At 43.6% G+C, this 116,847-nt stretch overlaps 4 protein-coding genes and 1 long non-coding RNA gene across 8 annotated transcripts; 4 read left to right on the plus strand and 1 right to left on the minus strand.

Annotated features, from left to right (window-relative positions):
- Positions 1-2,015: 2,015 nt before the first annotated feature.
- Positions 2,016-29,262, plus strand: tex2 (testis expressed 2). Its single transcript, XM_080487666.1, has 13 exons — positions 2,016-2,682; positions 3,407-3,496; positions 16,018-17,752; positions 18,947-19,147; positions 19,893-20,256; positions 20,816-21,111; positions 21,790-21,933; positions 22,049-22,148; positions 23,765-23,885; positions 24,345-24,467; positions 24,751-24,960; positions 26,134-26,254; positions 27,403-29,262. The coding sequence occupies exons 3-13, from the start codon at positions 16,043-16,045 to the stop codon at positions 27,550-27,552; spliced, it is 3,540 nt and encodes a 1,179-aa protein (XP_080343792.1). The 5' UTR covers positions 2,016-2,682; positions 3,407-3,496; positions 16,018-16,042; the 3' UTR covers positions 27,553-29,262.
- A 738-nt stretch (positions 29,263-30,000) lies between these two features.
- LOC308125147 lies at positions 30,001-30,965 on the minus strand. The gene is made up of 4 exons (XR_013936359.1): positions 30,745-30,965; positions 30,471-30,513; positions 30,270-30,295; positions 30,001-30,098 (listed from the first exon to the last, which is right to left on the minus strand). It is a non-coding gene; the product is annotated as an uncharacterized lncRNA (long non-coding RNA).
- A 124-nt stretch (positions 30,966-31,089) lies between these two features.
- ern1 (endoplasmic reticulum to nucleus signaling 1) lies at positions 31,090-48,497 on the plus strand. Its single transcript, XM_080488388.1, has 22 exons — positions 31,090-31,350; positions 36,465-36,585; positions 38,668-38,701; positions 38,906-38,978; positions 39,198-39,270; positions 41,060-41,182; positions 41,596-41,697; positions 41,798-42,059; positions 42,627-42,705; positions 43,010-43,163; positions 43,471-43,583; positions 43,677-43,874; positions 44,101-44,365; positions 44,446-44,536; positions 44,631-44,820; positions 44,919-45,018; positions 45,129-45,328; positions 45,476-45,623; positions 45,857-45,984; positions 46,240-46,363; positions 46,870-46,937; positions 47,141-48,497. The coding sequence occupies exons 1-22, from the start codon at positions 31,273-31,275 to the stop codon at positions 47,684-47,686; spliced, it is 3,270 nt and encodes a 1,089-aa protein (XP_080344514.1). The 5' UTR covers positions 31,090-31,272; the 3' UTR covers positions 47,687-48,497.
- A 2,271-nt stretch (positions 48,498-50,768) lies between these two features.
- Positions 50,769-68,855, plus strand: LOC308124961 (lysosomal alpha-glucosidase-like). Of its 4 annotated transcripts, XM_080488387.1 has the most exons (22): positions 51,144-51,259; positions 52,266-52,309; positions 52,878-52,923; positions 60,221-60,582; positions 60,884-61,035; positions 61,718-61,883; positions 62,398-62,494; positions 62,600-62,719; positions 62,880-62,998; positions 63,104-63,235; positions 63,459-63,569; positions 63,686-63,799; positions 63,954-64,038; positions 64,164-64,281; positions 64,822-64,955; positions 65,748-65,899; positions 66,138-66,286; positions 66,712-66,853; positions 67,060-67,158; positions 67,572-67,736; positions 67,848-68,000; positions 68,122-68,855. In XM_080488387.1, exons 3-22 carry the CDS (start codon positions 52,920-52,922, stop codon positions 68,185-68,187), a joined length of 2,640 nt encoding a protein of 879 aa, XP_080344513.1. In that variant the 5' UTR covers positions 51,144-51,259; positions 52,266-52,309; positions 52,878-52,919; the 3' UTR covers positions 68,188-68,855. The 4 variants fall into 4 exon arrangements, with proteins under 4 accessions (XP_080344511.1, XP_080344510.1, XP_080344513.1 ...); XM_080488386.1 differs by lacking the exons at positions 51,144-51,259; positions 52,266-52,309; positions 52,878-52,923 and having other exon boundaries at positions 59,913-60,582; XM_080488385.1 differs by lacking the exons at positions 60,221-60,582; positions 60,884-61,035; positions 61,718-61,883; ... (14 more) ...; positions 67,848-68,000; positions 68,122-68,855 and adding exons at positions 50,769-50,880; positions 53,673-59,588 and having other exon boundaries at positions 51,183-51,259.
- Positions 68,856-69,813: 958 nt separating this feature from the next.
- Positions 69,814-92,412, plus strand: tbc1d16 (TBC1 domain family, member 16). Its single transcript, XM_080488759.1, has 13 exons — positions 69,814-70,042; positions 73,390-73,602; positions 74,535-74,697; positions 75,619-75,924; positions 80,682-80,876; positions 81,009-81,156; positions 81,345-81,509; positions 82,169-82,317; positions 84,515-84,649; positions 85,625-85,811; positions 87,336-87,515; positions 89,108-89,254; positions 89,933-92,412. Exons 2-13 carry the CDS (start codon positions 73,422-73,424, stop codon positions 90,224-90,226), a joined length of 2,250 nt encoding a protein of 749 aa, XP_080344885.1. The 5' UTR covers positions 69,814-70,042; positions 73,390-73,421; the 3' UTR covers positions 90,227-92,412.
- The last annotated feature ends 24,435 nt before the right edge of the window (positions 92,413-116,847 follow it).

The raw sequence follows: 116,847 nt of genomic DNA on the forward strand, positions 1-116,847 counted from the left end.
GCCCTTGTTATATAAGTGATAATTGACTCGATTTTTCTTTCTCTCCCCCCCCCACACCAGCACTTCAAGTTAGGTAGCAGCACTTGAATAGCAACCATGAAGAAATATGTAGTTGACTGTCCAAAATGTTCTAATTTATTTGAAGATTTTTTTTTCTCCACACTATGAGATAATTACTCTGCTCCTTTGGTATTAAAACATCAGTGCAATTAAAATAAGAAACCAACATGTCATCCATAAGAAGGACAATTCTGGGGGAAAAGGCCAAAAGAACATTGTTGTGGTCCTTTGTGTGTGAAAGCACATGGCCCTGCACAAATGTCATCTCACTCACAATGCTTGGATACAGAAGTGGAAACGTGTGTAGGGCTTTCCACACCACCTCACAGGGAGAGTACCTTGGTTAGATTCCCATTCTGTGGAGTGTTTGCGTTTTCTCTGTGTGGCTACGGCTAATTTCCAGCAGTCCAACATTAGTCTTGAATGTCTCTCACCACAACTCGCATAAAGCAAGTTGACGTTTCATAAATATATGCAAAGGCTATGTTAATGACCTTTTGCTCAAATAATAGTCAGGGCTATTTGAACAAAAAGATTGATCTACTTGCCAAAACACTCCAAGAAAGCCACCATCTGTACCCAGCCTTCACTAAAGCATGTTGCAGAAGCTAAAGAAATCAGCATTAGGATCTGTATTATAGTGTAAACAAGAGCAGATGTGGTTGACCAGAAGAGTTTGATGCACATTTGACGATTTGAACGAACCACACACACTCTACACTGCATGTTATAGAGCACATCCTTTTTTTGTTTTCACGTCCTTCATTAAGCGTCACGAGACACAATTCAAATGTCCTCCTCAAACGGCGAACACTGGGTTGTCGGTTCAGGCCCAAGGCGTGGCGATGAGAACCACACTGAGAGAGACACTCGATCGCACTTGACGGCAAATGCAGTAAAAGTCAAATGTTATTCAAGTGCTTTGAAAGAAAAACGCATGCTGAATGAATATGTAGACACGTGTTTTCAAAAAGTGGAGTCAGGGTCCACTTTGAGGAGTGAATGAAGAGAAGTCTTTGTTCACAGCAGGGACGGTGGTGGGAAGATGCTGCACATCAGAGGAGCCTCCTTACTGCATCTTAATCCATCGGTGGATGATCAGCACCGTCCACGGCAACTGTGAAATCTCCTTCTATAAAAACTTCAAGAGCCAGAGAAATCCATTAATGTTCTTTAATTGTGGAGAGGAAACATTTTGCATCCTCTTGCAGTTGGCACATTACTTTACAACTAAAAACAGTGATTGAAATGGTGGTTATCTTCTGAATTTATATTCTAACTTGAAAATTCTCACAGCGCAATGAAGAGCTTTTGACTTATGGAATAGATTTAAAGCATTGAAGCAATGATCCAGCATGAAACAATTCAAGAATGCATAAAAAATATATATTTTTTCTTTTTTGTCATTACAGGGATTCCACAGAGGATTTACAATTCACTGGGTGTTTGCAGGCATTATTGGATGGATTTTCACACAAACATATTTTTCTTCTCACATTCACTTATGGCATAATTCTTCCACTGCGCGATTTAAGTACGTCTGATGTTGGATCCTTGATTTAACTCATAATTAGGGAAACAAGTTCAATCTTTTCTGAATGTGTGGAATATTTTAATGAGACACCACCTCAGGAGAACTGTATTTCTGCTGTGTCAGAAGCATGAATGTCCACTAGATGGACCTCTACACCACGGAGATCGAGTTTAGCTTCAAGCTGATTTAAATCATGTTTGATCCATTTCACTTTTGTGTAAATACTATTTAATCCAAAGTCTGGGCCCTCATTATGCGTGTGGTCGAAGAGGAGTTGTGGCCTGAACAGTTCCACAGCTGTACCTGGTGTCAGTGAATGAAACTCACATGGACTTGTTTATTTATTGGTTGAAGTGATCTCTTCCTACCAGTAGGTGGCGGCCTATCCAAGGAAATCTAATCCGATTAAACGAACCCAAACGTGTACGGATCCCCCGTTTGGCTCAAATGTTGTGCACCTGACGGTCCTGGTCCAGAGGTAGGCTGAGCTCTCTGCCTTTTACCGGATGGTTCAGTTTGAACCACGATGTCTTCATCAGAGGCCACAGCGATATTCTTTTATTCATTTTTTTTTTTTAATGTCTCTATCTGATCAGCGGATCAGATTGGTGACTAATTCCAGGGAGCCGGGTTGGTGATGCTGTGTGAGGAGGGAAATCCGCCTCTCGTAGGCTTACTGCATCGCCGTGACGCAATTCACGCGCTCCTGCTGCAACACGATAAAATATGAATCATCCGCCGCTCCGACGCCTTTTCTGGTGTAAATATCATCCGGACGCTGAGGAGGGGGTGTGGCGCCGACTGGCTCCCATTCACCAAAACAACACACGCCCAGACGCTCGTGCATCTGTGGCTTGAAGCCGCGTCGGGGACTGGTCGGGGGTTTGGGGTTTTTTGTGTGTGATCGCGCTCCGGCCGGGTGTCCACGGTCCAGGCCGGCCCGCTGCCGCGCGCCCTCCGCTCCACTCCGCACCGGCCTGCGGATACAAGCGGCTCCACGGACAACCCTCATCCTCTTACGCAGATTCAAAGCCTGGACGCAGAGCGACCTGATGGCCTGCGGGTGAAGATGCCTGAACTACAGCAAGGTTTGGGTTTTGCCTCTTTTTTTTCTTTTTTTTTTTTTCTCTCCCCTCTTCACGATCAGCTGTTCGGTTACGTGCAGACATAAAGGAGCGCAGGGAGGAAGAGGAGGAGGACATAGGGGCGGATGGAGGGAGTATTGCCCTAAATATTTGGGATCAGATTAAAAATAAAGGGATGAAATCAGGAGAGATGTTAGTTCCATTCTTTTCTTAACCCCATCCCCAGCGATCGTGGTGCTACAGTACAACAGTTCACTGTTTATGGAATAAAAAAGACCCATTTCTGAGTGTTTGGATCATGTGTGCTGTTTTGAAGTAATACACAGCTGCTTAGTGAAATGGCTTTATTGTAGGAAGTAGCCCAGGCAGGTAGGGGACTAGTCTGGCTACATTGGCTCATTACCCACTTCTCGTTTTAGTAGTAGGCCAGAGCATCACAGGCACATACCTAAATACAGTTTCACATCAGTGTTATTTAACTGCACTGACATCGCCTCTTTAATCCAGGGGATGCATCACTTTCTCCCACTCTGTAGGCCAGTGTGACAGTGTTTATCAGGTCATGGAGAAGGAAATATGCCAGTGTCTTCGTTTGGTTCATTCTGAGCTTTTTGCTCTGAAAGTGATGTTAAATACCCGCAATGCAATCTAATCACGCACCTTTTTCTTTTACCACTCCCGTGTATGACCAATACAATAATTTAGGACTTCTTCTTGTTTTCTTCAGGCATGACAGCACCGTGATCCATGGCTGTGCTGTGCGTATCCGTGCAGATTGTGTTGCAAAGAGGAGTTTGAATGCCTCTAAAATCTCAAGGTAAGAAGACCTCCTTTCCCCACCTCTCCTTCTTTGACCTTGTGTGCGAGTGTGAGGTGTCAAGATTGATCCATGGCCTTGAACGTTTATCCACAGCTCTACTTTCTCCCCCTCTTTCGTCGTGTAAAACACTCCCATAGTACAGAGATGTCTCTTTGTTCGTGCACACGAGCTGTATTTACGATAACATTTGTGTCCCGCCATGATTTATGTATATCTGAAGGAAGTGGCTTGGTGTCGGCGAGTCTGAAGGGAATACTCGTTCCTAAACTTAATTAGACAAATTGCTGTGAGGGTAGAGGCAAACAGCAGCAGCTGAACCCACTGAAAAGGCTATTGTTAGCTTTTCAAATGGGCAATTTATGGCGCACCCTCTGTCACAAGGCCTCTGTCTCCACGAACGTCCCCGGAATGGCGTCAAATGCGATACGGATGTAATACGGGCTGCCTGCGCGTGTGTGAAGCTGCGTGGATGCATCTGTGAGCGCGTGTTTGTGTTTGTGTTGTGCTGCGGGCCGTGAACTCGTGATGAACCACACGCAGGTCACACTTTGTCCAAAGTTAAAAGAGAATCCGCTCTGGGGTGTCTGGCAAGCTGTCTCTTGAGTCAGCAGTCAAGCCCGACGTTCCTTCATCGTGGAATTGGACGACGACCTATTTGGCGCGGTCACAGTTAATGATCCAGACTAGTTTGTGCACAAGCGGATTGTCTAACTTGTTGCACTGTGACGAAAAAAAAAGTAGGTTGATGTGGATCCGTCCAGGGTTTGTGTCAATATGTACATAAGGACATTCCGAGGAAAACACTTCCTGTTGGATTTCTAGTCTTCCTCAAGGCGGTTGTCTCTACAGCCGAGGGATGAAGGGTCAATAAAAAAAGGTTTTCAGGCTGTGGAGAAGATTCAATTTCTATTGTTTTTCAACAATGAAAAACTTCTAAGAAAATATATTTGACAGTTCTAGTAATAGTGTTCTACTTAGCTTCAAGGCTCGATCATTTTCTACATTTTGTTTTATTAGACGTGCTGTGGGCAGATAACGTGTTTCCTCAGTGCATCAGTCTGACCTGACCAAACAAGCATCTATCTGGACGCGGCTTTTCACAGGTTTTGATGGACGAACCATCTTGTGTATCCCATCATGAAGGACACAACCAAGCGCGAAACCTGTACGAACACCAAGCCTGCGTCGCATTACTCACTGCGGCGAATCCCACAAGTGTGGAGCAGAAATTCACCACCGTCATTCTCCCAAAAGCGGCGAGCTCTAACGTTCAGGTGACTCGTTTGCAAAAAAAAAAAGAAGAGTTTTCATGTTTCAGAATATCTCTCAGCCCAAAGCGACATCCGTATGGACGTGGCGCCACTGGAACAGCATCATTACGGACTGGCTCTCCGCTACTTTGACTTTGAACCGGCAGAAAATAACTTCACAGGGCTTTTTTTTGTTGAAACTTGTGCGAAGTCACACTCCGCTCTGGGCTGCATAGTGTCGTGGTTTCACAAGCGTATCCCGCGTTTCACCCATTGTTCAGCCGGGATGGCGGCACTCCGTCCATCCGGAAGCGTATCTCGCAGTCGGTGGACCTGGAGGAGAAAACTGAAACGCAATCTATCGGCAGCGACGCCCAGGTTGGTGCTGGGACTTCTCTTTTAAGATGGAGAAACGCATGCATGCATTCACACGTTTGCAGAACAGGCTCTAAACCTGTTTCAGCGGAGCAGCTGTCGGCTCCTGTTCTGTTGACGAGCAGCCACAAATGTCACGGTTACCGAGTTCCGTGGAGTAACTGTGTCTGCGTGTGCACAAGCCATCGCTGGGCTGCCGTTCACCAGGGTACGGCTTTAATAAAAGCTCACTTTGACAAAAGGCGTAGGCTCTGCCACAGCTGCACCGTCCTCGTGCTGATTTGCTGCAGCTGGAGAAAGAAGTAATTTTGCAGCAGATGCATATGTTACTGCTTACTGTGAAGGTAAAAAGAAAAAGAGAGAGAGAGACTAATGAGTGCTGCTTTCCTTTCACCGAGGCCATCACTGCAAATGGGAAGTTAACGTTGAAGAGAAAGGAGGAAGTCGGTTGACTATAATCACACGCAGAGATATGACCGCCACACAGAATGCACACGCGGGGCTACACACGCGCCACGCAAACCGTTTATTGTGTGCAAAGGGAATGCAGCGTGGCGTCACTAACGTGCATGCTCACTTCGGCTTCACCAGTGAAACAATTGACTTTCAGCCGGGGATAGACGCGGGGATATTCGGTAGTTCAGTGGTTCCAAAGCCGATCCAGGTCACGGCGTGCCGAATAACGTCTGCTCAACCTGCTTGTTTCTTCTGCAGGAAATTCAGATGAAGACTAACGAGGGCAAATTATTCCCGAACATCTGAGTGGAGGATACGTTATGCTTAACGTTTTGTTGTGGTGGCCTTTCATGCCACGACTCGAATTATCTTGTCACTTTTGGAAGGCAACACTGCCGCGGGTAACGTTCTCACCTCACATTAAAGATATCAACGGTTTCAGTCTGGATTTGTGTGTCTGTGGAGTTTGGCATGTTCCCACAGTGGTTAAATTATGTCTAAGGTTTAATTGTGTAATCTGCTATTGCTGATGCTCAGCTGGATTTAAAAAAGAAAAAAGCATGGCTGGACAGACAGATATCACTATTCTATTCCAGGTTTAGAGTTTGCATGTTCTCCCTATGTGCAAAGATTTGATTTCCCCCGGGTACTCCAGCTTCCTCCTATAGTGACTCTAAATCACCTGCCGGGACCCTGCCCTTGTGATTTATTAGCCGCGTTTGGCTCAAGTTCCCAACAATAATGTGAATAAAATAGATCCAAGAGCATGGCAATTGAACTTTTGAATAATAAAGTTCAACAGGTCCCCCGGCTAGCTCAGTTGGTAGAGCATGAGACTAACAATCTCAGGGTAGTGGGTTCGTGTCCCACGCCGGGCGCCACCTTCCCGTGGGCTCACCACCTGCAGGAAGGTTCTTAAATGGTGCGATGTGATCTGGGTGGCGGTGCTCAGACTGTCACCCCCGCGACCCGGAAATGGATAAGCGGAAGAAAATGAATGAATGAATGAGTTCAACAGAGTATGTTTTCAACCCAAACATAATGGAGTCAGACTCGTGATCACAGGTGGTTTTCTCAAAGCTACTTCATGCGTCTCCTTGTTTGAAATGGCTGAAGACTGAACACTCTGAAGGCTGTTCTGTGGGTGTTTTTCACCGGAGTGAGAAAAAAAAGAAGCTTTTCTGCTGCTGACGGATCATGAAAGCACTGCGGGCTCTCACGTACCACGGCTACTGTTCAGCATGCGATCACAGACACGGAGAGGGAACTATCGGTACAATGACACGTCCCCCCCCCACCACCACCACCACGCAGAGCTGCAGCTGGAAACTCAGCCTTTTGTTATTTCACGTAACCAATATATTAATCAGTCTGTGCGCTGATGCCTCCATTGTTTGGCTCGTCTGTTCTGAGCAGTTTGCCATGCTGGTATAATGACGCAGGCTTTGCTCATGTTGCGAGGCCGGCAGGAAATACTTGGCTTGAATGTGGTTTCGCAAACATAAATGTAATGTTTCTTTGGAATGCCCCGCAGGCATGCAGCAACTTTACAGAGTGATCCATGAATGCTAATTCCATATACTATATTTAACATTTTTATCCCCGTTTTGCTTCTGTTATTAGCCGTAGGTTATTCTCTCCCTGCACTGGCTTTCATAGCCCTGTCTTCCTCACATGGTTTTCAGTTTTACATCCTAGAATCTGCTAGTAAAAACGGCACCGCGGGTCATTTAAGGCTCATTTAGATGAGAAAATATTTTACTTGTGTTGTCTTTCACATACTTGTGATGTTTCCTCCCTCTATATGTGCCTCTTCCATGTCTCCTACCCTCCATAATGCTATTCATCATGCAGTTTGACAGATTATGACTAATACCAAACCCTCCGGCTGTTTGCAAGCCATGAAGCGTATTCTACACGGACTATAATTTGCTTAATATATTTGGACGCCCGTGTGTTTGCCTGAGTTCAGTCAGGATTGCACATTTTAGCCACCTTTTGATCTCTGAACTGTCAGACGGAGTTATCTGTCGGGGGACATTGATATCTGATGCAAATCTGTTTTTTTACTGATGCAAGTAGCTGAACCCCGCAAGGCGAATCCGAAGGGTTGGAACCACGAGTCCAAGTTGCTCAGAGAGAATTATGTTGGCAACCATAATTAAAGTTTATTAATTGATCAGGTGGTCACGCATCTTTCATTTCCCTAATAGAGCAAAACACAGACACTCCATCTCAACACACACAGAGACGGTGGTTATAGAGTGAAGAGGAGCTGCCCTGACAAACAAAAGGGTGCAGGGATAAGTGCAGCGCAAGATGAAAGCTTCTCTGTTGTCATGGCAACGAGCCCATCATCTGCATGGGGCGGTTGGATGTTTGGCATGTTGACGGCGGATTCTGGGTTAGCGGGAAAGAGAGAGGTAGATGACGAAGCGAACCGGTTTGATCCAGTGCGCTTTATCTCTCCGGCTTGTGTTTGATTGTTTCATTCTCTGGCCTCCTCTCTTCTTAAAGAAATTGAGCGCGGTGATGCTCGCCATCGAATCACTCCTCCGTGTTTCCTCCGAGCGCCGCTTGGAGAGGATCACTCCACCAGCCCTGCAGCAGGACCGCGTCGAGCTCTGCGGTGCGCGGCCAGTTTGTGCATTTATAGTTGGACTCGGAGGTTCGAGAGTGTGTGTGTTGCTGTTGAATAAACGCAGCGCGCCGACAGGCATATTGACACATCACATATTAATACTGAGCGCAAAGCTGTCAGTGTTGCTCTCTGCCAATATGATGGAGGTTCCCCGCCGGAGCGGTGACATCAACACAGTCTGCAAAACCTGCTGTGTGACTTTACATTTTATTCTTCAATGTTGGCAAGAAGCATCAAGTTTTATAATGATTCAATGTTAACTTTTTTTTTTTTTTTTTTTGTGTGTCTACTAGTAGATGTTATGACGACTGCTCAAGCAATCTGAAATTATCCTCATGAAGTCAAAACGCTGATTATATTTTATGGAGGAAATCACTTTGTGATTAATTGAGAAATCTGAAATGAAAGTCGGAGGCCTAATGTGGAATATTGGTTTATTGAATTATGCCATCTGCTCGTATTGATCAGGCCGCGCTTGTTCGCCGGCTCGTCGGCGCACTGTGGAAACTGCCGTCGTGTTCAAAGCCGCCTCTGTGCACAGTGTGTTCCTCCTCCATCCCTCCGTGCTCCGGTGAGGGCTTTCGGCAGCCAGTCTGGCGTTCGGGGACTAACACCTCCGCAGCCCCTTGCAGCTATTTTAAGAACCGCTTGCTTGTGTTGCTTCCTCGCTGTCAGAGGCAGGGCCAGAGTTTACCTCACTACTGTGGCAAGTGGAAGAGGGAGTAGGTCTGCTTTTTGTGTCACCTTGTAGAGATGAGGGGGGGCCATAATGAACCTGCACTGCAGAAAGTCAACCACTGCATCTGAGTACTTATTACTGCCTACTACTTCAAAAAAAAACAATAAAAGATGCTCACAGTAAGTGCAACCTAATTGCAGAAAAGAGACAATGTGCAAAACGCTAATGGAAACAGGGAATCGGTGATTTGCAAATCTCATTGCATTGTATTTTATTTACAATGGAGATAATGTAGTTACCATTCAGATTTAAAACAAAGCTGATTTTTTTTTTTTAATAATTTTCTTTTAAACAGACATAAGGCAGGTTTTTTTTTCGTCACTGAAAAAAAAGTCTGACATGGCTTGTCTTATATTTGGTACTTAATATTCAGCACCTGCTGTGATGCCGAGTTCTCCCTAACAACACCAGCAGGGCCTCAGAAACAAGAGAAAACGCGCGGGTGTTGGATGTGACGCCTGGCAGAGACAGTCAAAGGTCAGTGGCAGTGAAAGGAGACTTGTTGAGCACACCAGAGGGACGACAAGCCAGCTGCAGGTGCGAAAGGTTACGGTTTACATGTTGCTGAAAGGCTGCGGCTCAAATGCTCTGGATGGCAACGGGGACGACGCGCCAAGAGAGAAGCATGCGGAGATGGACCGCGTGAGGGGAACCACCTGCGAGCAGAAAATCACCGGAGACTGTAGAATGTATATAAAACTGGGAAATGAAGAAACGTCCCAGAGTTGCAATTTAAGTGTGCATTCGTACGCCTGCGTGTCTGTGCATGTGCCCGGGTGTGCAATAGACGGGTGGACAGGCTTTACCGATCGAGCATGGTGAAATTTTTGTGTTACAGCTGCATAGGCAATGACAAAAGTAGTGAAATGGACATGCATGCATTCAACACATTTAGTAGAAATAACAGGGATTTCTTTAAAATCCAAATAAGAAAAAGAAAAAAAAAATCTAACAATGATATTATGAAGGAGAATACCAGTATTTGAGAATGTTGGCAACAGCGGTTTAATTCTCTGTTTTTATCATCTCTATTTTATTTATATGAAATCCTTATCTTCATTGAGACAACATTTGGCCTGTAAAACCTAAAGGGAAGGCTGTCTTACATTCATAAGACATCCATTGTTTTTAAAAGATGGAAAAATTGAGAATTGCAAACCCCCCCTCTATCCATGGAGGGATAGTCTCGGTGATCGTCCTACGTGTGGGACAAGGCTGCTAACCACTGCACTACAGTGCACTAAAATGAAAGAATAACTCCAAATGCATCAATGCAACTGCAAATTTCCTGCATTAAGCGCGACAAGATTTGATTCTTTTTCACCATTTTCAGCTGCTCTGGATGCTTTTCTGTTTTTCACAAAAAGCCATGGAACAACTAACTACTTATTTCTTTATCTTTTTGTGTTTTGTTTTGACTTGATCCACCCACTTCTTCCCACGCTGCATCATTTGATGTACCTGTGCAAACTTTCACGTAACATTATCTGAATTGTATCGTGAATGTTTTAACCAGTATGACACTCGATATGTTTTAAAAGCAATCAAACCATGAGACGGGCGTGCTTGCAGCTTGGATTGTATGACCGCTCTATGGGAACACCAACACACAGTGTGTTCAGTGGGACCCGGGAGCTGCTGAGGACGGGGACTTGTTTTCCCTGGAGGGAGCAGCAGAGCATGAAAAAAGGCATGAGGAGTGTTTACCTGCTCGCTGCCGTGGCCTTTTAGCGTGCTGGAGGACAAAGCCTCCTCAGTCCCTGTGTCTTTTTCTATTTTTTTCCCCCTTTGACTGTTCTAGGTACTGTATAGTTGTTGAACCATTCCGTTCGTCTAGTCCGCCTTCATCTCAGTTTGTGTTTGCACCCTGCTCGTCCAGGCAACTGTGCACACCATGTGTCCTCGGAGCTCATTTCTGGTGTGTGTGTATGTGTGTATGTGTGCGTGTGTGTGCGTGCTTGTTAGTGAGAAATCTCCAGCTTCTGAGTGTGTATGTTTGTGTCTGGGTTGTTAGTGACAATCAACTGCTCCATCAGTCTTTCTCTCTCTCTCCCTCCCTCTCTCTCTCTCTCTCTCTTTTCCAAACGTTCTGTCTTACCCGATTTATCTTTCCACCATCATCCTTTTGTTTTAGTGCCTCGCTGACTTCTTCCTTCTTCTTTGACTTGCTCCTCATTTTCCTCTGGCCCGTTCTTCGCACAGCCGTACGCTCTCTATGCTGCAAATGGCTGCTTGAATGTGTTTAATCTTTTCAATATACAGTAATTCAATTCACACGATTCACCACTGGTCAGTCTGTCTTTTTTGCTGTTTCTATACAATAAGCAGAAACCCAATAAACACACTTGTTTACCGAACCAACCTGGTTCCAACCAAAAGTAAAGGCTCCGAAGAGTCACATATTTCAACGTGTAATCATTTCACATTTAGTTTCCTATGCCCATCCTACTTTGAGGAGTAATATAATTATTAATGTACTTTTTTTTTTTTTTACTACCGTTGATATATCTTTCCACATTCCAGATAAGATGAGAGCCCTGTTATCAGAGTTTCAGCGTTTAAGAGTAGTTGGGGCTAAAGTTGGCTTATTCCAACCAGTTGGCTGTTCTCCCCTCAAGACAAGCAATGACTGATTGAATAAGTTCACCTGTATTTAGTCAAATCTGAAAATCATGGCAATTAGTAAGTGATTTATAAATAAAGCAATAAATAAATACTTTAAGTATGCATGGATAATTTGTTTTGGCCTGGAAAAAAATTTGACCCATTTTCATTTTTAACATGAGACGGCTCTGGATTAATCTTTATTCCCCATTAGTTAAAGGTCAACCCCTCAGCTCTATTGATTTATTGAATTGTCCCCGTGGTTACAGTTTATACATTATGCAGCAACACCTCACATGTAAATGCTACCAAATGTCATCAATATGCTCTCATGGATCACTCGCTATGAAAGAGCTTTAGAAAGCAAATTTTGATTATCATGAATATTTGTATCATCCTATATAGCACTTGAAGGGGTTTAGCTAATGAAAGGAGTAAGGGAAAAAAAAGAAAAGAAAGCTGAATTTATTAGTTGTAAGATCAAATTCAAACGATAAAAATCTATTCGAAGTGACTCCAAACAATTACAACTACAATAAAAAGTAATAAATTGGGTCATATACAATTGATATGCAAATTTTTGTTGTTAAGATTAGGCAGAAATTGAAATCATCTCTCATATACCACCCAGTGTTTGTAATTCATCAGTGCCTATTTTGAAAGTGGTTGTAATACTAGTCACTGCTCTTAAAGTGCCACTAGTTTAACCTTATTCTCTTTAGCTTGTCTCTGTTATGCTTCATGTAGTTAATAATAATAATAATGTGTGATCTGTGAGGGTGAGTCCAAGAACTGAGTCACTTTAACGTAAACAAGCATGTTTGAAAAACATTTCAAAATGCCAAACATGTATTGTCGATATGCTTTACAGCAACCAGAATCTATAAATGTGAAAATACACCCCGATTTCTACTCAAAAGAGTTGTGATTCTGGCAGGGCATGGATGTGCTCGCTTGTACCGATCCATCAAATGCAGAGAGGCGAGAGGGAGACCAGATGAGTCCATATCAAAACACATTTTCTTTTAAAAAAAAAAAAAAAAAAAAAGGGAAAAGGCCCATATGGAGTCTGCTGCGGCATCTGTCAGCCCACTATATCAACTTTGGCTTTACAAGCAGGAATGACATCAGAGAATAAAGACTATTTAAGTAAATCTGTTTTTAATTGCGGCTCAATCAAAGGTGATCCTTGGCTGACGATGACTTGTGTAAACTGGCCGCGTTCCAGATGTTCATTTTGCAATGAGGATAAACGCTTTTTTTCTTCAGCATCGTTCAACTCTTCATTTCTTTTTTCTTCTGCGGGGTTTCTTCTGTTATGATGCGGTAACTTTAATGGTGTGTGGGCTTGTGAAGCTGCAGCACAATTTTAGGATGCAGTATGGGAAAAGATTGTCGATTTTTAAAAGAAAAAAAAAAGAAAAAAAAAGAGGAGGAGGTACCTGGTGCCAGAACGGCCTGCTCGATGGCCCCGTCTTTGAATTTAGTTCCAGTGTGTAATTGTCGTGTTTTTTCTGCTTTGATACTCTGCTGTCAGTTCACCCTCTTATATCATTCTCTTGCTGTGCTGCTTTTAACCCCCACCTTCTCCCCGGGTGCTGGCTGGAGCTGATTAGAGTGGCCCTGCTTGCTTTGATTAATTGAATGAGTCTCGTCTCCATGCCAGCCTCCTTTCGTCTCCCCTCCTCTTCTGTCTTCTCCTCCGCTCAGCCAGGTTGCACATCCCGGGGGTAGTAGTGGAGGAATGTGTTTTATGTACCAAAACAAGGACTCTGGTCCATTTGTTCCTGCGGTGACCTCGGCTGGCTGCAGTTTTCTTTAAAAATAAAATAACATAATGGTGGTGTCAAGGGGATCTGGAAGGTCTTTGCATGTACGATCACACAATGACTCATGAGCTTGGGGTGTCGGCAGTGGGGAGCTGGTGCTGGTTCTGCGGGGTCTCTTGAAGGCCAGACTGGGAGTGGAGGCTGTCAGCGGGTTTATGATTACAGGCGAGGGTCGCTTTTGTTGTGTGGGGTGCTGCATAAATTCAACAAAAGGATCTTGAAAGGCCAAAAACCTCTCGTCTCCCAACACACAAAGCTTTCATGGGCAGTTGATCACTGATGAGAGGAAACAACAAGCAGTAGAGTGTGTGTCAGCACATATTTAGTTGAGGTCACATAAAAGTCAACACCTCTTCGAATGATATAGTCTGTTTTAGCTTCTGCCCTCTATAAGCTTTTAGGTGATGTATGCATAATATATGTACCGGCATTTATATTATGTTCCACACTTTCAGCTATAGTAGAGACTAGTATAAAATATACAGCAGAGACATTTCAACCGACACCAAAATCCCTTACGTTACATAGGGTTGTGCAATAATTTAGCATTAATTTCCATAGCTGGCTTAGCTGAAGTGAGATTTATTCACCATAGGAACTGTTTTGCGTTGATTTAGTGTGTGTCCCCGTGCCTCGTTTGTCTTCTGGCTGCACCCTGCTAAAGCCTGACTGGAGGAAACTTGGAGCCATTGTTCTCCGCTCACCCTGTCAACCTCTGTAATGTTTTAATTCGTCCTTCAGGCTTTGATGACAACAACAAGCACTTCCATCTCCAAGGCTCTGTCTCTCGACTCACCCCCCCCCCCCCCCCCCCCCCCCTTCTCTCAACTGTTTTGCCCTCCCTGTTTTCTCTCCCCTGTCCTCGCCACATTGTGACGTCTTTAAGAGAATAAGAGAATTCCACTTCAAAAGCTGGCCTCTGAAAGGTCGTCTGCTGCCTCCACAGACTGCCTGTGGCTCTCCATCTTTCTTCTTTTTTGCTGTCCTTTTTTTGTGTTTTTTTGTTTGTTTCCTCTGTTTGTCTGTCTTTGTTTGTATTTAATCTACTGTGCCCCTTGCACGGCCATGGCAAAAGCAGCCGACACATGCATACACTGAAAATGACACGCGCTGGACGCAGCCAAGTGAAGGGTTGGCCTGCAAAGTCTCTGTTATTCCATTCCAGCGAATACAGTCTCCAGAGATGCTGTGCCAAGCAGAAAGCCCCCGAGGGGCGAGGAGGCTTTCTCAGAAATGCAGACAATCACACAAACCAACTGCTGTGTTCTTTCACAATGTCCCTGCTGCTTCCATTACAAGCTTTAGTTTATCACCCACAAAGTCGGAGCGACTGTGTGTTGCGTGTGTGCAAACAAACAGTGTGTTTGTCCGGGGTCTTTGTATGCATGTGCTTGTCTGACTGTTTGCCAATGCGGACCAATCGTCGTGAACTCTATATGATGAGGAAGAATAAACAGGTTAGGAGCTCGGTGACTGAATGAGGCCTCATTCAGTGAAATGTCTGCATGATAAAGATAATGTTGTATTTAGATGGAGTGAAAAGGCAGGTTTGCTCTATGTATGTTAACATCTTAAGATAGAAATAAAGCCAAAGGGGGAAAAAAAAACCTTGTAACTTCTCGACTTTGTCAACGTAAACTTACACCCATCAATGTTTTTATTTAAAACACTGGTTAAAAACTATATGAAAAATGTTGCTTGGCAAAATACCTCAAAATGATTCAAAAGCTTCAATAATCCAGACATAAAGCAACAAGTACTCCCACAGCATCAAAACGCAGATAGTGGCTCACTGAGGAAGCACAGTGGAATTGCATAAGAGGTAAATATGATTGTTTCCCGGTGTTTAGTCAATGTAAAAAGCTTTTTGCGGGTTGCTTTATCATTGTAATAATTTTGGTCCTATGGCGAGTGGTATATGTGAAAGCTAATACAAAGAAAAATAAAAATATAAATCCTTCAGTCATTTAGCAACATGGAGGAGTTTAACACCAACTTAATCCAAAGGTTGATTCCTCTTCTCTTCAAGGCTTGTGTGTTTTGATGTAACTCAACAATGGCATTGCCACAGATTGAGTTGGGCACAACTAAGAAAGCAAGCAAGGCCCACCCTCAGTTTGCCACTTACAGTCTCATGGCAAAGAGGCCTAATGGCCCAGGGAACATGGGCGTACCTGTCCCGGCTGTTTCCATTAGGATGAGCCGGCAGCTACAAGCCTTTTCTCTTCTGCTTTAGAACGCAGAGTGCACGTATCATTTGGGAAGTTATTCAATCTCACTGGCAGTTGGTGCTTCGATTTCTCAATCTGCTCTCTTACACAGATGTGTCTGACCACAGTTTCTGTTTTTCTTATTTAAACAGTGTTGGTGTTGTTTCCTTCTCTCTCTCTCTCTCTCTCTCTCTCTCTCCTCTCTCTCTCTCTCTCTCTCTCTCTCTCTCTCTCTCTCCTTCTCTCTCTCTCTCTTCTCTCTCTCTCCTCTCTCTCTCTCCTCTCTCTCTCTCTCCTCTCTCTCTCTCTCTCTCTCTCTCTCTCTCTCTCTCTCTCTCTCTCTCTCTCTCTCTCTCTCTCTCTCTCTCTCTCTCTCTCTCTCTCTCTCTCTCTCTCTCTCTCTCTCTCTCTCAGGCTGTGAGCCCTGTGCAGGCTGAGGATGAGCAGTCAGGGCAGCAGCAAGGGAAGTGGACAGCATGCTGACACTCCTCCCCCTCGTCACGCCCCTGGACCCAAGCTGCAGGTACAGCGTTCCCTCTCTCGTGACACCATCACAATACACTTCTCTGCTCTGGGGAAGGAGGAAGACGATGAGGAGGAGGAGCTGTACGGGGTGCCGTCTGCCCTCGATGGCGCAGAGGGACTCCGGGCGCCAGCTTCGGGGGCTGATGGCCAAAGTGTCTCCACAGGCTTGGAGGCAAAGGAGGAGCTGCTGTTTGAATCTGGTGGGGTGGCGGCCTCGCCTGGAGCCGCAGTGCTCCCCGTTTCCTCCACCACCCTGCCTGAACCCTCAGATCTCCCCCCACACGCTCCCTCACCTGCCATGACGATTATCCCCGCCTCCAGCCACTCACACTTGAGTTCCACACCTCCTGCCAGCTCCTCCTGGCCGTCTGATCGACCCTCTGCCAACCCTGCATCCACGAGTTCAAGTTCATCGTCCCCTTGCAAGTCTGCAGCACTGTCGTCCTCCAAGCCGTTCCTCAGTCTGGTCCGGTCACTGTCTAATGACGTCGAGTCTCGTGAACCCAATCCGGGGCTTTCAACTGCTGCACCGCCTCAACATGCACGCCACCGACACTTAATGAAATCCTTCGTAAAATCTCTGTCCACGGACACTTCGAAGACCGAGATGCAGGAAAGTCCTGCTCATCAGTATCATCAGCAGCAAATTCAGTCCTCCCATCGGCCTCCGCCGCGCAACATGCAGCTCTTCAAACAGTTCTCCCAACCCCGTCTCACCTCAGCCCCTGTTATTATCACTAAAGCTGGCGGAGACTCCAAAACGGCCCCTTCCTCTCCCATCATGTCTCCAGACGGCAGATCTTTCTTCAAAGTCCAAGAGGTAGAGGCCAAGATAGAAGACACCAAGCGGCGGCTGTCAGAGGTGATGTCTGATCCTCTGCAGCTTTTCAGTAAGATCATGGGAGACGAGTCTGGCGTTGGGGCTGCTGGAAGTGCCTCTCATCGTGCCAAGTCGCTGTCCTCCAGTGCGTCAGAGCTCAGTGGAGGGACTGCAGTCAATGGACACGCAGAAAGTAACAACAACTACAGCATCAAGGAGGAAGACGGGGCGGAGGGGGAAGAAGAAGAGGAAACCCCAACAGGGAAGGGCCCGGACTCTGTTTTTTTCTCTTTCCCTTCACTTGCACCAGCTCAGGGCCTCGCTCAGGCCTCTTCGTCGGCCCTCAATAAGTCTCCCTCTCTCACCCTGGGCCGCTGTTCTATGTCAGCCCTGGTGGCTCGACAGGAAGACGAGGACTTCTGTGAGCTGTACAGTGAAGACTTTGAATTATGTACCGACACGGAGACGCCGGATGGGGATCGGTCTGGATCCCGGCTGCCTCATACTGGGAGCACTGGTTTGTGTAGTGAACTTGATACAGAAGAAGAGAGATTGGAGGAGGAGCCCGTGCCTGTGACTGGCCTCATCTTCTTGGCTCAGTCAGTGTATTTATACCTACTCCTTCCTGTGCCACCATCTGTGTGTGCAGTGGTCCATGGGATTGTAGCTGGGTTCATGCTGGCCTTGTTGGTCCTCTGGCTCTCTTCTCCTCGACGCTTCTCTTTGGGGAGTAGACTATGGAGGCGAAGGATTGAGCACTGGAATGTGGCTCAGTTAGATATCAAAGAACCAGGAATATACAAGGTGAGACAAAACACAGGACCTATAGCTTACTCGACACCCAAATATATATATTTACTATTTACCTTCACGTTTGCAGAAATGAGTTGTTTTGTTCTCAGAAATAGCAGCATCTATTTTCTTTATGGTTCAGGAAAGGTTTTTATGCAAACTTGAACAATAAATGTAGTGTTACTTTTAATCTAAATGTTAAACCAATATGTATGTGGCTGATTGATTCAGATTTGTAGATTATTCCGACGCAATTTATCCTTCCAAAGTAGTTGTTTACGACAGGAGAGCGGATTTAATTAATTTTGTTTGTCTTTAGCTAAATTACACTTGCATAGACTGTTTCCAGAGTCCCTCTGAGCTTATGTTGTGTATTTCTGGACGGTACTTTATTCCCACTATCATAATAGTCTGTCGCCGTAACCAAGTGGTGAGATTTCCCCTGTTGTTACAATTGAAATGGCTTTTCCCACGGCGCGTCCTTTGGGACCGATAAGGTAGGAGTTCTGATGAGAATTAAACTCTCCTCAGCCTCCTGGGATCCATGAGGTGATATCACACTTCTTCAAATGATGGCTACAGTTTTTCTTTTTTCTTTTAACCAAACATTTTAATGAGAGGCGCCAGTGCTTTTGCTCTCTGTTTCTCAGCACTGTTTGTTCAGAGCTGTGGAAACTGAGTTAAAAAAAAAAAAAACAGCTCAATAGTTTAGCAAAGTTATATAAGCATGTGTCCTCGTCTGTGTGTACCACAGGAGAGCCTGATGGCTAGAGGCCACAAGTGTTCCAAAAGAGCAGCTCTGCAGTGGTGCACAACATGCAACACGCATAGGAACGAGACCCAAGAGCACTAGCGCAAACTTCCTTCTTTATCCTTTCCTCATCATTCTTACTTTGAGGATGTTCGGAGACTACAATGCTTTTGACCTTATTTGTTATTGTGTATAAACTGAGGTCATTGCGCAGCACATAGATTTTAGTTTTTATTACTCTCTTAATGATCATGTATTTCATATGTTGTAGTAAATATAACTTCATTGAGAATTCCCTGAAACTTGTATGTGAGAGGAAATTAATTCCTATGGTACAAAGCTATCACCTCAAGTCCTCAGGATTTACACAGTCTGGTGTGCCATGTGAAAAAAGAAAAAGAATTATAGCGTCAATAAAAAAAGATGCTGTTTCTTCATCCCCCGCAATCTGTCAGGGCTGGATGAACGAGATCCACAGCTACGACCCAGAAATGTACCACGCCACCCTGACCCACTCTGTTTACGTCCGTCTGGAGGGCTCTGTCCTGCGTCTGTCCAAGCCCAACAGGAACATCTCCCGCCGTGCCACACACAACGAGCCTAAACCCGACGTCACTTACATCAGCCAGAAGATCTACGATCTGACTGACAGCAAGGTGAAGTGGCGGCGGGGGCATGCCGAGGTTTTGTTGTGCTCGTGAGAAAAGACTGTACATGTAAAAGCAGAGACGAGCGAGACGTGAATGTGTTAAGTGTGTGTGTTTTTGTTGGCATTGCAATGTGGTGGTTTGCTTGTTGATACGCTTAATGAATAGTGACATCAAGCACACGTCTCGTCACATTTGCCATTGCCTGAATGCATGCTCGCTAATAGGTCATGTTCAGTGACAAAGCTGCTTATTCTCAGAGTCGCATGCTGTGTGTAAACATGGAGTGAATATCACAGGTCACTGACCTTGTATACGCAGCTGGGCATCTTGTTTAGGCGATTAGTCTGCTGAGTCAGCAGTTCTGCATGTCTGATGGTTGGTTGCATGGTGTGTATCACAGACCTTCAGGTTAGTTATCCACATCATGCAGCCACATAACCGTCATTTCTCTGACTGGTGAATGCAGAGTACTTTATAAGTTACAGAAGTAATGCAAATAAATTCGCATCCATTTCTGCCCGTTGGTCTTCGTTTATATTTTCAATAGTTGTTTTTCCCAGAATGCTGCCTCTCATACTCTGGTAGCAATTTGGTGCATTATCATTTATACTTACTCTGTGTAATTTAAAGTATTAGTATCATCCCATTCCTGTCTGTCCTTCTTTCAAGATTGTGCCGTACAGAAAAGTCCAACACACTCCTCCGTGATCATGATATGCAGGTGACTGAATTTATGAACTTCGCCCCACAGATCTACCTGATGCCTCAGAGCTTGGCCAGGAAGAGAGTGTGGAACAAGAAGTACCCCATTTGTATCGAGCTAGCCAAGCAGGAGGATTTTATGTCGAAGGCCCAGGGAGACAAGCCCGAGGCTGGGGAGGAAAAACTGGTGGGGTTGATTGAAAAGCTGGAACGAACAGAGAAGGGTGACAAAACTGAAGCGTCTGTTTCACTAGAAGAACCCAAAAGACCATCCTCTGGCGGAGGGGATCTGACAATCTACCTGTTTGGGAGGACGGGTCGAGATAAAGAAGAGTGGTTCCGGAGATTTCTCCTAGCGTCACGAATAAAGCCAGAAGGGAGAGGCGGCAGTCTGCCTGGTATCTGCAAGAGTGGTGAGCTTCACACTGGGCTCTGTACAACGTCGCAAATCAAACCACACGTGCTTTATATTTCGGATTATCCATCTTCTTCATGTCTTGACACAGCGACCTCGTGGACACACATCACTCCCCGCAGGCACAATAACTATTCTCCTGGGTACCTAACTGCATAGCAATCAGATCTGTGCGTAAGCCCCAGCTTAGGGAATGCCAATCCCCTCAACTCAGTGAACAGATGAGTGTGAATGGGTCAGCAGGATTACATGCTTAGAGACGTGGCATATTATATCATTGTGGTACACTGTGGTGTAAAAAAAGAAACACTGGCATTGTGAATTTGGTGATACTGGTGGGAAGGATGGAAAAATGATTTAAAAAAAAAAAAACAAACGAACCTGAAAATGAAAATATCAAGATACTTTGACAAGCCATGGCTCCTTGCAATTTTGTGTTTTGTCTATGAATTTATGCCTTCTTGGAAATCTCGGCAAATGTTGTTACATACTTGTATATCAACACAACTTTACCCCCTCACTTTATATATTCTGCATATCCTCCCTTCCACTTCTAGCCTTCGCGACCTCCCACAGCCGCAGTGGCAGCATCCAATCTGGTGGTGGCTTGGAGGCTGACAGCAGGAGCAGCAGCCGGGGAAGCCTTGAGGAACTGTCTCAGTCTCAGTCTCGTCACAGAGAGACCGCCGCTGCTCCCTCCTGTGGCTCGGCTGGAGGGATGAAGCAGAAGATGCTGTTGGACTACAACGTCTACATGGCCAAATATGTCAACCCCCAGGCACCGCCGAGAAGTCCGACTGCCACTGACAGCCCCGGGCACAGCCCTGAGAGCAGCCCAAAAACCACCAAAAAGGTGTGAGGCTGGTGGATTTTTGGATTTCTTCCAGGATCAATAAAGTATTATAAAGTATTTATCTGTGGGTTTCTATGAAAGTAAAGATCAACCGGGCAAAGTGGTCATCTACTATGGAAGCCAGAGGAATTTGCACCACTGGCTTCATAGTGGATCATGGTTCTTTTGTTGAATTTCTTACAAGTATCAGATTTTTGTCAATTCCTTCCTTGGTTTTGTTGAGGGATCAGTTTAGTTGGACGTGGCCGACAGACTTCTCATTACACAATGCTTATTTTTTTTTTAACCATCACTACAAATCACAGTGCATGATTTGTACGAGCACATTTATTCAACGTGTTTGGTAACACATTACTTACTTTTAAAGGAGTTAATTTTGTTTTCAAAAAACAAACTGTGCCTTTTAAATTATGTCTCCGCTGAATCAGAATCCTGCCTCGTCTGAACATGTTCTTACAGCCTGGAAAATTAGTGCAAATGTTGATTGTTGCTATACTTACTCCCAACCATTTACCCATCCAACTGCCCTACATGCTTTATCCAAACTCGGAGCTGAAGCCTATCCCAGCCAACACAGGGCAAGGAGTGTGGGGTACACTCTCTACAGTTTATTGCTGTGAAATTTTGAGTTTCTTTTATGCCTGGAAATCTAAAAGCACGTGCGTGTATGTGTTTCAGTTACGCAGGAGATCAGAAGACCCGGCGCAGCCTGAGGCCTGGGTCAATGCCTTTCTTGGGAGGCTATTCTGGGACTTCCTGGGAGAGAAGTACTGGGCTGATGTAGTCTCCAAAAAAATCCAAATGAAGCTGAGTAAGATTAGGGTGAGCAATGATGCCGGTTTGCACAAATATGCATGTTACAGAAATAACACATCCTTTGCATGTGGTCAGTTGGAGACCGTCCTTGTGTATATTTACACTGTCCTCTGTGTTTTAGCTGCCATATGTGATGAATGAGCTGACTTTGACAGAGCTCGACATGGGCTTTTCCATCCCTAAGATCCATCATGCCTCCAAACCCTCTGTGGATCACCAAGGTAGGAAATTAAACTTGACTTGTTTGCTGTGCTTTTATGGTCATTTGGGGGACTCTACAATAGAGGTTTATAATTTTTCGGTCATCAATCTTGTTTTTTTTTCACTCATGTTTTAGTAAAACTATTATTAATTTCTCCCTCAATAGCTCAACACGTCCTCTTTCGTCTTTCACCCTCCATCTCCTTTTTGACCTTCCAACCATATTTCTATCTTTCCTCTTGTTTTGCTCCTCCTCCTCCTCCTCCTCCCCCTGGATTGAGTCATTGCCTCGACCAACCAAGCCTCCCTCCCTCCCTCTCTCCTCCGGTGTCTGGCCCGTCCGCATGCCACGCACTATTAAGTCACAGTAATTAAGCTTCATGTCTTGGCACCCCCTCCTCCATTACCGAGACACTGACTCACCACGCCTGCCTCGAGCCTCATTGGTGGTCTAGTTTGATATACAGAGACAATACAGCGTTGTGAGACATAGTAATTCTTATAAGATCAGCTGGGTTTTGGTTAAAAGGGAAAGAAATATACAAAGGAAGAAGGGAAAAACAGATTTCAATATTCTTATATTATAGTAAAATGTTAAATAGACATAGGTTGTATTGCCATGTTGTTTGTTTGAGCATCCTTGCTGTTGTTGAGAGAACATGGTTTGATTTACAATGTTTGTTTTGGGTTTCAAACATTCAAAGTTATGCACCATCAAGCTTTACAAAATACATTTCACCTTTCAGTCAATACTTAAAGACGAGAATAATGTGTCATGTTTTCAAAAAATGTGATAAAATAGTAAGTTAGACTTACACAATCTGACCTATTTAACTTTGACTTAGTCATACCATCACAATTTGTTTAGAATTTCAATACCAATTGCGGTTTCATCATTGTCACCACTCTTACTTGATTTGTTTAGCGAATGCCGGGGTTGGTTGTGTCAGTTTATGTGATCATAGAAATACTGGAAAAAACAGAAACCGACGGTTGTGCCAAATGTGATTAAAATACTACTGTGGGTGTGATTGCCGGGCATGCCAATGTATTTGACTTAAACCATGCAAGAATCTCCATAAAATCATTTCAATAAATTCACTAATGAAGTCTACAAAGTCAACATCTGAACACTTAAATCGGCCGAAGGCAGTATCTCGTCTCATATTATCAAAACCTCCCAGTTCTAGAAAAACACACCTGACTTATGTCAGCTGTACGGATGTGTTGACTCGTGCAAATTTAATAATATTTCACCACTTCCACACACATTCGAGTCAACAAGTCAGTCAAGACCGAAAAAGGATGAGTGAAGGAACATCAGCTCGACAAACAAAAAAGTAGGGAGGTGGGAATGTGAATAATTTAATTGCTGCTTACTGAAAAGTGTAAACAAGAGAAAATCTCCTGAACTCACGAGATAAATTACACCTCATAGTTTTTACACTTTTCCATTGTTGCCTGGAGGATAGGTTCGCGGCTCTGCAGGAGACATCACATCAGTCAAACACCAGGGAGAAAACTCACATTCAGAGTTTTACTTTTACCTCTACTCTGGTGTAATTGAAGATAATAATGATAAATATCTTGCTGTTAATACTCAGCTGTTCTGTGTTACTATTACTGATCTGTGCAGGTCTATGGTTTGACCTGGAGGTGTCCTACACGGGATCCTTCCTGATGACCTTAGAAACAAAGATGAACCTGGCCCGTCTGGGTAAAGAGGGCGAGGGGCTCGGGGAGCATGGGAAAGAATGGTAAGCCTTCCATTTGATTACAGAAATTGAGTCACATTTTTCAATAGTTTTGTTTTTCCACTGACCTATATGTTTGTCAGTGTCATGTCTTCTGTGCCCCCCCCCCCCCCCCAAAAAAAGTAAACTGGACGACTGGATATAACTGGATAGGTTTACTGTTAGAGCCATATTGGTTGTGTTTTTCACTTTTCCTACCCTTTTTGTGTTGGTTCTTCCTTCTCTTCATACACTAACCCCCCCTCTGGATGCTTACCACCATGGATTTGTCCAATGGCTGGTGAGTTTGGGAAAAGATGCCTATAGCTGCCTGCCAGGGAAACAATACCTTTTTTTCTTGAGTGAATCAGTGGCGATTAAGTTATTTCATTGGGGATACAATTAATCTGAATGAGTATTGATTTCAACTGTGCGTGCGTGTATGTGTGTGTGTGCGTGTGTGTGTGTGTGTGTGTGTGACAGGAGCAGGCCACGGACATACTGTTTAGCAGACAGTGATGAGGAGTCGTCTAGCGCTGGCTCGTCAGATGAGGAGGATCCTCCTGAACTCCTCAGTGACAAACCTGCTCTCCCCGGAGGCGAAGGGTGAGGGAATATATTTTTTAACATCCGGATGCATCTGAATAAAAAATATAGGCAACGTCACGTTCGTACGAAGTTGTAGCAGACCGTTCTGCCCTTTCGGTCCACCCACCCACTCAGGCCCACATGTTTGAAAGCCAACTGCTGATTTAATGTAGCACCCGGTCACTCCCCTCCATCGTGGGTGCTGAGTAGTGAGAGATGCTGTTATGAATTAATCATGAACCTGACTCACTTGTCCCTCCTCCTCCTCCTCCTCCTTCATGCCCATCCTCTACACACACAGCTATGTAGGGGGCCACAGACCCAGCAAGATCATGCGCTTTGTGGACAAGATCGCCAAGTCAAAATACTTCCAGAAAGCCACGGAAACCGAGTTTATTAAGAAGAAGATGGAGGAGGTGTCCAACACACCCCTGCTGCTCACTGTGGAGGTGCAGGAGTGCAGAGGGACGCTGGCTGTCAACATCCCACCACCACCTACAGACAGAATATGGTATGTTTAGGAGCACAGTGAAGGCTGTCGGTAGGATGTGGTCTGTGACTGTATGGGAGCCGTGGTTTGAGAGGATGACACTGCACCCTCTGTTGGCCAAAAAGTGAAGGACAAGGAAAAGTAAACGTCAAAACTGCACATCATTTCTTTCAAAAATGGGAGCACAAAGTTCTGTTTTTCTTTCATTAAAGATGTGATACAACAACACCTTAACTTTACACAATTTGTTTAGCATTTTTGACATATTGGTCTTTCCAAAATCCTCTCCCTTCACAAGCTGTTTACACGTAGCCTGATACTTTCAGACCGTGATCTTAGTTATCACAACAAATAAGTAAACACAGAACTTCATCATTACTTTTAGTGTTGCTTGTATAAGAGCCTGTGCGGGGGAAAAAATGCAGTTTTTTTATTAGTAATGTTTCCACAACTGATTATTATTATGTAGTTACGGTTACATTTTATGAAACCTTATTGGGACTCATATTATTTTAAATAATATTATCTAACGAATGTAGATCGGCTGTCTCTCTTGTTGGTGCTCACTCGGCAGGCTCTCAGATTTAGTGTTATCCAAAGCTGTTTTCTCAATGATGAACAGCTTTGTTACTATTTCACTAAACGCACGTTTACTGGATGAGTGGTGTCTTATAAACCTTGGACTAAATCCAATCACCTGAATGCCACACAAAAGCTATTCAGCTGCAGACTTTACCTTCAGCCTTTATCCACAGTGCCTGCGACACATTGTCAAGTTCTGAGGATATGTCGAATTCATTTTTATCAGCGCTTTCCGTTGCTGCATCTTTCTGTTATTAACTCACAACTCTGTTATGTCTTTTTAAGAATCACCATCGTCCAGATTATAGAGCATCTTCTTAAACTAGACTGATGGAACTTCAGCGAAACTTTATGAATGAACCCACACGGTGTTCACAGCTCAGCTAATGTGCACATAACACATATATCTGCAAACTAACAACACTGGATTCTTTAAAAGAAAGGAAAATAATGCAAGCGAGAGACCCTCTGAAGTTATTACTAATTTCATATTTGAAGCGATAACAAGAAGTAACTACCATCTGTATTTAACCACTAATTTTCAGGAACTTGCACAACCTCCATTCCTGGATACGGCATGATTGATAGCGTGTGTTTTTCTTGGTTGGCCAGGTATGGTTTCAGGAGTCCGCCCCACCTGGAGCTGAAAGCGAGGCCTAAACTTGGCGAGAGGGAGGTCACTCTGGCTCATATAACAGAGTGGATCGAGAAGAAGCTGGATCAGGAGTTTCAGGTATGCGCCGACAAAAGGGAGAGCTGATGAATCTCCTATTTTTCCAACATAAATACCAAGTCCTGTATATGTTGATGTCAAATCCCATTGTGTTGACATGTTGGCTCAGCTTCGCGTCACATGAGTGAGAAGTTCAAAGTGTATTCAAGGACCAAACGAATGACCTCCCACAGATGTTTAGGGTGAGACTTTAGCTTTGAAAAAAAAGGGACTTTGGGATTCATTTATGGCTGCCCACCTACGTGCTCGTCAAAGGAGTGTGCCTGCGGCTTTCCCACCCCTCATGTATAGCCTGAGTAATGATACGCCTGCTGTAAGATAACTACCCTGGAGCACACCTGTAAACAACTGCAACCACGTTTCCCTGTCAGTTCTGCCACACATCTACATTTATCTCGGCCTGACTCTTCTGGGGGTTGTAATTATGCAGCACCCCCATCCACCGTGCCTCAGGAAAAATACAGTGCTCCGGTGCACCCTGTTGTCAGTTTTGAGTGAGTGTTTACACCGAGTTTTCAACAGATGCCGAACTCTGGTATTATTGGGTTTGCAACATAACAATACAAGAATGTAGTTCAAGTCTTTGATGCTTGATGCAACATTTAAAAAAAAAAAAAAATTATTATTGGAATGAGTTTTAAAAATATAGAAGCTGTTTTTTTCAATAATGAGATACATTTCTCAAACTTTTCTAAAGTGGTTTGTCTAAGGTACTGCATCATTGTTTTGGTCTTACATGTACTACTGTTTAAAATCTAGACAACTTTTACACATCTACATCTGCTTCCCTCAATTTTATTCATAAAATCAATCAAAGTTAAGCAAAAAAAGCAGTTATAGTTGTGAAACCATAGATCATCCTACTTGTTTTGTCATTTTCCCATTAAGAGTTGTCACAGCAGAACGTCTGTCTCCTCCTTCCTTACACCAATCTTTCTGGCAACTCCATCCTCTCTACTATCCACTTTCCAGAATATATTATTCAATTCATTGATAGGTGAAGTTAGTTTTTTTCCCCTCTATGTGGATTTTTTTTTTTTCCAAATACAAAACTCCTAATTTTCCATTTCCAGCAATGTTAAAGCTTTTAATGCATTCACTGTCTTCCAGATATGATTGTTAATATGACTTTGCTTGACCTCCCGCAGAAAATATTTGTGATGCCAAACATGGATGATGTCTGGCTACCCATAATGCACTCGGCCATGGATACGCGTTCAAATGCCAACTTGATCACTGAGACAGATGATGCCTTGAAGGATCCAGAGCCCGAGGAGCCTGGCGTCTCGGACATGTGAAGACTGCTGCTGGTCAAAGCGGCCAATGGCAGACATCGTTTCATTCTGACGATTCAACAAGTCTTCGCCCCACCACCTCAGTAACCACGGGCGCAGTAGTGGGCCGGGGCCACGTCGATATTTTTGCCCATATTCCAGTCCCAATGCTGCACCACCAAGTGGCCACTCATGACGTGCACTCCCCAAAAGTGGAGAAGAACGAGAGTCCCGGTTGGCTCTCGGTCATTTGTGGCCGGCGAAGCAAAAGAATGGAAGACAATAGTGACTCACAAGTTGCCATCCAATAACACAGTTTTGTTTGATCACGGGGCTTGTTCAGACTGTTTGACAATTAGCCATCTGATTCAACCAGAAGAACCATAATACCTGTGATGTACAGCTGCACCAAATGTGATAGTGGTACAGTGTGAACTTTTTGTTTGACGTTCCTAACGGGGCAGTTTAGTGTTGCTATAATAGAAACTTTGAACCGGTGACAAACAGCGTGTGGGCACCAGAGAGAACAAACAGCGGAGGGAATAATCATACACTTCTAAGCGATTTTGCGGAAAGCCCCAATGTCTATTATTAAATGTTTCACATGGAAAATCAACGTTCATTTCTAAGCATCACACATCGCTGCCTGGCACTTATATGCAAACCAATCAATGGCGCTGTGTTGAGGAATAGACACGACGTCCATTTAAATCCACAAATGGACACTCGTGTGGTTTTTTTGCCTGCGGTCGGGATTAGAGGAAAAACCGACCTCAGAGGAGTGGTATGAATTCAAATCTATCTGATAACACAGCAGCAAAACATTGCTTAGGTCTGTTGAATGTATACGCAGAAATGCAGCTCCCTGGCTCTGCAAGGAAAAGCTCATTCACTGACAACATGCTTCTAAGCAACATGTTCCAAGCGCTATTCTCATGTTCTTTTCAGTAAAAGTAATAACTTTCTATTGTTTATTGCCAAAGCAATCTTTCTGTAATGTTTGGGAGGTACTGTATGAGTTGAACAGTGACAAATAAGCAATCATTAATCTTTGTTTTGTTCCCAATAAGACCACCCCAGTGACAGATGGTCAAATGTTAATGCAAAATTAGAGGAAGGAGTAGTAATGTGCTAGAAATTATTTTCCTGGGCAACAGGAGACTGAAATATTTTGTATCTATATTAAATAAAAAAAAAAACTTTATTGGTACTGGAGAAAGAAACCCATCTTGTCCCATTTTATTTGACTAAATGTACTGGATATTAGCCATATTATTTAATGCTGCCAATGGACATCAAGCTGATGAATGCCGTTTCATGTTTATTTATTTGTTCTATGTTGTACATATTAAAGAACACCACCAACAAACGAGAACAGGATCTTTGTAAGCTGCCAAGTTATCCGTCTGCTAACCAGGTGACGTTTTACTCTCCACGTTTTATGTTCAGACGTGTGTTGGCAAGTGTATGAGGCAGAAAGTGCCTTTTAAAATAATCAAACATTCCTTCATAGTGAGCCACCACATTTCCTGCATCAGTTGAAGACTGAGAGGAAAACGTCTTTGTGCCATTACGGTGTCTCTTAAGACATGCCCTTTTCCGTCGTCTCCCATTTCAGTGTTTGTTCATTTGCACAGTGATGAAAATATCAAAACATTGCTGTAGTGTTCAGTGATGTCGCCGAATGTTATGGTTCTGATCATTGTGGATCAATAAAACCTTTTGCTTGGAAAGAGTACATGCAGCATTGAATGTGTAGCTTCAAGGTCGCGTATCTAATGGTATCATGAAGGTTAACTGGATTATCTAAACACCTTTCAGATTAGTGCTCATAAATCAAGTCCAGTTGTCAAGAGGAAGTCAATGAGGTCAAACCAGATGGTGATCAGGAGTAATAAGCCATACTCCGCACAGTGACGGATAATTTCACTTGGTTCCTTATTCCAAAGAAATTCACAACTTAATTACTCCAGATATATTCCAAAATGCAATTTACAAATTAGATTCTTTACTTCTCGTGCTCATTTCTATATTTGTAAAGTACAACCTGCAACCTTTCCCCCCCCCACAGTAATCCCAAAAGCCTATAATTTCTTCATCATGCACGTTTAATGCTAAGACAGTTTTGACAACTGTCAAGCATCAAACTGCAATCAATTGTTCAAACCTCTAAGAATATATTGGAAAAGCAGTTCCTGAAATTGGCATTATCTTTTGTAATTTCACACAAGGTCATGTGACAACATGTTTAACCACCAAGTCATCAGCATATTGAACATTTGTATTGTGCCTTGCTTTAAAAGAGAGACTTGGGAGAGAACACCAAGAAACCCCAGTTATAACAAGACATTATGATCTTGCACCACTCTTGACCTGTACAAATGGCCACTGGACGGACCATTCAAGGTTCAGAAAGTGCCTGAGAATCAATTTACTGATCCGTGTAGATGAAAATAAATGTGGGACACATTTCAGTCGACAGAGAAGTGCTTTATTTTTTTAGTACATTCATGTTAATTTAAGTCAGTGTCCCTTTGGAATCCACCCACGTCGCGGTCACCGTTTGACTCCTAAAAAACAAAAAAGAAAACCTGGATGAGTTTAGGTATTAAAAAACACGTCATAAAAATGCATGCAGGTCATCAGATGTATGTCATCTTCATATTGATCAGAAGTCTAACGCATTAAAATCATCACGCGACCACTCACAAGCCTTTCTGAAGATTTTTCTTAAAACTTACCAAGACTGACTTCCAGTGATCAACTCCTGTGAGAAACCAATGAACAAGCATTAGTGGATTCATTCATTTATAGAACCCACAAAGTTAAGCATGTGGGTCACATCAGCCTGAAAGTTGACTTCATGTATACATCAGAAGTCTAACGCATTATGATCATCATTTATAACCCTTCAAATTATTTCAGATTTTTAAGATACTTACTGAGCTTGTATTCAGAGATCAGTTCACCTTTCAGGGCCAGCTCCTGAGAGAAACAAATAATACATGGCAACAGTCAAATCACAATGGAGACACTCACAATGGGCGTCAGGCTTCTGAAAACTAGTCCAGCCACACGTGGGAGTGGGATGGCCACGAGGGTACCACCAGTCCTCGCATAAAAAACACATTTTATTTCCAGGCAAATTGAGGGGAAAATACTTTTGGTAAGCGAGTTAACATCATGTAATCGGTAGATTCTTAAATAAACTCTTACCCTCACACGGTCCTGGGGCCTAGCAGTCATGCGGCCGAGAAGATTTCACCGCTGTATTAAACTCAAAATGTGAAAACAGAAGCCTCTGGTCATGTAGGATAAAAAGACAGAGTAAAAAGTATGCATACAGATATAATTACGCTCATATTAACTACAGACACGCGGCCTGTGCTTGGCGGTCCGGAGTCGAGCATGCTTCTACAATGTGGAGAAAATGTCCCCCGGACCTGCTTTATATTACATCCGGTGTGCGCGAGGGTCTCCTCTGATTGGCTGCGAGCCGCTGCACGTCCCCGCCTCCTCCACTCCCGTGGCTGTGTTATCCTCACGTCCAACCCCCGCAGCTTTCATTTCAGGAAGGAGCCGCTGGAGTCCGCCGCGGCTGTCTCAATGCGCTTTAACGTTACAGCCCTGCTACGTGTGTCCCCCCCCCCCCCCTCAACATCCGCCTGGAAGCGACAAGCAGGGTTTTCTATGTAGTCGACGGCGCCGGGCCAGCTGTCTATCCCCGGCTTGAGAGCAGAGAACATGGCCTGGACGGAGAGCAGTCGGGCCCTGGTGTGGTGCATTTTAGCGGTGCTTTGCTGCGCCGGACTCCCACAAAAGGTAAGAAGGCTAACCGGATAAGCTAGCTTATCTGGGATCACATAAGGACGGAGCTGACTGCTAAAGAACCCCTTTAACCCAACACACCCACTCACGTCTGTCTGCAATTCTGTCAAGATGAGCAGTTTCAGGTTAAATGTCGTGCCTCTATGCTGCGTGTGATCCTGGCATGACAGCAAACCGCTAACATCCACCTTAGCTATTGGCTTTAGCGTTTATTTCTTTTTTTTTTTTAAAGTTTGTAGAAGCAGAGAAATTAATTTTACTAAGATTGAACTGCAAACTTTGATCATTCACGTTGTCATAATCCACTGTCACTGTCACAGCATGAATCTTAAGTCCTCTTTCGCTCCAGTGAACCCATGCGGTCAGCTGATAGTGTGAACCAGATGTGTGTATGAATTTCTTTTGATCGGAGCTACTTTTGATGTACATCAGATCTACACGTCAATAACAAAGAAGTGAATGTGTTGCTATATGTTGCATCCTATCCAATGTATATGACGGTGATGATTTGACCAGCTGTTGTTTATCTTTGTACTGCTTGGATGTAAACACAAATCCGTCTGTGTGCAGTCCTTGACATATATGTCCAATTCGAAGTTCGAAATAATAAAATGGCTCTTGTTTTTGAGTTTAAATGATTCCTGTTGGTGTCTCCTACATGTTTTTTTTTTTTGTTTTTTTTAACTTGTTTTTGTGATTTCTAAACGCTACCTGGACAAATGCCTTACGTGTGCTCAATCTGTAATTTTCATTTTTAGAAGCAGATGATTAGTTTGTGCATGCCTGCAAAACAATCATGCAAACATGTGCGTCGCTGTGCATAATCAACGCACAATGTGATGCTGCATGCGTTCTCCGCAGAGCATACCAACCAAGCTTGAATAAGCAATGGACGTGATTTGAGAGAGCATGGCTTCAGCTCATTAAATTTTGTATTTGAATAAATGGTAAACGTTCAGCTGGCACAAATACTATAAAGCGAACCCGCTGATAGAGAGCAAGTTCCCTAGGAAGGGCCTGAAACAGAGACCCCCCCACACAACTGCAGCTAAGCTCCAGATTAAAGTGGCTTTATAATCCCCTATCATGTCTCAGGCTCTTCTTTTAGCCAGTCACAGAGTCTAATGGTGTAGGGAGGGTGAGAAGTGATAGGATATCTATAGATTGTGACATACATGTGTGAATGATGAATACGAATACAGAAAATTCTCATTTCTAGCTAATTTATTTTAGGTTGAGTTTTTATGAGAAATGAGATTTGTTTGACTGGGGTCTTGCTAATTGTATCCCCTCTTATTAACTGATTTTAGATTCTTTGTTGTTCCTTTATGCTCATACCTCACCTCGCACATCTGCAGACCATTCATAACATCAAAAATACTCCTTATGCTTTTAAATGAAGGTGGTGAAGTGCCCAAATCTCAAGTCACTGAATACATGAAGAAACATCCTGTAAATAAACAAGATTAACATTTGTAAAATGGAAAATGAAAAGCTTTTCTATCTTGTACTATCTTATCAGAACACTAGATTGGCTGTGCTCTCACGGAGTGTGTCCAAACACGGGCCTACACGTGACTCCTTTCCCTCTGAAGCAACACCATGCGCACAGTAACTCAACGAGGTTGTTTGGACATGAAAAGTTGGCAAAATATCTCTACTAAAAAGGATATTGATCAATCGTCTTCTATTGACTTGAGTGGATCTGGACCTTCGATTTTACTTTGCTTACAGTTCAACAAGAAAAGACACTGCTTTTGTCAGGAACTATTAAAAAAAACAAAAACAAATTGTCATTTTCCTACATTGTTGCCGTAACTCGTATTTTGATGACTTGTAGTTGATGCAGATGAATAAAGAGGTGTGACTTTTTTCTTTCTATGTTCCCGTGTTCGCTGGCACCAAAAAAACAAGGTGCAAACAGAGCGCTTGTTGCTGTTTAGTGAGCTAGTGGCAGCTCACAACTCAACCTATTAATGGTTAAGTCAACTTATTAAAATCTGAAGTTAAAATTAAATTTTTTTACCAGAAAATAAGGTAGGTTTTTGTCAAAATAGAATTTCCAACAGAAAAGCTTGTTGTTGTTTTTGAAACCGAGCTCTGAAACTGAAACATTTTCCGATATTTCTGTGGCTATTGAAATCTGCTCGACCCGCTTCGCTTCTCCCTCGTCTTGCTATCATTCTCCCGGTTGTCCTCCGAAGTGTCCCTGAGTCTGTCTGGGTCTTTCAAAGAAAAAGTCATTTCAGTCACAAATACAGTTCAAGCAAACGCTCAGTTTTAAACTGTACATTTTCATTGTCAGTGACTCCGATCCCTGTTAAAAATGAGTTAAATATGCAGGTGTACTACAACAGGTTCTCTTTAGACTCGGTGGGAAAGTTGTGCTTTAGGCTGTAAAGGGCAGTGACACTCCTGTGCCTGCTGCCTGTGATACCGTGACCATTGTATTCAGTGTCTCTATAAGCCATCTCTGAGGAAAAAGGAGATCTCAGAACCTGCCAAGAGTTTGGTTTCGCCCAGTTCGGCACTATTATGCAACTCTCTTGCGCAATAACAGCATTTGTGTGTGCATTTATTATACACCGACTAAGGAAATGAGAGGGAATGTCCCTGTAAGTGTTGCAGAAAGGTTTAGATGTCACATCTTCACTCACTTTGAGTCGCCGAGTTTTAAAGCAAATGTCCCTGGAGTCTATATGTCTGTGCTGATCCAATAACAGATTAGTTACGATCACTGTGCAGTTGTATGACGCTGTTAAGCTTACAACCCAGTGAGAACAGTCACAGATGATCATTATCGACACATCGTCTATATCGGATGTGTGCAGTTCCAGCTGGGGACTTTTAGTCAAATCTAGTTTTAGTTTTTTTCTGCTAGACTGAAACTTGCAGGAGCCGTTATGCTTTCACTACTGTCCTGCCATTTGGGGCACTTTAGCAGAAGTGATGTTAGTAATGGCCAATTTGTGCCAGTTTTTAAGTGACAGATTTTAGGGGGGGAACAAGCTATGTGACTTGAGTGAGCACCGTGAGTGAGTCACTGATGGTAGTTGCTTACGAGCTGTGTTGCTTTGAGTCTAGTATTATTGCACCAGAGTCCCCAATCTTCTCTTGTATCATATTTGTGACTATTTTTATTTTGTGGCCACCTGGAAACTGTTTTTGGAGATCAGTAAGTGATGTTGATTAATATTACTGTGGCTCAGGATGAAAATCTCCTTAAGCGTTCTGCATGTTTTTATTGACTTGCCCTGACATTTATATGCAATTGTGGAGCGACTAGAAAGTTTTGATAAGGCGTGTCGGATAATTGACCAGAAATCTATTGAAAAGGTGCAAAATGGCTCTGAGCAGCTTTAAAGAAATAATTGATGGCACTTAGAAAGCCATCCTATTCCAAAGGATGGATATATAGAGGATAAAGTCTTAAGTTTTCTTTGAGCTTGAATCTAAAAAGGAACATTGCGTACCAATGCCAAGGCACCAATCAGGGTCAGTTTGTGCACTTTTCTCCGGTTTGGTGGGCAGTTAGAGCTCTCAAACACCCCCGCTGGACTTCTTCCGGCAAATCGGTGCCAAAAACCATAAGATGCCCTCACCTCAGCTATCAAGCAGAGTTTTTAACATTCCAGTGGCTACTGGGGTTCACACATCACCCACAGTGTTGTTAACTCCGGCATAAGCCGAGTCATGAGGTTGGAAAGCTTTTGTACCACTGTGGCTTCAGGTTGCTTTCATTGTATTTGCTGCATCTTTATGTGATCTCATTATTTTTTTATTTTTTTTGTGCGTGTGTCTAAATCTTAGGGTGTATTGGTTTATGAAAGATGCAGAGTATCTGTGGTTGTCTACCATATTTTTGAGTCGGACATAAAAGGTTCCTTCATCATATGGCCTGTCAGCCCACCATTCATCTGTGCATAGGCAAGTTGGGGCCCTCTTCCTGTTGTATCTCATCATTGTTACCGTTGCACTGTGTGATTAACCCCAACATGCTGGTGGCGACGATTACATTAGCTTCTTGTGCAGGCCTGACTTATTAGCTCTGGTGGTTTGTTTGTGCCCAGCTTAGGAGCACTTAAAAGTCTCCAGCCTCTACTTGTATCTACTTAAACGTGTAGCAGAGAGCGCTAATCATTGGAAATTGGTAAAGTGCTTGATGTTGTATGGAGGAGCTCCGAGCACCGTCACAAGAGGCCTGTTCAGGGAGATTAGTCAGTTAGTGAAGTTGATCGATATTGCCGTGGTTTAGCAGGAAAGTGAGCTCTTCCTCAGTTGCCTGCGTTTTAAGACTTCCGTGGTAAAGCTTGAAGATTATAGACTTCAACACATCTTTCATTCATTTGTGGTGATGGAGCACTTGTGTCGACTCATATTTCTCATGGCATTTAGTTCATTTTAGAATTTAAAAGTCATGGATTTACAATGACTTTGGGCATCTCTGCTGTCTTATTTAGATCTATTGATTATTTGGACCTGGATACTCGATAAATGAGTTATTTAGCGCTTTATTTTTTGGTTGGTTTAATGTGGAGTACCAAAAAAAAAAAAGCTCCCTGAAACGTGACCCCTCATTCACATTCCCAGTTTGACTTTTTTCCATGTTGCAGCCCTGAGATCTGGCAGTTACTGCTTCTCCGCCAACCCTCCACCGATCACATAATCAATCCGCACCCTCTCTTTTTCCTCCCACCGTCATTGTAATTGTATTGATTGAATGTTTAATGATTGCCCAGAGGTAACAAATACCCAAAGCATTTTCATGCTGTCACATTTCACTGAGAGTGGATCATCTACTTCATGTTATGGTATCATTTTCATAATTTCCCAACTGTTTGCACCAGGTGTGTCTAAGGATAAGTAATGCCTGAGTGATCAGTGGTTTGAGTAATTAATTAATCACAACCTTGATGCAGGAGCACACATCCTGACCTAACATGTGCCTTTAAGCGAGTGCATGCATGCTCACACACGTCTGCTTTTTTAATTTGGAACATGTGTCCATTTGGATATGCATGCATAATAGATAGTGTATTGTATTTGTTGTATTTTAGTGCAAGAATGGAGACGTTTGTTTTCATTGTGTTGGTATCTTGTTCTTGTAGGGGTTTTGCAGTGCCAGCACCGTCTCGCTTCCTGAAAGCCTGCTCTTTGTGTCCACTCTGGATGGGAACCTGCATGCCGTTAGCAAGAAATCAGGCTCAATCAAATGGACTTTGAAGGAAGGTAAGAGGAGATGGCTGGATTCAAATCTATGTTTATTTATTTATTTTGTTGTTTTCTGTGTCGTTCCTGATTCAGGTGTCAATGTCAAAGTCATCCCACCGATTTATTTGCAAAATTCCATGCTTTTGGCTCATGTTATTTACACAGTAAAGCTTAAACTCGCCAAATTTATCAGTCCTTCAGCTAAAACATCTACCTTTCCCTCACACCAGGGTAATCAGACTGTGGGTCCATGTGACTCACACAATATCAACACAGACACTTTGTTGTGTTGTTATCTGAGCTGATCTCCTGATTTCATTCACATGTGCACATGAAAACACGTCCGTACTGCCCAAATTCAACACAATCGGTTCATTTTGTTATCATTTTTACTACTTACTACTACTGTTGATGCTGTTGGATACAAGCAAACAGTATTATTATAATATTTAAGTAAAATACTACAAATTTATGAATGAACCTTTTTCATTGAGGAATGATTTCTACTATTAAATCTTGTGCTTCAGTGGCAGTACTCGTAGAGTTTGTTGTGAGAAGGTCTGCTGGGCATACAAACCGGGTAATTATTAACAGAGAGAGGGGCAAGTATAGCCTGTAATCAAGGTCAGCGTGGGCCCGGGTAAAAAGCAACTTGGCGGTGATGTCACGTGCACGTGCAGCATTAACCGTGCTTACTATGCCACTATACCTTCAGGTGGCAAACAAAGATCAGAAATGCGTGTTCAAGTTTTGCCAAGAATCACAAAATGATGTGAAGTCAGAAAAATAAAAACACTTCTTCCTGCAGAGGATCTGATGGTATATTAATCAGAGGCAGAGGCTTCCTCCTCCACACTCCTGTTTTTCTGGAACAGCTTATGAATAGAAATGTGCTGATTTTGTTGCAGGCTTCAGACACACCTGTTGTTGTGCTCCTGTCATGCTACCGTACACCCACAATAATGAGGGGAGAGTAACAGTCTCTCACCTGCATTCATGCAGAAAAAGCATGTCCCCAAACACACGTTTGTAAAACGGACAGCGAGACGTAACATCTGTTGCAGAAAAGCTGTCGACAGAAGTTCTTCTCTCCACACCTTTTTTTTTTTTTTTTTAAATTACAGATAATACTTTTTAAGCATTATAATTTAGCACATTAAATACTCCTGTGGCTACCTCCTGCTTTAGTTGACCCCTCCAGATCAGCTCCATCTGGTCCACACCCTGTGTGTTCACACCGTGAGGAGGTGTGTGTGGGTGTGTGTGTTTGTCTAGTAGCAGTAGAGACGAGAGCTGCACGTTTTGGCCTTTGGGTATCGAGAAACACAACTGTTTGCCTATTTTAATCTTTCTGGTAGCTGGTCATGTTGACTTTGTTCATGTCACCATTTCAACCAGCTCTTGTTTGTTGTTGATGCTTCTGATGTAAATCTTGAAACATGATTTGCTGTATATTTTTTCAGAAAGTATGGGTTCACTTAACTTTACCACATAGAAATCATTACTTGCATACTGCTTTCTAAGTGAAGACATTAGTCTATAAAATGACTAATATGTGACATTCGTTTTAATGTGATTTGTATCACTATCTGGTGAACATTAAAAGTTGGGACAAATCATTATATTCTGAGGAACGTGATGAAAGGAAATCTGAGTTCAATAGGTTTGAGTAATCCAGAGGCCAACATTTTTTTAGCCCACGTCTAAAGACTGCAATTTTTTCAATTGAATACTTGCGGAGAAGATTCTTTAAAATTATTTATTTTGTCGAAGAAAAACATGGAAGATCATCTGGAAATTGAAATTCAGAAGTTCTAAGTAAGATGAGATGTTTGTATACAATCGGTTATTTGTCCCCCCTCATTGGCACTCAACTCCTGATCATTCACACAAAGCCGTTTGGACGGTTTGCCTTTGGAGTCCGCCACGAGGGAATCCATGCTCATTTAGACTTTGTGTCCTCTGCTCTTGAGTGTCACCCATGCTCATGTCATTCATTTTGCGCAACGGCTTCTGGCTATGGTTTCCCATTGTCGGTTAACATTCTTGTCAGTCCTGACTGACATCTTGAACGCCTTGTCTCCTCTCCTTGTCTTACAGATCCAGTTCTTCAGGTCCCGACACATGTAGCTGAGTAAGTATCCTCCAGTTATTTTTTTGCATTAACGTACCCACACGTTGCGCCCTGACGAAACAAAAGATGCTAAAGGCATTGATTATTAGAACCTGTTGAGCTCGTCTTATCTGTCACTTGGTTTAACTGTCTACCTAATGTCTTGAGGTCAACTCTGTTTTCACTGATTAAATGTTTCATTATTTAAAAAATTTTCCCTACCAGGCCAGCTTTTCTCCCCGACCCCAACGATGGCAGCTTGTACTCTCTGGGAGGAAAAAACAATGAAGGCCTCACAGTAAGAGGAAACAACTTTATCACAAATAAAAATCTCACATCATTCAGAAACACTTTTCAGTTCCCTGTTCTCTAGAAAAACAAACAAAAAAAAATAAATTCATGCAGTCACATTGGCAGTTGCACCTGGGGTGACACATGTAAGCTTGTGTGATTGCATTGTTTGAGAACGTTGAGAAAAATGTGGTTATCTGTTGATTTTTTGTTTTGCTTCAAACAGAAATTGCCATTTACTATTCCCGAGTTGGTCCAGGCCTCGCCTTGTCGCAGCTCTGACGGTGTTCTTTACATGGGTAAGGCTAATTCCTACATAGAAGCGATTCTGTGCTTGCTGAATGAGCTTGTTGTTCTATATTGGATATGAAGAACTGCCAGCTTGCTGACTCCCATCGCCATTTTGGTGGCCTGGGAGCCTATTCCCCCAAATAAATATATCTGCTAGCATAATGTAAAAAGTGCCCCTGTGCAGGTTTTGTTAAGATATGTATGTTTTTTAAGTGATGTTCTACTTAGCATATATATAAGGCAAGGTGTTGTATAAAGACAATTATCCAGTCGTTTTCACTGATTTGAATTTATGATCAAATGAATCTGTACATGACCCCATTGGTTTAATGGGTGTTCGGAGGATTGAGGTCGTTGTACCTAACCGTAAAGGAATAATTTGATCTTCATGGACGACAATGGTCCAGGTCATTGAGGTGGCATCATTGGAAAGTGGCTGCTGGACACTGGGGGACCTCAAATGGAGTGACCTGCACCTTCTCCAGACCTGAATCCCATAGAAAACCTCTGTCATCAGCCGAGTTGCTGTGTGGAGGCTGGTAACTCTGTATGCAAAACCTCACTGGCCTGAGGGCCGCCCTTCCAGAAGAATACGATACCATGATGCCTCAGCAGACAATAAGATGACTTGTGAACAATATGAGGCATCTTTGTCAAGCTGCAATTGATCCTCAAGAGCACATGACGTTATTGAGACATTGACATTATTTGTTGCGCTATTCTCGCCAGCATTGTTTGCTTTTGTATTAATAAATTGACGATGAGGAAATCACTATTGTATGCTTGTACGCAAATGCCCTACTTTCATGGTATAACATCACTGTCGCATGAACACTTCACATTTTCCATAAATTTCACCTAAAAGCCAGATATCCCTCACTGCCAGTAGTGTATATGGTATACTCTGCGTATTGAATGGTGAACATGAACTTGAATGTACCGTCTGTGTCCTTTTAGTGTCTGGCCACCTAAATGAGCTGGTGTTATCTGACCTCCACAGAATAAGTTGGAGTGCAGGACTTGTTCAATCCACCCGCCGCTTTACCTCCTGCTCTTTTGAATTTACAACGGTTTGCATGGGGGACTGTAATCTACCGTGCTGGATGTGTGTCGCGGCACAAAGGATTGGCTGACATTTGGCTCCTGATGGTCATTATCAGTATGGCTTTTGTTTTCATGCAGCTCGAGCTGCCGCCTGCACAAAGCAAATCCTCACTCTTCAAAGTTCACGTTCAACAGTCCTGATAAACCTTACAGGTTATATCAGACCAAACTGCCATGTTTGAGGGTTTTTTTTTTTTTTTTTTGCCCTGAAACAAATTAGCAACTGACCTAATAATCTATTTAAATAGCAGGGTGCTAGTACGCCGTGGTTCGACAAAATTATGTATTTGTATGAAAAGACAATGGATTAATAATTTAACTGTAGAAACGCCCATCAGTGGCGGTTAAACGGCTGCATGTTAAATTGCTCAACTGGGCTTGTACAGTGTGCAATTACAGAAAAAAGTAAAGTAAATGTAGACAGACAAACTTAAAAAAAAAAAAAAAAGGATTTTGTGTGTGTGTGTGTGTGTTCTGTTTCCTATTGTCATGATAGTTTCTTTTTTTTTTTTAAAGAGGTGAGTGAGGGCTTAAAGGGGAAGAAACGTATTGAGGAACAACACATTGACTCAAATGTACCAATAGTAGCAGTGAGCTTCAAAACAACAGACATTTTGTGTTTTAAAAACAATATATGGAGATGCACATTTATTTCTGTACTCATGATGTCAATGTGTTTTTGCTTTTGCACAGGTAAGAAGCAGGACTTGTGGTACGTTGTAGATCTGCTGACTGGGGAGAAGCAGCAGACTCTCACCTCCTCGTTTGCTGAGATGCTTTGTCCCTCGTCGTCGCTGCTCTATCTCGGGCGCACAGGTACATGCAAAAGCAAATCGGCAACACTTTTGTTTGTTTTATTTAAACCAACAAATAATTTCAGTTTGTCTTCAATGACCCCCCCAAGCTGTCCCTGTAGACTTTTAAGGAGTGGTGGGGCTGTAATGGATAACTTAAGACAAAGCTATACAGCATGAGAACCCTGCAGAGAGGGTACACATGCTATAGCTCGGTGTCAAGTCAAAAATCACTTTGTCCGTCAGCTCTGTACCAGCTGGATTTTGTTTCCTCATGTCCACCCTGTCATTTTTATCATTGTTGAGAAGGAAACTCTGCACCACTTCACGTTGCGTTTAAAGACCAGAGACCACTTGGCTTTTGTGTGTAGGTTGCATAAGCAAAGATTGTTTTTGTGTTGAAAACACATTCTTGCTATTCACCCCAATGTTAAGAGTACACCATCACCATGTACGACACCAAGAGCAGAGAGCTGCGCTGGAATGCCACCTACTCAGACTACGCCTCCACCCTTCCTGACGATGACACCAAATATAGTAAGACTCATGATGAAAACTGGATTTTTATTTTTGTGTGTGTGGTTTGAAATGTTGACGGTATGTGCTGATGGTTCATCCGTTTTCTGGCCTTCCACAGAAATGGCTCATTTCGTGTCCAATGGCGACGGCCTCGTGGTGACTGTGGACAGTGAGTCGGGCGACGTTCAGTGGGCCCAGAACTACAACTCCCCGGTGGTGGCCATGTACATCTGGCAGCGTGAGGGCCTCCGCAAAGTTCCCCACACCAATGTAGCTGTGGAAACCCTGCGTTACCTAACGTTCATGTCTGGAGAGGTTGGCCGCATCACTCAGTGGAAATACCCCTTCCCTAAGGAGAAGAAGCCCAAGAATAAATTCATGTAATTCACTTATTTGTAAGATTTATGCTCGAAGAAGATGTTGCATGTTTATTATCGGATTGGATTGGACTACTTTCACTTGGTCACCAGTCAGTTTTATTGGGGAGGGAATATTGGATGCAGAGAAGACGCATTGGCTAACAGCTCTCGTCAACATGTTGCAGCACTTTTGTCTGAATCATCAAAGCCTGAACCACGAGAGGGTGAAATCAAAATCTACTTGTATTGATGTTGGATTGCTTGGTGTTGGGAGGGAGTCCAGACTTGTAATATTGTAACGAGTGGCTGCCTACAGGCCTGGTTTCACAATGTGGTGTGGTTTTTTTTTATTTGTTTTTTTTATTTGATGTGTCCACACCTGCTCCTACTGAAACATAGAAACAAAACTTTGAGAGTTCCTCATCAAATCGTGCCTTGAAGAAGATAAAAATTGGATTGTATTTGCCCCTAAAGTCAACAGTTCACAACAGTGAACATGTTCAGTGTAATGCTGGCCCTTGGGCAGTGCTTTAGAAATGACATCAGAAATATGCAGAGTTGTTAAATAGCACATTTGTTCTTTTTCAGGGCCACCCTGTATGTGGGTAAATACTCCACCAGTCTGTATGCGTCTCCGTCGCTGGTGCATGACGGAGTTACTGTGGTGGTGAGTCCCATTTGTATCTGTTTTTAGCCAGAGCATAATATTCAATACATGACACAAGGTTCGAGTCAGGTTTCCCCCAACAGTTCCTCACTTCAAAGTGAATTTATCTTTTTTTTTCGATTTCATTCAGGCATGGCAGGAAGTTTGTGTGTTCAACACTCTATGTTTTTACCACGGATTAGATCACTATGACTTCCTGAGATAGTCATTTAGAGTTCCTGCACTTGCAAATAACTCTCCCAAGACGTGTCTCATACAGAATAATCTGACTTCCCTAAATGTTTGTGTTTGTGTCTGTGCATAGCCTCGTGGCAGCACCTTCCCACTTTTGGAGGGGCCTGATAGTCAAGAGGCAGAAGAAGACAAGGAGTGTGTCATCACGCCCAGCGTCAAGTTCAATGCAGCGCTGCGTGAGCGAAACAGGATCAACTTCATGAGGAACTACCTGCTCCTAATAGGTATTGTGCAAGAAATATTTTCATTATTTCTTTTAATCCTGTGATCTAAACCAGAAACAATTTCAACATTCCGGTTTATGTCTTGAGGTGTGACTGCTGTCAACTGAAATGGAAATGGTTGTGAAAGTGAAGCAATTTCACTAGAGACACTTTTAACCCAGTTACTCAGTAACTCGGGAGCTTGTTTCGATATGCCTTGTACGCTGGCCGCCCTCTGCTGGACGAATGCAAGCATCACACCTGATGAGAGTTGAGTGAAAGACTGCAACTCACACTGCTAATTGAAATGTCCCCTCCTGCATGTCAGGTCATCACGAGATTCCTCCTGAAGCTCACACCAAGATCCTGGAGAAGTTTCCCGACAGCTTTCCTCGCAATCAAGGCAACATCATCCCATCCACTGAGAAGAAGGTGGAAGAGGTGAGTATTGGATCTGAGAGCGGGTTTGCTAAATGTATTCAGATTTAGTCGACTATCTACACGGATGACCTCATTTATTCCCTTGTGTTGCAGAAGGTTAACGACAGCGGCATGGAGGACGGCCCGCCGTCTTCGCCTCTGCCTGACACATCCATCCAGGAACCTGGAGTCAGCGGTCGTCCTGCGCGTCCAGAGGCTCCCGTGGACACGATGCTTAAAGACATGGCCACCATCATCTTCTCCACCTTCCTCCTGGCTGGATGGGTTGCTTTTGTGATCACCTACCCGAAGGTACGTCTCACAAAAGGCTTCAGGTGATCCAATGAGCTCTGCTGAATGGTGGCATGCTTTTGTGTGGAAGTACTTTTACGCTACGAAAACATTTGATTCAACAGTTTTAAGTGTAGAAGTAACCAAACAATAAACTTTGTGGTTGTTGGTTTCAGATTTTCACATATGAAAAAAAAAAAAAATACAACCTCAGAGGCAAAATTGCTTTTGTCCTATGTTATGGCAGAGCATGCACAAGCAGCAGCAGCTGCAGCACCAGGAGTTCCAGCGGCAGATGGAGGAGAGGTTGGAGCTGCTCCAGCGGCAGCAGCCCTTCCCCCCGGCAGAAGTGGCCCTCGGCTTGGCCGCAGACAGCGACTACCTGGAGGTCGCCCGCATTCGCTCGGAGTGCTCCGACCACAGCAGCCCGAACGTCACCCCCCGCGCCTCCAACCACTCCAATTTATCCGTCTCCGAGTTGGGGAGCTCGGCCAATGAGCATGAAGATGGAGGTAAAGACTACTTAAGTTCAGCGGTTTAAAGAGTTCAGGTGCTTTTTAAACCAAGATTTGACTGAAATGTGTCTCACCAGAGGAAGACTCCTGTGTCGTCAGGGTGGGGAACATAACTTTCCACCCAAAAGAAGTGTTGGGACACGGTGCAGAGGGGACAATTGTGTACAAGTAAGTCATCGACGAGCAGTTATTTATGATGGCTTTAAACCCAACAAGAAGATTTTTAATGTTGCTACATTGTTTTTCCACTCTATTCTGTAAGGGGTCAGTTTGACAACCGTCAAGTGGCCGTGAAGAGGATTCTCCCCGAGTGTTTCAGCTTTGCAGACCGTGAAGTTCAGCTGCTGAGGGAGTCAGACGAGCACCCGAACGTAATCCGCTACTTCTGCACAGAGAGGGACCGTCAGTTCCAATATATCGCCATCGAGCTGTGTGCCGCCTCGCTGCAGGAGGTAACCAGCAGCTCTTTAAAGCTCGCTTCTCTTCTGTCGTTGCAATTAGTCATGATCTTCTGAACCAACACTAAACTTTCTATTTGCCATCCTTTTAGTATGTGGAGAGAAAAGACTTCAATCGTCATGGACTTGAACCGGTGACGCTTCTTCAACAGACAATGTCAGGACTGGCCCATCTGCATTCTCTCAATATCGGTATGCATCTATTAATACAAGGTTCTCTCATTGTCATCAGTGGCTTTGTGTCACCAAGCTTTCTTCACACCATAGAAATGATTGACGGTGTGTTTTCCGTCTATCTGTAGTCCACAGAGATCTCAAACCCCACAATATTCTGGTGTCCATGCCCAACGCACACGGCCGAGTCAGAGCCATGATTTCAGACTTTGGCTTGTGTAAGAAACTCTCAGTGGGTCGCCACAGTTTCAGCCGAAGGTCTGGTGTGCCGGGCACCGAGGGCTGGATCGCCCCGGAGGTTCTCAGCGAGGACTGCAAAGACAACCCGGTGAGTGGGACACGGGAGGGGGGTGGGGGGCGACTCTTGTTTCAAACACATGGTAATACAGAGGCAAACAACCGCAAGAATCAACATTGTATTTAGCTGTAATCTGTGGCAAGTGGTGACTTCCTCTGTTTTTCTTATCTTTTGAAGACCTGCGCCGTCGACATCTTCTCTGCCGGATGTGTGTTCTACTACGTGGTGTCCCAGGGCAGCCATCCTTTTGGCAAGTCTCTACAGCGGCAAGCAAACATCCTTCTGGGGACATACAGCCTCGATCATCTGCAAAGTGACATACATGGTGAGTCCTGAACTTCAATACACCAAATACGATGCTTATGTCTTTGGGAGAAGGAAACTTGTAGATCATTTACAAATCTGATCAGTTTTCAGCGTACACCAAATAAATATATCATCCTAATGTTACTTAGTCGACAATTCGTGCATCCAGTCCATGTGTAAGAGGGTTGATTGTATCGTACTAACGACATGGTAAAACCAGGAAATGTTTTTTTTTTTTGTTTTATTTGCCAGGTGACATTGTAGCCAGAGATCTGATAGAGCAGATGATGAGCATGGATCCGTACAGGAGGCCGTCAGCTGAAAGTATTCTCAAACATCCTTTCTTCTGGAGTCTGGAGAAAGAGTTGCAGTTCTTTCAGGTCAGTCGTTTGTCCAGCACACGGGTTGTAGATGAGCCTGCGTCGTCAGACTCTCTGATGTGATTCAACTTTAATGCCGCACACTTGACGGTATCGTGTAGTCTGTTTACACACACTGTAGAATATAAAACATGTGCCTTCGAGGCCTTTATGAAATCCGGTGTGTGCATGTTTTTAAAGGAGAACTGTTTTGCTACTTCCCTCTCTGACTTCTGTATTGTTTTGTATTCAGAAACCTGTTTTTGTCGTCGGCAGGATGTGAGTGACAGAATAGAAAAGGAACCGCTGGACGGACCAATCGTGAGACAGCTGGAGAGAGGGGGGAGGGCTGTCGTCAAGGGTGACTGGAGAGAGCAAATCACAGTGCCACTGCAAACAGGTGGGACCATGAATAAAAATAGAATTGTTGTATTATGGACAACATTTTGAATATATACTGCGTTTGTTTGTTGTTGTTTTTTTCTTGTTAGCATTTGTCACACATCTTGGCAACTTTCCAAATGAGTTTCATTTCAAACGCTCCTACTTGCCCCTTGTGAGCAGGGCCACACTTTTCTTTTATTTTGAAAATTCCACGAACATTAATTTTGTCTGATAATTATTAACTAATGGAAAATATTTATCTATGTCATATTTTGATGGAGAAAGTGCTTTCTGGGTCACTCCCTGAAAATGAGTGCATTGTGTTTGTTGAAAGTGAAAAAGTATATTAATGTCCTCAAAGTGGAGGAAAACTCCACTTTAAAAAAAAAAAACGGCATTTATTTAAAGTTTTTTTGCTCTTATCAGTTAATTTTTTTTTTTTCCTGCCTTAAATTATTTCAGTTCCAGACTGACATTTATTGTGATGAATGTATGTTTTCTCTTTCTGTCCTTTTCTTGCAGATCTGAGAAAGTTCCGTTCTTATAAAGGTGGGTCTGTACGAGACCTGCTGCGTGCAATGAGAAACAAGGTAAATAAACCATCACTACATCTGCCATTTCCCTGGATATAGTGTCTTCATTTTCTGTCATTGTTAGTTTATCTACCGTTATTGCCCCTCATATGTCACTCTGTCCCTGCTGCAACACTGAGAAGTAAATTCCATCATATGTTGACTTGTTTTCATGTTTGTGTCCAAATTAACTTGATTTTTTTACACTTTTGCCTCGACAGAAACACCATTATCGGGAGCTGCCTGCCGACGTGCAGGAGACCCTGGGAACCATCCCTGATGACTTTGTCTCCTACTTCACCTCCCGCTTCCCCCACCTGCTCATGCACACCTACTTGGCCATGCGGACCTGTGCACAAGAAAGGCCGTTCCTGCCTTACTACGCCACTGCTGAGCAGCTCGCAAAAACAATCGGCCAGCACACACAATGCGGGCCACAAAGACAAAATGATCCGTGCACTCAACAGCTACCTTCCCCACAGCCCTTACAATCCCAAGAACCTTCACTTTCACCGCCGCCTGTGCAGGTGTGTCACTCAACAGCTTCTGAGTCGGCGCCCGAACGACCGGACGAGCAAGTGTCTTCGCAATTGCCCGTTCAGACTGTGCAGCCAGCAGAGGTCGCACCCTCCACACAGACTGATGTGCACAGCCAAACGGCGAACCCCACGTTTGCCCCCGAACTGCCTCCCGGTTGTCCCAGGCAAAGTGACTCCAGTCATCCTGAGGTTCCCACAGATGCTCCGACACTGGACGAGTCGGGATGACCCAGCCACAGACGGGAGCGGTGCCTTAAAGAGTGGAAATGAAGAGGGCCTCTGCTGCCCTGCTGTGAGCTGGTGAGGACCAGGCCTGCAGTGCCTGAAGTCCACCGCCAGACGCAGCAACTGCACCCTGAATCAAGTGCCTTCTGCTGACATGCATTAACTCCATCCCCAACACGTCCGTCTCCGCCAAGCCGTCAGATAGCGGATGGGCGGTTAAAGAGGTTTCCCTGTAGCTGGACTGAGAAGAGATCATTTTTTAAACTTTTAATACGGCATGTCCAAATAGTTTTTGTCCCAAAAATATCTGGTCTCCGTTGTGGTGAAAGATGTCCAGATGTTGAACACTGGTGTACTTTTATTGTGCAATGTTGTATTTGTTTAGTTTTTTTGTTTGTTTTTTTTCCAATGAATTTATTCACTGCAGTGATGCTGTATATGTATATATTTTTTATAAACTGATTCATAACTTGAATCACTGGAAAAAACAAAATCATTTAATATGGCCTGTGTGCCTTTTTCTTATATCACTGTGCTGTATATGTACAGATCTATAAGATGGACTATGCTAAATGTGCTTGATTCCAATTAATGCTGCTAGATCCTTTTCTTTTTTTTTCTTCCTACCATGTCTAGACGTTTCTTCTAAACTGTTCCAAAAGGTGTTCAGGGTGATGCCTGAACACAGAAGGCAATTTAATCCTTTAATGTAAGAAGTCAAGTCTGGCTGCAAAGTACTCATGTAATAACTTTTTAAAGGGTGTTAAAAGTGAAGTTAATGACCTGCACATTAAATTCTATTTTTTTTTTTATACCAATACGTTGCCTGTTTGTTGATGTCTCCAGTGAGAACATTTATTTTTTGCAGGCTATATATATATATATATATATATATATAAAGTCATTGTGAAAGACTAATCACTGTTGATATATGCTACACCATTGTAAGTCCCACACCTGTTGACCGCAAAATATTTCATTGTGGAAAAACTAGAAATTCAGGTATTAAACCAAAATCAATGTGAGTGATGGTAGAGCTTAACTCACTAGAGTGAGTTAGTGAAGAGGGAGTAAAGAAATGGGCTCAGCACCATACTTATGTTGCGCCTGTGATGGCGTCATGTGTAGGCTTTATTTGTTTTGCATGAGCTTAATTCTGATCTTCAAAGTTCACACAATCCTATCCGCTATTGGAGCCCTGAGAGTTATGTCAATTTAGTTTTTAATGATCAATTGCTTTGCACATTTGTGACGCACAATGCAGGAAATGTAATTCTTCCAAGTTGCAGGAAATCCAACCTAATTTTGCATATTTTAGAACTTCTTGTAAATAATCTTTGAAAATGAGAAAAGACATTGGGGCACCTGAAGTCATTGGCCACTTTGTGCATGTATCTATATTTATTTTCATTTTATTTGTGAAAGTCCCTTTTTTTAAGAGTTTTCTTTTTGCTTTTGAGGTCTTGCTACACTTCAGAGGACGTACATTCAGCTCATCACGGCACCTTACCGTGAGAGAAAATGCTGCAAGAGTCGGTGAGTTTTGGGGGGTTGGTTTTAAGCACTAACGGGAAACGAATTGAGTGAACTCTGTGAATGCTGTGCATATGATCGTTTTGCCTTTATGTAACCCAATGCCCTGGAGAAAAAAAAGTTACAATTTTGACTTCTTTCTCTGACCTCCAATAACGCAAAGAGACCAACAGATTAATTCATCTCGACTACAATCTATTCAAGTGGATTTATGTCCGTTTGCTTGTTGCTCTCCGTCTCTGCCTTTCTCTCCGTCGGTCATTTCCTCTCAATCGGATCAGCAGAAAATCTTGACCTCTTAACCTGGTTCTGCAGAAAGCCTTCACTTCCAAGCCTGGCTCTGCAGGCTTCTTCCTGTAAAAGGTGATTTTATTTTTTTAATTCCTTTCCACTGTTGCTTAAGCTTGATCATTTGGAATAGTTGGGTATTTCTTTGTAAAATTATGGAAGCGCATTGCATTCACTTGAAAAAATTAAAACGTACTTTGTTTTTCTGAATTAATTACATAATTATCTCATTATGAGAAATTACTATAAAAAAATGTGGCTGTTTCTGATTTTATGAGATGATTATGTCAGAATTATGAGAAAAAAAATTATAAAAAAATGGCTCTGTTTTTCAAAATTTCTGAGATGTTTTCTGGAAGAAACAAAACAAAAAAAACGGGTCTCCGAACTACAGTTTGGCGTTATAAACCGGCCGAGGTAACACTGTACAAAGTTGACAAACTAATAACAATACCATCAGCAATCCTTAAACACAAGAGTATCTCCCAATACCTCAAACCAAATGGAAATAAAACGGGATTAAACTTGAGAGCTGGGGCATGCCTGTTTAATACAACGGTCTAGCAGAGTTTATGCTTGGAATAACACACCACTGTCTCATTAATGCAGAACAACAGAGCCAATTTTTTTTTTATTAAGAAAACATTATCTCATAAATTCAGAAAAACAGAGCCAAATTTTTAATAATAAATTTTTGCTCATAATTATGAGATAATTGTCATTAATTCAGAAAAACATATTCCATTTTTATTTTGTCATGTGAATGCAATATGCTTCTGTATGAAAGTGCCTTAAAATTACTTTTCTATTTGGTGTTGTAGAAATATAATTTAATTATTATATATTACAATCACTTTTATTAAATCTGGCTCTTAATTCTGCCAAAAAAAATGAGACTTATGACTCCAAACTCGGTATATTTGGAGAATTGTCAAAATATTGAATTCAAACTAATAATTCTTACACAGTCGGAATATTGACCTTTTTTTTCCGAATTATGACGTTTTTGATCAGAAAATGTTGACTGTATATCAGGCTTCTGAACTGGTACATGTCATGTTGCCTTTTTTTTTTTTTTTTTGCAATCACGTGTCACGTGCCTGTTTCTAATTTTAGTTTGCTTACTTAGTGCAACCTATTTTGCAAGGTATGATTTTTACCATGAGTTTGTCGAGGTTGTTATAAATTGGACGGGTTTTTTTTTTGTGTGTGTTTTATTTGTTGGTCAGGCTGGAAACACACATTCATAACTGGCAACCCCGCTGCTGGAGGGAGCGACATGTCTCCGGGTCCGCTCGTCCGCCCCGCTGGAGAGACGCTGCTCTCGGTAACAGTAACGTGATTCCTCCCAGTGTCCACTCCGGATGAAACACAAGGTATCGTTTTTCTTTAAAATAAAAATGTTTATTTTATGAGCTGTCGGCTTAGATATGCGAAATCGAACCATATATCTAGCAGCGTGGATACGCTCAATCACGACTGTAATCATGTTTACATTTTGTTTACTTACTGGTAATAGCGCCGCAGGCTGTCGGTGTTATTATGTAGATCGGTGGAGTGACTTTATCGTGGGGCTGGAATCTTTTCAGTTTATGGCGAACTTCCGGTGGGGGTGTCGTGTGCAGTCGTTTCCTCAAATTCGAAACTTAAAACCCTGATCAGTCAGTTTGTGCTGCAGAACCACCGAGAATCACTTCGACTGCAAACCTCAGCAGGAAATGGAGGACGGCAGATTCTCCAAAATATTTTACCCAGGTAGGAACATACATCGTCACTGTTTGTTTGGCTGTTTTCTGTACTGTGTATTGATGTACCATATATTTTAGTTAACATAATCTTTGCCCAACCAATATTTAACCTTTATTCTATTTGTGAAAATGTCTAAAGGGAGATATTACAGATTATTCTTTCATACCTACACCAAATTGGACCACATTCAACTTGAAAATCACCATACCTGGACTTCTCAGGTCTGGACTAGACTATCCTACCGAAGCTAAACATTTAAAACAAAAACAAACTTTCAGATTTGTGAAACCTTTTAAAAAGGGCACATATCACGTCTATTTTTAATTTCTTTGTACTTGGGCCACATTGACCCAAGTTCCAGATCGAAAACCACTATACCTGAAATACCTGTCAGACTTCCTCAACAGCAGTGACACCCTCTCTTATGAAATCTGCTCCTTTGTTTCCCCTGACAGGATAAAACATGTCATAAATATCATGCTCTCTTATGGAGGGCAGTTTGATTCTTCGTTATGAACTAATTGACATGGATGTCATTATTCCTGTATCTTACTTGTGTTCTAATCAAGAGAAGTGTAAAACACACAGTTGCAGATTTGTGAAACCTTTATTATTTTGTGAAAATAGTACAATTCTCTGTTTTTGACACATAGATCCATGTTGAACCAGGTAAATACAGAAAACAAAGGTTTTTCCCAACTTTCCTCCATCTGACCACGGTCTGCCTCTCCTACAGCTTCTCTCTGTGAACCTTCTGACCTCTTTGAGGCCTTTACTATTTTATTAATCTGCTGGGTTTTTCATGTCAGGATCTCACACGTGTCTAAGTCTTTAATTCAGGAGAAGTCCAATTTGTCATGTTTTCTTAAATGCATGAATATTCCCCTATCTCTCAGCACAATGACTCAGCAGGAAAAGGGTTCCACTGAGCCAGAGCTGATCTTCACCGACATGTTCATCACAAACTTGATCACTTGCCACAAATTAATGGGCTGAATTATTTCTTCTGTAGATGGAAACGCTCCGAAAGTTTGACTAAAAGAGAAGAAATCATGGGTGAGTAATCAAGATTTCTGTTAATGCCCCTTTTGAAAAAAAATTAAAATAAATTCTTGAGTTAAATATATTTTCTTCAGCATAAAAAAAAAAAGGTTTTTATATCAGGTGTTCATGAAGTCAAACTTTTTGTAAAGTTGTACCTGGTTCATACCATCACTCCATCATGTACTTCTGCAACATCTCAATAAAATGCCATTCTGCGTGTGCTATTTGGCATTTTGTCACATTGGCTTTACATACCATGTTGTTTGGTTTGGTTCTGAATGTTCCTTCTCAGTAAGTCACAGCTCTGGAAACAAAACTGAATTCTGACATTGATTTCAGAAAAAAAAAAAAAGGTGAAAATCTTGAGATTGAAATAATAATTCTGAGGAAATGGTTAGACTCTGTTAAAGAATACTAACTTGTTGTTGTGTTTTCCTAGGTGCATGAATATGTACTTTCATATCTCTTAGTAGAATGACTCAGCAGGGAGGGTTTCACTGAACCAGAGCTGATCCTTACTGATATGTCAAAGTTTGTTCAGAAAAACACCACGTCATGGGCTAAATTATTCTTTTTCCAGATGGCAAATTTCCGATGATTTGAAAAAGAAAGACAATAAACCATGGGTGAGTATCTAAGATTACTATTAATGCCCATTAAAAAAATTTTTTTTAGTTACCATATAGTTCTCAACAGAAGAACACCCCCTCATGCCTGATTTATTACGGAGTTTCACCCACTTGTCTGTCGGGCCAATTATGATGTGGAGTTGGATGGAGAGAGACAGGGAATTTGCCAGTGGTTGCAGAGTTGTGGCCGTTTATTCTTCTTTGTAACGCGTGCCGGATTAACACCGGTCATTACACACACACACACACACACACACACACACACACACACACACACACACACACACACACACACACACACACACACACACACACACCTGCAGTATAACGCCAGAGCACAGCAGGACAACAACAAAAACTACACTTCCCAAAGCCAAAGCATGCTCCGACTCCACTTCCCACAATGCACTTGACATTTAAAGTGAAAGGCTTGGCCTGTAACAAAAGGCACATGTAATTACGGTATTTTACAAAATGTTTGAACTTACGCTCACACGTTCCAGTATATACCAGGTATTGATGTAGTCAAGTTTGTATGTTTTGATCATTTTGTAAAGTTGTAGCTATTAAATGTAGTACAGGAGTACAAGAAAGACAGGAAATGAATAGGGAAGTTGTAAACAGAGCAGTAAAAATATTTTTATTATTTAAATGAAATTGTATTACTAAATGTACTACTGCTGAACAACTCATCTGCTGTATTAGATGTATAACCCATTTATTTGAATCTGTTTTCATTATTTTAGCTGACACACTTGAGGGATCACCAAAGAATTGGACTGAATCCCAAGTGAGCTCCTGGCTAAGATCAATCGGAGTCAAAGATCACTACATAGAAAAGATTTATAAGGAAGAAGTCGATGGAAAAATTCTTCTCACACTTGATGAAGAGTTTTTGAAATCAAAGATTGGCATGAAATTAGGGCCAGCTCACTTCATTCTTCAGAAAAGAGATGAGCTTCTTAAGTCCCTGCAAAAATGTGAGGAGAAGAAAAAGATGCCCGCCGGCAAAAAACCTGAAGTGGAGCAAAAGACCAGTAAGAAATCCTCCCAATCTCTTTCTAAAACAAGTGAAAACGCTTCAGAGCAGATCCATCAAGATGTGTTGGAGGGAAAACAATTCACTCAATGCTCAAAAACTTCAAAAGAGGACTGCAAGCCAAGGCCGTTTGATCAAGATGCCATTGACTTCATATATGTAAAGCACAGAGTCCTGCAACCTGAATCGGGTGCTTTCAATCTGATATCCCCCTGCCATGAGTTCAAGTCTTTCGCTGTGGCTGCAGGACTGGACCGCACGAGACTCCAAGCCAAGTTTGCCAAAGAGGTTTTGAAATTTGCGACGGGCTGCATGAACATCAGATCAAATGGTACGATACATTTTGGTGTGATGGACAGCAAGGACGACGCAGGATATGTTCACGGCGAGATAATCGGAATCCCCGTGCAAGAGAAGGACATTTATATCGATGCTTTGGACTACATTGAAAAGAGTTGCTCTGAAAATGAGCATGTACGACAGTGTGTGCGACCGCCGAGGTTCATTGAGGTTATGGATTTAGAAAACACAGAAGAAAGGAGGTACGTGGTGGAGGTTGACATAGTACCCTCACTGAAGATTGTGGAGAGCAAGGTTTACGCAGTCCGCCTGCCGAACTTCAAAGAGTCAACTAACAAAATAGAATATGAGAAAGAAGCCATTTTGCGAAGGGTCGGCTCAAAAACCGAGCCAGTGAGTGACAAAGACTTAAGTGATTTTTACCAGAGAGTCAAAGATCGAGACACACAAAGAGATGACGCCGAGAAAAATCTGTTCCTTCGCGCTCCGGGAATATGCCAAGACCTCGGAAGAAAACTCACGATGCTGATGACGAGTGGGAAGAAATTCATTGAAAAGGAAAAATGGTTCATACTCGTCACGAACAAATTCTTGCCTGAGGATCTTTGCAACATTGAGTGGCTGCTTAACATGAAGATATTCTGCGTGTTTGACTTTGACCCAGACTCAAAGATATCTGGACTTTGCAGTAAATACCTTCAGCATCATACTGCAAACATGCATTCCCTGCAGAGCTACCGCATGCCCAGCGGCATGACCATCAAAGAATTCTCCGACCTCTTGCATCTCTTTGAGCAAACAAGTTGGATCTTCTGCAATGGTCGCACTGACTTCAAGGGAAATGAAACGCCATGTGATGAGATGACTTGGATCAAGACAAAAATTACTTTGCTGCGGGAATCTGTGTCTTTGATCTGTAAACAAATCCTACCAAAAGGGGCATTTCAGGTCATTTTTCTTCTCACCTCTCCAGTGGAAAAACCACTCTTGCACACCTTTTATGAGTTTTTCACAGACATGGAAGGTCATGAGGACATCATCTGCATCAGTGAATCCGAGATCAACTTCCAGAAGTGGCAGAGCTTTGCAGAGGGTTCATGTGGACAACAGGTGGTGAACAATTCAAGTGTTGTCGGGATGAAAATGAGCCACGTCAATGCAACTCTGCAACATGTGCAGCCCGTCAAAGCATGTGTCAGCAAGTACTTGCCGGTCTTTGTAAAAGGAACCTGTGTACTCGAAACACAAGTAGAGGAACAGATGTACTGTTTGGAAATTCTGACAGTTGATCATTGTAATGAAACAAGCGAAGACTTCATCAATGAAGAAAAAGCCAACATTGACAGTCAGTTCTACCATGGGGGGAGAGTGACTTGGTTGAACTTTTGGCTTGCTGAGCACAAGTATGTTGGGGAGGTGATTGAAAGAGATGCATATCACGAGACTTCGGATATCCTAAAAAAGGCTTTGAATTTTAATGCAGATCAGACTCCAGTGTTCATCATAAACATCTATCACCATCCGGGCAGTGGTGGAAGCACTGTGGCAAGACAGGTGCTGTGGAACAACAGGAAGGACCTGAGGTGTGCTGTTGTGAAGCCTTCGTACTCGGTGGGTGTTGTTGCTCAGCATGCCGTTCAGCTCAGAGAACACACAGAAAAAGATCCACAGACGTGTCTCCCTGTGCTGCTTCTGATTGAAGATTCAAACAAAGAGTATCTTGATGATCTCCGGAATGAGCTGGAGGTTGCCATCAACACCAAACGAGTCCAGCATGGAACTTTGTGTTTCATTTTAGTGAGCTGCAGACGTTCCAATGAGCCAGAAAAGAGATGTAAGGAATCTCCAGTGCAGAACGTGTCCGTCACTCACAAACTGTCAGTTGAAGAGAAGAGAAAGTTTGCTGGAAAACGAGAGGTGCTTGAGGAGCACTATGAGCCAGACTTCATCCTGACATTTGTCTTGATGAGCAAAGAATTCGCTGGAGATTATGTTCAGCAGTTTGTGGAACATTTGTTCCAAGATATTAAACGTGACTCTGTCGTCACGCGCCTCATTCATTATGTGGCGTTGCTCAACACCTACGTTCAAAACTCTTTCATCTCCCAGTCCCATTGTGAAGCTTTGCTTGCTTTACAGATTCACCTGGAGAGGTTCCGCCAGTATCACTTTGAGAAGTCCCTCAGTGAACAGGCTAAATTAGTGTTTTTGCATCTCCGAGATGACAAGACGCACATTGAATCGATCAGGATCATTCATCCACTTGTTGCAAAAGAAATCCTCCAGCAACTTCTGGGACCCCAACAGACCCATTGCAGTTTGGCATTAGATTTGCTCCGTGAAAATGTGCTGTTTGAGCACAGGTTTGGAAGGGATGACTATCTGTCCTTTTTGAGACATCTTTTCTTGAGAAGGTCTAGAATAAACAAAGGAGATGAATATGATAGTTTTTTTTCTCCTCTCATTGAGCATGTGCGTGAAAACGAAAAAAGCCCAGACAAAGCAATTGAGTTGCTCAAGGAAGCATTCCAGCGTTTCCATGATGATCCATTCTTTGCGCAACAGCTCGCTCGTCTTCATTACCATCATGAAAAGTTTGAAGAGGCCAGACACTGGGCAGAAACTGCAGCTAAACAACTGCCAAATAACTCGTATATACTTGACACCAAAGGGCAAGTGTACAGAAAATGGTTCCAAGCAAAGTGGAAAGCCATTGAGAAGAAACCAAAAACTGCAGAAAACACAGCAAACGCCGTGGAGACGGCACTGACGGCCCTTGAGTGTTTTCAAGAATGTGAAAGAGCAGCAAACGCAGACATGGACAACTTGAACAGTAATGGATATTTTTCTGAAGTTGAAGTTGGCTGCAACCTACTGAAGCTCATCTCTTCCTTGCAAGTGTTTTCCGAAAAAGGTAATGGCCATTCAGAGTGCATGAAGTACCTGGTAACAGATTACATACCTGAGGAAGTTAAAGATGCTTGGAAACCATTTCATGAGCGTTTGAAAAAACTCCACACGTCAATGCAAGAGGCTTTGGAATGGATTTCAGAGGATCTCAGTTACTTTCAGACAGACATCACCTCAGACGAAGTAGAGACTCCAGAAAGTCCTGAAGAGAAGATAAGTCATCCACTGACTTGGCTGTCAAAAAGGTCTTCAGAGTATGGGAAGTACTTCAGTGAACTATACTCTTCTGCCTTCCAGCAACATGGTCAGTCCAGTCATCAAGCCGATCTATCTCCTTTCCAAAAACGTATGATCATCTACCATCTTGGAGGGGGTAATATAACATCCATTCTCTCCAAGTTAACAGACCAAGGCAATTCAGTGCGCCTACTTGAGGATATTCTTTCTCTTTACCCAAGCAGTCCTTTAAGGGCCAACTTTGGTCAAAGGGACATTGTCAATTACATCACAGCCCAGATCTCCCTGAACTGCCTGTCGCCACAGAACAAACAGGTAGCACCTCTGAGAGAGTTACAGGCACTCTGTCGTCAGTTTCCAACTGACAAAAGAAAATGCTGGCCAAGTGCGCTGTTTTTGCTTACCTTGCTGTTCTGGCCTGAGGATAATGACACAGACCATGAGAAAGAAGCAAAGTATGAAATTGTCCAGTCAGCTGTAGAACACTTGGACAAAGACTACTGGAACAAGATGAAAGACATTCCTCCCCGGAAACGAAGGATCTACACCCATTTTTTCCTGGGAAATGGGAACGGATTGGATAAGTTTGTCCACAAGAGGAAGATTGGAAAAGTGACCAATATGTTGTCGGTCTCCGAGAAACGCATGAAGTGGTTTAGTGGCGCAGCATGGAAAATGCCAGAGATCACGAAGATACTGAAACAAGTTTCTGGATGGACTGAAGATGGAAAAGTGTACCTCGAAGGCCCTCAGAAAAAGAAGTTCAGTATCCTGCCTCTTCACATACCTTCAGTGCCTCACAGCAATGAAAATATTACCTTCTATTTGGGGTTCACCTTCAGAGGTCCTGTTGCATACAACATCATTGTGAAAACGTAGTGCTGAACAATGCTTGAGGGTGAAAGACCTGCTGATGCCAGAGTCCGACTTCCACTTCAGCACCAGGAGCATGAAGGGATTCATGAAAGTTCACACAAGCCTTTACGCTGATTGGCATTAAAACAAAATGAAAGTAGTGTGAATATTAGCGTTGCGAGCTGTAAGATAGTTTAAAATGTGCATCTCTTTGTGTTTTATTGAGATGGATACAAGTGCACCTAACAATGAAAGCAGTGCCATGTGAAAAAAATTGTAAATACAATCATGTTACTACACAGAAACTTAACATTTAATGGTCTGAAAAGTGTTTATTCTGCAATTATGGTTTGCATGGGTTTTTGAACACACCTTGTATAAAAATGTATTTTCACAGATACAATGAGAGATTGTGGAGCAAATTAACCAAAAAAAAATGAATTGTGTCATTATTCACTCGTTTGTAACACAGATATAATAATAGCAAACCAACTGAGTGTATTACATTACTATGAGTCGTTGCATTTTTCTAGACATTCATAAAGTATAAATTGTCATTGTAATCATGTCAACAATAATTCATTATGAGCATAAGATCACTGTTGATAAACTAATGCATACATTTTGTGCAAAAGAGATGAACAATGTTGATTATTCAAACTCACGATAAAACTGCAAATGTAAAATCTGTTTTTAATGGATGCAATTTGTTTTTGATGAAAACTTGGAAGTTCTGTCAATGAAAATTAAAAACTAAATGTTTCTAAAGACAATGGATTCTTATTTTTAAATGTAGTTCTGTGTTGGTTATTGACAACCTCAAACTGTCAACTCCAAATAAACAACAGAACACTTAAACAGTAAGTAAAAACCTGCAGACACACATTCAACATCTACCAACCAATAGGAAGAATACAGACAGGAGAGAGCTGGAGCATGACAAAATGTGAATTGTAACCAGACGTGGGAAGCCACCCCCTACCCCACCCCTCAACAAAGTGGTCGAACAAGAGAATGGACACAACTGCCGGTAAGGGTAAAGAAGAAGGGAGCATCTGCCCTTGGTGGAAACTGCTGCAGTCAGGTGAAAAGGACATGCAAGCACCCATCAGACATGTATAGAAAATCTGGACAGTAAAGGCAGGTGGTTTAACAACCACCTTGGATAGTGGAAGCATTCTAGACACGAGGACTTCACAATGTGAAACACGTGTATAGCATATTAGGCCAACTATCTGGATCTGCTTCTGTGGTGTGAATGCTGATTAAACACTGAAACACTATTTTCACCCACTGCTAAAGAATGTGAGCAGACAACACTGTAATTAAATATAAAAAAAAAAAAAACATTTGTGTGATGATCCTCCAGTTAAAACATACATTAGTTACACTCACAGTGTGAACAAATATTCAAAGGTTTTGTTTCAATTTAGCAGACAATATTCTTTAATCTTTTAAGAGAAAAACAATAATTTGACCTGTAAATGTGTCATATAGACTGTTTTGGTCTGAGAAATGTGATTTGAATTTTATAATTTTATCAAGCACCCTCTGTAGACAATGGAATATAACTGTTACCGTATGACACAACATTTCACCTCCACTGTCACGGAGCAAAAATAGCCTTTTTTGTCCAAGTCTGCTTGCCGTAGTATTCATTTCAGCCTTCGTGTTTCCATTGTTTTTCTGTGACTGGCGTGTTTTTACCACGAATGTGTAAGCCATCAAGCTGAATTCTGACACTTGTTTCCTGTCGTGCTGGCTGTGATAACTCTCCGTGTGAACTCGCTAAAAACGCGCCTGTGTTGCGCTGCTTCGCCTGCGTTATGACAACTCCGCCTGGCTTCGCTGCCGTCCTGCTCCTACTCGCTTTTTCGTTGTTCGCCTGGTTGGGTGACGACCACAGACTGCGTGTGTCAATCCACGACGATCGACTTGTTCATTCTCCGCCAGAACCACAGCACAACACGGGCAGACGGTTTGTTCCAGAGACACCCCGGGTGTTGAAAGTTCCCGGGGCACGTGAATGCACCGCGGCTGCCGATGCCCGGTTCGCGTGCGACAGAGACAAGACCCTCGGCCAGGAGGAGTGTGAGCGGAGGGGCTGCTGCTACTCCCCTCTGCACAACCACACGGGACCCCCGTGGTGTTTCTACCCCAGTTCGTACCCAGGTTACACGATGGGATCCCTCACGCCCACCAGGCGGGGACATGCTGCCACTCTGACACGGGTCCATCCCTCCTATCTCCCTAAAGACGTTCCCTCTCTCAGGCTGGAGGTCATGGAAGAAGGTCCAGGCTGCCTGCACCTCACTGTAAATACCCACAAGTGTGTTGTCATCTGCACGCAACACTAATATTTATATATACAGTATATGCAAAATGTATTCAGTTTGATCCTCTCCAGACACAATGCAAACAGAGAGAGACATACACTTAATTCAATTTTTTTTTGGGGGGGGGGGGGGGGGGGGGGGACAGAGATAGTAGGTAGTTGTCAATGTGTGTGTGTGTGTGATTATCTGTCTCTCCATAAATAGTGACCCTGCCTTCACTCATATCTGCTCCTCGGGCAAGTGATTTGTAAAAATGGTCACCGACTTATTTCTGTGGTAGTTGAAAGACCCTTCGTCTCAGCGTTATGAGGTCCCCCTCCCAGCTGGCACCCCTCACAGGAACGCCGCGCCTGAGGACGTCCTGCATACCATCGAATACCACCCTGACCCATTTGGCTTCGTAGTGCGACGGAAATCCAACGGGAGGGTGATGTGAGTCAATCTCTTAAGTTCTCATCTATTTAGGTGAAATTATGTACGCAACCCGATGATTTTGAGGCGGAAACTCCAAAACACTCTTCCTTAATTAAGACCATGGATGGGGAATGTCTTGCTGTTATGATCATCTTAAATGGTGTTCACTTCATTTCATATTTATTATGTCTTTTCCACATGCTCTCGCCTCTGTCACGTTTTTCTCAAGTTTTGTATTCAGAGTTATGTCCTCTTGTCTTGGCGTGGGAGGACGTACATTAAAAGTGACATGAAACCTAAAAATCAAACTGAAATTGCAAGCCTGTAGGGAGCGTACATTAATATGAATAGATGCCTAAAAGCAAGTCATTTTCTACCTTCTCTGCTTGTCATGTGTTAAAGTTCCTAATAAGATTATTAAAACATACATTATACATTCTGTATATTCAGTACTCTAACACACATATTTGTGTTCTGTGGGAAACACCTGGATTCCTGAAATGTGTGTAAATATAAGAGATGTTTTTGATTTATTATAATTTTTTTGTCTAGTAGTTTTTCTTTTCTACGTACACAGCTATATATTTGACTTTTGTATTGTCCTGTATCCCTTCTTCTTGATATAATTAACTCGACTTTATGAATCCTGAATCTGAACTTTTGATTGTAAGATAGCGCGCATCTTCTAATGTCTCTTCAGTATGAACACCACAGTTGCTCCTCTGCTGTTTGCTGACCAATACCTGCAGCTGTCCACCACACTGGCCTCCTCTTTTGTGTCCGGCCTCGGGGAGCATTACACCTCCCTCCGCTTGGACCTTAACTGGACTTCTCTGAGCTTCTGGAACAGAGACACGGCCCCACATGTACGTCGCTGCAGTGGTAACCCAGCCAAAGTGTCAGGGAGCCATTTTCAAACATCACCTGGAAGATTTTTCATTGATATGGCCTTTTAAGTAGAAAATATGACCCTCCACCGTGGTTATAGTCTTCCACGTGGGCCCCATGGGAGAATTAATTGACCACCTCTGGAATCACATCAGTCTGTCAGCCCCTGGTTGCTTTGGCCAACTTTGAAGAAATGAGGACACGGGCAATCAGTTCGGAAATAGTTCAAGGTTCAAGTGTTGTAACTCTCTTTCCACTTGCCTCAGCGATTCATCGGCCAATGAATCAACTTCAGCTGGTCAAAAGTGCTGCTGCAAGATAACAAACATGACCCAATAAAAGGATTTGCATCAGTTTTATATTCTCTTCACTGGGTTTCCTTCCGGTTTCAATTTAACTTTAAGTTTAGAATTAGAAAAGAAATAAATGAAACAATGAAAATATGACAAATAGCAACATGAACCTGAAACTCAACTTTGTCCATCTCTATAGGCGGATGCAAACCTATATGGTTCCCACCCATTTTACATTGTACAAGAAGAAGATGGCTTGGCACATGGCGTTTTTCTTCTCAATAGCAATGCAATGGGTATTGAGCCATATGTTCTATATGTTGCACATATCAACCCCTCGGCATTTTTCCTTCCACTTTCCTACGAATATACAAGCATTTGATGTCTTACTGTCTCTGTAGAGGTGGCGCTGCAGCCCACCCCGGCTCTCACGTGGGTGTCCACCGGAGGAATCCTGGATCTCTATATTTTCCTTGGTCCCGACCCTTCAAGTGTCGTACGACAGTACCTCCAAATTATCGGTATGTCTGTTGGGGTGTATAGGAGACATTTAGTAGTAACTAAATGTAGTAACTGTGACATACGTATGTAGGATGGAGGCATGTAATTGTGTGTATGTCTGAAAGAACGCAGATACGATCGTGGGGGATGTATATATTAATGCATTTCTATCCATTCTAGGCTATCCCATGATGCCTCCTTATTGGTCACTGGGCTTTCATCTCTGTCGCTGGGGTTACACCACCAGTAACACCACGCGGAGGGTAGCGCAGCACATGCACGATGCCAAGTTTCCATTGGTAAACCTCACTCTCTCATGCCTTTCTTTTTCTTTTTTTTTTTTTTTCATGTCAGCATTATCACTCTGAATATTTAAGTAAGATGTGTTTTGTTTTACCCAACAGGACGTGCAGTGGAACGACTTGGATTATGCACATAAGCAAAGGGTGTTCACCTTTGACCCCTGGCGGTTCAGCGACCTTCCAGAGATGGTGGAGGAGTTTCATAGAAGAGGCATGAAGTACATCCTCATCCTGGTGCGACAAGTTTCAGTTTAAATGGCTTCATCAACCTTCGCCCCCGAATGAAAAAGCAATTTTTGCCCAACTTGTTTAGAAACAAACAAACAAAGATGAGCTATTTGGTTTTTTTCCCCTCTTGGTTTTCTGAGCTTGTAGGATGAGCGACGTTGTTCCAGTAGATGGCAGCAGAAACCTCTTGACTCCTGACCGAGGCCTTCTGTCCTGTTTTCTGCTCCAGGATCCAGGCATCAGCAGCACCAGTCCTCCTGGAACTTACCCTCCCTTTGATGACGGCCTGAAACGAGAGGTTTTTATCAAAAATGCCACAGGAGGTGTCTTGATCGGGAAGGTAAAGGCTTTCTTTTGTGGAGAAAATATAGGCTTTCATGTACAGTATCATTCAGTATTTATTTATTTATTTAAAACCTGGATGTGGTTGTCATGCATGTTGCACATTGTACCCAGGTTTGGCCCGGCCCCACTGCCTTCCCAGACTTCACCAACCCAGAGACTCAGCAGTGGTGGGAGGACTGCATCAAAGATTTTCATTCCAAAGTTCCCGTGGATGGTCTGTGGATTGTACGTACATTCCTAAACACGACGTGTTATTTCGATGTGCCTTCGATTCAAATTGTCAGCGGATTTTTGATTGTGTGTTTGGTTTGCATTGCACATTCGGATCATAAAAAAACAATAACTTACATTTAGTTTCTCCCTCAAATGATCCACCCAGGACATGAATGAGCCAGCCAGTTTTGTGCAGGGCTCGGTAGACGGATGTCCCGACAGTGATTTGGAAAATCCACCCTTCACACCCAGTGAGTGGTCAGAATCACCGTTGCAAATACCGTACTATTGGTATTGCGTTCATATCAAAGTTCTGCTATCAATAAGTTGGGAGACGAGATAACTGATGCAATCTCTCTGGATGTTGTTCAAACAGGTGTGGTTGGAGGCCGTTTGAACTCGAGAACTCTTTGCATGTCAGCTCAGCAGAAACTGTCCTCTCACTACAACCTGCACAATCTTTACGGGCTGACAGAAGCGTACGCAACATACAGGTGAGGTCAGACGGCGATAAGATGTACAGTACAGCCCAAAAAGGTTTTGGCAAGTGGCTGCAGCAGGAGAATGTTTTCAGAAATATAAATATTCGTATTATTCATTTGAATAAACCTAAAGCCGAGGCAGATTTATTTATAGAGCACCATTCAGACGCAAGGCGATTCCCAGTGAATTATAAAGAAATAAAAGAAATACATGCAAGCTTTACAGGAAAAAAAAAAGGCGGGGGGGGGGGGGGGTTAAAACAAATCAGTATTTGGTGCGATCAAACTTTGCCTTCATTTGCAGCATTTTTGATTGCATGCAGGAGCTCCAAAAGCCTTTGTTTGACGTTAACCGGCCACGGCAAATTGCTCATAGAGGTGAACACGAGTGTGTGTGGTTGTTTCTCTTTGCTCTGGGATGGACTGGTGACTTATTTAACAATTGGCCCGAGTCGTTGGGGGCTGTCCCTTGCCAGGATTGATTTAACAAGAGAAATAAAGCAGCTGCAATCCAGCATTTGCATTCATTTTTGTCTCTTGGATCATCCTCAGTACTCTTGCGAAAGTGCAGATGAAGCGACCCTTCGTGCTGTCGCGCTCCTCTTATCCCAGCATCGGACGCTTCTCGGGCGTGTGGACGGGAGACGTCCTGAGTGACTGGGAGCAGCTTCGGTACTCCGTTCCCGGTGAGGGGATTTTCTGGGCGGTTGTCTTGCTGCACTTTTCAGCGCGAGACGAGAACTCGCCACAACAGCAAAGTCTTTTCCATTATTTCTAAGATTTGTTGCTTTGATGAGGTTTCCAGAGGAAATGGTGCTTGCGGATGGTGTTGGCTTGCTTGTTCTGCACGTTCCAACATAGCAGCTTCATTCACTTATATCAACACATGTAAGTCTAGTCTTACCCAGGATGTTCAGTAAAAGTGTTGAAATGAAGGTTATTTTCAGGGCCAAAACACAACTGTACCATGATTTGATTTTATTTATTCGATATAAGTGGATAAAGCTTTATTTAAAGACTCACTTTTGATGCAGGTTAGTACAATTCAAAGTGCTTCCTATAAAGATTGACATAATGATAATGAAACTAAATATATGGCAGAAGGTCTACATCGAGTGATTATTACTGGAAAGTTTCCGTCTAAACTCGTACATTCATGTTTTTCGTTTGAGCGCGAGCGTGTGAAGTTGTCCCAGACGTGTGTTATGCTGGAGACCCAAAATAAAAGTCCAATACAAGAAGCTGCGGAAGTTATGAACAAGGAGTAAAAACACCGAATAGTGACGACTGCATTGAACACAAACGAACACAATGAAATATGAAAATGACAAAAAGCACATTAAAGCCTCTGTTAAAAAACCGCATCGGCTAAAATGTTAAAAACACAAGATATAATATAATCTTTTTTTTTTTTTTTTTTTTTTTTTTTTTTTTTAGTAGATTGAAGTAGGTTGATCTTGTGTGCCTGTTGTCTCCAGCCGTGCTGCAGTTCAGCCTGTTCGGGGTGCCTCTGGCAGGGGCGGATATCTGTGGCTTTGAAGGCAACACCACCGAGGAGCTGTGTGTGAGATGGATGCAGCTCGGAGCGTTCTACCCGTTTATGAGAAACCACAATGACAGGGGCAACGCAGTGAGACGCACACTTTTTATGAGTTCTCTTCTCCATGCTTACTGGACATATGCTTGTAAAGATGTGTGTTTTTCTGTGTGAACTTCATTTGCGACGTCACTTGTCAAGGAGAGCTGGCCTGCATATTTATACCTTGGTGTCCACGGCAGCCCATCTGTTTCATGTATAATAAATAGAGGTAATACTATCTCCTCTCATTGTGTGTGTGTGTGTGTTTCTGTTTGTCTTTGTCCCACAGCCTCAGGAGCCCTATGTATTTGGGCAGAAGGCCCAGGCAGCCATGCGGAGTGCACTGAACCTTCGTTACTCCCTTCTCCTGTTCCTCTACACACTCTTCCATCATGCACACACTTCTGCTGACACCGTGGCCAGGCCTCTCTTTATGGAGTATGTGTCCTTTTTCTTCTTCTCTCCTCCAAAAAGCTGTTGTTCCCACACTCTTCTTTTTCTTTTTGCTGTCCCTTCAGGATTCTCACTTATTTTTGGGGGAATTATTATGCTTAAGAAACTTGGTCTCACGTCTGATTTGATAAGAATTTCAATATAACGTGTTGATAAGGATCAAACATTTAGGTTCAAAAGTGCCTGTTGGGGGAGGACTTTATCTTCGTGTTGTTTACTCACATTTTATGGAAAACATTAGAGACCTGTCAAGCTGTAATTTGTGCCATTTAATCCGATTTCCAATATTCTTAGATGAGATGTCGATGGGCCGCACACATCTTGAAAAATGTCTCTTCAGATATCGTGAACTTCATTCGAATTGTCATTGATGATTAAAATCACAAGGATGCCGCCGTTCTGCCCTTTAGGTTTCCCACAGACCCAAACTGTCGGACGATCGACCGCCAGTTCCTGTGGGGCAGTTCCCTCCTCATTAGCCCAGTTTTAGAGCAAGGAGCCGTTGAGCTGGCTGCGTACCTGCCCCCTGGCACCTGGTACAGTGTACACGATGTGAGTCGCTCAACTGCTTTCATGTGTTTCACACTGTCTGTGCTGTATTGAGGCTTCGCTTCAAAACTCACTGCCAAGGTTAAATCAGTTTTTATCCATGTTAGCTGATAAAGGCCGGCACATCGGAAGTGGCCTGTCGTAACACACAATTTCACTGTTCACCAGTTTATTATCACCAGTTCTTTGCATTATTTTGGTGTTTCAAGGGTCAGCCGTACTACAGTGACGGTCAGTACTTGCTCCTGCCCGCCCCTTTGGACACTATTAACGCCCATGTGAGGGCGGGACACATCATCCCCCGACAGGTGGGTGTTTGCTCTGGACTGCAGTGTTTTCGGTTCATTGGGAGGAATTGGTGAGAAATCTGGATTGTGAAATTTACTTACAACTTCTGACCTGTATTCAAGTATCTATTTACACAACACATAATTATAGCTTCACAATACTTTCTATTGCATTAAGAAAATGTTTTTATTTTTATTTTTTAATGTGGATATGTTCACAGATGAATGCGATGATTATGGCTTCAGAATGTTTTTTAACTGTAATTTGTTTAGTTTTTTTTGCTTTTTTGTGTTAAAGTCAATCCATTAATCAACTTATCGGTCAAATAGATGTAACACAAATACCTTGTTGTTTTCTTTTTTTTTTCTTCCTCTGGCTTCTGATGAACTTCCTTTTCTTCGTCTTCTTCCTTAATCGTCCTCTTCTTGTAAAGGAGCCTGCTTTGACAACCACCGCCTCACGACTGAACCCTTTCTTCCTGACGGTGGCGCTGTCCACTGGCGGCTGGGCCTGGGGCGACCTGTTCTGGGATGACGGCGACAGCCTTGACACTTTTGAAACGTTAAACTATTGCTATATTATCTTCAGTGCTGGACAGGTGTGGTATTTGCGTTTGAAAAACGGCTCAGCAGTGCTTTACATGTTACTTGATTACTGCTGTTATTAATTTCAGTCTCTTCATTATGATTGGATGTTATTTCACCCGCAGTGTCAGATTGTGAGTGACCCTGTCAAGTTGAATGGATCCCTGGATGGTCTGGTGCTGGGTGGGCTGCAGGTGTTCGGGGTCCCCTCACCACCTCGCTATGTTTTAGCAAATGGTGAAAAAGTCAGTGATTTCACATATCACTCCGACACCAAGGTGAGTCTCGTGATGCGCCGCTCGGATTTCTTTTGTTCACTTCTGAATGAATTGATTTGCCATCCTCCTGTCACAACATGTGTTATTTCCACTAAAGCTCAGTTTGTTCTTCTCTCCACAGACTCTGACCGTGACCGACATTGCATTAGCCATGTCAGAAGTGTTTACGGTCCAGTGGGCTCTCTGATGCCCTGAACTTCAGCATCCATGGACCTTGGGAAGCCTTTGCCGTCTGTTCTGCTCCTGAAAAGATTGTCTGCGCTTTTCAACAGTGACACCAACAGATTTGTTTGAGGCATTGCATTTATACTGGAGCTGTAGTTTACACTGGCTCTGCTGTGTTTTCGTGTTGGCCAGACTCTGCAAAAGGAATTCTTTTTGAAAATGGACAATATAAAACCAAAAGACTCATCATATTGATGTACTTTGTTATACATTTTTTGTTGTTGATCACAATACAAATTTTCCCCCAAATTTTTTTAAGATTCTTGTTATTCTTAATGAAATCTAATTTAAAAATAACATATTGTTTAATTTCTATATTTTAATAATCTGTGATGAACTGAAGAATGTCAATAATAGATTGAAGAGCTTGAAGCAACAAACTTCGTATCCTGAATATTTTTTGATTTCAATACCCATTGCAGGCACACAGCACTAATATAATAATCTGTCACACAGGGAGAATATGCAATCTCCATGTAAACAGTGTCCCTGATGTAAGACAATAGTGCGAGCTACTATTATTCACACTGTACAGGCAGCCAGCCAGTGGACTCAGCCCAGAACATTTGTTGTAAGCCAAAAGTGTGACTGACATTATTAAAGCAGCATCCTGGAGGAGCACAGCCCCACACGTTTGCGACTGCTCCCTTATGATTTTAATGAGTACCTCTTCACAAACTTGACTGCAAAAGTAGATGATGAAAGTGAGATGAGACATCTAAAACATGTGGGACTATGGTCCCCCAGGGCCAATATTGGATGACACAGGCATGAAGCATATACTGAATAAAGATAAGGAAGACTAGATGTTCTTTTAAAGGGGAAATTTGCATTGTTGCAGCTGCAATTGGTCAGTAATAAGATTAGCAAAAGAACAATAAGCAAACAGTAATAAATATTAAAAACAATAATAAAAGAAAATGATGATGTTATTGTTTTGAATGATAATGTTGGTAGTGATTAGAATAATACCAGTGATTATGTTATTACAGCACAGAATAAACGGATAATATGCACACGAGAACAGTGATTAAAAAGTGCAGTCTATCGATATTGCTCCATTACAAAAAGTGGTCTCTACTGCGTTAAAAGTATTTTCACCTGCAGACAGCTACTTATTTTTAATATTAGAGAACAAGTCCCAGCGGTGGTTTTATGTGAAGAGATGCTCTGACTCCAGCTCTGGTCCTGATGCTGGACCAACTGCATCGAAGCTTTCCCTGTGACCTCATGAACGTCACGTGTGATGAAACAGCTCGCGTTTTATGATAGGCTGGGTCAGACGATGCAAAATAAAAAAAAAATTTTGTTATTAAGCACAGTTTAGGATTCTGGGCGTATTCTAGGAGGATATTCACAAATCGTAAAAAAAAAAAAAAAAAAAAAAACCAGACAACGTTTTACATCCCGGAAGCAGGGGAATTTGGGGGACTTTTATGGAGCTGTGAAGTCAAGCATCGAAACAGTGACACGAAGTTGGACAAGACTGTGCTACAAAATAAAAGCGGCGTGCCTCTTCTAAACACGGCGTCCAAAGGGATTCGTGGAAGAGGGGGGTTTACTTTGAAATGTCAAACCGGAAGTCTGTTTTCCCCGTGATGACAGCGGTCAGTCAGACGTGTGGTGTCATAGCCGGAGATAACAGTCAGGGTTACAAACAAGAGCACAGCGGCGAAGAAGCTAGCCGAATCCGGGGGAGAGGAGGCGGGACAGCCCGCAGACAGACCGCCGCTCGGCCGCCGCCTCTCGGCCCCCGCCTGCCCGCTCAGATGCTTGTCCGCTGCGGGCTGTAGGAGCCTCCTGCGGCGGGACTGAAGGTGAGCAGCTCCGCCGCCTGGCCCCGTTTCTCTTCTTCTCATTCATTCATACATTCATTCATTCGTGCTGCCATTACAGGTGAGTGGCAGCAGCCCCGGAGGAGACTTTATACCTGCTAATGCTGCTGCAGGTCCATGAAATAAACTTTATTGTTGCCTTCGAATGCGACTAGTCGGCCACGGACAAGGCTGCTGAACTAAAATATTTATGTTGAAGGAGGAAGAGATGGAGCTCAGGCCACAGTAAACAGAAGGCCTGTGGGTTAACAGTCCATCCTCCCCTCTGCTCCTGTCAGGATGGGAGCTGATGAAGCTCCCTCATCATCCTCTGCTCCAAAATGTTTCTTCCACACAGACATGCTCAGGCATGGATCATCCGCATCCACTGACTCGGCTCCTTATGGAAACAACTAACTAAAGTTTTGCTATAAGAGCTACTGGTGCAAAGCTCTCTCTCTCTCTCTCTCTCACACACACACACACACACACACACACACACACACACACACACACACACACACACACACACACACACACACACACACACACACACACACACACACACACACACACACACACACACCTACAGTTAATTAAGAGTAACTCCGGCATGCACAACCCAGGAGGAAAACATATACCAAAAGCACCAATATCCACCATACAGGACACGTAAGAAGAGTTCAACATCCTTGTGTATCTTTCTTTGTTTAACCATCAAATATGAGTCTAGTTGAGTCTTATTTGCTTTGACTCCTCCTGTTTTGCAGCCATATGTAGCGTGCCTTCAAACCACCTGTGTTTAGACATTAAACATCCTTTACAGGTGCCGTAATCTCCAAACATTTACTTACTTTGTACTTTGAAACAGTTTAAGCAATATTATTAGACATTTTGGCTTCAATGCTCAGTGAAGAAGAGGGACCGTTGACACACTTTCTCACAAAGCGAAGCATAAAGTTTCCTCATGACTGCGAGACCTCATGGGCTTTATGTTTCGGGCCTCTTCTCTGTGGCTGGTGTCTCCTGAGCTCGCCCCAGGCGTCACTGTGCACTTTGTATGGAAAGGAGTGTTCAGTACCGTCGGCTGTATTCAAATGTCAGTCTGACAACCTAATCGACACGCAGCCCAGCGATGTGAAGCTGAAACCTGGGAAGTTCGACTGAGTTTCGGGACACGTGGGGGGGGGGGGGGTTGATAAAACAGAGAAAGGTCAGAGAGGAGAGCGGCGGCGTACGAGCACGGCCCTAGGTGTTGACGGCATAAAAGATGAAGAGAGAAGAAACGCTGTCCTTTTTAACAGCCGGGCCTGAACAGGACGCTGACCCCATTCACCCTGTAATCACATACAGACCGAAATAACCCCCGCATAGCATCAGAGCAGTGAAGATGTTATCGCTCTTGAGAAGCCGCTGGAACCAGCCGAGGGTCACATTTACGACACCAGGTCTGTAATCATGTGTGCAATGTTTTTTCTGGAGGTGGACTCTGCAGAAACGCAGAGTCAGACTTTCATAGTTGCTGCATCAGTCTAATATTTCTTATTTGCCAGTGGGGTGTTGTGCTATTTGAGGTAGTGGAACAACTCCAGGCCTGGTTGTTGGGGCACGCACACACACACACACACACACACATTGACACACACACACACACTAGTGATTTATTACTGAATTTGCATCTTGTAGGTTCAGCCATGAATGTGAACATAAACCAGCCACATTAGATTTTGCATTAACGCTCCGTACATCAAATAAGTCAAGTTACCACCAATAATAATAATAACAACGCCTGATAGAGCATATTTTAGTATAATCCGCGCGAGCTCCACCACCGTGTTACTTCATTTAACACAAAGTAAGAGCTTGTTCCCCTTAAATCTCAGTCCCTGGTGTACGGTAAATAACTCATGAGACTGGCGCTCCGATTCAGGAGTAATGACTCACAGGACGGGGGAACTGGAGGCCAAAATACACTACTTTATCCAGTGGGTAATAAGATATTTTTAGATGATTGGTAGCTTGAAAAAATAACTCTCTTGCTAATGAATTAATAAAAATAGAGGTCTTCCTTATCATGCTGAATATTCATTTTGAAACTAACTTTTTCTATTTACCTGAGCGTTCTTTTGTATTTCTTTTGTTTGAACCGAGCCGTGTATTAGTTAGGTAAACATTTACTAACATGCAAAGGATCCAACAGTCGATACTGAGTTTGTGTTTTAACCATCATTCCAGTGAGTGGCCCGATGCACTTTTACGTGACGCTTAAGTGCAGTCGTCTTCGGTGTTTTTAATCATGGATATCTGTTACTTTTCAATTCTAGACAGAATTCCCCAGTGTGACCAGAGCAGCTTTTTACACCACGGTGATCAAAAACATTTCATAAGCTAAATGATGACCCAGAGTTTGTTTGTGCCAGCAGACTTCCTGTCTGCGGCCTGGCATTAGGAAGTGGGGTGCCTGCCTAATCAAGCAGAGGTAAACATGCCCTGTGAGGGGAAAAAAAAGGAGGGAACATTCCTCAGATAAAGCTGGGAGTATGTACACGGCGGAGCACGCAGCCGACGAGAAAACGAGGCAACACTCACCAAGCAGGATCCATCAAACCAGATCCAAGAAAGAGAAAATAAGTTGAAGTTGATTTTACGTGAGCTGATTAAGGCAGAACTTTAATAAGCTATCAGTTTTATTTAAGCCTGACAAGCAGGACCCCCTTTTCAACCGTTTTATTTATTTATTTTTTTAGAGAAGAAAGCCTCCAACAATGTGGTGCAACATCAAGCGAGTTCCTTGACTTTTATCTCGGCGTGAAGGCATGAGGCTTGTGTCATCGCGCGGGGCTTTCCCTTCTGAAGCAGACGAGTTAAACGCTGGTGGTGTGACATGCGGCGTCCCAGTCACTGCTGCTGCTGATGACATCTGTTGGCGACTGATAACAGCTTGGAATTTCACAGGGATGGAGCAGAGCGTGTTTGCACACATCTTGGGTGTGCGTGTGTGTGTGTGTGTGTGTGTGTGTTGTTTGCAGAGGGTGGGACACGTTTGGTTACACACTGGTACAGTAGACACAGAAGCTGTGGATGTGTTAGCAGGTGCAGGTGAGTGTCAAGGAAAGTGTGGCACAGAGAAATGCTGAACAAGTAGCGAGGGGAGAAGGGGGGGGGGGGGGGGGGGGGTTCTGAGCGCTGCGGTAAAGGACACTGCAGTAAGCCGGGCACACATGTGACAGAGGAAGCGAGGTGGATCTCAGCAGCCTTGTTGTTCCACAGGATCTCTCTGGACGCGTGCTCTTTTCGGGCTTCTCATTTCAAATCTATTCAATGCTTCCTCTTGTGATCTCTGTGTTCAGAGGATGGGCCCAGTGTCCCCGTACCTGAGGACATGTCTCTGGGTCGGCTCCTACGACGCGCCTCCTCCAAGGCCTCCGACCTCCTGACCTTTAACCCCGGGGCGGGGGGCTCTTCGTTACGCTCTGGCCTGGACGGCGAGATCATCTTCTCCAAGAACAATGTTTGCGTACACCCTGCCGAGCCCCTCCCTGGCCTGCCAGAGCACCACCCAGGTTAGGCTGGACTGAAAAAGTCTGTGAGTGGATGAATGAGTAAGACGGGAACAGTTTTTTTTTTGTTTGTTTTTTTATCTAAATGTGCATAAAGCTGGAAATTGTTAGCCATATTTGTAAAAGCTTCGAGTGACGTTACCTCACAGCAATGTCCTTGCTATGAATACTCGTTTCTATTGATAGTGACTAACGTCAACCAGGAAATGTCATTTGAACTTGGTAAAAAAAAAAAAATGAAAATGCACTGAGTGAAGCGGCTTCAGTAGATTAAATCAGTCCCAAATGTGATATTATAACAATTATTCTTTAACGTCTTACTGATAATTATGGATTACAACAGCTGACTGTGAGTCAGAAGGGCAGGGTGCACACGTACATTGTCAGCAAATCAACAATATTCACACCAAAAAACAAAGAAAGCTCCTAAGGTGTCGCTGGAGGAAAACCAGCTTGCCCACCAATTCACAAAGAGAACATGCAGACTGCCGACAGAGAGACTCCAACATGAAATCACACATCATGTGACGCATCGGTGTGGACCCCTGTTTACTGTGCATTGCTATTATACAAAATAAAAGGTAAAAAAATATACTTAAGTCAAGTTTTGTAACAGCGAGTGCCAAAAAGGAGTTTTAAAACATGTCTCATAATAAACTGCTATTTGTTTATTTATTTCATGACCTATTTCACCTCTATTGACCATAGTCTGCTTCCTTATTGGGCACACATTGTGATATGTCTGACCCCGTGACTGTTTTAAAAAAAAAAAAACAGACCAATACAATGTTTTTTTTAATCCTCAGTAATCACCTCTCAGGTTTTCCTTATTGTCACATCTTCATGTGTTCCTCTTTCCGATTATATGATCATATGTCTTGTGTATATAAAACTTTATGAACCAATGGTCATGGCTTTGTTACCCCCTCCTGCAGGTTACCTCTGTGTACACGTGGAGAAGGACGAGAGCCTGGGCACCACTCTGATTCTGACCTGGGTGCCAAACTCGCGGATCCAGAGGCAGGACGAGGAGGCGCTGCGATACATCACCCCAGAGAGTTCCCCTGTCCGCAGGAACGCCCGCCGCAGAGGCCGCCGGTACGGGAACACATTTGTGTTATTGGTGCATCAAAGCACAGTCAATTTTCTCAACCGATTTACGTTTAAGAAAAACCAATTTGCTGTAATCTTGGACATTTGTGTAGTTTCCTGTATATTATGATATAATATAAGATTTATTACATTGAGCAAAGTAATGAATGTTTCAGAGACTTGTTTTAAAATCGAGCTTTACATCTGTTGAATTTGTTCAGTTTGCGTTCGTGTTGGTTCATGATATTATATTATACATATACATGATTATTCCTCATGATTACTTCTGAATTTGCCATTCGGTGGTCTCAAAGGTAATGCAGGATACAACCTGTCAGGGACACTAATCTATGACAGGCCAAACACCGAGATTATTTACTTGCTGCTACTGACAGGATAGGAAGTCCAGCATTCAAATAAAAAATACTACTTGGCATGACATAAAAATGGTGATATAAATTGTAAAGTGTGCATTTATTTGTGTGTTTTATTCAGATTAGAGGGTGGGTTCTGTGTTAAAAAGAATTGTGCAGAAGGAAATGGTGAGGTACACATGGACCAGAGGAATGTCTATATTATACTTATTACTATACTTATACTTACTTAAGTTGTTTGAACTTTTTTTAATTATAACAGCTGCCTTCAGTTCTGTCTTGTATTAGTTTTAACGTTTTTGTTTTTTCACCATGAGTGCTTTGAAAGGTGCCTATTAATAAAATGCATTATTATTATTATTACTACTAGCAGTAGTAGTGATAGTAGTAGTATTGTAATTATTATTATTTGTTAGTCTCTGAACTTTCTATAACAGCAGTGAGCTCTATGTTAGACATATTCAAAAACTTGGCGTATGAACAGACAGTTAAAAGATTAAATCGTTTTTTTTTACATGCTGATACGTTTTTTGATATCGACCATTCTGCCCAGAACCCACTCCCGTCCGCCAGCAGCCCAGGAGGAAGACGAGGATGAGGAGAGGATCACTGCCAGATGCACCTCCACAGAAAGCCACAGCCTGGCGGTCGAGGCTGCGGGGGACCCCGCCCCCCACCCGCAGCAGTTGCCCTCGGCGGAGGAGCCCGACGAGGGCTCCTGCGAGCTGTCGGACGAAGTGAGCCGGGACAGCACCATGGGCTCGGACTCGGACACCTTCTCCTCGCCGTTCTGCCTGTCCCCCGTCAGCGAGGCGCTTTGTGAAAGCAGCAGCTCCGTCTTCCTGGACAATGAAAGCAGGTAAATAAAAGGTGGATGACAGATCTTTATCGATCGTTTTCTGTTGTACGACATACAACAGTCATACAGAAGTTTGTTGGAAAAAAAACAAAGTAATGCACGAAATCGACTGATGCAGAACTGGAACAGTAGGCTATCAAACCATGGATTTTTGTATTTAAAGATATACTCTTTCTTTGTAGAACTGAGTTCAACTTAATGTTCACCCCCCACACAGCAGTCTCAGTTTATCATGTGGCCCCCTCAGGGAAAATCCACTTCCCACCACTATTAAAGACTAATACATCGTAAATCACCCAACTCTATTATAAGTGGATCCTCCACAGGTATCCACATTCTTCCATTAACTGTAATATAAATATTGCTTGTTTAAGGTACTGAACAAATGTTTACTGGGCATTTAAACCCTTTATGGACGAAATGGCTTTAATCAGTAAATTCTGCTTTTCTTCTCATTTAGTCATTTATCATAGATAATAAGATACACATTGGTCCAATATGTTAAAAAAACATTACTAAATTAACATGTATACATTCATTTCTCTCTCCTGATGGTGCATCAGGTTAAGTCATGACCTTGAGGTGGGGGACTTTGGGTTTGTACCCGTTTGAAGCAGTTGAACTTTGCAAGTTGCGATGAAAAATCTCTTAGACAAGCTGCATCATTAAAAGGCATTCCTCTCTCTTAGTATTTGCAAAATTGCAAATGATTTTGTGTGCACAGTCATGTTTGTTTCTCCAAGTGTCATCTCGATTCTCGATGAAGCTGTCATTCAAACCGCTTTGTTCAGTTACCATGAGTCACCACGAGGTGGAGCCAAAAAGAAAAGAATTGGTGGTGCTGGAGCTGGCCTACACAGTCTGTGGCCACATGGTGGCTTCCTGCTCTACATCTGAAGGGCCCCAGGGAGTGGAAGCAGGTAGATGACTTCAGCAGGGGCATGAAATGGTAGAAGACCTCATGGTGTGTTCGCTTATTTAAAGCGGCTCTCAATCTAAATGTTTTATAGTTTCACAGATGGCCTCAAATAAGTCCCCAGATCCACCAAGCCCAAACCCACAGACTGTTCTCTAATCAGGGGAGCCATCTGGACAGTGATTGTGTTGCTGCTCGGACCTCACAGCCATTTCACTTCGTGGTTGTTTCCTCACGCGGCTTTTCGGGCTGACATGTTGCCCAGAATGTGTGAGCCTGTGTCAATGCATGTCAAAAAGAATGAGACAGTGAATCAGTGTGTGTTTAAGCTTCTTTTTTTTTCTTCTTTTTTCAAACCACTTTTCAGACCCCAGCTTGCTGTAAGTGCAGTCAGTGTGTGACTTGGCAGCAGTCTCCGCTTCACAGCTTCTAACCTTTACTCTGTCTCGCTCTTCCTCCACTCCTCTGTGCTTTTCTCACTGTTAGTGTCTCTCCTTCAGCTCTCTGGCACTGGGATCCATCTTTTTTCCCTTGCCTGTTTTTCCCCTCTTCTTTTTGCTTCCTCCTTTGACTCAAGCCGGAGCTTCTCTCTTGCGTCTTACCTTTCCTCCTGCCTATCCTTTCTGATTCTCTCAATTTTTTTGTATCTTTCAGTGTTGCCCACCTCTCAAATATCTCACCCCCCCCCCCCCTTCCCCTTTCCCTTCCTAAAGTCTGTGTGAAGCCCTTTGATTCCCAGTGCTCCCAGGGTTGTTGTGCTGGGCTGAATGTCAGCTCTCCGGATTAGAGGCCTGAAGAGAGCGGAGCAGCAGCCAAAACCCTGGAACCCACTCAATCTCTCTTTCTCTCTCCCTTGCTTTAATTGACACTGTTAAGGGGCCAGGAACTGGAAACATGTCACTTGGAATCATTCAAAGAGAAAAAAAAAAAAAAAAAAAAAAACGCGTATGGGAGAGTGAGAGTGGATGAAAAGGGGGCAGAAAGAGGAGAGTGGTGGGAGAGAGCAGCAGAAAAGACAAATCCACAGCAATCTCTGTCAAGCTTTTTAACAAGTTCCTTTAAAGTTTAACAGTCGTTTATGAATCCGTCGTCGCGTTGCGCCTTCTTAGAGCTTCGCTTGTTGAATTTTAACGTGTGTATTTATCTGAGTGGAGCGCTTTCCAGTGTTTTTGGCTCGCAGTGCCTTGAAAATGAAGCAACTTTTGATTGCAACCACCACCATCATCGGTTACATATTTGGTCTGCCAGATGCGTGTTTGGTTACTGTTGCATTGGTTGCACATGTTTAAAGATGTTTCAAAGTCTTGAAGAAGTTAATAAGAATAAATCAACCAGTGGTCACACTTTTGTTTTGCGATAGAAATACTGTAACGTATATTTCCATCCCTCTATCATACTGGTTTATCAACTGACTAAAGGTGAAGGAAGGGTGACCTTGGACAGGTCGCCAGTCTATTAGAGCACAAACAGAGAGACTCTTGCTGTGAGGTAAAAGTACTAACCACTCAAAGTTATTATTTATTCAAATGTTTTCTGACATCCAACAACAGTTTTTGCATTAAATAGCTTATAGCTTATTTGTCACAGGCCTACTAGAAACCCAATAGACTCCCATTAACAGGGATTTTAATTGGTACAAATCATGCAAAATCTTTCTTCCTCCATAAAAAAACCCAGAACAATAAATTTTAAACGTCACGTGTTTTTTTTCCACCTGATTTAAACTCTAAACTGTGTTGACCATGTCTCCAGTTTGTGCCCACAACACCCACTTGTTTTGAGTCCTTCCTCAGCGTCCTCTTCCCCCCCCCCCCCACCCAAGGGATTATGTGAAGGGCCTGAGAGTCCCTGGAGGCCTATACCACTTCGTCCTGGTTCTCAGGGTGACCTGGCAGTACTTGCCCCAAGGGTAAATCCTCGTGTGTGTGTGTGTGTGTGTGTGGAGGGAAGTGTTATGAAGGGCCTCGGGGCAGTTTGATCTCACCCCGGCCTGGTGGGACATACCAGTTACAGCCTGACTCCATCAAAACAGCTTGTTTATATAATGTTCCCTGTGTAGCGCTCTGTGGTGTGACTGCTGCCTACATTTACTGCCTCCAGTGAAAGAATACTATCATTCTGTAGACACTGACGGATGTTGTAAATCACTCGCTGGGTTTGTGCGCGAGTGCAGCGCAGCGAATGATCCAAGTTCAAATGTCAAAGATCCCAGGCTTTTCCCACTCTGTTATGCATTGTTGTCGCATTTATATACGTTTGCGCAGAAAAACATGCAAAAAAGATTGTAGAGCACCTCGTAAACATCACAGGAAACAAAGGGAGTTCAGGTGATAATGACCCAGTCAAGTACTTTAAAAAGACTGACTTTCAGAAATGTAAAAAACAATGCTTTGCTCAATTCCGAGAGCAATGAAGAATGGAGGCTCGAAGACGGCAGAAAGAAGCTAAAAGAACAGCGAGAATACACAAAGTGTAAATGAGTTTGACAGGGGGTGACTCTCGCAGAAAATATGATAAAGCAAACACGGTAGTCGGCTAAATGGCCCCGTCTATATATCAAATCGCTTAAGTCCCTCACCAGAGCGCTCTGCGCCTCGCTGCAGTCCTCCACCGTCTGGTCTGTGGCCCGATACACGAGACCGAGAGCAGTAAATCACCAGATAGCATAAGGAAACCGTGCAGCTTGGATTGATCAGCCTTGTTATTTTCCCATCTGCTAACGGGGAAATGATTAGCTAGACATGATTGATTCAGGGTGTAAAAGATTAGTCCGTGCCCACCTCCCTCATCATCAAAGTACCAATGTGCCACTAGTGTTTGCCTCGAGAAAATGGTCGTCTGAGTCGCGAACAGTGCTTTCGACATTCATTCGGAAAAACAACAACAACCCTATTGTGGGATTTTAAGTGTTTATTTATAACTGTCAAATTGAATGGCTGCTGGTTTCATTTAGTCTAAGGCGCAATACGTATTTTACAAGCCGAGTGATGGACAAATACATCTTTACTTACTACTCTTTCAGTAAGTACTTTCTGCATCTCTTTCTCAAATGTCAGTGGGTTTAACACATTGCTGTTTCTCAGCGTTAGTATGTCCAGAGACGTGTTTGAGAGTGCATTATGCTCATTAGTTATGGTGTGTGTGTGTGTGTGTTGTGTACAACACACACACACAACAAGCACTGACTGATTCATCCAAGTGAAGAATTGGTGTCTATGTGCCGGAGTGAGTAGTACATGTTTGTGTTGACCACGTACAATTCTTTTTGGGTGCTCGGTTTCTGGGTTGTCTTTGAATTGGTGTAAAAGTGTGTCCGTGCATGTGTGTGTTCCTGTGTGTGTCCTCTTGCAGCAGAGAAACCCTCGGCTCAGGTTTCAGTGCCGGGAACAACATGCTTGCCATGGGGGAATGACAGGGGAAATTGGACGGCAGACAGTGTGATTTGTGTGTGTACAGAATTCCGTGTGTGTGTGTGTGTGTGTGTGTGTGTGTGTGTGTGTGTGTGTGTGTGTGTGTGTGTGTGTCCTCAGAAGCCTCCATGCATTCCTCCTATTCTCTAGCCTCTTGATGGAACACACAAACAGCCGGGCAAGACAGAGCTTGGGACCAGTTTGTACAGTTATCACTGATCTAAATACCACTGGCCAGCGTGTACGTGATATTTATTGTTACTGATTCACATTGGAGAACGTCTCTGTGTCTGAGCATGTGGCTCAAAAAAACAAATCTACTTGCAGAGGCGATCTGGGATCCTACTAATTATCCTGCGACACGTTGCCTTTAATACAGAAAGGCTTCTGAAATTCTTATACATTTGTGTTATTTATTCATTTATTGGCAGAGAGCTCTGTGAGGACTCGATGAATCACTCAGCCAGCTCTGCCTCAAGTCTGGACAGCCATGCCCCCTCTGAGAGCACCGGTCAGTCGCAGGGCATGCGTTGGGAGGAGCAGCAGAAGGTGCTGGCGCTGGAGCAGTTGTGTGGGGTTTTCAGGGTGGACCTGGGTCACATGAGGTCACTGAGACTCTTCTTCAGGTCAGTGGAGAGTCTCAAAGGTCACGGGGAGGGTGCGAGGGGTCGCCCCTCCACTGTGCACGCCGCCTTGTAAACCGTTTGCTTAGCTGGTGTAACAGTCTTCTTGTTTGTCTAATCATCCTGTTGTTGAAGTGATGAAGCGTGCACAAGCGGCCAGCTGGTGATAGCGAGCAGAGAGAGCCAATACAAGATCCTCCACTTCCATCACGCGGGGCTGGACAAGCTGGCCGAGGTCTTCCAGCAGTGGAAGTGCTGCCGAGAAACTCAGCTTAAAGACCAGGTCAGGTTACAATCCTAAGTCCAGCTTGGCATCCAGTTTTATTCGGAAGGGAAGGAACTTCTCAGCTTTTTTTTTTCTTTTTTTTTTTTTTCTCAGCTTGTTATTCACTTCTCTGTGCCAACACTCCAACGGCTTCTCTTCTGTTTGCACTTTTCGGTTTCATCTTTCCTGCCATCTCCTACCGTCAGGTGTCAGACGAGAAGTCCTGCATGCAGTTTTCCATCCAGAGGCCCACCCTGCCGTCGGCTGAGACCCACCCAGAGGAGAAGCTGTATCGGCGTTTGGATGTCAACATCTGGCTACGCCACCTCAATCACAACGGGCAAGTGGAGGAGGAATATAAGCTCCGCAAGGTACGTCTTCTTGTGAAGAAAACACAAGCGTATTCTTATAATTGGGTGCAATTTATATGGCTTTACAATTATTTTGAAGGTGTTCGGTAGTTGTTAGATCGCGGCGTGCGAGCCAGCTCATTAAAGTGTGATTCTCATCGAATGTTTCTGCACATGTTTGAAAGAAAATAATCGAAATGACAACGTCCAGCTTTCAGTTTGAATCAGCAGCCCTATCTTTGAATAATGGGAGGATTGATCGTGGCCAGCAAGCGTCCCTCTCATGAGTCATTCCGAGTTTTCTGGAATTGAGTCAGTTTAAGGTTTGCCAACCTCCTGACATGACTCAGTGGCAGTTAGAGTGTGACCAAGATGTTTCCTCATTAAAGGTGCAAACACAGAAGGCAGAGAGCAGCATCTCTGCCGGACGTGCTCATTAAACGGCGTTTGTTTGTTTGTTTTGTTTTGTTTTTGGTTGCAGGTTTCACTTTCTTCGCATTTTTGCGCCACTCAGAAAGTAATGAGCGCAGTGTTGTTTAGCAAATTGATAGTCAAGTATGGAAGCTGTGTCTCCACCACTACGTTCCAGTTTTTCTTCTAGTTCTTAGTGTTGCTGTTGGCCCCTGTAAATGCTCCCTTTGTGCTCAAAATATTTTGTCCGCCTCCCCGCCCTCCACCAGGCCATCTTTTTTGGCGGTATCGACCCGTCCATACGAGGCGAGGTGTGGCCTTTCCTGCTGCACTACTACAGCTACGACTCCACTTCCCAGGAGAGGGAAGCCTGGAGACTGCAGAAGCGCACCCACTATCATGACGTTCAGCAGAGGAGGTTTGTGTATGGCGTCGTAATCTAGAGGTGACATCAGCTTATTTAAGAACGATAAAACAATAAAGTGCAATTGAGACCCGGCGACGTACCTAACTGGGCGAAGCAGCAGATAAACGCTCACGTGGCCGTGGTGTCAGCTGCCAAATGCTCAGTCAGTCAAACATTAAACCATACGTGAGCCTATTGTGGCTTCTCATCGCAGGCGCCGAGCAATCAATAGGCACAATCAGGGAAGTGTTAAAGGGAGGTGCGCCGTGTGAAATAAAAGGTCTCTGGAGAAAAAACATGTCAGCACTTATCAGATCATACTCTCTCGTCAGAAGGAGGAAAAAAAAAAACTAACAAAAAAAACAACCACATGGCCGTGGTATGCAGGGACAAGCTCAAGCGCTCCTGTCACAGACCCCAGCAGATCCCCGCGCCTTCATTTGTCTCCACCCCGCCATCAGAAGGTTAAGTGTGCACATATTTTCACACGTTCTGCCGCTCCGTCTATAATGAATGTGATAATTGGACAGGTTTCATCCGTATGGCCTATTAACATTTCCAGTGCATCAGAAGGTCTTATCGAAGTCAGGTAATTAGAGTCCTTGTTCTGACTCCGATGTGGATTCCTCTAAAGACCCCTTCGACTGGAGCCGCCTCCGGGGCCACGAGTTGATCATTAGGAGTGAGGAGACATGTCTGTGGTTTGGTTTCTCCTCTCCTCTCCATGCGTCCTTCCCTCAGAGCAAATAACTAAGCCGCCGAAATTGACGAGGGCAGCTACTGTGAGAAAAATGAATTTCAAATGAATAAAGCTGCTGTGTAAGCAAATAAATTGGGGGGAAATGAGTTAAAGGGACAGTGGGAGACAAACATTTGAAAATCTGATTGCCCTCTAATGGTTGGTTTCCCCCTTACAATAAATATACTGGAAAAAATAGAACAAGTAACTGAAGGAATTATCTATTAATGCCTTCATTTTTAATGCATTTTGACATGGCGCACACTGCCTGGGTTGGTTTGACGATAAAGTGTCTTATTTGTTTTATTTAATGTTTAAAGTTAACTTTAGTCTATCAGAGATGTTCCCTTTCTTTTATAAATCCTCACAGATATTCATGCACCCTCCTATGTTTTCAGCACTGCAATTTCCATTTGTGTAGTTACAAACAAAGCAAAGCATATATGTTGGGGGTTTAGTTTTTTATTCAAAATGCTACAAACAGAGAACAGTTCTCATAGCAGTCATCAAATAAGGTTCTGTGGATCGCTCATTTCATTTTCCTCATTTCATTTCTTTTCAATTCCAAACATCGTAATTAATTGATTGACTAATAAAACTTTTGAGTTTCTCTGTTTTTGTATAATCCAGAGGTCTGCATCCTATTTTTATATTGACCAATGTCTTTTTCATTGTGTTTAGTCTAACAGATTCTGACTCTTATTTGTGTAAAGCATGGCTTAAATACTTCTTCTTCTTCTTCTGCATGACTTTGCAGGCCGAAGCATATTTATCCCTAAACAGTTAGTGAACTATGAATTATTCCGGCAGAAACAGCATATTTTCCTTGCATAAGCTTTTTGAACCATGAAACATAAAGTGAAGAAAACATGTTCTGAACTTGTGACTCGCGTCCTCCTGAGAAGGAGTCATGGAGGAAGGCGGCCGGGGAGGGCCCGGCAACGCAAACACACTGCACCGAAACTAAACAGTTGCATGGCGTTGCATCAGGTGTGCGCTCATTATTCCTGGTGGGGCCACATGGAAAACAAACAATGTTAATTAAATCCCCTCTGCTTGTTAAGACTTGAGTGCTACACACAGAGTACATTGCTAATGTAGTCCCTAACATCGAGGGGGATGGCTGGGGGGGTTTATGGTTGTGGTATTACCCTCAGTGGAGCCCTTGATGGTAAAATATGCCTTTAGTCCACTGCTTGCCCACCTACATTTTTATTTTATTTTTTACTTCATTTGCAGCTAAGTGTTTGTGTTTTACACCTGCGTAACCTTTGGGACGAAGATGAATCAATAACATGTTTGTTTTTATGTTGATTACCAAGCATTGCCTGAGAGACTGTGCCGTAAAAAAATGTTCCTAAAACCAAAGTGCTGATATATTTTTAATCCAAGATAAGTGAGACACACTTAATGGTGCCACAGTTGTGTTCTGTTGCTGATTTATTATCGTGGATGTGTGTGTGTCCTCAGGTTGTCCATGAGCCCAGAGGAGCACAGTGAGTTCTGGAGAAAGGTCCAGTTCACGGTAGATAAAGACGTGGTGAGGACGGACCGCAGCAACCACTTCTTCAGAGGAGAGAATAACCCGAATGTGGAGATCATGAGGTCAGGACCGACTGCCTCTCTTCACTTTCCTTTTTTTTTTTCTTTTTTTTTTTTCCCTCCTCTGATCTCTATCTTCTTCCTCCAGTCAGGCTTCTTCCCTGTCACCTTCTCCCGATCCAATCCTTATCGCTCCTGTTGCTCGGCCCGATGCACAGGCGTGCCTATTCATTTCATATTCTGAACCCTGGGGGGAGACACAAATGAGTTTCATGCTTTATTGACTCTGGCTAAGCCGTCTGAGCACTTTTGATGCATACTCATACGCTAATGGCTTCCTAAACGAGGAGCAAGAGGATTTAAATAGCATATTAGTTTAGTGACTCTCATTGTGACTCCTGGTATTTGTCTTGGTATTATGTCCTAGATTGAGTCTGAGGCAGGTGACGCTTGTACGTCCAGAGAGGCCTTATCTCATTTGTTTGCGCTCATCGCCCATATTTTTTAGCATCAATCAATTCGAGCGTGTTATTTTAACTGAACACGTACGTCAAACCTTTATAGCCATTCTCTCGACCCATCGTTTTGTTTAGTTTTTTTACTTTGTGTTGCACTACTACAATAGAATGTCCTCAGGGTGTTCCCTTTGTTTATACAATACTTAGTAATGTATGAGCACTGCCAGGGAAGTGTTCTTCAAAGTTGTAGCCATGTTTAAATAAAAAAATAAAAAAAAAATAGAAAAGGAAATAATATTAATTAGCTCCCTGGTTACCAGAGGAGTTGGCATAGCAACAACTAAAGCAGGGATTGTCGTGTTTTTCTGGGCATTACCAGCAATGCTGAGACACATTTTGGCGTATCCAAAAGTGTTTGGGTGGGACTGTACTTTCCATTGGTCTGGCCGGGCCGCATGGAGGCTGTCAAAAGAATTGAGATGTTTACGATTCTATATTGCCTGCTCATGTGAAGCGCTGCTGTGTTTTCTGCTGGGACTTTACAGCAGCACTAAGACATCTCTGGGTGTGCTTGCTCCAGGCGAATTCTGCTCAACTATGCAGTGTTTAATCCCGACATGGGTTACTGCCAGGGCATGTCTGACCTGGTGGCCCCCCTGCTCACCGAGATCCAGGATGAAAGCGACACCTTCTGGTGCTTTGTCGGCCTCATGGAGAACACCATCTTCATCAGCTCCCCGCGCGATGAAGACATGGAGAAGCAGCTGGTAGGAGGTTTCTGTGCAATGCTTTGTGGTAGACAACAGTCAGAAACATGGCCCCTCACCTCACAGCCCGCTTGGAGCATAATCGTGAAGTCGGTCAGTTTAACCCTCCGACGTTATGATTGCAAAGCTTCCGTGAAATGAAGAATTTACCCCTCATTTGAATCTTTCAAATACCTCTTGAATGGGAAAAAAACCCAAAACATTTCCCTGGCTTTGGGGCTGATTGTAAATATAAGTATAAGATTCTTTTCCTTTTCTCGGGGGTCTAAAGTCTGATGACTCATCCTGCACTAGAGGGCTTTTACTAATTCTGCATCCGATAGAAATGCACATAAAGCCTTATGGCTCTGTTTTCTCCACCAACAGATCTGAAACGCATCTTTTGAAAGATTTTGCCAGAAATATACAGAAAACAAATGCCACTTACCTAAGCTTTCATTATTTAAGCAACTGTGGTTAGTGTTTCCTTCTTCAGGATAATGTCTGAATATGTCCACCTTTGCTTTTCATGTCTACACAATCATTTACCCTCCATATGAAGGCTCGCCCTCTCCCTTTTTCTTCAAGTGTATTTATTAAAAACAGTTTCTGACAAGTTTACTTTCGCACATTGTGTGAACAATTTATTCCCACAATTTTAATTGCCTTTATGAACCCTCCGTGGAAAACAGTGTTATGGGTGACTGTGGGTCACAGAGCTTAACAAAGGACTCAATGTGCACAATTAGGACATTTTAACAGCCTGCGCATCAAGCAAGTTTGTTGGTTCTGGCATATTTATTTAGCCAAATTATCTATTTTAGAGCTATTTTCGAATCTTTTTACTCTCGTCCTCTTGCTGCTGAGTCTTGCTTAGTCTTGCTTAGTTCTCATGGCCATAACTCCCAGACTGTTTATGACAGCTGGGCAAATTCTACACAAAAGAGATAATAGTTGTTGTTTTACATTCAAGGGACGCCCCTCCAACAAAATAACTTTCATCTGGAGCTGCTAAACATATTTGACCTTTACTGTGACGCAAATAAGTTCATCCACGTTAAAATAAACTGGATTTTCCTGTAAGACTTAAAAAGAAAAAAAAAGAAGAAAAAAAATCAATGGTTAGCTTACAGAGAGCCAGTCGGAAACTCAGCATTAATCACCTGCAGCGAGAGGCGCCAGTGAGGTGACATAATAGGATGTGATGCATATTTCAGTTGAGCCGCTGCGGAGCGACTCCAGAGCTGCAGGTTGCAGACCGCCGCCCTCATCCAACCATTCAGATCCCCAAAGATCTCCTACAACGCCAAGACATCAAAGGAAACTAAATATGTATTTTTTGAGAATCATTTATAGTTGAATGGGAAGCTTCATATCTTGTAGTTCAGTGTATTAAATCGTTATAGGAGGAATAAGTCACAAACAATAGCTAAAACTGTATTCATGACACCGTCAAACAAACAGCAATGCACATGGCACATGTCAAACAAGAACTTTCTGTGTGCTTGTTCGTTGTTGTTCACCCCCCTCTGGCTCGCCCTGCAGATGTACCTGCGGGAGCTCCTGCGCCTCATGCTGCCCCGCTTCCACCACCACCTGACCCGGCTCGGCGAGGACGGCCTCCAGCTGCTCTTCTGCCATCGCTGGATCCTGCTGTGCTTCAAGCGAGAGTTCCCCGATACCGAGGCCTTGCGCATGTGGGAGGCTTGCTGGGCGCACTACCAGGTTAGGGCGCGGTTCGCACGCCTCCTGTGCTCACCGAGGGCGCACAGCGCTGTCGAGTTTCAATACAGTCCCGTAATTTTTGTGAATTCTTTCAGGAGGCCGATTGAAATGAGCCACATTGTCTGCAACAGACAGGAGGCATGCTTTTCCTTTAAAGCCTCCCATCAGAGACCGCTGTAATCCTGCTAAATGCCTATAAAATGTGCTCTCTGTCTTGAAGGGCTTTAGTGGTTTAATGGTAATGTGATTTAGAGTCTCACATTTTTCACATTCCTGCCAATTTTAGTGCCTCGTCAAAACTTGGTGACACATCAGTCCCGCACAGACGAGCAAAGACCCTGTTCTCAGATTAGATAACCTAGTCAGCCTCGCAGTGCACATCGATTAGATTTGCCGGCCTTCAGTCGGCCTATTTTTTCTTTTTTTTTTTCTTTTGCACCTCTTGGTGTCTTTTCTCGTGCTCCAGTAAACTTGTATCTGGTTCGTGTTCCCTGCAGTGAGACACAGCTTAACACCTCGTCTTTCTGAGGCGGAGTTGGATATCGGCCTCTGTGCTTCTCGCCATCTGTTCAGACTCCCTGCTTGACGTTCAGATCTTCACCTACAGGTGGTGATAGAGAAGATAGGAGGGTGAAACCTTGGTTTGTTAGACAGTTGAGAGCCAAGGAGCAGATGGGCTAAAAGCACAACCTTCTGATATCTGATTTCTCGTTGTTTTGAAGAGGAGACATCAGTCGTCGCTCTGTGTTTGCCCTGTCCAGCATGAACCCTGCCTTCATCTCCCCCTCACCCTGAATGCAGTATTTATTTTCACCCTTAGATTTTAGCCCTACAGCTTCTGGTTTACCTGAGTCTCACACCAAATAAGGGCCACAATCAGATTTCTTTATTTAGACTGTTCTTGTGAGTCCCACTGGCCTTTAGAAATATGACTCCAAGGCAGATTCTTCTGAGAGCTTAATGCCAACATTCTTTCCATTTCACCTCTCTGTTTCCTGATCCATTCATACATCTCCTGCACCGCTTTTTCCAGCTGAAGGTTGCATTGCACCGTAGGTAACGGGCACACCCTCGACAGGAGGGTGACACTTTACTTCAGACGGTCGAGTATCAAATGACAGACGGGCTAAAACACAAGAGGAGGAAGAGGCGTCAATTCATGTGTGTTACAGTATTGAGGAGGTAAAGGAAAGATGCCTATAATTCAGAAGGATCGTTAACCTAGATTTAAGAAAAAATTAACAATGAAAACAAATTAAGTTTTATTTACCCACATTATAATTTTTTTTTGGGCCGTTTTATTCAAATTGATGCTTTAATCTCAATTCTGTACCTCTGTTGGTTTGGCTGTGTTCATCTGTTCTTTTCTTATTCGGTGATAACCTTCACGTTGTTCCCTGCAGGAGGAGCACAGCGAGCTGACATCACGTTGTCCTTTACAGTCACATCAGATAATGGACCAAGTAGTAAATTTTCTTGCGTTTGCTGTCTCCCACTGACCTCCTCACAGATCTTTCTTTCTTCCTTTCTTTCTTTCTTTCTTTCTTTCTTTCTTTCTTTCTTTCTTTCTTTCTTTCTTTCTTTCTTTGCAGACGGACTACTTCCACCTCTTCCTTTGTGTGGCCATCATTGTCCTCTATGGAGAGGACGTGACAGAACAGCAGCTCGCTACCGACCAAATGTTGCTCCACTTCAGCAATCTCTCCATGCACATGAATGGAGAACTGGTACTCCGGAAGGTAAGAAAATAAGAGTGCAGTTTTCTTTTGTTTTATTTGTTCCAAACGGACTGTTTTTTTAAAAGATTTATTTTAATGTGGCTCTTCCGGTTAAATAAATCCCATTTGAATTGATCCGTGGTTTAAGATCGTGCACATAAAAATTCCTGTGCAGACTGCTGCATAACTGCACATTTACTCCCAAACCCAGATGTGCTTACATCAAGGGCCACGACCCAATGCTGCGGCAAAAACAACTGATACACAGTAATGTGCCCGCAGAGGCCTTGAGGTACTGAATGCGATGCTGCCGTGCCATGGGGAGGATTTATGAGCTGTATCCCTGCTATTGTGTCTGTGCCTGCGTCCTCATGTTTATGGATGTTGTGTTAGTACTGCTGCAACCACAGGCAGTGGGTTCATGTTAGCATGCAGCTGGTGTAACTCCTTTTGTTGTTGCCTGAGATTTTTGCATCTGATGTTCTTGGAGCAGGCTCGCTGGCTTTTTTAGCTTCAGGTAACACCGCCTCGCGCTGACCTTGACAGTATCTTGCTATCTTTAGCCCCGGAGTCAACGCTCCTGATTTATTTGAATGTTTAAGTGTTTTTGCATTCATTCTCTCTTTTCTTTTTTTCTTCCATATGCATCCCCCCCCCCCCCCCCACCCCACACACACACTATTCATTTGAATCCTCCAGGCCCGTAGCCTTCTCTACCAGTTCCGCCTCCTCGCCCGGATCCCCTGCAGCCTGCACGACCTCTGCAAGCTGTGCGGCCCGGGCATGTGGGACAGTCGCTACATCCCAACTGTGGAGTGTTCGGGCGAACACCCGGACTCACAAAGCTGCCCCTATGGAGGCACCTCCACACCCCAGCCCTCGTCCCCCTCGCCGTCGTCCACGCCCTCGCCGAACTGCACCCCGACGCCTCCGCTGGAGGGCAAGCGAGGCTCCAAAACCCGGGACATTTTCACCTTTCGGAAACACACCTGATGTGAAAGTGTTCAAGGAGCGTTTTGAATGTCTTTTTGGCTCATGTTAGACTAGAAAATATTTGGATTGTGTCTGTGAGGTTTCTGGACTGCGTGCAGCCCTCCGACCCCTCCCTCCACGTGTCCCTGCTCGTAGTTTCACTCTCTTGAGCGAGGTCACGCGATCCTTTCGTGCGATTGAAATGTGGAACACTGCCTTACCAGGATGTTGAATTTCAACAATCGGAACATGAAGAATCTGCGACGGGGACGGTCTGCCGTCTGACGCGCCGGAGGTCAAAAAGCCGCTCTCCTCTCGGACAATCACCGGCCGCTGCGTCGGTCCGGGGCTCCTTCAGGTTCCAATCTGCTGCTGCTGGCTTGGCATTCTTCCACAGGCTCTGTGGGCAGGGGTCACATCAGGGTCGGAGCCAATTCTGAATTCCTGCAGACTTTGACCCCCCCCCCCCTCGGGTCAAAAAGGAGGCAGAGATTCATTCACAGGACTCGCTCTCGCAACAGAAAATTTGTTTTCATTTCAAATCATAATGAGCAAATCTCAAGTCTGAACAGGACATTTTCAACATGAAATTCAAACCACCAGTGTGAACAGAGATGATGGTTACTTGGAATGAATTACTGGTAACTTTAAGGTATTTTTGTTTGGTTTATTTTTGTTTTTTTAACAAGTGAATGTTGCATTTGTATCAGCGGTTACAAATATTAAGCAATATTATATCCCTGCATGAGCAATTATTTACATTTAGAGGGCACAACATTGTTACCGGGGCACACTTTTAAGAGCTCCAGAACAGGTGAGATTGTGTTTACGTGACAAACACACGTCATTATAGGGCTCCTCATACGTCTTCATTGAATGGTGGTAAGGACCTGCCTCATAATCTCTCTGCAGGAGTAAGAAAACTGTGCTTCCTTCCAATGCATACAAACTGAGAGGTTCACGTCAGCTGTTTAGGACATTGCCTTGATAAAATATCCAATGAGAGCAGTGTCACCAAAGAGAGAGCGCGGCTCGAGGTTTCATCCTGACAGACGAACGGATGGCTTTATGTTCTACTTGAAATTTCATCCTCTGCGTTAAACCAATGTTTAGACAGGGTTATGAAATATTCAGAACAGTTTTATTGACTTTTTTTTTTTTTTCCTCTCTTCCCCCTCCCCTCCGACATTCTTTCCACTTTCACCGTAAAATGAACGACAGCACACTCAGAGCTACGAATCAGTCCACGTGAATGTATTTGTTCTTCTTTTCACTCTACAGCACTATGAGACTCTGATATGTGGGTGTGTGTGTGTGTGTGTGTGCGTGCGTGTGGGTGTGTGTGTTTAAACTGCAGTGACCTCTAAACATCTGGAGAGTCGTAGAAGGCCCGTGTGACCATCCTCTTTAATTATAGCAGTTATGTGAGGAGAAACCGGGAGAGACAGAAGACAAGCTTGTCATTTTTTTTTTTTTTTTTTTTATTCCTACATGGATAAATAATGATCTTGGCTCCGATATTAAGAATCTCTCCTCCTGAAAACATTTCAGCGTTCGAGTGACGTCCTGGGGGTTGATGACATCTTTAAATTGCTACTAAAATGTAACATTAGGACCTTCAATCAGCCCTCCTCTGCCCCCCCGCTCTCTGTTTACCTCCCCCATCTCCTTTGCTCATTCACGCTCTCCCTCTTCCTCTCGCTCGGTGAGCGGCCTCCGCAAATGACACTCATAACTTCTCCTCCATACAAGTGATCATGTGCAGCTGTTTCCCTGGAAATGCATGCCGAGTTTATAAGATGTGGAAAAGGCTAAGCCAGAAACACACTATAGGAGAATAATCAAGCTGCGTGTGGGTGGGTGTGGGTGTGTGTGTGTGTGTGTGTGTGTGTGTGTGAGTGTGTGCGTGTGTGCTCATGAATTTTATTACCATTGAAATCACATTGTTTACACAGACACTGCAAGTCACCGGCTTGATTAACGACTGCTCCTATTTAAAGGGGTGGTTGTGAATTGTGGTCACGAATGTACTATGTTGCTGTTAAGCTCTATCATATGTTGATGTATTACTGTACACATCACTGGGAAAAAAAAAAGAGCCTATTCTTATTATTGGTATCAATAAAAAGTAACTGCTGTAATAAAATGCAGCCACACTTTCATGAGGCACTGTCATAAAACACCAAAATAAAGCAGGACGGCAGTTTATAAATGTTGGGCTTGCAATGACCCACAACATTCGTTACTGCCACAACTTTCATTTTCTTTGTCATTTCACTGTTTTTTTCTTTTTTTTAACGTATAAAATTATAAAATACATGAAGGCCATTTAAGAGGCCGGTAGGAACAGAGCATTGCAATTCTCTTCCAGTTAATGACAAATTATGTTTTAAGGTGAACATTTTATTTCAATATATTTGAAGCTTTTAACTTCCATGCAAAACTTCATTAGTCTTGTCGGCTTGCAGAAATATACTTTAGCTACATATGTGATGTAAGAGGTAGCCCCTCTGTCTCAGATTATTAAATACATTTATTTGATGTGGTTTTTTTTCGACCGGCTTGGATCGTGTAGGGCATGCATTTTCATTTCTTTTTATTTCCTCCTGCAATATAAATAATTCAGCAGATTGGATCCTGCTTGCATCTGATGGATGACTTTTCAAAAGCTAATTGATGTAGAATTTTTAGGCATGTTTGAATAATGACATGTACTCCTTGGATGGGTTTTAATGTTCCTAAAGCTTAAACCAGGGTGTCAAACACATTTTAGTTCAGCGGCCAGCTACAGTCCAAAACAAACAAAAACTCTATGATTTGCTTGGCGGGTTTTTGGGCCAAATTGGAGCCTCTTGTGGACCAGTTTTGGCCCACAGGCCTTATGTTTGACACCTCTGGCTGAAACAATAAACAATGGGATTTTGTAATCTCCTTTTAACCAATCAGAAAGAAGCTTTTACCGCATTTGGCCAGTTTTTTCGATCCCGGGGAACATTCATGTTTAATGGAATTTGCTCCAGGAAGAGGAAGCTGTGACGTTCCCCACCCAAATCTCTTTCTAGTTCATGAATCAAATCAGCAACTTTCCAGTTAGAAGCTTGCTTCTATAACCTTTAGGACGAGGGTCTACGGCCCTAAGATGCAATAGACCATTATGTATTTACATTTATTTTATTGTCTTCTCATGAAAACTGAACAAGCTGAAATTCACAAAGGAAAACAGGTGAAACTTCAACGTTACATCGATCAAATTCTCCATCTGTGGAGTTTTGCAGCGTTCAGGCAGTTTGGCTTTGATGCTGATGACACTTTATGAGGCACTTACATTTTCATTGCTGCTTCACTGACCTCTCAGCTCGGGTCTCAATGTACTGCTGTGTCCACCTCTCGCACTAAAACCCCCGGCACATAAATCAGCAACAACAAATTCTTTCTCCAAAATATTCTGGGGGTCACTTTTACATTTTACCGAGTCAATTTTGGCGCGCAGTTCATTTGCTTGACACTCGAAGCTCAAAGCCATCACTCCCCCCCCCCCCCCCCCCCCCCCCCCCCCCCCCCATTTCCCTCAGAACTAATACACCAAGTCAAAAACAACTCTTTCCTGTAACTTTTCTTTAATTATCGGTTTGTCGACATGTGACAAAAGTTTCCAGATGTCCCTTTCCAGAGCTGCTCCAGAATTGTGCAAGTGGAGGCTTAGAAGTAGGACTTTATACGGCAAAAACAGCAGCCACAGCGGCCACAAGTTAAACTCTCAGTGTGGCAGAAGCACAAGTAGAGAGAAGTCATCAATGCACAATGGGACCTGGTTCAAGTGAGTTAACATTGAGTGCTATAAAGCCCCCCCCCCGCCGTCACAGAACTTGAACTTGAACTACATGATCCACCCCCACCCCCAACCTCTCAGGTCAAGTAGTAACGCTCAGTTGAATGATAATTGTTCTTTTTTTGTTTATATATATATATATATGCATATGACTGCCTCATTTCCTGATGTCAGCATTATTATTAGTTTGGACAGTTACATTTCTCTCTTCACAGTTTTCCAACAGAATCCGTAAGCAGCTTAAGTGTTGCAAACAAGAACGGCTTTGTTCCAGCAATGTTTTTTTTTTTGTTTCTTTCTTTTTAAATCACGTAGTGTAACATTAGTTTTTATTGCTACAGTGAAAAACATACAGAGCTGTGCTCAATGTGAGGCCAAGGAATTTTTAAGTCCAGTTTATTCTAACATGGCGGGGACCATTTAGAACACACGAGCAGCAGTAGTTACTACCTTGACGGTAGAAACACACAACACTTAGCCTCATTTAAGCTTTTCTTGTCCTCCACTGGCAGCTACTTTGACATAAAGTGTTGTTTCACAGCGCACATTCCTTTCCCTCTGCAGAGATAAAGAAGAAAAAAGACAACGCGTGAATTTATGCCTCACAGGGGATTTCCATCCCAGCTTTCTGACAAACAAATATAAGGCCTCCCATGAGAAAAAAGGCAGCCGAAGCAGACGGTGTGCTTCCCACCGTTTAACCCTAAACCAACTCGCAAAGTCCTATCTGGCTCCTCTGTTTGTTGTGGTTGTTTGACAGGGTGCGTGATGGCTCCGGCGTCTGACAGCGATCAACCGACTGTCACGGACAGCTGTGGAGATGCGATCAGCCGCCGCCGCCGTCAGGTGGCTGCTTCCTCATTCAGAGTCGGGCTGTCAGACGTCTTCGGGGAGGGAGTGCAGGTTTGGCATTGCAGGTATGTTTCTTTCTCTGAAAGACTCAAACATGTTACGAGTCTAATTTTGATCCTCCATCAACATGCAGTGAGAAACAGGAGCTTTGTCTTGCACTACAACTCTGCGGAGAAATGGAGGACATTTTGTCGGCCAAGGGACCAAAGCAACTGTAAGCAGTTCCTCACTGTACTTGTGCTTGTGCTGCTGTCCCGAGACCCCGCCGCCTCGATACGGGACCCTCTCTGGTAGCAATTACAACCCATTAGCCCCTGATTGATAGCGTCTCTCCGGGCTAATGCATTTCTATAAGAGAAAACCAGATAAAGGGTAAATGACAATAAATACATAAATGGAGTAAAATGCCACTTCCCATTACTCAGATCTGCTTTTTTTTTTTTTTTTTTTTAATGTAACTTGTATCGGAAATGACTGTATGTGGATGACGCAGAGCATACAGCTCTGTTGTATGAGATTCTAAAATTCCTCTAAATTTTTGACGATGTGCTCTGCAGTTTAATGCCGTTGAAAATGTGAGCGTGTAATGATGTGTCCGAGCTCATGCTCCTGTGTTACAATCCCACGTTGCTACCTGCAGTATATCAACCTACGCACGGCTCCTGAGCCGCCGTGGCGGCTCTTTGTGTTGGAGTAGCACTCGAGCCGTTCCCTGCTCTGTCACACTTTGCTTATGCACTGCAGGCCCTGCCTGTGTGTCATATGTGTGTGTGTGTGTGTGTGTGTGTGTGTGTGTCAATTCAACCAAGTAACCACCTCTTCCCTCCACCCACCCAACCTTCCACCCGTCAAATGCTGCCATTGTTGAATTACAGCCCTTCGCTCCCCCTCCTCCTCCTCCTCCTCCTCCTCCTCCTCCTCCATTCTCTGGTTTCCCCCCGTGTCTGACTGAGTGACAGTGTGGGGCCTGGCTACTCTCCTGTCGTGAGGCCTGCATTGAACGCTGGGTTATTACCTCCTAATTATCAATTACGGGGCTCAGCTTCCACACCTGGAGCAGACCGGGCTGGGAATGAGCTTAGCCCATTAGGATGGACCTCCGGCTGGGCTGTTTATAGAGGGGGCTGGACTGGACCCTCAAGAGGTGTTAATGGGCCTTCCAGGGGTACAGTCAGCAAGCTGATCCACCATAGTGAGTGATAATTTATATTTCGAGGACGGATATGAACGGTTTCTTCTGATGACGTGTACGTTTATATCACACCACCATGGCCTTTCTGCTCTGAAGCATGAATGTCCTCCCTGCACACCTGAGCGCTCCTCAAGCCCTGCAGAGCTCCGAAAAAAGGGCTAAAGACTTTTAAGATTTTCCTCCTTCAATGGTTTTTACGAGCCTTGCTGATTCCTACTTTGATCTTTTGTTTGTTTAGTATGTTTTTATTTCCTTGTCCTCACTTGTAGTACTTTGAGATTTTTTGTGCTGTACAAATAGATAATTATTATTATTATTGATGATAATAATAATAATAATGGGGAAGTAATAATAATAATGGGGAAGTCTACATGTCCATAAATATTTATTCTGATTACAATCAAGTCTGTTTCAATGACTCAGCAACGTTTCATGATGAAGCACTCAAATGAAAAAGAGTGAAATCAAAGATTTATTGATGAATCATCAGAAAAAGCATGAAGAAAATTGATTTGAGCGCTAATAAAGTCGGAATTGATGCTTGGACAGCCTGTAGGTGGATTTTTTGATCAGCTTGGAATGACACCCGAGGATGAAATGAGGAAGAGAAAGGTGACGCTGAGGTCTTTGACTGTGGGAAGAAACCCACGCAGGCAAAGGGAGAACATGCAAAGAGCTTCTCCAGACTCCAAGCTCCCTGTGCGGTCGCAGCACAAACCGCTTTCTTTTTTTCACCTGGTGACTGAAGGCGCCACATGCAGAGGACGGTCGGTCCAAGAAAAGAAACGACAATCTGACGGACACAAAGTTCAGAGAGAGATGATGATGATGATTGGGTCCTTCAGAGACCAGATTGCGGGCTGACCTGGTGGGCCTCTTGCATCAGAGTGGCCTGGTGGTTTTCCAATCGGCGACACGATGCGTCTCACCTGTGGACACGACACAATGCCGGGATGACACATTTCAAAAGACTCAAGACGATTTACAGAAGCTCCGGTTTCAAAATCAGTTGTGTCACATATTTAGGATTTCAGTGCTGAAATCAGTGAGTGTCCGCTGAAATCTGAGTCAAAGACGATGAAAAGATTCTTTGTAAAGGATGTTAGAATGTAATACTGACCATATCGGCATCATCACCACCAGTAAACAGGAGAGTTTGTTTTTATCAGCGTCTCTGCTGCGCCGCGACGGGCTGGCTGAACGGAGCTCCCAGCAGCGTCTCTGGCGCTCCAACGAACACACAAAGACATTCTGTCATGATGACTTGCTCAAACATGAGCCTGACAGTACAACTGAGATGTGCTTGTAGATTTTTGTTACTCAGATTTACTGCAGAGACCCAAATATCTCTTCAGGATTTAAAAAACAAAAAACAAAACTATGTGAATTTTATCTGAACCAACACATGCAATCAACAGAAAGTAGTCAAACCTGTTGTTATATGGGACAAACGTCTTTCAATCCAAGCGAATCCAAAATGATCTTTCACGTATTTGTCGAGGCTAATGTCCAACTCCTCGGAGTCCTGTCAGAAACATCCTCCTGCCATGAAGGAGTCGATCTACTTCACGACGTTCAATTCATCTCATCATCTATATCATGAAAATCTGAATTACTTGCATGAATTATCTGTCCTTGCATTGATTGGTCACTCAGGCCGACATTGCTGTTTCATTAGTAATCACATGAAACGGAAGCAAGCAAGTATAGATTCCAAAAGTTTCACTGTAAATGATCTTGAGATGTTATCGTCATGAAAGTCATCTTCATGTGAAAACCCTCATCTGCAACACAAATACAAAAGTTGGTTTAATATCTACAGTTTCTCTCCGTACGTGTAAAGCCTTCAAATCAACATGTAAAGTGATGAAGTTCACCAGATCACCTCGAACCCTGAAAACCAGCAGAAACCAGAAACGGCCTCTTCACACAGCTTACGCTTGAATGTTATCGATCGGTCCTGTTTTCTGTGTCTTTTTTTTCTATTTTAATTTTGATAAATATGGCTGTTTCCAGGGCTGAATAAAGTTTTTTCCAGAGTCGCCTTGCTTCTTCATGAGTATCTTTCTTTAGATTTCCAACATCAGATCTGATGTGAAATACGACTAACAGCCAACATGCAAAGGTGAATGATGATGTACCAGACATGTGTCATTTCATGTCATTTGTACCCAAATATTATATTTGAAGGTGTTTACAAAGCTAAAGTTGAGCAATACTTTAAAAAAAAAAGAAAAAAAAGTCTTAATACTTAATCAACAAGTTTGGATGATATTATTCTTTTTTTTTTTTTTAAACAAACAACTCATGTGCAACTTTATTTTTTTTCTCATGCCTGCATTTCTGTTTTTCAGTAACTACACACATTATTGTGCGTTTGATTTTCCAGCAAGGTTTAAAACAGTGTTTTAGTGTGTATAATTGAAATGCCCTCAGATCGTCAGGCGAACTTGCTGAAGGGTCGCGGGAGGTCAGGTGCTCACAGTTACTGCTGCGGATCAGTTTTACAGCCTTTTTTTTCAAGAACAATTGTTGGGCGTAATAAAAGAAAACAGCCATTCGGCATATATTCAGCTTAATTTCAGTCATATGTCATTTTTTCCTTTCCACCAGAACTTTCAAACTGAAGATTACCTGTAATCACACCGCTACACTACAATTATGAGCAATTTGCACAATGGCAGCAGCACTGATCAAGCATGAGGCGAAGAGCTCATCCCCAGCTGAACAGTCTGTGGGCCGGCAGAGGATCTGCCTCATTCCACACATTCTCACTCGGCTGATTTACAGGTTGTGTCATCTGAGCGAGTTTTAAATCTTCGTGTCCTTTCTTATCTGCTACGTTTATTTATAATCTTCTCAAAATGCTGCTAAATGCTTCATTTGCATAAAACATAATCCAATTTGTTTTTCTCTCCCTCCACTATTAGAATTATTACAGTTAAATAATACATTCGTATATTCAAAATAATCATTGTTTTTAAATCTTGTCACCCTACTTGAAAGTGTGAAATTAAAAGCCCCCCGGTAATTTCACACACAATCCAGTCATAGTCTTGTTTCTACATGCAAGCCCTCCATCTCATGTTGCATTACATACATGCGCTCGCAGCTCCCGAGACTTTGCTCTGGGAAACACTGATCAAGCATGACAGAAGACATGCACTGATCAGTGCCTTCATATCACGGAACGCGTCTGGAGCCTCCACACTCTGCTCCCTATTCAAGTACCAAAACGCACGGAAATAGATTTCTTTTCACCCTTGGATGCAAATAGATTGACTTGCCCTCTTATCATTACAATAGGCGCTGTTTCAAGCCCGCCTCGTCTGCACTCTATTCAACTGTTAGTGTCGTTTAGGTGAAGAAGTCGGCTTATGGCAGCCGTGCATGCCGTCGCACAGAAGATTGAAATGAAAATGAGGCATTTCTCAAAATAGCTGCAGGCAAACGGGGAAAAGCTCATAGTCGGAGGATTGAGGGTGACAGGGGTGAAGATATATGTTATGACTTTCTGTGTATTTTAGAGCTCACTGGTTGTTTTGAGTCTTTGCCACGCCGAAAGCCTCGGAGATATGTCACAGGTGTTATGACGGATTGTGGCGCACGGCGGGTGCCACATTCACTTTGGTTTACACCGTGCGAGTGCGGCACACTGATAGGACTGCATGTGTAGTCGTGAACGCAAACGCACATCTGTATTATTGTGTGCATATTTTAGATCCCCTCCCTTATGCTGTCGGTTTTCATTGGTGTGTGTGTGTCTGTGTGTGTGTGTGTGTGTGCGTGCGTGCGTGCTCGTTTCCATATTTTGCTAGAGGGAGAACTAGGGAGGATATGAATGACTGAGACACCACTTTGCATTTATTCTCTCGTTACAAAAAGGTGAAGGAAGCACAGACGATTAAACACCTTTGTCATCTCAAACTCAGACCACGAAGGATGTTTGATTATTGTCGACGTCAGAAATGCCAAAGTTAGACACACTCTTGCACTATGTGATGTGTACGTTCACAAAAAGGACTGCAGATGGTGTTTTATATTGACTCAGTCGTTTTTTTTTTCCCCTTGACAAATACAATCCATTTAAATCTGTGTTTATTAATTTATTACTTAGAATGCTTACTTGCCACATTGCGACCTTGCAGGTTTAAAGATTGGGAAAGATGGGAAGGGTACCTTTGAAAGTGATTGAAGCAAGAAATAACGGACTAATTAATAAATCTAAACGTAAAGATTCATAGTATCCGTCAGTGTAATATTTGTCTTCAACCATTTCACTGTTTGGATCCAGAAATCCTCCTGGCAAAGCGTTAGTTGCCACGTTGTTGTCATGAGTTGTCCGCCACACACACTCAGTGTGTCAAACCTCCTCTGTGTCTTCCGTCGGGCCTCACTGGGACTGTGGGAAACGTGCGCTGACGCAAGCTCCAGCCTCTCTTGGGCAGCCATGCAGGTAAATAAAGTGGTGATTGTGTGCCGGCGGGGAGGGAGGACATCATATGCACAAATGAAAAAAGCTTGTTGATCACAGATTGGTTATCCTCCGTGGTAATACTTAGTGTCTGGACTCTGAGCCTCAGGACGAACACCAAATCGACGTTTTATAAGGTGATTAAAACACAAATCTTGTATTGACCTGCAGGGAGATCCTCCTGCGGGTTGCATCATTTATTTACATTTGATTGCATCCATACGTTGGCTCAGCAGCTGGTCATCGATTCAAATTAAGGAGCTGATGAAAAATGCTTTTCCACATGATTGTGGATTATTCTCAAGAAACTGAACGCGTCCCATCATCTGATCATCTTTACTCCCATGTCTTGTGGAGCAATGTGGGTGACAGTCGTCGTTCAGAGACTGTGGTTCCGACACATCTGAGTAGTGAGTAGTGATCAGCTCCATTTTGTTTTTTTCATGTGTCATTTGTGAAATCTCTAAATTGGTATCTAATATGACTCCATGTTTGAAATATGTGGGAATTAGCCGACGTGTTCAAGCTGTGGTCTGTAATGCCGCTTCGATCAATTTTTGCCATCCATCATATTTACATACTCCTCTGCTGAGGTTATCAATGTGAAGGAAGGTGGACACACACACACACACACACACACACACACACACACACACACACACACACACACACACACACACACACGGCAGGGTTCTTCATGAAGACAAAAGCCACCAATTCCAACAATGTATCAATTACAGTGTATCCTGTGTGAACAAAGTGCTTCGTTGGGGGCCCCGTTCCACCCAGTTTCCAATCCAAATCTTTGTCGCTTCAAATGAAAAGCACTTGTAACATCACAAGGCCTCTCCACCATTATCCCTATTTACCATTATTCATCTCCCAATAAGCGCCGCAGCTCCCCTCCGGGTGACAAGGCGAGGTTTGAAGCAATTCAATTCTAATCAGACACTGTTTGCCTGTTTTTTTTGGGGGGGGGGGGGGGATTGGCTGTTATGTTCGCTCACGGTGTGAAAAGCGCGGCGCCTCAGGCACAGCTGACTGTGACGGGGCCCCCACAAGGGACCCCCATGCCCCCTCCACAGGGAGGAGTTCCTAATCCAGGATTATTCACCCAGACCCGCAGCCTGCTGGATTAGGGGATAGTCAGTGGAAAAGGGCACAGTCAGCACTCTTTCCTCAGCAGCTCAGTGGATTAGAGGCGCGCAGACGCTGAGCTGCCAGGGAGGTGCAGAGACCGAGAGGAGCGGCGGAGTCCCCTCGCAGCTATTCAGCAGCACCATACATGGATATGGAAAAAAGAGGACGGTTGAGTGAGCACTCATACAGATTGAAGAGTTGATTTTTCCAGGATTGAACTTGGGGGGGGTGCGCAGGGGGCATCGAATATGATGTCAGGAGGTGATGGATGGGTCTGTGTTGAAACTAAAAACTTGCTTTGCTCTTTTGCAGTTATTTCCACCATCAAATTCATTCCTTGTGAGTCCATGTGAGGCCCAAACACATGACAGATACATGCAGTTGCACCCTCCCATCCCTCATTAGAGAGATTATCTACCCAGGCTGTGTTCATCACAACATTTTACAGTGTGTGTGCTGGTGGACCGTGCAGGCAGCTACTGGTTTCAGTTGTATTTATTTTTTTTTTTTTTTTGGTGCTCATTGTGGTCTACGTGTGTGAGAACCGAGTGCATTGCAGCAGCAGCGTAGACACCCAGCTCGCTCCTCCAGCCAGTAATCAGCTACTATTGATTGCGAAGTGGTCAATGAGAGTAAAGTCTCAATGTGCCCTCAAAGCTGCCGCTGATGGATCGATCACGGCCTGCTGCCGAGCCTTTGTGTGACCGGCATAATGGAATGTGCAGAGCAGTGTGTAGCGTTTGCTCTCCATAATATGGAGCAAAGGGAACATCTTATTGAGGATATGTGGTCATTGTTGATCATTTCTCCGCGAGATTCACAGATGTGATCTTTTTCTTGTCATCGATGCATTTCAAAGCAAGCTGTTTACCAACGCACAAACAAATGCATGAATTCATCCATGTGCATGAGAAGCACACGACCACATTACCTACCCATCAAAACCACATCCTATCAACCTAATGCAGATAAAGGGGCCATATTGAAATTGCCAGGTGCCTAATTTGGTCTTTGTCGCACATAATTGAAACTGCTCATCCCCCCCCCACCCCCCCCCCACCCCCACCCCGCTTAAGGGGAGAATAAGTGAGGGGAGGGTATCGAGAGAAAGAGAGAGTGAGAGTGAGAGAGATAATTGCCTTATAAGGCAGTAGGCTGTTGTGAATGTGATGTCTCATTCCCAGCAGCGTGCTGGCAGATGATACGGTAAAGCCCACATCTCAAATCCATCTGAAGAAAGCTGGCTCTCGCAGGCTTTGGTTTGATAGCTCCAGCTGTCTCATTTAGTGCATGTGTGTGCATATATACATGTATGTGTGTGGGTGTGCGCACTTAAGGGACGGGGGGGGGGGGGGGGGGGGGGGGTGCATGTGTGTGTGTGTGTGTGTGTGTGTGTGTGTGTGTGTGTGTGTGTGTGTGTGTGTGTGCGTGTGTGTGTGTGTGTGTGTGTGTGTGTGTGTGCGTTTTCAAGAGGGGACATTGTGTGTGATACCATGTTATTGACTCCTGAATTACTTCTCTGCAGGGGGATTTCAGTGGAATTTTGTGTGCGTGCGGTGGCGAGTAGGAGAACGTGTGTGTGTGTGTGTGTGTGTGTGTGTGTGTGTGTGTGTGTACTGCTGAGTCAGGTGGGTGATTTACTGTATAAGTATTAGGCAGCAGGTGGAAGTGCACACAGAGATGTGACATGCATAAAGCAGTCTATCTCAGTCTTTTGTTTTTCGGAGTGACAGAAAACCTCTACTCCTCCTCCTCACTTCTTCTTTTTTTTTTTTTTTAACATCCATCCAACTCCATCTTCCTTCCTCTTCCTCTCCAGCCCTCCCCTTTCTGGTTACATCCTCTCAATCGCTCGCCTCTCCACAGCGATCCCCTCTTCCCCTCTCCATCACTATCCCTCTCCATCGCCCTGCATCTCTGTGTACCCTTCCCCCAACAAGACAGCGAGGCTCGATTTGAAAGTGTGTGTGTGTCTGTGTGTGTGAGTGAGTGAGTGTGTGAGTGCATGCGCACACTCGCAGCTGGGGGCAGCAGTAGGGAGGGATGTTCTTTGGGGAAATGGAGGACGGTATGCAGTCTGCTCCTCTTGGAAAACCGACAGTGTATCATCTCTTCTTCCACTCCCCTCTATGCTCTTTGTTAGCTGTGATTTGCCTTCTTCTTCTTCTTCTTCCTCTTTTTTTTTCTTCTTCTTCTATGACGCTGCTTTAAATACACACCTGAAGATTTGTGTGTACTTGTCACAACCTCCCCGCCGTCTGCTCTCTGTCTTCCTCCCCTGTCTTCCTCCGTTGCTCTCCATACTGGCTTTCTTCCACTCTTGCCGGTGTCCTCTCAGCATGTACCGCTGGCCCCCACTGAGAGGGATTCCTCCTGTCACAACACACCCCTCATAGGGTATCCTCTTGCTACCAGCAGTCTCTTTAAAGCCCAGTCCTCCATTTATCTCAGTTCTCTCTTTTTTTTTTTTTTTTCTTCCCCTCCTTACAAGTGCCGCAAGCTCCTTTCAATTATCCTCCCCTGCCTCTCAGCGGTCGCTGGGAGACAGCTTTTCTGTGCAAATATTTGCTTTTCATGAATATACCATCATTAAGCACCCTGCATAGGTGTGGACGCAGCACTGACGAAATGTTAATTGCGGCTCGGTCAGGCCCTCTCGTGCATTCCTCGCCTCGCAGGAATCTGGCAGGAGCTCAGACAGGGAACAGACGTCTGGGTCAGGGCAGGCTCAGGCACAGAGTCATCGAGAGCAAGGCCAAAGGAAGGGACAAGTGGGAGAGAAAGGAGGAGAAAATAAGCCGTGTGGATCAGAGCAATAATGAGAGAAACGTCGACGGAAATAGGAATAAGGAAAAGGAGAAAATAGCTCAGGTTGGGCTTCAGGTCTTCACAGGGGGCTTTTGGCTTTTGGGGAACTGCTTTGTACATTTCCCGACGCATAACATACGACGCATTCGCTTAAAGCACCGATAAAATTATTGCTTCTCACAAATATTTCAGTATGTTCTGGGGATTTCTAATTCATAACAAAACAAAGCGTGAATAATTCTCGTAAACTTCGAGTAGTTCTTTTTCGCTGTTGTTTTACCTGCTTCTAATTACCACGTAGCCCTGTCCTCCCGTTTCCCCTTTGAGATTTGCATGTAATGAAACATGTGTTATTTATAAAATTCATTTTCACTAATATTACTAAGGCCAGAAAAAGAAAGGGAGTGCGTATGCCTCCGGGGGAGTTCAGTTGTCAATTCTCGTACGACTGGATGAAGACCAAGAAGCCGGTATGAAAAGAAGGATTAGAGTCCGTTTCAACATGGAGCTGGTATCTGTTGCAAGATCGTCTTAATATGGCGAACAGCTACAGCTTTGTTTTAGGCGAGGAATGTAACCGGTCCGGTTAAATTAGAGGTGGACTTTTCCGTAGCCGTTGGGGTTTGGCAAGGTTGGCAGAGCTGTTTTCTTTGTGGAGAGGTCATGTGATACAACCTGAAATGTCTTCAATCAAAAGTTCAACATGTCCAAGAACAAAATTGGATGATATAACATTTAACTTCAAAACTCTGAATCCGGAGTATGTGTTGCAACAAGTTATTTATAGCTAAAACTGGACTAACCGAAATCCTATTCAGTCAATACAGCCAGTTGTATTGTTTTAACCACTTAATCTCAATACATCTTCACAGAGGAGAGTGTAACTGCACTAACATTCTGAAGTGTCTGGGAACAGATAGTTTCTGCCCCTGTGGTTTCTCCACAATGGAATCAGTCAGCAAACTCAACAGAATGTCCCTCTTTAGTACGTCTCCCTCTTCTGTAAGCACTTAGTCAAGCAGGCTTTTCTCTCTATTGATCGTCTTCCTAATCATTCTTTATTTAAAAAAAATATATAAATGCTGCACCATCAATCTACTCGTAGCTTCAATCGCAATTTGTAGAATAAAAAAAGGGAAACAGATCAAAAATCTTCAGACTTCTTGACCGCAGCTGTGGCAGTAAAAACAAAGATGGCTGCAGGATTTGCACTTTTCACATGAGGCCTGACCGACCGCAAAACAAAGTCATGTGAGCACAGACAGCCCTTGCAACATGCACACATTTTCCCCGTGAGATTGTCTTCCATCTGATTTTGAAAGTATGTGCAAAATTCCGTCTGCAGACACATGACGTGACGACGGTTCGTCACATTTTCCCGACTGCTGTGAAATGTTGTGGCCCATCACTGCAGCTCCATTTCTTTTCTTTTTTTTCCTCTGCTCCCATAAAGACATCACATCAATGTCAGTTTCTTTGGAAAACCCTCCAGCATCCTGCTTTCATTCTTTTCGTTTTCCCACTCACTCCATCTCGTTCAACCCACTCCGTGGAAACTTCTCTTTTTCCTCCGTCACTGTCATCCACAATCACATCGGAAAGTGTCATGTGGCTGCAGAGCAGGTGCATGTGGGTGGAAAGGATGCTTCCTTCTTTTGCCGGATGTCTCGTTATCCTGTTTCATCCTCTCGCTTTAACCCGAGAGCATCCTCTCCTTCTTTTTCCACAGGTGAATTTTTTATTTTTTTTCCCAGCACCCTCCCTTTGTCTCAGCTCTATCACCTTCCCCCTCCCCCCCCCCCCCCCCCCCTCTCGCTGCCTGCTGCTTTCCCAGAGAAGTGAACCTGTTATCGGCACAGCCTATGAATAGAACAGGGTTGGTGCTGCGACCCGCTCACCTCCCCAACATTGCTCATGTCTTATGTATTGCTCCTGCTTGCCAGAACCACTCACACCCCTTTCCCAGGATCACTACAGCATTGGTTAGCTCTGTTACAGCTCAGAGTTTCACATAAACACTGGGCAATGCCGGAATAAATGCCGGCATCACGTGCGTTGAAATACATCGGCTAATGCGTAGGGAGAGTGGGTTCAAAGAGTTTACAATGCTGAAATATGTGTGAAGGCTGCTTCTCAGTTAATTAACAGCAGACGGCGTATCTCAGTCTGAACGTGGGCGTTTCAGGTGATGTGCGTCGTCTTTTGCTGCTCTCGAGCAGAGAAAGAAGAAGGATGTGTTAAACTGCTAATAATCACACTTATCGGCATGCTGCACACATTTTCACCTATCTTCCCTGCACCTACGAGTACTGTAAATCCACCCGAAGACTGTTGCTCGAGAGTGAGGGAGCTGCAGATGTGGCCAGATGCGACAAAGAGATAAGCATCCACGGCGGCGAGAGCCGTCGTTCTTCCTCATGCTGCTCCTGAAAATATGGGTCTGGCGAGAATGTTGTTTTCCAAACACCGAAACCTGTTTACAATGCAGGGAGCGGTGGCATCATCATCCTCCCTGTGTTTCTTCTCTGTGCCACAGCTCCAATAATACACCGGGGACAAGGAGCTTAGCAGTGACAGCCCCAAATCCCTCTTTCCACAGCACTGATTTCTGGATTAAGGAGGGGAGATTTCCACACCTCTGAATTGTATTGTGCTACGGGGCTCACACATCTTTTCATGCATCTTTTCTTCTGCAGTGTGCATCGAAATGGGAGCATTTCCTTATTTACACAGATTTGGAGCGATTCTGGATGGAGAATGCGAGACTATAACATGGAAGGGGGTTTAAGGCAGGCACGGGGTGGAGAAAAAAAGAGGGATTGTTGTGGTAAACCCCCTTTATTGGGGGATTTTTAAAGGCTCATAATAAACAGAAAATCTAAACGGAGTGCTTATAGATATTTTGATTCTTGAAAAGCACCTTCAGTCAACACACTGTGGATTTTGTTGCGTGGGGGAGAAGTGGAGGGAGTTCTAATAAGCCCAAGTTGTCCCACAATTTTGCACTCAGTCATTAGACCACATCAAAAAGTTATATTACTAACATTTTTATTCCATTTCGTCTCCCTTTTCCTCATCCTCCTCCACACCCTGGCCAGTTCTCCTTGTTCCTGTCCACCAGGACCCTCCTTGTGGCGCTCGTCATGTCTCTCTGCTTCATTCTGTTACTGTTTTGACTTTCCAGGCTCTGCATTCCTGCGTGCAGCACACTAACCTGTCTGTCGGACCGCCGGAAGAATGCCCAGCCTGTGATTATCCACTCATGTTTCATTTACACACACGCTCTTTCAAAGCGAAAAGCAATAAATTAATGAAATGGAGTTTGGTCTTCTATTAACTCAGAAGAAAGGTTTATTGTTTCTTGTTGCAAAGAATTGCATTGATTTACGGAAGCGTTCCAACGCCTCTAAATGCCACTGAGGGGCTTCAGAGTGATCAATCTGGGGAGATTTGTATGTTTTTGACCAGATGCTGTTTGGCAATAAAGTGTGTTTGAACGCTTGCTTGTTGCTGTAATTTTTCTTCTTTGTGAGCCAAATTAAACACAGCTTCTCCGAGTGTTTATTTCACATTTATGGGGAAATTAACATCTGAAGTGCAATTAATTAAGAGTCAGATATGATGAAAATCCCAATCAATCAAACTGGAAATTTCCCTCACGATTCGTCTGCAGACATTCATAATCGTGGCAAAACATACATTTTGTCAGGGAAATTGTAATTTTTCTTTCTTTTTTTTTTCTGAATGAACAAACAAATTAAAACCGTCCGTGTATCTGGAGCAGACGCATTAATGCGTGTACTTGGATGCACGCACACACTCACAACAAACACTCGCACAACCTACCAGTTGGCAGTGGGTGTTAATTGTGTTGGGCCTCGGGGCAAAAATAACATTGCACCAAAGACAGAAAGATGGAGTGTGTTCTGGCTTTCACGAGCCTTTCTATCAAGACAAAACAACACATTTATGTTGCAGAGGCAAAATAGGGAGTAGCTTTTTTTTTCTTTTCTTTTTTTCATTGATACAGAAACAATTAGTCATTGCATCATGCTTATCCTCCCTCATGAATAAGAAACTAATACTTGTCTTTTGTTCCGATTTCCTTTCTTTACCTATTTGCAGCCCTCAGTGAATCCCAGTAGACAGTGTTTTCATGACTATATGACTGTTAATTGCTAATTAGGCTGGTGTAGCAACAGACCCCTGTGTGAGGTGATAGCACTGTGTCAGTGTACACAGAATAATTACAATGAAAGGTGTTGTAGAGACGTGTCAACATCTGCTCCCTGTGTGGCTCTGCTGAAAACAAAACCGGGTTTTCTGAGAGGAGCGCCTGTGAAAAGTGACAGGTTGTACTTACTGCCACGGCGTATTCCTGCAAATTTGGAATCAGGCAAACATTTCACGGGTCATTTACCTCACTATGGCTGAAGTGGAGAACCATAGCGGAGAGACTATTGTTTTTACCTTTTCACGCATGGAATAACATAAATAGGTTTGTCTAATCCATGCCGGTGTTATTCAAAGTAAATCACTCTGAATTATATTTCAATACTCCTTAGCAAATGACAGGACTTTTTTGTTTTCCTCATTTTTGAAGACTTGAAAGATTCAAGCAGTTGATATTTAAATGCGCTTTTCGAGCAAAGAATAAGAACTGAAGCCATGACGCCACATGTGAACACATGTGAACTGCGTGTTTCCACACTGACAATCGGTATGTATTGTCGGAGAGCCTTTCATATTGAACCTAATTATATAGACAGCCACGCTTTGATGTGGATATTTGCTTGTCTGTGTGTCTGTCTGTGTACGTGAGGACTCCTCCGAGTGGGAGGGAGGACACACCTTGAAAGGACTATTTCAGCCTTTAAGGTTGAGAATTCTCAGGTTCACGGTCTTGGGAATGCATTATATCACAGAAAGTTCTCACAACGAAAATACCAATCGCGTGAACTGCAGTTTGTGACAGCGGGTATTTTCATGAGTAAAAATAGAGAAATGTTCCAGAAGTAACCAGAAAAACTGGATTTGAATGGGAAGAAGACAGAAAAGGGGTTTCTCTTCAAATTATTGCAATGTTTCTGTGCGTTACTGTTATGTGTCACACACATCCCCCACCACTGTTCTTCACTCTGTGTCTGCCTGTTTAAGGTGTGTGTGTGTGTGTGTGTGTGTGCGTGTGTGTGTGTGTGTGTGTGTGTGTGTGTGTGTGTGTGTGTGTGTGTGTGTGTGTGTGTGTACTTGGGGTTTTGGTACTGCAGCATGCTGTAAAGCTTGTCTGTGGGTAGAGCTATTCTGAAACACATGTTGGTCTAATGGATTTAAGATGGCTGTAAATTAAAGTCAACACAGCGCCGAAGCATCAGTGCCCCTCGCATGGAAATGAGCACAACTTGAGTGCCTTTTAACGGTGTATTCCAAGCTTTAACAGCAGTGTCCGCATTTATGTGTGTGTGTACGCATGAATGTACGCGTGTGTGTGTGTGTGTGTGTGTGTGTGTGTGTGTGTGTGTGTGTGTGTGTGTGTGTGTGTGTGTGTGTGTGTGTGTGTGCATCTTCATTTCCATGAATCTTTTAGCGGACAATCGGAGTGCGCCTGGGGTCAGCTTTGTGTTGAGTTATTTTTGCTTTTTGCTTTCAATCCCACTGTCTTCTCTATTATAAAACTAATGTGTTCACAAAATGGATCAGATTACGTTCCTTTCCGGCTGTATGTGGTAAATCTAATGCTCCATCTGAACAGATTGAGTAAATATTCAGACAACTCATCAATACAAAATAATCAGACAGTTGAAAACTTGTTTCATCTGTTACATCTCTGGATGAGGAACTACAAAGTATTGTCAGCGACGTGTAAATGGTTTTACGTACAGCTTGTGTGAAATGTTTGCCCTTGTTTCTGTGGGTATGTTGGTATTCATTTAAACTGATGATTGTGTGAGAGTTGCAAGCACGCAGGCCGATTTTAACCTGTGCCTCCGCCTCATTAGGCCTTCCTCGGTTGCCATGGTTGTCTATTAGAGCAGCGGAGATTAAAGACTCATTTACATGTGAAAGAGGAGAGTGGCAAGGGAGAGAGAGAGAAAGAGCGAGAGAGTACAAACTACTGCACTCTGCTCACTCGAGTTTATTTCGGAGAAAAAGGTCAGGCAAATGTTTGCAGAGGCTTTTGCCAACATTTCAGCCATTTCCATATAATGATGTGCGTCTATGACCCCAGTTTGAGTCGCCCGGCTTATGCGGATGCTGCACAGTCCTGAGTGTTGGCTTCAACTAATTCAGATTAGCGTCAGTATAAAAGCATTTTCAGTCGAACATTCCTGTGGCTCGCGGTTTGACACACATACAGGACACGCTGTAATTTGTGGCATGTGGACTCGTCTTTTCTGTCAATCTCCAGCATCAAACAAGGTCAGCATGCTCCCAAAAAAAAATTAATAAATAAAAAATCCCTTTTCAACTTGTCTCATGAGATTTCATCAGGTATCATAGCCGCACGAGAACTCTTCATTGGAATGAGATATTCAACGTCTATCTGTGGTTGTTTGACCTCCTGATATGCACTCAGTTGTGCACCTGTCCCATTTAATAACTCCGATGTAGCTGTCCCGCAATAAAGCCTGCATTTATTAATTACCGGGCTGTTATTTTTTCCACAATCATAAAGATGTTGTTTGAGTAGGATACTTCAGGAGTGAGGTCATATGTAGGGCGTGCGTGAGATCCAGAGGTGTGGAAACAAATACCTCCTAACAAGTGTGACTCAGTATAGAAACATCTTTAATTGTCAGCTCAGTCAATATATGTGTTGTTGAATTTACACATTTATGACAGTGTGTTCAAAACATAACCAACACAAACTCCATTCATAGTGAGAGTTGTACTGGATAAGAATAGAATGTGGGCCATTGACACACGGCTTCAGACCAACTTACATTTATTTTAATGCTGTTTTAGGACAGAGGTCACATTAGGTAAAGCAACCGGTTGTGCTGTACATGTATGGTGGAGCAAGTAAATGTGTTATGTCAATTAAAAGGCCTCTGAAAGATAGTGGAGCGTGCATGTGGGTGACAGAGAGAGAGAGAGAGAGAGAGAGCGAGAGAGAGAGAGAGAGAGAGAGAGAGAGAGAGAGAGAGAGAGAGACAGCTGGAAGTTTTGCATATTGCATGTAGGCCAACATCTGGCATCTGCCACACCTGATCCTCTCACTGTGGGAAATAAATAGGAAGAGAAATACAGGTGGAGGTGAAACGAGACGTGTCTTGGAAGTGATTTTTGATTTAAGTGAAGAGTCCGTGTGTCCGTTTAAGAGGAGTGAAACCTCACCGTGATCCAGAGAACCGAGGAAACGCCGCAATGTGTTGCCCGTGTGGAGCTTGTTGTTCCCAGATCGGCAAGGTGGACCTAATGACTTTAAGCACGTAATTACTGAGGCTGCTCATAGGAGACATGAGTCACTTTCTTCTTCCTCTTCCTCTCTCTCTCTCTCTCTCTCGCTCGCTCTTCGGTGTTCATCATGAGCAGGAAAGGCAAAGCGTAGAGCTGCGTCTCACTCTGACTCACTCCACGATGATGGCTTTGACCAAAACAAAAGCACAGTATCCACACGTCAGTCTGAAAACTTGTATTTGCAGCGCTGCTCCGTTAATTTGCTGTTTCTCAGCAAAAGCAGCAAATTCACAACAGACCAATTAGCCGGAGAGCTCTGATCCCTCACTGACACGAAGGACGCACAAACAGGGTGAGATAATTCACTGCCTTCACATAATCAGTGCACGCGGGCAAGTCTATGAAAATCACAGTAGCCTTTCCCATCAGAGAGTCTCCTCGCCATATTTTAGATTCCCTAATAAGGCAAGCCTGTGGGCTGCAGGCTGCAACAGACAGCAAGGAGAGAATCTTCTCTATGAATATTAATGTGTAGTACGGGGGAGGTTGAGGGGCAAGGAGGGTGTGGAACAGAAGCCTCCTCCAAATCCTTCGCAGATAAACTGAGCAGGGAGGAGAGATGATTACACGCATGGTTTTTCACAGGGCTCCCCCAAATCTCATTTTCTGTAGTGCATTTTAATGGGATCCTCGCAACACACCTCAGCCGGCTAAGTCGCTGGATGCCGCCGTTAAAGACATTGCCGACAAATTCCCAGCGCCTGTGAATTTTTTATGCGGCGCTACCGCGGGGGCGAGCCTTAACGCGGTCTTGTCACGGTTTTTATGCGGGCAAAAACTGGGCCTTGTCGACCTTTTGTCTTTGTAATGCGACTTATGTATCACTGTCATTTAAATGCAGCCTCAGACAATAGAGAGATGGATGAGAGGAGGCGCTGAAACGGGAATCAAAGTCAGTCTCGGCGGCGGATGATGGAAGAGGTCAGCACTTATGAGCCCAGAGGGAAAAAAGATTTGAATGTATATGTGACAAGGCAACATGAAGGAAAATTAGTCCACATGGAGAAGCATTGTAAGATCATTGTTGGCGTTTTCTGCTCAAGCCTCCCAGCATTCATTGCCTGGGTTCCACTTAACACAGTGAAAAGCGGACCCTTCATGACTTCATATCACGCGCCCCGATTTCCAGTTGTGAAATCTGACACTGGTACATTGATCTCCTTCCCCTCTCCGTCCTCCTCCTGTTTATTGCTGATAGCCATCAGGATGACCTGAGCGCACACAGGGGACTATTTAATTACACACTGTCTCCACATGCCCATCAATAATTTGCCCGATGCAATCATTCATGTGGCCATTTTTATCAATACTTTCATGAAAACTGCAGTCAACCTGGTCGTGGGGAAGCGGCACCGTCGTCTCTCAGTTTGTTTAACGATCTGGGATTTACTGGCCATTTATTGACAGTCTATTGTTGAAATGAGACATTCACAATCTGCTGTGGCAATATTATCTGATGGGGTCATCTTTAGAAATGAAACAATAGATTTGGTTTAGCTATTAAAAAACACAAAAAAAAAACCCTATATGTAATTAGACCAAAAAAATGAGAGCAAGACGTAAGAGCGGAATTCATTGTATAAGAAATGACTCAGGAATGCCAGTTTTTATGAAAAACTTTTTGTCTAACGGTCTTCACAAAGTTTATTGCAGGCTGTTTAAAGCCTACAATCCAAGCCTGCTCACCCAAATTTTTCTAATCTTTTTCTCTGAGGCATCCTTTGTAAAATGCTAAAGACACATTTTTTTTCCAGTAAAAAAAGTCCCATTAATTGACTTCATAGCGTCGGTGCGAGCCGTGTTATCCTGAATAAGCTCTTTGAACCTTTATGAAGATAATTACATGTGTGCGTAACCATTGTGGGTCCTTATTATCTGAGGCTTTTGTCTTTTCTTTTCAGAAAAGGACTAAAAAAAAAAAAAAAAGAAAAGAAACTTGTGGATGCTTGTGTTAAATGGGATTGTTTCATATTCGCCATCAAACATGTGCTCAGAGTTATGTTTGTGCTGAGCTGAGCTGGTATAAACAACACGATCTGGCAGTTTTTGGGAGGAATATGAGAGAACAGATGACAAGTAGCATGAGGAAGTGGAAGTGTGCGCTTGTGTGTGTGTGTGTGTGTGTGTGTGTGTGTGTGTGTGTGTGTGTGTCAGCTTGATAGACTGTGTTCGCATGTTATGTGTGAGCCAACTCTGAGCCCCACCAACTACTAAATTGAGTTTAATTTTGATGGTCGATTATAATATGATGTATGAACGAGAGTTGGTTCCTTTCACATCATGATCTATTCTTCTTCTGTACCGGCCGCATTGTTGCCGCAAAGGGTGAAAGGTATATGATGAACAACTCAAACAGAACAATCACGGAGAGAAAGACAATCATACGCTTCCAAACACACTCATATTAACATTAACCTGGAGCCCATTCAAAAACCATTCAATGTTTTCTCCAAATGAGGAAAGTTATCTGGCACAACACGCCAAAAAAACAACCTAAAGATGTCCCTGCATGCACTTTTGCCCAGCATGTACAGTATAAGTGATAAATCAGATTCAGCGGGAAGATGGAAAAGTGTGACTTCAGCGGCTGCTCACTTTCAAGCTCCAAAGCGTTAGATTAACATCACACATCCGAGCACTCCTCCCAGCTCTCTGTCATCCATCGCTCTGATAGACTCAACCCGGCAACACAGCATCTGCAGGGGTGTGTGCCAGTGTGTCTGTGTGTGTTAGTGTGTGTGATGGAAAAGCCCATGAAACTGTGATCTCTTCCATAATTCACTTTTAGCCAGAGCACCAGCGAGGAGCCTGTGTGCGTGTGCGTGTGTGTGTGTGTGTGTGTGTGTGTGTGTGTGTGTGTGTGTGTGTGTGTGTGTGTGTGAGACAGAGAGAATCAGACTTGCTGCTGTATTATTACATTCCGTGCCTGTGCCCACACACACACACACACACACACACACACACACACACACACACACACACACACACACACACACACACACACACACACACACACACACACACACACGTTCTATTCATGGCTGGATTTTTGCAGAGTGTGAAGCACACCCTGAGCTCCGCGGTGGCAGAGTGACACAATGCTATCTATAAAATTACACTTCAGGTCTACATGAACCGCTGCCGTATGTTTGTGTGTGCATGGTGGAGCTCTGTTTGTTTGTGTGTGTGTGTGTGTGTGTGTGTGTGTGTGTGTGTGTGTGTGTGTGTGTGTGTGTGTGTGTGTGTGTGTGTGTGTGTGTGTGTGTGTGTGTGTGTGTGTGTGTGTGTGTGTGTGTGTGGAGGGCGGCCTATTGTCAACCTGCAGTTCACATCCAGAAATGTTTTTCTCCTTTTTTTTTTTTTTTCCTTCGTATGATTGAATGAAAACATAAATCAGAAGTTGGTGGGTTTGATCCAAATGTGTCCACGCTGAGAAGAAAGGGATGGCACTGACAGCTTGTTAGTCACCCAGGCTTCTCAGGCTTCTCCCAAGACAAAAGGAGCTCTTTAGAACAAGCCCCAGCCGTGACCCGGAGAGTTCGGAGAGAGCCTCACCATGACGAGCTCTCTTCAGCTCGGTACACAAGGAAGACAACCTTCCCTTTGTCAGTGTGGGAGTGCGGCTGAAGCTGAACAGTCACGAACTGTTACTTCAGCTGTCATCATATCTGGATACATAGTGCAACTCCCTTATTTCCCACCCACAGTCTCCATATCCGTCATTCAAAGGCGAGCAGCGGCGGCAGTGGTGGCGGGAATGATTAAGCAGGATTTGCTGTCGATCCTCATCACCTCCCCTCATCCTCCTCCTCTTCCTCCAAAGCCAGGTTTGCAGCACTTCAGAGTGTGGTGAGTCATGGAGGGACTGCGAGCTGTGTCAGAGATAAAGACGGCGGAGGAGGCACTGACTGACAGAATGGAAAGTGTAAACACAGAGGACCCCCGGGCGCCTCGTCTTCCGACAGCTGTCTCTTTTCTCCCTGTGTTTTTGTCACCGCTGATGGTTCGCTCACTTCCTCGTATTCTTTGATTTCATTCTACATGTCATCCTCTCATTCCTGCCGGCTCACCCCTCCACACTGAACAACAACAAAAAAAAAAAAGAAAAAAAGCTGCATTCCTCCGTCTGACCGCTCCTGTCTTCTTTGCCCAGTAGGAAACTGCTGTCCAATCCATAAGTCATGATAACAACCATCTTCCTCCTTCCACTCCCACACACACACACACACACACACACACACACACACACACACACACACACACACACACACACACACACACACACACACACACTGGAAAACCTACTTGCTCAGAGCATGATGTCAGACGTCTCCTGGCCAACACACTTTGCCCAGGGGCGGGGGGAAACGTACGTTAAAAATGCACCCACGCTACAGGATCCTTTCAGGCGCTCGGCCACAACATCCACATCGAAACACACACTGAATACAGTACAGTACATGCGCAGAAAAACGTCATAAACAAGGACCAGATTTTGTTTGCAGACACTTTTCATTAATGAATGCAAACCTCACCGTGTTTGCAGTAAAACCTGCAGCGTGAAAATCCCAAGAAAATTTCCCATTCAACCTCACAACTGGCAGGAATGATTAAACATTTATTTATATAATGCAGTTTCAAAACCCATCTATTCCTTCTTTTTTTTTTTTGCCCGCACTCAGGTTTAATTTTGCCTCCCATCCTTTAGGCTGCTCTATGAAATGCCCACTCTCCCCGTATGGCCTGCGTTATTGATTTGCCATTATGTTGTGTGGGGGAGAAAATCCATGGGCCTCCCTTTAAATAACCATCACATGAAGACAAGAGAGATATATCACAGAGAAACCATATCGAATTGGAACACACGGGACACCCCGAATAAGCAAGGC

This window comes from Lipophrys pholis (genome assembly GCF_963383615.2).
Source record: "Lipophrys pholis genome assembly, chromosome: 19".
NCBI lineage: Eukaryota > Metazoa > Chordata > Actinopteri > Blenniiformes > Blenniidae > Lipophrys > Lipophrys pholis.

Coding starts and splice junctions, on each gene's coding strand:
- tex2 (XM_080487666.1), top strand. CDS start 16,043: ATGAGCAGTCAGGGCAGCAGCAAGGGAAGTGGACAGCATGCTGACACT. Junction 23,886..24,344: donor GGGGAGCATGGGAAAGAATG/GTAAGCCTTCCA, acceptor TGTGTGTGACAG/GAGCAGGCCACGGACATACT. Junction 24,468..24,750: donor GCTCTCCCCGGAGGCGAAGG/GTGAGGGAATAT, acceptor CTACACACACAG/CTATGTAGGGGGCCACAGAC.
- ern1 (XM_080488388.1), top strand. CDS start 31,273: ATGGCCTGGACGGAGAGCAGTCGGGCCCTGGTGTGGTGCATTTTAGCG. Junction 38,979..39,197: donor AAAACAATGAAGGCCTCACA/GTAAGAGGAAAC, acceptor TGCTTCAAACAG/AAATTGCCATTTACTATTCC. Junction 42,060..42,626: donor AAGCCCAAGAATAAATTCAT/GTAATTCACTTA, acceptor GTTCTTTTTCAG/GGCCACCCTGTATGTGGGTA.
- tbc1d16 (XM_080488759.1), top strand. CDS start 73,422: ATGTCTCTGGGTCGGCTCCTACGACGCGCCTCCTCCAAGGCCTCCGAC. Junction 73,603..74,534: donor CCTGCCAGAGCACCACCCAG/GTTAGGCTGGAC, acceptor CCCCTCCTGCAG/GTTACCTCTGTGTACACGTG. Junction 75,925..80,681: donor TTCCTGGACAATGAAAGCAG/GTAAATAAAAGG, acceptor ATTTATTGGCAG/AGAGCTCTGTGAGGACTCGA.